This window comes from Candoia aspera, chromosome 5 (assembly GCF_035149785.1).
Source record: "Candoia aspera isolate rCanAsp1 chromosome 5, rCanAsp1.hap2, whole genome shotgun sequence".
Lineage (NCBI taxonomy): Eukaryota > Metazoa > Chordata > Lepidosauria > Squamata > Boidae > Candoia > Candoia aspera.
In genome coordinates, this window is record NC_086157.1 from 24,862,580 (window position 1) to 24,984,475 (window position 121,896).

General features: G+C 39.3%; 4 protein-coding genes across 10 annotated transcripts; 2 read left to right on the forward strand and 2 right to left on the reverse strand.

Moving 5' to 3' along the window:
* Positions 1 to 36,240: 36,240 nt before the first annotated feature.
* On the forward strand, positions 36,241 to 59,820 carry EDNRB (endothelin receptor type B). Of its 2 annotated transcripts, XM_063304674.1 has the most exons (8): positions 36,241 to 36,363; positions 37,457 to 37,963; positions 44,408 to 44,520; positions 46,169 to 46,373; positions 47,574 to 47,723; positions 49,234 to 49,367; positions 50,795 to 50,903; positions 56,655 to 59,820. In XM_063304674.1, the coding sequence occupies exons 2-8, from the start codon at positions 37,499 to 37,501 to the stop codon at positions 56,784 to 56,786; spliced, it is 1,308 nt and encodes a 435-aa protein (XP_063160744.1). In that variant the 5' UTR covers positions 36,241 to 36,363; positions 37,457 to 37,498; the 3' UTR covers positions 56,787 to 59,820. The 2 variants fall into 2 exon arrangements, with proteins under 2 accessions (XP_063160744.1, XP_063160741.1); XM_063304671.1 differs by lacking the exon at positions 36,241 to 36,363 and having other exon boundaries at positions 36,834 to 37,963.
* An 8,961-nt stretch (positions 59,821 to 68,781) lies between these two features.
* On the reverse strand, positions 68,782 to 80,139 carry BIVM (basic, immunoglobulin-like variable motif containing). Of its 3 annotated transcripts, none has more exons than XM_063304677.1 (10): positions 79,577 to 79,688; positions 79,190 to 79,335; positions 78,830 to 78,953; positions 78,509 to 78,604; positions 78,264 to 78,368; positions 77,396 to 77,490; positions 76,186 to 76,318; positions 74,791 to 74,874; positions 72,037 to 72,133; positions 68,782 to 70,092 (listed from the first exon to the last, which is right to left on the reverse strand). In XM_063304677.1, the coding sequence occupies exons 3-10, from the start codon at positions 78,946 to 78,948 to the stop codon at positions 69,799 to 69,801; spliced, it is 1,023 nt and encodes a 340-aa protein (XP_063160747.1). In that variant the 5' UTR covers positions 78,949 to 78,953; positions 79,190 to 79,335; positions 79,577 to 79,688; the 3' UTR covers positions 68,782 to 69,798. The 3 variants fall into 3 exon arrangements, with proteins under 3 accessions (XP_063160747.1, XP_063160746.1, XP_063160745.1); XM_063304676.1 differs by having other exon boundaries at positions 79,550 to 79,674; XM_063304675.1 differs by having other exon boundaries at positions 79,190 to 80,139.
* Positions 80,140 to 83,353: 3,214 nt separating this feature from the next.
* POGLUT2 (protein O-glucosyltransferase 2) lies at positions 83,354 to 104,723 on the forward strand. Of its 4 annotated transcripts, none has more exons than XM_063304679.1 (11): positions 83,360 to 83,650; positions 84,809 to 84,916; positions 86,910 to 87,115; positions 89,439 to 89,644; positions 90,535 to 90,612; positions 95,227 to 95,399; positions 97,426 to 97,663; positions 99,202 to 99,411; positions 100,620 to 100,709; positions 102,355 to 102,459; positions 104,528 to 104,723. In XM_063304679.1, exons 3-11 carry the CDS (start codon positions 87,034 to 87,036, stop codon positions 104,543 to 104,545), a joined length of 1,200 nt encoding a protein of 399 aa, XP_063160749.1. In that variant the 5' UTR covers positions 83,360 to 83,650; positions 84,809 to 84,916; positions 86,910 to 87,033; the 3' UTR covers positions 104,546 to 104,723. The 4 variants fall into 4 exon arrangements, with proteins under 4 accessions (XP_063160748.1, XP_063160749.1, XP_063160750.1 ...); XM_063304680.1 differs by lacking the exon at positions 83,360 to 83,650 and adding an exon at positions 84,512 to 84,626; XM_063304678.1 differs by lacking the exon at positions 84,809 to 84,916 and having other exon boundaries at positions 83,354 to 84,626.
* A 5,350-nt stretch (positions 104,724 to 110,073) lies between these two features.
* On the reverse strand, positions 110,074 to 114,330 carry TEX30 (testis expressed 30). Its single transcript, XM_063304682.1, has 6 exons — positions 114,298 to 114,330; positions 113,164 to 113,234; positions 112,289 to 112,519; positions 111,813 to 111,864; positions 111,197 to 111,399; positions 110,074 to 110,378 (listed from the first exon to the last, which is right to left on the reverse strand). Exons 2-6 carry the CDS (start codon positions 113,179 to 113,181, stop codon positions 110,217 to 110,219), a joined length of 666 nt encoding a protein of 221 aa, XP_063160752.1. The 5' UTR covers positions 113,182 to 113,234; positions 114,298 to 114,330; the 3' UTR covers positions 110,074 to 110,216.
* Positions 114,331 to 121,896: the final 7,566 nt, after the last annotated feature.

Genomic DNA, 121,896 nt, shown 5'->3' on the forward strand with positions numbered 1-121,896 from the left:
TTTGCTCTCCCCAGCAAACAAAATAGTTTGTGCTTTCTTTTATTAAGTGGAATATTCTTGGCATGCCATCCTGTAGCATCAAATGCTTGCATTAGTCCAGAAGGAAGGGAGGGAGAAAGAAAGGGAATACGTTTACATATAACTGCAATTACTGGCACTGGTATTTTAACAGGCACCATAGAATTAAAAAGTGAAACAGGCTATATTTTAGATCTTTCAATTGTAAGCCAAAGAAGATCCTGAAGGCAGGATGACACTATTGTAAAAACCATTTCAATCAGTATTTGGGAGGATTGCAAACTGTGGCACTCAAAATAAATCCCTGGAGAGATATGGGACTTACTCCCAAGAGGTGGAACAATAATAAGTTGGAGGGGGTAACAAAGTGCTCGACTGCCTGACATTTCCAAAGTTCTGCTGGCTGATTCTGGCCAGGCAAGGATTGGGGGCAGCCTGTCTTTTTTCATCATGTGTTCACACTGGTCTCAATAAGAGGACATACTTCTAATCTAAATCAGCCTACATGATCACCCTGGTAATTGATAAATCAGTGAGTGCAACTTTCAATCAGTTGGATTTCCTGTCAGTGACATTATCATAGCGCTGATTGGTCACTTTGCTTTTCTTCCTGGTTCTAGACAATGTCTAGTACATTGCAACACACCCAATTGTTTCCTGTAATTAACTGAAGCCTATGCATGCCTCCTATTAGGATTTTTAAAATGACAGCTCCCTCAGATAGTGGGAAGAATGAATAGTCGCACACTCAGCTGCTGGAAAAAGTGAGACCAATGAATAAGAATCATGCAGAGGCTTCAAATTCCAGCCAATTACTACTTGGGTTGGATCGATGTTTAGTGATTGTATCAACCACTGTGGGGATCTCATTCCACTCAACAGAACTGCATACCCAGGAGGAAATTAATTATAATTCTGATTTAGGGAAGGAATTATCAAATTCTATTGTTCTAGCACACACACACACAGATTTTGCTTTTTAGCTGGGCTTGCAAAAGCCTTTGAGATTAATTTGGAGAACTGTATACCTTCAGTGAACTGCTTATGAGATCTGTCCATCACATCCATTAGTGATGTCATGGTTGTAATATCCATTAAATTAGCACAATGCTGTTTTGTTGTATAAATACACATCTTGTTCCTAATTCAACTGCAGCTGCCCATAATTACTCGTATACAATAATTCCAGCCAAATTAATCACTCTTGGAAGACGCTCATACAGATGGGGTATGGATCCAGATTCTTTATCATGCCAATGCGTAAGCTCTCATTGGTGTCAACATTTATTTTACTAAGGGTGATATAAGCCAGAATTCGCAAGCATTAAATAACAAGATGACCAAAGTTTACATCCTGTAAAAAGGTAAAGGTTTCCCTTGACATGAAGTCCAGTCGTGTCCGACTCTAGGGGGCGGTGCTCATCTCCGTCTCAAAGCCGAAGAGCCGGCATTTGTCCGTAGACACTTCCATGGTCATGTGGCCGGCATGACTACACGGAACGCCGTTACCTGCCCGCCAAAGCGGTACCTATGAATCTACTCACATTTGCATGTTTTTGAACTGCTAGGTTGGCAGGAGACATCCTGTATATGACCATTTATACCGCCAACCTCATTTTCAACGGTCTGTATAACACAGAATCCCTCTAACCCAGAATTCCCCATGCTGGCTGGGGAATTCTGGGAGTTGAAGTTTACACATCTTAAAGTTGCCTAGTTTGAAAAACACTGCTCTAATACATACCTTAGAACCCATTTGGAAACATTAGTAGGGGCTAGACTTAAGCAAATTTAGGAGTCGACATTCTTCAAAACAGCTGGACAATTAGAAATAAATAGACAAAGACAAATCAGCTAATGTGATCTATTTCTCCTTTAAGCCTAATATGAGGCATAAGGAAACAAGCATCAGCAAAACTCAGCTGATGTAGAAAGTCAAGTTTTTCACTTATAGATCTGGGGGGAAAGAATCACAGTACACCTGGCCTCTTAGCTATCGCTCTTTTTGTCATTGTCATCAATCCAAAACTTTGTATTCATTTCTGATTCCTATCATTACTTCAGTTATTTAACCTCATGCTGTCAACACATCATGCTTATTAAACTTAGGACTTTTCCTCACTGCTGAGTTGTAATGCTTACTGTCTATCCTTGAATGAGCATAAAACTAAGCCAGTATGAAATTTCCTGAACCCATTGCCATTCCTATCCTGCCTCATTGCAGTCCCCTGAATACCCTCCAATGCAGCCTTTCTCAGCCTTTTGACCCTGGAGGAACCCTTGAAATATTTTTCAGGCCTCAGGAAACCCCTGCACATTCAGGCTCAAATATAGGCCAGAAGTTACAAAATTATTATATTGGTTTCATGGGTAGGCCTGTATACGTGCATTAACTGTGTTCTAAAACTAAAAATAAAGAATGGAACCTACCTCTTTAATGTGAAATTTCCCAAATTTGAAATAATTTTTAAAATAAATTGTGATCTCCCAGGGAACCCCTAGTGAACTCTCACGGAACCCAAGGGTTCCATGGAACCCTGGTTGAGAAACCCTGCTCCAGTGTAACAAGAAACACAACCTAGCAGATGTTACAATACATACCTTGCCCTTGGGCAGTGTCAGAATCAGGAGGAACAGGCTTCTTTGACACTGGTATGTAAGCCTATCTTACGGGCCAAGAACAAGATGAAGGTAACATCATAGGGACACAGCAGAAAAGAGATATTTCCAGGGCATATTTGTGCCATGACTAGGTGATAGGGAAGTGGAACAGGGAAGGAGAAAAGAGCCCTTCCTCTTTTTAGCTTTATCTGTGCCGTTGAACTTCTGCAGAAAATGAGTCATGTCCTTTATTTTTGTAGTGCATCTACCAAAACAAAATTCTAGCCCTTTAATTCCAAGACACAGTCAAGGAATTAACTAATGTTCCTATTCCCTGGCATAGCAGTGCTCAGTAATATTAATAAATGCTCATTTCACCTTGTAACAGACCAGAGCTAGGGAATATGTGCGGCTCTCTCCAAATTCAGGTGACATATATTTGGGTGAGAATGAAGTCAAGGAAGTAAGACAATTAGTACTTTCACCATCATAGAAGATTTGTCTTTGAATGTACTTCAACAGCTGCAGCCTGTCTGAGTTTTTGACAGCCTTCTGACCCCATAAATTATGCAGCTGGGGTCTGGGATCTATGGGTCATTTGCTGAATTTTGTCTCATGACCTCCAAACAGCCAGACGTCTTGTCCTCTTTCTGAGAAACAAGTAAAATTGGACTTTGTTCCAAGAAGAACACTCAATTAAATAGCCCAGTCATAGAACAGGGTGTCAGGGAAGGAAAGGATCAGTGATGTCAAGGAGATACAGGGCTTTTTATTGTTATTATTACTGAAGTTAGTTTTGTACCATAAATGGAAATAAGGAGAAAGGATTGATAAAATGGTATGCATTATCCAGATTACTGAGAACATTTCCACTCAAAATTAATAAAGAAATGTGTAATGTCTATCCTTGTTCATTCAAAAGCATTATTGGCCATATAGATTAAGCGACCTAAAAAGAACATCATTGTATAGTGTTCTCAGTTGGTATTTTTATCCCAAATGTGATTGTGGAGAATTGCTTCTCAAAGGGGTATCATCAATAAGTGCATATTTGATGTCATCCAAGGTTCATTCAACCCTCTTTGAAGCATTCTTTAAGAATCATCTCTTGTCTTAAACCAGTTTTCTCTTATCTATTTATGTGTTTGTTTTAAAAATGTGTGTGCTTCCCTTCAAATCTACCACCTTCCAGATATTCTAGGCTATAATTTCCTGTAATCTCCAGGCAGCCTGGCTGTAATTTTGTGTGACTTTTCTATCACTACTCAGCAGCCTGAAAGCCAATTCCATGTTCTTACACTATTGTGGAATGTGTGACCTTAAAGGTGCTATCAACCATGCAGACCTTTCCCACTCATCAGTTAATTCTGGTCACTAGCTTTTACCAGGCAATGTGTTGCATAGTGATTCAAAATGCCAGTTATTCAGAAGCTACATGTTTTGGAGGCCAGCAAGGATGTTCCCACTCTGAGTGTTGCTACTGCCCAGGGTTTGGTGGAAGCAATCCATCACCCATCGCATAAAAGTATCTATAGATTTGGCAAGCAATTGTGATGTAGCTCAGATTGAATCAAAGCTACTCCACTGGGGAAAAGGTGAAAGGTGAAAGGTCCCCTGTGCAAGCACGAGTCGTGTCTGATGCTTTGGAGGGACACCGCTTTCATGATGTTTTCTTGGCAGACTATAGAGCGGGGTGGTTTGCCATTGCCTTCCCAAATCGTCACCTTCCCCAGCAACCTGGGTAGTCATTTTACCAACCTTGGAAGGATGGAAGGCTGAGTCAACCTGAGCCAGCTACCCAAGACTTGTGCAATTTCTGAAAATCAAAATCCCCTTTTTTCCCATTCTATCCCCAATTCTCCATATTGCCAATATCAGAGCTAAATGCAAGACTACTGGTATTTGTTTTATATATTCCTGCTGCTTTGAAATAAAGTTGAAAACATTGAACAATTTTATCCTAATTGGAAACATATTATATATTGCTTCAAATTCTTATTGTAATAGAAGGCTAGAGTGTAGCACTTTAGTGGTTCAAGATAGAAAAGTATATTAGAAAGTAATAATTACATTAACAACCATTCAGCCTATTCTGTGAAAAATAATAGAATGCAACAACCTAAACGAATAGCTATGTCTCTAAGCCACAGTTGTCATAACTACTCCATTCATATTGATCTTTAAAGCAGTCTTATTAAAAATAAATAATACTTATAATGTATGGAAAACTTTCAGCTTAATGCCACATAAAATCTCCAAATTTGTAAGGAAGACAGTTTCTGTGAAGTAACCTTTTGTAATCAAAGGAAGGACACAATCCATGCAAAATTAAACATTTCTTTATTCAAGGCTCATTAAAGTTAAAGGTAGCTTTGTTGCATCACAAAGAATGATAGACTATTGGACACTGTCATTACTAAGAATGATCAACGTGTCACAAAACAGCAAACAAGCTTTTGAGTACTGTACAATTCTTCTCCAGACTAGATGACATGCAAAGCTTCCACTCCTTTCAGTGGGACCTAAGTTGTATGAATTCACTGAACCTGGATACAGTTCAAAAATCTTTGTCATTCACTGCTAGTTAACTTGCAGATTTCCTAAGTCTTTATAATTATAACTATTTTTTTAAAAAAAAGAACTAAAAATGTACACCCTGAAAGTAATACTAGCAAACGTTCAGAATTAATTCACAGTTCTATGATATTTTACAACTTAAATTGCATTAATTTTCAGATAATTAGCTTGCTTTTGGAAATAGAGAACTATAGAACTATAGATATACAGGTTTACAATACAATTAATTTTCAGTCTTCTGCACAATTATATGGGAATGAACCCCATTAAACTCCATGAAATTTACTTCTGAGGAAACATTTATAAGACTATGCTAAAAAAAAGGAAATATGTCTTTTGCCTGTTGATAAAACGTTGTAAAATATAGTAGCATTTAAGACCAAATAATAGGAACACTCAGAAATGATTTGTAAAAAATGCAATTGAATGACCGCACTGAAATGTTAGGATAGTTGTTTTGTCAGAAAAGAATGAAGTAAAATTTCTATAATAGTTGGTTCATCTTAAGATCTTCCATAGTTTTCAACATGTAAAAGAACAACAAAAAAAAACTACGTTTTTATCTTAAGCCCTGAGGCTGACAGGCACAGGAACAAATGATATCCAATTAAGCTCTTTGAGTCTGTCAAACTTTGATATCAGAATAGACAAGATGACACAAATCTCTGCCCTACATTCTTCCTATTCCTTTATTACAATAGCTAAACCTGCAAGTGGAGACATAGCCATGCTGACTTCTCCATTGCACATACCAATCACATAGGGTGAACTACACATCAGGTCTTTTTTTCTGAATTCCTACAAGTTGATCCTTCATGTATTATTGAATGTCAGCTTGAAATACTCCATCTTTAACAGAAGCTTGCCAAACAGAAGATTAGTAACAGGTTTGATCTATGCATGGCAGGAAACTGATTCCATAACCAAATAGGGGTTGTTCTGTTGCCGTTTCTCTGTCTGTAAGGCAAAGGCCATTGACTGGGTTTTTTGCTTTACATTACTCTGTTTACATTACTTCACTGGTATGGAAAAGTTTGAAGCAGATGTATGTTTTAGCTGTAGTCTTTCTGCTTTTCATAGCCATTTATGTGGAAACCAAGATAAATATGCTTAGCTGAGCAAAACTGTGATCTATATAACAGAGCTTTTTGGAAAAGATAAGACAGTGGTGAAAAAGGCTAAGTGCACTCTGTCTTAGAGATTAACTTGGGCTGGTTCCCAAGTCAATGTTCAGCAACATCCATTTTAATTTAAGCCTAACACTTGATTGTACACCTGTGCAGCGTTTTGTTCACCTCAAATATGATGCTCTTCCAACAGTCACCTCTTACAGTATTGGCTCATCCAATTCCAAAGCCTCAGCATACATCATAAAAGCACCATAGCATGCATAATGAATGCTGGAGTAGATTTGCAAATGCTTGGCCATCATACACAATATCCCATACTGCAGCTTGATATTCAGGTGGGATTCACACACCATGCTAAGTCATGCTGTATCATGCTAAGCCATGCTTAACCATAGTTTAATAAAAAGGCAGTCTGGCTGGGTTCACACAGCACATTGAGTCAAAACCAAGCAATCTCATTGGTTTATGACACACATTCAGTCATAAAATGTTTGTTTAGCATACCATGGAACCCAGTCATTGTGATTTTTAAAGACTGGTTCATAGTTTAGGTTGCTATGAACATCCAGACAATTGGATTCAACAACCATGGTTAAGCACATTAGTTTAGTCAATGTGTGAATCATTGTGATGTAGCATATTGTGTGAAACAGATATCTCAGCATTTACAGATCTGGGCAGGCATGAAAAGGAAGATTAGTAGACTTCCTAATAGACAGCAATGTACCCATAGCATTCTGCATTCAAGTTAGTAAATCAAAAATTGTCCAAATATAGATCATAATTACTGATACAACTTAAGTTATGATGGATGATCACTGGGTTGTTGTTTATTCGTACAGTCGCTTCCGACTCTTCGTGACTTCATGGACCAGCCCACGCCAGAGCTTCCTGTCGGTCGTCAACACCCCCAGCTCCCCCAGGGATGAGTCCATCACCTCTAGAATATCATCCATCCATCTTGCCCTTGGTCAGCCCCTCTTCCTTTTGCCTTCCACTCTCCCTAGCATCATCATCTTCTCCAGGGTGTTATGATAGATGATCACTGGGGCAATATTTTAAAATTGAATGGACAGAAGTCTCTGGCACAGAAAAGTAAGTTGTTGTTGTTGTTGTTGTTGTTATAGCAACCCACTTGGAGATTAAGGGAGGGATGTTCTTCCTCTCTGTCTGATATCAAGTCTCTGCATTGGGTCAAGCGCTATATCTGCTTAGTCTGGTATCATATTCCCCATCCCAGAACCTCAATATTAAAATGGAGGGAATGCTGTTTGTGCTGTTTGTACTACTACGTGTGATTTCTCCAAAGCCCTCATACTTTCTCTATTCTATTTCTAGCCTGAACCTGACTTCTCATTTTTATGCTCCCCAAACTCTCCAGAAGAGTAGGTTCCCCAAATCTGACAATTTTCCACAAGACATATTTAAGATCCAGGACAGCTCTTTTATTAGGCAGATCTGAGGGAAGCAGTTGCCACAAATACTAGGTACTAGGAAACAAAGAACAACAGAATGGCACTGAAGATCAGAGATTTACAGGCCACACACACATCTAAGCTAGTCTCCTGTCCTCAAAGGAAGTAGAAGACCCTGCTTTTGAAGTGTGTTGAATATACTTAAATTGCCAACCCAGCCAGCTTCTGTGCATGGAACTGTGGAATACATTTGTCCTTCACTTCAGGTAGCAAAACATCTTAGACTAATCCTAATTATGATTCTGAGGTTTCCATTCTGGTATTCCAGAAATATCAGACTGACACAAACATTGTAACATTCACAGTGACAAGCTTGGGCAGCATAATCTTGGATTAATCCCTCTCTTAACTCTATAGTGACATTTGCTCTAGTTTCTTATGGATTTTACCTATCTGTTCCTTATTTCCTTTTCTTTATCTAGGGCCAATAAGGAAATGTCTTCTTGTCCATTCACATTATTGTTTCTACTATTTAACTGTGTTTTAAAATGGCAATTGTATTGTTATATGCTATATTTATTGCTTACCCTGTAAGGTACTTTGAATATTACCAAATAAGAGAGTGGAATACAAATAATAAACTGTATTTTCCAAGTCCAGTCAAAAAGTGCAAACTGAGGGTTTTGACAGTTGCTGCTTCATAAATATGCCAATGTTCCCCAATGAACTGGATAGTGGTGGAGATATACCTATTGTTTTGAACTTCTCTGCATGTTTCTCACTTACTACCATCACTTCCTCCATATCCTCTAGCCTCAGTATTGTTTTCTCTGCAGCTAAATTCAACTTGGCTGGGGAAAAAAGCTAATTTGGGTCAGATCTATTTAATGCTTGGATGGAAGAACATCAGGAAAGGCTATAGGCTAGGCTGGAAGCTAAAAAAGAAGAAGGCAATGGCAAGCTGCTTCCATATTATTGCTACAAGCCTAGGCAGTCAACAAGAGTTGAGCTTAAGTTGAGTGGTCTTTACTGGTGACAAAGTACTGCATAGCTGGAGTCTAGTGGAAGTGATGAAGGTAGTGATAGCAAGCAAGGGAGCAACACTCGGTGAAGAAGGCTCCTGAGGTGCTCTGATTAATGGTAACAAGGACATGTCACCTGCTGGTTCCTCAAGGCTGGATAAAAGAGAGTCCATCCCTGTGACAGCTAGGAGCAGAAAAGAGAGCAATCGTTTCCTAGGCAGCTTCTTTTCCACCCCAAGAACTTCCAAGAGCCCCTCCTGCCTAGGCCTGAGTTCCAGCTGCAGGACTAGTGGGAACAATAGGGAACTGTTTGCCTTTTGACTCTCTTTAAGTCTCTTGACAACTCAGTACAAGTAACCTTTAGTTCCAGAAGGTCAGGAGGAGTAACAAAATTGATGGGACCGTACATAAGACGCCATTTGTCAAATGCTGACTGCCTTGAATAAGTCCTGTAGGGTAATAAAGCATCCCTATGTTATCCTTCACTATGGCCGGGATTGTACTCAATTTGGGCTGGGTAGCTTGGAGTTTGAGTACCATGTCACTTCAGCCTTAGGGCTGTTTCATGACACTTTCTTGTTTCTCTCCTCCAGATCTTTTATGGGAACTGTTTCTCCTCTCTGGCCACACAGAGGGCTGAGATTTACTGCTGTGGCAAACCACGCACATCCTTTTATCTTCCTTGCAGATCTCCTGGTAGGTCCAAGAGCAGACAAAAGGGATCATAAATCCACTGTTAATGTCATCATCCAAATGGCAGAATATCACTATATTAAGGCAGTTCAGCGCCCTTCCCCAGTACTGTGTTTACGTACTACCTACTCATCCTTGAATCAGGAGGAAACAATTTGGTGTAACATTTGCTGTCCCGTTGCCCTGATTTGTGAGTATGCCATTCCTGATCGTCACGGTGATGGGTTTTCAACTCAGGCTTTGCTGCTGCCCCACTTCAGCACCTCGCCTGCTAGTGGGGAAAGCAAACATTCATCCATCAGGGTGCTGCAGCATTAATGAGAGGCCTGGCTTGGGGACTCTGCCTGGGATTCCCCTGGCTGATTTTTCTGTCCTTTCTCTACTACCTCACTTGAAATCTCCAAAAGCGAAACAATGGGAGGAAAGAAAGATATGAGAAGGCACCCGAGGAGAAACAGCCTCAGAGAGGAAGGAGGGAGAGTCCAACATGATAAGGCATCTAGTTCAAGTCCAGTAGAGCAAGAGAACTGAAATGCGTTAGCTGCTGTGCAGTTGGCCACTTACTTCAGCCAAGGAGGAGGGCCGTGATTGACAAATACAGGGAAACTAGCAGCAAAGCAACAAAGGCCCAATTCAACGTCCCTCATTATTTTCCAGATTCTGCAGTGAGGAAAGGGCGGTGGGAGGTGAGGGGGGGGTAGGTTTGTAAGCAATTCAGGAAACAAAGGCTGAATGGAGAAGGCAAATGCTGAGAGAGAAGTGATGGTGGTGGATGCTGGCTAGTGACCAAAGGGAAGCAGGTTTGCCTGTGCCTCCAAACCCCCACAAAACCCTGGTGGCCGTGCCTGCCACAGGTCAACTGGCCTCACGTCCAAGATGGTGAGATCATGGGTAACAAAGCATTACAGCTTGCTTTCATACTTGACGTTTGGTGCAAGAGTCTTGTCATGTGGAAGAACATGCACTTTTGTACTCGACCACTTGGAAATGACTTTAGACTGGGTCACTCATGATCTGGGGATGCAGTAACTGGGGCCAAGGGGAACGGTTGGTGCTGTCAAGGCACGACTGTGCAGCCTTAAAGGATAAATGTGGAAAGGACAATATACAGCAGCTATTTCCTTTTCAATCTTTTCCCCCACTTAATCTGGTTGGACCTCTCAACTGTTCTACCTGAAGATACAGTGCAGCATCTTCCTCAAGGAAGCAGTGGTTCAACTAGGAAGCAAGGGTGCCTAAAACCTCAAATCTGAAACATGATTTCAAAGATATTTCTGATGTATAAAAAAAACCAAATGTTTATCGGCATGCGTCCAAATATCCCAAAGGCAGCTGTTCTAGGGGAGAGGCCCTTCTCAGTCTGGTTCTTACCATGTGTGCGTGTGCCACAGTTTCCATCCTTCTCAGCAACAGTGATTGTCATGGCTTGTAATGCAATGCCAAGGTTGCTGAGGACATTAGCTTGCTGGCTAAGGGAGATGGGAGTTGTAATTCAGAAACCCAATTTAGGGAAGGCTGTCTTAGGGCATTCCAATACCGGGCCAGAACATGGGGGGGCAAGCGGGGCATGTGCCCCGGGCACCGCACTGGGGGGGTGCCAAAATGAGCGTTGGGGGGATGCCAAAATGGGCGTGGAATCCATGTTTGCCCCGGGTGACACAGACCCTAGTTGCGGCCCTGTTCCAATAGCCAACGGTTCATTTCATTCATTCAATTCCAATAGTCCATAGAACTCATGCCAGAATGCCTCTGTGCTAAACCAGTTATAAGGCTGCTTTCACCTCTTCTAGCATTGTGGGAGTTGGGGTCTGAAGAATGCTGAGCTTTGAATTACTTTCCAACACTTTTAAGGAATAGTGATTGCTGAAGTTTCTTAGGAACATTCGATGTCAACTAGTATAAATATTATATGTATATACACATATGCATGCATTCAGATATGCTTTTATTTGCTCAAAATCATCACTGCAAGACGTGAATGCCTAGCCTAATATTTGATCAGTAAGAACAAAGTAGTAATCAGGATCCTTTATGCAGAAGTATAACGTATGCAGATTAGCGATACTTTCTGATAAGGAAAGCACCAAAGCGCAAGAGTTTGCTTCTTTCTAATGACCATTTATTCCAATGGCAGTATAATTTTTATACTGTTTATGCTTCACTTGAATCTCAACTTTAGTCCACCCATACACTCTGGAGAATAGAGATTAGCCACTTTTCACTACCCACTTGAGTATAGGGAGTTTATCTCCAGGAAGAAAATGCTTTCAGGCTGGTAACATCAGTTTACCTTTTACCTTCCTGTGTAATACAGGATGCCTATCCCCACAGGAAAGTAGTTAAAATGTCTATGCAGAAAAGCCAAGGAGGAAGAGCTGACTGAGTTCTGATTTTTGCCTGGTGTCTTTTAATGATCAGAAATGAAGGGAGGATTTTGTATTTGTGTTTTAAATAAAAACTACTGATCAAAACACCGAAGCTTCAAAATACCTCTATTTCTTAACTGATTTTTTAAAAAATGAGATTTCAGGCAGAGCAAGGATACAATCCTAAATTCTTGTACTAGAATATACAGATGACATATCTAATAAGCATGTGTTTTGTACAACCAGAAAAACAAAACAGAAAGAGATATTGGTGAAAGGAAGGCCCTAAAAATCTGACTGTTCCTTCAGGCTTTAGGGCCCGGATATACGTGGAGTCTGGTCTGTGTGTTTTGCTCTGCATTAAGGAGTTGATTATCTTTACCTGGTGTCTTTTATTGTGCTTTTTCTTGTTTTATATTGTTTTTGGTTTTATGCCTTGGTAGCTACCCATATTTTTTTGATTAAGATAGGGGGACATATACATCTGCTAAACAAATAAATAAATAAATGTTTAAAATTTCAATTTAATAAAAAGCAGATCTGAATTTCACAGAACCACCTTAGGGTACTTGTTCAAATTAAACCATTTTTCCATTTTAGAACTACAAATCTATGTTTCTGTGTATGTATGTGTGCATGTATGTATGTATAATTTTTATTAAAATATTTTTTTAAAGGAAGATAAAAACTAATACAAAGTAAGAAAAAGAAATGAAAAAGAAAGAAATCAAAGAGAAAGCCAAAAGTGCAAGAAAGGGGAAAACAGGAAAAGAAAAATAGAAGAGAAAGAAAGAAGATACAAAGAAGTAGCTTCTGATCTACAGTACTTTACAGCAGTTATAAGTACAATTATAAATTTACCTCTTACTTTATTGTTACAACATAACTCTCTTCTTTCTATAATCTATCCTGTCTAATCATCAAAACCATAAATCATAGCAACAGATCTATGTTTCAAAGGCCTCATTCTTAAACTTGTATTACATAGTCACATGTTATCACAATATGATGTACTCATAGGATTGAGCTACCTGTGTGTAAATTGGGTGTAGGGAGCTTGAGAACATCCAGATGTTGATGGACACCAGCTCCAATCCAGTCTACTCAATGATGAGACATTGAGGGATTGTGGTTCAGCAATATCTACAGAGCCACAATGCTTACTTGATAATGCTATCCTAAGCATGTTTACTCAGAAGCCCACTGAGTTTAGGATTGCAACCTGAATCTCAGAAATCATGGAGTCACTGAATAAGTTATCAAGGAGTTAGGATGGGTTGCTCTTAAAATTTAAAATGCACTAACAACTGGAGCAAGAATCTGTTTTTACTAGAAGGAAAAAGCCTTGAATTTGATCAGCTTAATACTCACTCGGTGATTATTAATGAAATCTGCCACCTGAATTTCAAAATACCAGAGAATTTTGTATAAACAAGCATTTGAACATCATATTAGTTGTTGGTCTTCCTTTTTTAAAATACTTTTGGAAAAAGAGTTACCTTCAGAATCATGCTCTGAAAATAAAAGGTACAATCTTGTTTTCTATGCAGCAACTTACAAAGCTTTTGCAGACTGTAAGTAGCAAGTATAGAATTAATTACGCAAAATTATTCCAATTTATGGAACCATGACATTAAACAAAAAAGGAATGCAATTCATCTTTTCAAATTATTTTGGTCCAACTTGTATGCACATGTGTGGGTGTATGGGTATATAAAGGTTTTGCACCTCTAATTATAGTACTACTGAAAATACTTGGTCACTGTACAGGAGCACTCACATATGACACCTAGGATTAAATTAATATATTGCACTTCACTGCTTAATCATGGATAAACAGATCCAGGCCTGTACATTAATCTGCCCTTTTCACTTTGAATGTTAGCTTACTTGCAGTGAGGTTACAGCAGGTAGAGTGTGTCATGTTCACTGTTTCCATGTGCACTGTACATTGTAACGTTTCACATGCCATGGCGCTGACGCGCGTTTCTGTTTGGGAGGGAGCTGCTCTGAGACCTTGTCCCAAGCTCTGTATCTATGTTCATTGCAATGGAATGTGTTTGGGTTATGTTCTCTGTTCAAGGACTTTTCCCACAGACCATCAGGAGCCGTTAGGAGCACCTGGGATTGTGAGCCTGGGAAGATTCTACGGGGGGAGGGATCTCATTTGTACCCAGGGTTTTTTAGTTTGCATTTGGCGTGCTTTTTCCATTCTCAGCTTTCTTTGTGAACCTGCATACTATTCTTTAATAAATCAGATATCTTTGAATTCCTGCTCATGAGTCTGATGGTGTTCTAGAATAGGCAATCCTTACAGAGGGACATTCTGACATTCTGATACCCCTCAATTGATTGATCTATGAGAAATTATAGGAATCAGGTAGGTTCATGAAGATTAACTAAGTTCATGGATTAGTCTGAGTTTGCAAGTTTCGGAACAAGTAATCCCTTCTAGTAATGTTTGTGACAAAATTTTGGTTTTAAGCTTTATTTTATTTATTACTGTTGTCTTGCTGACTACTGAAGTCTCTTGGTAACTTACAGTGGGAAAAAAGAACCTTTCATAAAAGCAGGAGGAGGCCCCTCAGGGATACACGGGGGTTATATGTGGTTGTTTATTTTATTGGACTTATGTGGCCCCAAATAAGAAGTCTGGACACCCCTGCATAACTTTTTGGCTCAGAAATATTCTCAGGTCTTTTTGCACGTACCACATGTTTAAGATTTTCCCCAGGTTTTCTTTTTATTATTATTGTTTTTGTTGTTTATTTTTTATTTATTAAAAAGATTTATATGGCACCCAACTCACTCACGGTGACTCCAGGCAGCTTACCAAGATAAAACCCCCAATACAAAACCCACTATACTCCTACCCCCCCAGCGAAAACAATACATTCAAACAAACAATTATTGTTATTGTTGTCATTACAACTCCTGCTGTAGAATGGAGAAAAACAGAAGTAAAGCACAAAATAGATAAACAGAGAAATTGTAATTCTTTAGACCTGTATGAAAAAATTCAAAAGCAAGAATAAAAAGACTCTTAGGGTGCTACAGGAAACATTTATTTTGTTCTTACTTTTTAAAATTGTAAGCTCCCCGGGGTATGTATGTACAGTATGTATAAGGAAGCTATTATTTCTGCCAAATGAGGCATTATAAAATACAGACTAGAAGGTTATCCAAACTTTTGCACATTGTTTTCTTATTTGGGATCTGTAAATCATTGCACATAAATAGTAAGTATGCATTCAAATCTGCAGAAAGATTTTGCACACATCTTGGTAGAGGTGACGTCAGTGTCTTTTACTTAGGGAGTAATTAAAACATACAACCGCCCAGAGTCCCCTTTTCAGGAGAGATGGGCGGTGATAGAAATTTGAAAAATAAACAAACAAACAAACAAATAAATAAATACAGTTTGACCAGGAGAGTATAAACTTTTTCATACAGCTCTATGTGGGCATTTTTGCATATTGCTAACTCTTCTGTATCTACAGCCTTAAAAGTGTTTCTTAACTGAGAACTCCAGACACAACAGTCCAACCAGTTGGAAGTTCCACTCCCAAGACTGAGGGTATCAGGATAAAGTGTCACGCAAAGCTACGTGGGGAAACACACGCGCACTAAACCTTCCCTCTGGGATGCAGTTGTCAAAGACCTGGGAGCCTGGCTCAGGTACATGACTGGCAACTCCTGTAGGGATCTTCCACACCCCAGGTGCTACACAGTGCCGTATCTGCCATTCTTCCATTTGCCAAGGGTTTGTGGACCACGTCACCTTCACCCCACTGACAAGCAAGCAGATCTACCCTAGTAGGAGAGCAGTAGCAAGGCCTGGGGTTAGGGAGTTGGTGGAGCCCCCATCAAATATTTTTTTTCTGAATGTTGAGAATACTATTTTAATCCAGGAAGTCATGTTGTTTTTGTTGTGTTTACTAAATTATATATTGGATTTCTTGTAAGCCACCCAGAGTCTGTCCAACAACACCAAATAGGGAGCCTTAATTAAATAGCAAGCAAGTCACTTCTGTGTTATTATAAATGTAAATAGTGATGAATAGAAGTATAGTAATAGCACCAGGAATAGTATTAGTTCCCTAAGTATGTAAAGAAATAATATGGACTGGATACACTGGCTCCCAGTTTCCTTTCAGGTGCAATCCAAGGTGCTGGTTATTACCTATAGAGCCCTACATGGCTCAGGACTAGGTTATTTGTGGGACTGCCTCTCCCTGAGAGTATCTGCCTATCCTACCACATCAGATGGGGTGGGCATGTGCCAGGTCCCTTCCCTTAACTTCCACTTCCCTGAACTGTTGCCATCTAATTGGACCTCGGAAATGTGCCTTTTCCATAGCCACCCCTACCTTGTGCAGGCCCCCACCCCTTTAGCCTTCCTGAAGACCATAAAAACTTGGTTCTTCATCCAGGCACTTGGGTAGAGTGATAGGAGCCCATGGATACCCAAATTGTGATCACTTGACCGCGGGGACGCTGCGATAGTCGTAAGTGCAAGGACCAGTCATAATTCAGTTTTTCCAGCACTGTTCTAAGTCTGAACCATCACTAAACGTATGGTCTAAGTGAGGACTACCTGAAACTCATATGCTTTCTCTACAGGTATGGAAATAATGCATCAGGACATGGGAGCACTAACTCACCCTGATGGATTTTGAAAAAAACTAAGGAGGGTTTAGAGAGCCAGTGTGGTGTAGTGGATAAGGCATCAGACCAGAAACCGGAAGACCATGAGTTCTAGTTCTGCCTTAGGCACAAAGCCAGCTGGGAGACTTGGGCCAGTCCCTCTCACTCAGCCCTAGGAAGAAGCAGCTAAGGGCAAACCACTTCTGAAATCTTGCCAAGAAAACTGCAGGGACTTGTCCGGGCAGTTGTCAAGAGTCAACACTGACTCAAAGGCACCCCCACCCCAAAAGGAGGATTTAGCTAGTTACTGTTTGGATGGGAGACCACTAGGAAATACAAGGGTTAAATTTTAGAGAAAAAGAAAGAAATTCACAAGGAAAGCAATTGCAAATAATTTCCACATTGTTGCAAGAAAATTACATAGATGTGTTCAGTTAGTCACCAGGAATCACACTCAGCCCAAGCATTCTTTTCCTTTTAGATAGATACAGCAGCCTTCCTTGAATGTTTTGATTACAATTCCCAGTCAGCTTGTTTGTTCATCTCATAAATAAATAATACTTGGAATTGTACTGAAATGTGTCTGGTAGGCATCACCTTTAAAAAGTTTGAAATTGGATAATATCTGGAAAACACATTTTATTACTGCTTCTTTAAAACAAATTCTGGCATTTTTGCAGAGGAGGTATCTAAATTTCTCTGCAGTCCACCACTGACTGAATCCAGATATGTGCAACTTAGAATAATGAACACATTAAAAATAAGAACTGTGTGGTTTGGCTCTTACTCAGAAAAAGCAATTTAAGAAGGGGAAAAAATCTCTGTTCAGCTCATTATTTCACTTCTGAAAGTCACAGTGATTACTCATTTACTACAATTGTATTCAAACACAAAAGAAGAATTATAACCCAACCCTCATATCTCAACATACAGCAACATAGGAGATCTTGTGTGGTCTGTGCTTGCTGGCACAGCAAATGGCTTAGGGCTTCATCATGAAGGTACTAATTGGCTTTGACTGTTATTAAAATTAACCTTAGGGGAACTGAGTTGCTGTGAGGCCCAGAAACTATTCATGCCATGGAGATAAGTGTAAAATGCTAGCAAGATCGCTTCACATAGTCCAGAGACAGGGTGGAAAAAGTCACTTCAGTGTGATTGTCATACAATGCCTGCAGCACAAACTGAGGATGTGCGCTCTGAAGGGCCCATCACAGCAGGGACAGACATATCACATATCTTCAAGCTTTTCAGTAAAACCATTTTGTAAAACAGTAGGAATAACACAATCAAGAAATGTATGTGTGTGTGTGTATACTGTGTGTGTGTGTGTGTGTGTGTATCTATCTATCTATCTATCTATCTATCTATCTATCTATCTATCTATCTATCTCCAGCCTACTAGATCTTAAGCCATGAGCAAAATGACTGGTAAACAATATTGGAGAGAGAGGGAAACTACAGTTGAGCATGATAACAAGCTATATTTTTTAAACCACATTTTGTTGATTAAGCCAGATTATATTTTGGATGATATGGGAACCCACTCACACATACCACAAAGTAAAATGAAAAACAGATGCAGAACAGAAGCATTAAGCTAATAACATTCTAGCTCTTAGAATGTCAGATCTCTCATACCTAGGTCTACTGTATGTCCCTGGTTCAGTGCCATGGCAAACTTCCAGTCACTTACTCTATATAGCATTGGGTTTACACAGCCATTTTAAAAGTATATATTTTTAACCTGGGGGATGTTACTTGTTAACTGCTATGTCCTAGGGATAGGGATGAGGGAAGCTTGGAAGTTCATGGTTGCCATGAGAATCATGGGCTTTATTTTATTTAAAGGGTTTATATGGCTACCCATCTCACAAAAGTGAGGCTCCAGGTGGCATACAGCAATGAAAACAGAATTACAAAATCCCCAATAACAAAACAACCAGAAATCAATAGCAACAAAACACACAATTGGGGCATGCCAACATATCCTACACACCCAGGACAAGTTCATCTAACATCTTGGTCCCAGTGTCTGATGGAACAGCCAGGTCTTCAAAGCTAACAAGGTTGAGGCCAGTCAAATCTCAGGAAGAAGATCATTCCACAGGGAGGGGTACCACAACAGAAAAGGCACACCTCCTAGGTCCATTAGGATGTTACTGTTTTATGGAGGGGATCTGGAGCACTCCTATTCTGTTGGAACGTTTGGGACAGGCAGAAACAAGTGGAGTCAGACAGCCCTGCAAATAACCCATTGCACCATCTCAAATGGAGAGCCATATCCTGAACCTAGTATTAATCTCAGGCTGCTGATCCATGGGGATGAGATGAAGCACAGAAGGAGATACCTGAAGTGTAAGTGGTGGAAGAAGAGGAGCAACAATGACTAGGTACAGTTTCAAGGCTATGTTTGGACCTTCATCATGGCAGTAAGGATCGTACAACATCTATATGTCTCATATATCACATCTGTGGAGTGCAGAGCACCAGCTTTACTCAGTGACCTGTTTCCTTTTGGGTTCTAAGACACCAGAAGATATTCCTCCTGGTCTTCTCATGCAGTTTGCTGGGCACTTAGAAGATAAAAATCACACATATTTTCTCTGAGCTGGATGCTGGATGGGCAGAGTTTCATGAGATCACCAAGGTACCATCCTGGAAGATCATCTGGGATTCTTTCAAGTCTGAGGGAATCAACACTGTTCTCCATGGGTTGAGGTAACCACCTGTAAACTGGGCTTCTGTCTCTCTTGGTTAATAAGACTGATAATCTAGGAGGTTGAAAAGGTGCCTTTAGGAGAGGGGGTAGCACTACCAGCCATCCATGCTAGGTTTTCACTATAGTTAGGCTTACACAACACATTAAGTAAACTTAACTGATATTAACATGGTAGTGCTTTGTGCTTTTTATAATTGTGGCTTGGAAGCAACTAGGCAACTCTAAATTGGCTGCAGGTTCAGCAACATCTGCACTAAACGGTAATGATGCCAAAATGATGAGCTTACCACAATGATATCATCATGCAAATGTGGCCTTTATGTGCAGGCATCCCGACATCTGAAATCAGCATGTAGGTCACAGCATTTGTCTAACAATGGCATCCTATATGTTTCATGCAAAGTACACCACCTTGAGTTTCTGAATAAAAGATGGGATAACAAAATATATACATGTAACAGTAAATAACAAAAGAAAAAAACTTAGTGAAGGATAGATCTAGAACCACCTCTTGATGATACCTAAAAGACCACTTCGGAAGGCTGTATTCTCATTCCATCATTGGCTCTAAAAATATCCGTGGTTTGGGATAGCTACCTCCCAAAGAGGTAAAGGATTCCTAAATGATGTCCAGACAGGAATGTACAGAAGTCTTCCCACTTGACTGACCATTATAGGGTAGACAAAAAAAAGACAGACTGTGGAGAACTGAGTGCCCAAAATTCATGTGGGAGGAGTTCCACAGGTTGCGATCTCATCCACACTACCTGGGAATAAATGCTACCAAAGCGAATGGCCCTTACTCAGAGCAAGCATGCATAGGATTGCACTATAAAGGGCTTGATGATTGTGCCACAAACCTTTTGACAACTTTTGGCTTGTCTGTGGATATGCATTACAAAAAAAAAAAAGATAGCTGAATTAATCAGAATTATCAGAAACATACCAAATGAAACATCGCATAACACATTGGGAAGGACCTTTCAAAACAAATGAAAAACATGCACTAATGAGCTGTTGCACTACACGTTAAAGAATGTATTGTACTGCATTTTGAATGTGTGTGGCTTTTCTTGGTGTAGTAAAAGAGTAACAACGTGAGGGTGGGGCTCACACCAGTTATAAATATAGTACGAAGGACGTCATTGTACTTCCCGTGATATTCCCCTGTGTATCTATGGGGAAATAGAGATTCTGCTCCTTACTAGCTTAATTCCTGCCATTGTACTTTAGAGTGTATTGCTGCAGCCTCCAATCTCTGAGAGAAGCTTGAGGTTATCATCTTTGGGGTCATTCACAAGCCCTGAAATTATGGGATTTATTTTTGCAGAGCAAAGTTGGCCATAAATCAGGGTGAACAAGCGTAACAGCTGGCAGAAGAGTGGTGAGAGCATGAACACTTTTTCCACTGGAAGATGGATTGAATATAAAGCCATTATTAGACTGTGATAAATGTCATTGTTTTCATACACTTCCCAACACACTCAAGGTGACGACAACTGATGATTTGCCAAGCTGCTAACTTCATTTCATTCAACTCCCTTCCTAGCCAGTCTTAAAAAGAAAAAAACCAAAGAAGAAAGAACTCAATGAGAGGAAAAATTGCAAGATTATGCATTATCTTTTCATGTTATAAATAATAACATACTGTACAGGGCCAGGGGACAAAGCAAGAACAAGGTGAACCAGAACATAAGGAGCTGTTTTAGACAAGAGTAGATCATCTGTCTGTCGGGTCCATATTAGCTACTCTGGTTAGCAGCCATGCTACAAACAATCAGAGGTCTTTCAAATCACCTTCCATTTGACCATTTGGAGATGTTTAACTTGGACCTTAACTTGCAGAGATCTATTCTACCACAGAGCTACTCTCCTTCCTTCCCCCCAAACAACCCCAACCCCATTTGAAAATCCAATATGAAATTATGGCTTTGTGGAAGAGCCAAGATTCAGTCTAGCAGTTTGACGGGATCCAAGTTTTAATATGAAAGATTGTGTATACAGTCTACCATAATATGGGGCTTTAAGTGGAGTTCTGACTAGAAGCTGACTTTCACAAATCAGTTCTTCCTAGACTTGGTTCAATTCAGGTAGCTTCTATTGCTCTGTTTTGGTTGGCAATTCAGGCACCCTCCCTCAGCCTGTCATCCCTTGTTAATATGGGGAACGGTGTCCACGGGTGAAGGGCATCAGATGCTGGAGGGCATCAGGTTGGCGGAAGCTGCTGAACGTAGTTATAAAAAGTGTCTTGAAGTCAAATATAAACAAGTAAGCAAACGTGTTCCGAGTCAAGCACACAAGTTCAAGCAAGGTTTGAACAAGGCTATTTATTTCCCATGGTTTTCCGGAAAAAAAAAAAAAAACTCTAGGTGCTCTACTTTATGGCAGAAATCCAAATTGCTGAAGAACATTTACTCATTACTGTATTGTTCGCTTATTGCTTTGCAGCATTACTGCATTACCAACTCCTTTTCATCTATTTTTCTTTATTTTAATGAAATACATTCCAAGCAAGCAAAGTTTACTCTATTTGAATTAGAGCCTCCTACAGACTTTAAATAATTTAATGATCAACCTCTGTCTGCAAGGAAATGTAGTTCTTGAAAAACAGCTGGATCCCTGAGGAATTCTCAGTATTTTTACAAAATTCAAAGGATTGCTTAGGGAAAAAAAAAAGTGGGGGTGGGACTAATAGAATTTATTTATTCATGTCAGAAGCATCACAATTAAAATAAGGCATATTGTAAAACATAGAATTTGAAATATAAAATATAAAAGTTAAAATATATAAAACTTTTATATAAATATATACATATATTTATAAATATATAAAAGTTAAACTACTAGAAAACCAACATAGACAGTGTAATACAGCATAGCAAACTGTCTGCTCAGGATGTTAATTTTCTGGACCATGTAGACTGGTCCAAAAATTATAGGCTGAGTTTACTCAATATGTTAGGTAAAAATGTGATTGGTTTACTGAACTGAACCAATTGCTTTTGACTTCACAAAACACTGAACCTAGTAGTGAACCTATGGTTCAGCTTGTTGTGTAGTCTTAGGAAATTTGCTTAATTAAGTAAACCATGGCTCAGCTAACCATGAGGTTAAGAAGCCTCCTTCAAACTAAGCACCTTCCAGATGTGTAGTCTTCGATTTCCAGGATTCCTCAGCCACTATGATCATTGCTGAGAATTCTAGGAGTTGAAGTCCACTTACCTGGAGGCTCCAATGATAGGGAAAGGCTAGGTTAAAGTGTTATCTGAATTCAGCTATAAATAGACTTTCTTCATGCCAGCTGGCTGAGATCCTGAGAGGAACCACTCCTTCCTGCAGAGCCTGAAGGATAGAAGGTTGTATTTTTCACTGTTGCTACAACTCTTTGTCCATCTTCCACCTTTGACCATGTGGAGAACAGCAACAGCCCAAAGAGGTAGGAGCGGATGAAAGGTCAAATAGACTTCAGGACCAGGGAGAAATGAGGTAGGATAGGATACTTCTTTTCATACCCTTATTTTAAAAGAGTCAGGATGCTCCTGTCAGCCTTGTGGGACAGAACTACCCAGTTCAAAAGTGCAGAAATGGACTTGTTGCATTTGTCGTCCTGAAGGGGGACAATTGCTGATATTAAAATATTATCTATCAAATTTATCCCTCAATACATTACAAAGAAGGAAACCGTCCCCACCCACATACATATGTCATGAATAAGGATCTACCAGCACAGATTCGGCATGCTAGAATAGTTGCCAAGATGTTATTAATAAAAGGAAACATTACAATCATCTAATAGAATATGATTTACTTCACACTTCACTCTAAACCAGGGATATGGAATCTCCAGCCTGTTTTACCTGCAAGGCATTCCCTTCCAGCCTCCTGCAGCTTGTCACAAGCCCCACCACCCTCCCAAGAAAACTGCAGAAAAGACAGGGTGATTTACTCCTGGAGCAAGACAATGTTCTATGATCAGGTCACCTATTCATGGAGAAAGGTGCTGTTTCTTTCTTCATGCACAAAGCAAGATATATATGAAAGGGCCATGCTCGAAAGGTGGCTTCACCCACTTTGACTCTGTGTCTGTGTCTGCCATGCTTTCCATAGGAAATCCCCAGGAAGCCATCTAGGATCTGGACCTGAAAATAAGACCATCCCCTTTACTTCTCTAAACTATACTTTTGTATGATAACACAATTCTGGCTTGCCCCTGAGTTCCTTTTTCTTTTCTCAGTTGCAAGAAAGATATTGGAAGTTTTCACTGTAATGAATTTCAGTTCATTTCAATACTTTCATGTCATCTCAATCCTGCAGAATGAGGACCCTCTGGTTCCTGAGACGCTGTTGTGCTCCAATTCCCATCAGCCTTAACCAGCCAATGGCCAGAGATTGGGTTAATCTTATACCCAGAGGTCCACATGTTGACCATATTCCTTGCCTCGGAGAAACCATAATTAAGGTTAGCCACACAGTTTATCAGAGTCATATGACTGAATGAAGTACAAGCAAGCAAAACTCCTAAAACTCTTCCTCATTGCTCTTTCAGAAGGACTGAGGGAAGCACTTAAGGTCAAGTTTGTTCTTAACGTGGTAATCTTGGTGGCCAAATTCAGCCACTGCACCTGCCTCTCAATTTTATACAGGTTTCATTTTCTATACCTTCCAGAACTGATTCTTCTTCCCTTTTAGCTATGGAGTTTGGCTTTTTAATTATAACCCATTCTTGACATGTCCTTTTCACCTACTGGTACATTTTTACACAAAATACAAAAATGTTTTCCTTCCAATTATATTAATCCCTTTTCCCCAATATGTACCTAATGGGTGGGTTGATGGTTTCAAACAGCTTTCTAGACTCAGACAAAACTTGTGATAAATACGTAGGGTAGAAAGACCATCCAGAGGCCAGTGGTTGTTGGGAAATGAAGTGGCTACTCTTCTTGTTGCTGTTCCTGAAGGAGGCTGGGCAAGCCCCTTGGCTTCCTCTCTGCTTATGAAGGACCATTTCTGCACTGAAATTTAGGAAATGGATTAACTCCTACACAGCTCACTACTGTCCTCTTCACTGACAAATATATGTTGGTATGGATCTTAATACCACTTTGCCAGTCCACATCAGGTAGCTTCCACCATAACCATATACCAAGTATTTTTTTAAATTTTCCAAAATTAAAATTTTAATTACGTGAGAGCAGAATGTTCTGACAATGATATTTTCCAGATGTCCCACAAATCTTGAGCATGTCCAGACACATGCATATTCCAAAGGGTAATATTTGGGCAATGTTATTTCATGATCCTGACATGATGCCTATATATCTTCCCACTTTAATGTGGTTCTATGGAGATGAAAAAGTTGGCTGAGGATGCTTCCTAATTAGGCCTTGATTATGCAATAATTCTTGTCCCATTCATGGAATTTTACACAAAATGAAAGGAATGTTCTTTTCTGTAGTGGAACCCTCTGAAGTTTTCCCACCATTGGTTCTGTCTTTTTTTACACTTCCCTTGAAACATTCATTAAGCCAGATAAGAAATGAGAGCTGCACAATGCTTTCTGGTTAGTTGTGCAAGAAGCCCTCTGAAAATATCCTAAAGGTTAGAGGTTTACACTTTAATTAATTACTAAAAACAAAGCACAGCTGAAACATTTATAAAAGCAGTGATGGCATCTTCAGAACAAAAAGCCACTGAAAAAGTCATGGGTGTGCTTTCCTACCCTTGAGCTACCCCTGAGCTGAATTTTGCCTTGTGGAAGGGAGAAAATGCCCAGAAAGCAAGCCAATTATTGATTCTGACATGAGCCCCCAAAAGTACCTGGGCATAAAGTTATAAGCTTTCTCAGCACAGCCGTGATGCAGTTCTTGATCTTGTCCATTTTCACATTGTACACGTCCCCTTTTGAGTGAAACCTTGAATTCTTTGATCCATAGCCCAGCAAAGATTCCAGACAACTTCAATACATTACCATGTTTCAGGCAAGAAGAACACTGCTTTTCCTAGGACTACATTCTTTTAGCAGCTTGAAATACAGCATTGTCCAAACCTGGAAAGATGTATACTGGATTTCATTTTTCCCAGCATTTAGATGCTCATCTGTCATTGAAAAGAGCAGTCTTGAAGCTTGAAGGATCTTTTTAGATTTCCAAGTTGAAAACCACCCCCTGGAACAAGGTGCAAAAAAACAAACTTAGAATCAAAAAGTGAATTTGGGCTTGTTAGCCCAAAGAAGAAAACCTCCCAAATCCATTCTGAGACACTACCTTTATTAGGCCACCTCAACGTTTAAAAATAGTTACAAATTTAAGCCATTTATTTCCCCACCTGCATGCACACTTTTCCCCCCACTGGATTTGTAACTGTTTTAACCAACGAAGACTTCTTGGAAATAGGGGTGTAAAAAAATAAAGATGTTGGGCACAACAATTCTTGTTAAATGTTAAAAAGGAGCCTCGACAGTGTGGAGTGTGATTGCAATCACAGTTTTGACTTGTTTTCACACACACACCATTGACATTCCTGCTTGGGAGCTCAAAGGTTGACAAGTAAATTATCAACATACTGAGAATTTTTAAAAATCAGTCCTGGAATGTCTTTGGATACTGTAATTGAACTGCTTCATTGTCCTTTGACACAATATCTATTCCTCTTTACACCCAAGTTTTCTTCACTTTAGGAGTCTCCTTTAAGGTGGGGAGTTATCTTATTGTGGTGTTGTTGGACAGTTGCAGGAGAGTTAAAAATAAAAATCTTTGCTAGTCTAGTGTAAATCATCCTGCTAATATGGGGTTTAGCAGATTCAAATTTAGCTTTTGCCCGCTCGACCTAGTAGATTATTGAAAATGGACTTCAAGTGAGCTATAAGGTTTTCTAAAATAAATCTGTTAATCATAAAAAAGGAAAACATGGTCTAATGAGCATGCATATTTCCTTCATTTCCTGACCATGTTCCTCTTATTTTGTTCCAAAATGCAGCAGGAAGAAAATATCAGTATCACACAAACTAACAATGCATAGCATATTGTTTTGTGCTATTTGAAAAACCACACACACACAAGCATCTTCTGCTCACCCAGTGTATGTACTATATTTTTACATAATCTGGAATTGTATTGTCTAGCACTAGAACCGCACAGCTTTTTCACCAAGCAGAATGCAGTGCAGAATAAAAAAGATGTAACAAAGCAGTGACTATCCACCTTTCTTGTTAAAATCAATCTCCTAATGTTCTTCAATAAAGATTAAATGTTGGATGCAGATGCAGTCATACTTGGACCTAGGGATATCAACAAAATTTGAATGAATTATCTCATTGATATCAGAGCTATAATTTTTTAAATTATTTTTTATTTTGTATATTAAGTTATATCAGTGCTATAACTTAAATACTGTAGGACTAAGACTAGAAGAAAGACTTAAAGAGTTTATGTCATAATGGTATTGCTGCTAGATTTTTCACTATGCCTATATGTGTGCATGAGTGAGAGAGAGAGAAAGGTTTTTTTAGGTGGTCCTAATATATTTTTTTCTCAGTAGTCTACCGGAAAATTCCAACTGTATGGAATGTGTGTTGTGCTCCAGAGACCTGGGGCTTACAGGTCATGTAATAAGTGGTTTCTCACTGGAATTCTCCCATTCCCATAGTAAATTAAATGTAGAGGGAAAGTATGCTAAGTAGAGAAGCCGGGAATTACCAAAGAGGGCTCCTCTACCCCCTCCTCTTCTCCCAGCCTTCTTGAAGGCATCTGTGACATTAGAGGTGACATCACAGGGGCTGTCTTTACAAAAGCCCATGGTTGCCTGTTTCACCTCTGGCTTCCAGGAGCAAGCCAAAGGGAAGATCTCTTTTGGTTTGCTATATCATATGCAACTATTTTCTTTTCCCTTTGCCAAGATGGTTGTTAAGGTCTTTATCACTGGAACCTCGGAAAGTATTCCAAACATTGCATTCTTCCATGTTATGGTATCCAAGCTTATCTTCTTCAGCTTAATTCTTTTGCCTTGCCTTTGGATCTGTTTCTTTTCTCTTTTTTCCCCCATAACGTCTGGGAAATGAGTATTCATGGGGTCATGAAACCCTGATCAGGGACACCAAAACATAATAGCAGGAAAGAGCAGGGTTAGTGTACTCTTTCATTGGATTATTTAATTACATGAAATGAATGATCTGGAATGTTAAGAGCAAACAAATCCACAAAATGCTTTCAAATCCCACTTTAAGACTTAATCTATATGTGCTGTCTTGTGTCCCCATTTGATAAAAGTTGTATACAGGTAGTGGATAATTATTTAAAGCAGGAGAATGGGGTTTTCTCCTCTTTCCTTTGTTCTGTGTCCATATTCCTGTGATCCTGAAACTACAAAAGGCTACAACCTATAGTTAATGACTCATCAAAATGAATTCAGCCTACCAGCAAGTACTGTGCCTACCAAGGTCTTGTTTTCTGATGGCCCAAGAAAATAGCAAAAGCAAGAGGCTTATTGAGCCATTGATGGCTACCATATTTGACTGGTGGCTATATGCAGCTTTGGGGGACACAAGTTACACCAGCCTAGCGAGTGAATGTATGCTGCTTTATACTGTATATGTTCTTCTTAATGGATAATATTGTTTAATATGCAGTAACTGGTTACATGTACTGTATATCTTATCTGCTGTCAGCCCTTCAAGGTAGACCAGACTAGGAAACCAAGGTCATGCATACTAACACTACTTTTATTATAAGGTTATAGTAATGGAATCTTGCAAGTCTGAATGTGCTCCCCCCCCCCCTTTATGTTCATGAGAACTAGGGAGGTCTTGTCTGAGATGTTTACTCAGGTTACAGTTCTGGCCCCAGACTGAGATTTCTTTTATCTGATCATTTTCTTGGTTGTGTCTCGTCCTCTTGTTCCTTAAGGTTATTCCTTCTGCCCATTACATCTGCATAAGAAAACAGCAGATTCTGCCTGCATATTACTGCGCCTGACTCTCCCTCCCTCCCTCCATCTCTCTCTCTCACTCTCTCATGGCAGATAGGTAATTGTGCATTTCCCCAACATTACTAGATGCACATGAAGAGACTGTCTTTCTCCACAATAGTCAAGGATGGTGGGCAGATGTTTCCAGCAGCAATATATTGTTGCAACCTATCTTTAGGAAATGAAGTTGTGTTTCCAAGTTTCCCTTTAGAATGCAATCCTCTTTCCTCAGTGCAAAAGGAGAGAGTAATTTATTTTTTTTATTTATTAAATATATACAAATTCTTAGGCCATATATTTCTGGTGCCCTGGCATCTTACCAGGAGCACCTCCCTTGCGGCCTGCCAGACTCCCTGCCCCAATTGGCTTTATTTTAAAGTCGTTTTATTAAAAATAATAAGTAGAAATCTGGCATGCAACAATGCAATGTCTTAACCTCAAGCATTATCCATTTGCAAAATACTTATGTGTCCCACATGAGCCCCATAAGGTGGCTCTAAAGTTTGATAGGATAAGTATCTCTATTTCAAAATTTGCTAATAGCTAAAGTTTGGATGTAGCTACTTCATTCTATGGTCACTTCCCCATTGGTAATAGATAGCATTTTCTAGCACCCCTTAGCCATCATGGAGAAAAGCTTGTCCTCATTAGGTAGGTAAAGGTTTCCCTTGACGTAAAGTCCAGTCGTGTCCGACTCTAGGGGGCGGTGCTCATCTCCGTTTCTAAGCCTTAGAGCCGGCGTTGTCCGTAGACACTTCCGGGTCATGTGGCCAGCATGACAACATGGAATGCCATTACCTTCCCGCCGAAGCAGTACCTATTGATCTACTCACATTTGCATGTTTTCGAACTGCTAGGTGAGCAGGAGCTGGGACGAGCAACGGGAGCTCACCCCACCGCGCGGTTTCGAACCGCCGACCTTTCGATCGGCAGCTCAGCGGTTTAACCCGCAGCGCCACCACGTCCCATGTCCTCATTACTGCTACAATAACTCCATGATGGTGTGGTCCCACCAATATCTATGTCACTTAGGACAGATTTCCCCAGCCTGGAGGAGCAATAAACTTCTGCAATATCTAGTACAGCTGCAACACTTTTTCACTTGTATTTGATTCCCAAAAATAAGACGAAGAAGCAACAGTGTTTCTATGATCATGGAATGTATAGTCTTACTCCCTTTTTAAAGTATGCATTGTATATCTGTAACGCAAATCACTTCCAGAAGAGTAACAAATGAAATCGGAGTTTTCATTTTAATGTCAATATTGGAGAGGATTTGGAGCTTGCCTTCAGGGGTCATTTTATATAAAAACATCATCAAGAGACAGAATTCCTGTTCCAAGTTGGCTAAGAGAACCTATTATCCCTCTGTACTAAATATAGAGATATGTGTACAGCGCAAATACTTGAGCCTTTACCATACAAGGAGAAAAGGAGGTGTAACACCATTATCAGTATTTTTTCTCTTTTATTTTATGTCAACAACCATACATAGCTATGCTTAAAACATTGTACTGTGGGAAATCATAAATATGTAGAGAATCCTGCTTTCAAAATATCCTTAAATATTATAGGATTTATTTTTTTAAAAATGGTACATGGTATACATACAGAGCCTTTTAAATGCAGTATGACTGAAACCAGGCATTCTCACATATTTAGCTGAATCTCAATAATCATGCTGCTTTAAAAGAGCATCTAGAAGTCAAAATTCTATTTTGCACAAGAAATTTAGCAACATTTCATAATTTAAATGGAATGTTTATTTATATAAAATACAATACCACTTTTTGCTTTCATAAAATCACCAAAGCAGTTTACCAACCAAACATGAAAAAAATAATGTGGAGACAAATCAAATCATGGCATAACTTAAAACTTCTTAGGCAAAGAACTAGAGATTCAAACATTCTTCAAGCAAGAATTTTAATAAGTCTGATTGCCTAGGGGAAAGAATTTTAAAGAAGCCTGGAGGGCTACAGAATGTCACCACAGAAAAGGCTTGTTTTATTGTGGCAATGGCGGTGGTGGTGTTATTTGGGGTTCTTTTTTCATACTTTTTGGGTTATAGTTGTTGCAGCTTTTGTCTTTTTTTATTTTCCTTTTTTTGTTATGGCCATAAAAATAAAATGCCAACAAGTCTATGTCATTGGTTCGACATCAAGCTAGAAGGAGGTGGGATGAGGAGGTGGAACAAGTACCTCAGGGCTCTCTCCTAAGTCCTGCACCATTCAACATAGTTATAAATGACTTGGATGAGAGGTTAGAAAATACAATTACCAAAGTTACAGACAACACAAGACAGACAAGATAGTGAACTCCTTAGAGAACACTATCAAGATCCAGGAGGACCTTGACAAGCTGGAACAACAGCAGAAACTGAATTCCAATAGAATGCAAAGTCTTACATTTGGATAAGAAAAAACAAAGTCATGAGGATAGAGGGGTGATGAGGTATGTAACATACTGAGCATGACCTACTGGGCAACAATGTGAAAAAGTTCTGGGAGCCTTGGTGGATCAAAGTGTGATGCATCTATGAAAAAAGCAAATGCAGCCCTATGCTGCATCACAAAATATTGTGTCAAGATCAAAAGAAGTCATCACTCCTCTCTATTCTGCAGTGGCCAGACCATGCATGGAATATTACATCCAATTCTGGGGAAGACTTTGACAAACTGGAGCATGCCCAGAGGAGAGCAAACCAAAATTGTAAGGTGCTTGGAAGTAAAAACCTATAAGGAACTATTAGAGGCACAAGGTAGGTCTATTCTGGAGAAGAGAAGACTGCAGGAAAACACGATAGCTTTCCTCAACTATCAGAATGGTAGAAAATAAGGCAGACTTGTTCAGAGCTATTTTAGCAGACAGGACAAGCAGACATCTACAAGGATGCAGATGTTAGTTAGACATCAGGGAAAAAGTGATAATAATAAGTTTAAGATGGAGCAGATTTCCTTGGGAGGGGTAGACTCTTCTTCCCTGGAGGTGTTTAAACAGAGGCCAGATGGCCAACTGTAAGGGATACTATAGTAGTGGATTTGTGCACTGGGCAGAGATTTGGACTAGATGATCTCCAAGATCCCTTTGAATCCTCACATTTTACGATTCTATGAATGAGAGTGGCACATTGCCCATTCATGCAAATGGTCAACACTGGAGGACAAAGCAAATAGCCAAAACATATAGATACCAATCTGTGCATATACTATTAAGACACTTATTGTCACTGGGTAGGGAGAAAGCTTCTAATTCCCCACTGTCCCCTGCCCCACACCCCTGGGCTTAGCTGAGGCAGAAGAGCTGCTTATTTCCCCCCATTTGGGGGGTAAGCAAATCAAGAAAACAGGAAGCATTTCAATAGACCTGCCCCCTTTCCTAAATGGTCCTTTTTTTTGGCATCAGGGCACTGATAACCAAGTGTCCAAAGCAGTGGAAGTTTCCAAGCTTATATGGAGTAAACTTATCAATGCAAATCTAGCTCTGACTACAGAACATTTTCTCCCAAAGCAGAGAGAGAAAGAGACAGGGAGAGAGGTACTACATCTTGTAATCCCGGAATGTCACTCCAAGGAAGAAAGAAGTTCAGCCATAAACTGGGCTTGCTAAACTGGGAGGGGGGATAATTTAAATCCTTCTTCCAAGGATTCCCCAGTAAAAGAGAATTATGAAAAGCTGATGTTAATCAGTCTGAACCTCCTGACACCATAGTCTGTCTAGTTGGGGAGGTTTTAAGCACAGTATCAGTTTATTCCAACATATCACATTAAATCTAAGTTTGTTTTAACCCCGGTTTTCTTAATTAGTCTAAATGACCTTATTCATCACAACCCTTAGCCATTGACCATGATTTGAAATCACGCTGAATTGATACATCACACTAAGTTCACACATCATACTAAGGCAAAATCCAATAAGCCACATTTTGGCTTGGCACCTGCATGAGCCAGGAACTTGCATGCAACCTCACCTACCAGGGAATAATCTTTGTTGTAAATAACGGAGCACGCTTTCACATAAATACATAAAGAGTCCCCTTTTGGGGGAGATGGGCGGTGATGGAAATTTGAAATAAAAATAAATAAATAAGGATGGTCTAAGATCAATCTGAAATTCATTTTTCTAGGAAACTGCCTTTCTCCCTCTTTGTACTCCCTTTTCTCACTGTCATAGACTGTTATAGATCACTTGTTTGCAAATGTTTTCAGCATTTTTACATTCTGATCCTCTCCTCTGCACATTTTCACTTGGGCATACTTCCAGTATGTATGCATAGGACTGGAACCTTAGAAGAGAAAATGAATTACTGTGATGACACTGAATTATTCAAGAATACTTGGGAGAGCTATTAATGAAAAGCTGGTATTAAGTTTCCTTACCTTTATACAGGGTGGGGTAACATATAAAACATAGGCCACATATAACATCCCAATTCTGGCTCCTGGAGGGGCTGAATTGTGAGATGGCCGTTTTACTTCTTTTCTTGAATTTGAGAGTCTGTGAACAGAGTGCAAGACTTGAACCCCTGCAACCCTTAATAAACATAAAACCTCAGAAATGGCCAACTTTGCACAAGTGTCACTCTTAAAATCCCCAACACAAATAATGCAAAAAGAAAAGGTCTAAACTTTTCAACTGCATCCACTCTGATGATGTCACAACATAACCAGCAGTAGCAAGCAGTAAAATAAGGTGCAGGCCCTGAGTTAAGAAAATGTTGCTCACTCCTGATTTGATATATGAATAGTTAAAGTACAGTTACTGATTTTCTTAAGTATCCTTGTTCATGTAGCTAGTGGCCAAGTGTGGAATAATGAAAGGCTGTTTCTTTTCATTTATATCTCAGGACTTATGCCTGTCCAACTATGAATCCAATTATGTATATTTCAGTGTAGCACAAGCCTTTTGTGAACATTTATAAATTCTTTCTACTCAGTTCTTGGCTGCAGCTTTGTCAGTCTGAGAGCGAGGGATCATAGCAATTCATTCAACAGGCAAGGAACTGTAATAACAAAAAATAAAACATCATTAATTTCACAAGAAACCTGACACTGAATAAACGCTAAGGCCAATAGGAGAACTCAGGGATACTACATAGAAATCACTTGCAAAATGTTGCTTTCTGATGTAGACATGTATCATCCTTTTCTAATCTGAAGCCCTCCAGCTGTGTTGCATCACAGTTCCCTCCTCCATTGCTAGTGTCAGCCCTATAAAGTAGACCAGACCAAGAAACCAATGCCATATAGGTCTAAAGCTACTTCTGTTGGAATAGCTATAGCAACAGAGTCTTGCAAGTCTGAAAGTGCTTCTCTTCCCCCTTTTATCTTCATGTGAATGGGACAAGGGGCTGTCTGAGACATTTATTCAAATTAGCTTCTTGGAATGAGCCCAAGCTGCGCTTGTCTGATCGTTACCTAGGTAACGGCTCTTCCTTCTGTCCTTCAAGGCCATTCCCTATGCCCTCTACAACTAGCTTCCTGGCTGTGAATAATGGAAGTTATAACCCAATGGGAGTGTATGGGTTGGGAAATCTGGCCTATTTATTCAGGGATTCCTTGCTAGTATCCATTGCCAATGTCCAGTATCAAGTTTTGCTCACAAAACAGAAACCTCAAGTTCATCTCTTTACTTTACAAAAGTAACTAGACTGATTTGTGTCATTCACATATGATAATGATGCTATCCATTCAATCATGTCCGATTCTTGGTGATTCTATTCACATATAAAAAGTAAAGGTTCCCGTTTAGTCGTGTCCAACACTAGGGGGCGGTGCTCATCTCCATTTCATGGCCGAAGAGCCAGCGTTGTCCGAAGACACTTCCATGGTCATGTGGCCAGCATGACAGTCACGGAACGCTGTTACCTTCCCACCAAAGTGGTACCTATTTATCTACTCACATTTGCATGCTTTCGAATTGCTAGGTTGGCAAGAGCTGGGGTGAGTGTGGGAGTTCACTCCATCATGAGGTGCTCAGGTCTTGAACCACCGAACTTGCAACCTTCCAGTCGACAAGCCTGGTGTCTTAACTGCTGAGCCACCGTGCCGATTCTTGGTGATTCTATTCACATATAGGGAAAAGTAAAATATTGGCATATATGTATGTATGTATGTATGTATGTGTGTGTGTATGTGTGTGTGTGTCTGTGCATATATATATATACACACACATACATACATACATACATACTCATGATATATGGATCTATGTTACTGATTTGCTAGGGATGTAATTTTGCTACTTTGGATTTGAGACCAAGTGCTCCCCGAGGAAGGTATAATAGAAAGAAATAAAAGGCAAAAAAAGTAAGTATGAAAGCTATAACAATAAATTGTTTAGTATCTGACTTTAAAAAGACAGAATTGAGCATTAGAGATACCAAGATAAATTGAATCACAACTGCGTAGTGGGAAAAAGAGAAGCTGGATACTTCTATTCTAAAACCTTGAAAACCTTTCAAAGAACAATAGCAAAGCATACATTCTATTAGTATGTCTTATATATGTAATCTATTTCCATAATTAAAAAAATAATCCACACAGGTTAACTAATTATTGATAAATATAATTAAGACCAGTGGCTTTGGTGAATCTCCCCACCAGGTTCCTGCCAAGCAAGAGATAAGAAATTGACCTTGACAAATTAGTCTTGCCTTTCATTGGTTTAGGATTTAACCTTACAGGTTTTTGCAGAAATTAAAAGATTTCCCAGCTGCTCATAATAAGCAGGTTGAAGAAAGTCAGGATACATTAATCCCTCATTGTAACTTCTTTGTTCACACATACATCCTGTGCTACTGAAGATCTCAAAACAAGATCTTCCTAATGATGTTTAAAAGGGAATTTTTAAACTACTGTAAGTTATTTTAGCTAAACAGGAAATGCCTTCCTGTTTTGACCTTTGAGAAGACACCAAGCTATTTTGTAATATATTCCTTTCAGTGTCGTTGTGATTTTTCCTATCTTTTTATATAATGATATAGGGATTTTTTTTTTCAAACTATTACATTTTATGATTTTAAGCTGTTATTAGGATCCTTCCAGAGATTCCCTGGGAGGCAAAAGAATAAAATAAAATAAAAAATACACAAAATAATTCAAAGGCTAGAATCTATTACAAACTGCAGCAGTTATGTACAACTTTGATTCAATTACCTTCTCCTCCTCCTTTGCAAAGGAGGTGCCTTCTGGAGAAAGAACTTTTCAGAAACAAAGCTACAAGTGCTAAACATGCTGATTTTCTCCTGAAAACTGCAGCCACTAACTGCTGTCTACTGTGAGACTTGGAGCAGCAGTTTTTCTATGCTGTTTATGGTACACTGCATTGAAACAACACAATGCCTTCCTAGAGACAAATTTCAGCTTTTGGATAATCTCAACATTTTCCTTCTTTTTACTGATGAAAAAGCAAGTTTCTGTTCCAGACCTGTAGCCATAACAATGTCTGGAACAAGTATCCAAAGCTAAAGACAAAGGGATTTGTATCTCAGCTTTTCTCCAACACACTCAAGGCAGCAGAGTGGCTTTTTCCCCCCACACCCACTTCATAACCACCATGCCCTAAACCAGTTTTGGAGGATTAGCTCCAAAATTGGTTTGGAGCCTGGTTTGGATGGAACGCTACAGGCTAAATTAGAATTTGAAGCTATTGGAAGAAAGCAATGGCAAAAACACTTCTGTTCTTAGTGGGGCTTAGCAGGGATCTGACCTGACATCTCAGATGAAAATTCTCACCCATCTTCCTGTAACCTGTAGCCCTCCACAAGACTACAACATTGGTCTTTCCCAGTCAGCATACCCAGCCAGCTACACCACAATCTTTGCATACTGTATGGTTTGTATGGTTGTCAAGCTCATAAACATTTGCTTCCCTGCACAGCTCCTTTTACATGCTCTGCTAACGATGATTTCCTGATGATTTCCAGGCCTTTAAAGATGGGAGGGAGAGGGAGTTTGGGAAATATACAAGTGTGTGTGTGTGGAGGGGGGGCAATCCAAGGAGAATAACCTGATTTGCTGAACATTAAGCACATCCAGGAACTGAGTCATGTAGCCCTGCTGCCATCAGTGTTTGTCCCTTCAGGACTTTATAGGGGACAATCACTCTTCAGGCACCTGCACACCACCCGTCTCAAGCCAGAAAGAACATTGTCAGCCACTGGGAGCAAAATCAATCCCTTTCCAGCATAGACAACTTTCAAGGTGAAAAGTAAGTCAGTTAAAGACAAATATGCAACTTAACAACAACAACAAAAAACCCTCTCTCACTACTTTGTTTTTAATTTTATTATGTCAATCTTTGTTTTATTTATTCACTTATTTATTCCATATTTTATTGATTCATTTTCATTTTCATTTAGTCGCCTGGGAGTAAGCTTAAAGGAAATGATTGGAATTATTTTAAAATACATTAATAGAGACCAATCCACAGTTAACCCCATGATTTTGAAGTTTATAGTTGAAGTGTGTTACAGCAAACGCTGGAGAAATTTAAGGCTAAGAACTGAATTCTGATTACTAATGTAAGCAGGTAATCCTAGGAAATATCTGAGCTGCAATGAAGTACTTTAACCCAGGTAAGCATGTAAAGGATTGTAACCTTCAATATTTGAGAGTTTTCAAAATTCTGGAGCATCTCCATACATCCTCCCTTCACCGTTTTTTTTTTTGCGGGGGGGGGGGGGGAAGGAAGGTATTTTTTAACCCAATGAGAGAATCTGCAGACCTCCTCAATTAAAGAGGAAGAAAAAAATACATGGATTATATGCATTCTTTCCCATGGACTTTCCGAAACTTTTATCGGGTTCCAGGTTCCCTAATCAAGATTATTACTGGCCGAGCTTCCCTACTACCGAAGCTTTCCCGACCATTCCTTGTTTAATAAAGCATTAGAGCTGTTTTTTTTCCCTTGCCGGAAGCCGTGGGAAAAGCGGAGCTCGCAATTTTATCAAGCCAGATTCTGCGCCCCCGCCCTTTCCCCTACACTGGCTTCTCGCCCGCGAAAGCCGCTTCAAAGCAGAGTCCCTCTGGGTTGTGCTTATCCGGGAAGCAACGCTTCCTGGCCCGAGCGGATCGTCCTCTTTCCTGGCGTCCACCTCTCCCGCGGCTTTTCGACAGCGCGTAACGCCGGGGTCCGGCGTACGGCTCGGCTCGCCGGCTCCGGGTGGGCGCACGTGCTTCGGCTGGCTGCGATTGGCTGCTGGGGGATCCGGCGGGGGCTACCCCCCGAAGCAAGGGGTTCCCTAGTGGCTGGATCTCGCTCCTTCTGGTGGCTTTTCTTTCCTTTTTTCCCTCCGCTGTAGTTTCCGAGCGGCGGTCGCTTCTGTCGGAGCCGCCTTGCCATCATGGATGGGCGCATCCTGTGGGACTTCTGGATCGTGGCAGCCGTAGCGTCCTGCGCCGGCGGCGCCAACGCACTGGAGCTGAGCAACTCTTTGCCGCGCCTGGCCGAGATCGCCTCGCAGAGCCTGGCTGCCTCCTGGACGAGCGCGGCTCCCACCGCAGCCGACGCGGAGGAGGTGGCAGGGAGTTCCAACGCCTCCCGCCCGGGATCGCCTGGCAAGGCTGGCCGAGCGCCTTACCCGATGTGCACTGGCCACAGCCAGACTGAGATCAAGAATACGTTCAAGTACATTAACACGGTGATCGCTTGCCTGGTCTTCGTGTTGGGGATCATCGGCAACTCCACCTTGCTCCGGATCATCTACAAGAACAAATGCATGAGAAACGGCCCAAACATCCTCATCGCCAGCTTGGCTCTGGGAGATCTGCTGCTGATCGTCATCGACATTCCCATCAACTTGTACAAGGTAAGCCGGCGGCAGGCAATCTCGGACCGAAGAGATTTCCTATTTTTGAAGCAAATAATAATAATAATAATAACAACAACAATAATAATAAATATTCCAAAGCTGGTGTATTGAAGAGCAGAGTATGAAATCCTTATAAGTCTAAAGAAATAAGGGCCAGTGGTGTAGCTTTTTTTAATGGGGAATTTCCAGAGGCAGATTTCAGTGTGTATTATCTCACCGTTTAAAATGCTAAAAGGTAATGCCTTAGCTAAACTTTGGGCACTGCACATGAGTGGCCAAGTCTAGTTGAAGCCCTCCCTCTTAGGGAAATTATTTTGGAGAACACAAAAGTCATGGGGCTTGCTTTATGCCAAGTTCACTTGGCCAACTGGAAAGTAATGCATGTATGATATAACTTGGGTATGGGTCTTCACAAGCTGCTTAACTACAATGTCCAGCATCTTTTCTCACCATTGGTTAAACTAGCTAAGGCTACTGGAGTTAGGATCCAACAATATCTGGAGACTCACAAGTTCTTCTAGTGCAGGGTTTCTCAACCTTAGCAACCTTAAGATAGGTGGACTTCAACTCCCAGAATTCCCCAGCCAGCCTTGCTGGCTGGGGAATTCTGGGAGTTGAAGTCCACCTATCTTAAAGTTGCTAAGGTTGAGAAATGATTTGTTTTTATGGGTCACGGCAAGATCTCAAAAAGGCCAATTCCAGGCTCAAACTCTGAAGGGCATATATCCCTAAAACAAGAGTGTCTGTGTTACACCTGAACACAAGTATTAGGCAGGACAGCTTACCCCTAAGAAATTCACATTAGTGGTCATTCTAAGCTAAGCTACATTCCCTAGAAAACTGGTATTTGTTACTATTCAGGATGAAGCCTTGCTTGGCTTCTTCAGTGGTTTCATAGCTCTTAAATCTTCTACTATCTCTTACTCACCTCCAAACAAGCTTATTTGCTATTAGTTCCTCCCATCTCCTCCTGTCTCTGTAACTTCTACCTTTTGCCTTTAGCAGCCTCGTATCTATTTATCAAAGCCCTTCCCTGTTCTCTAGATTCACGTCTTTAGCAAAGTTTATCTGGAATTACCTTAACCTTCTCCTTTCTGCATGCCAAATTATTCCCTATCCTGTCCCCACTAGTGATAACGGATTCCTTGTGCCTCTCTCCCATTTTCCTTCATGCCTATCTAATGCTGAATTTTAAAACCTTTTGACCTCTGGATTAGTTTGTGACAGTACATTTCAGGTTAGGGTGCAAGGTGATACTTTTCCCAAATATCTTGGAGACTGCAAATTGAGAGTGCAATATTTGATGGCTTCCGGTGGGAATGGGGGACTGAACGGCAGTGCCCGCAGGTTCAGTGGGTAGAGATACAATGCGGTAATTTTTTTCGGGCTCAGGTAGGTTTTCCTGAAGTCCAGAAACGTTCTTCAGATCAAGGAGAATACCTGGAATCATCCCATTTGTGCTCTGGAGGGCTGCTTGCAGCCAGAAAATCGCAAACAGCGTTTCGCATTCGACTGGTAAGAGCCAGCTGGAAGGCGGGGACTTCATCACTTTCCAAGCTGCGCTGTAGCCTTAAGGGACACTAAGACTGGCCACTCCATTTCTAGATCACCAAATTTGTATTTTTTTTTTTTTAAGTATGTGTGTCCCAAGAAAGGCTTTCTACAGTGAGGAGAAGCTGGTTCTCTTGGTGCTTAATGTTATTTTTGGAATTACTTTTTTTTAAAATTATTTTAAGTTTTGGATTTCGTGTTCCTTCCAAAGGAAATTCCAAGATTGAGAGTAAACAATTGTCTTCCTGTTATTATTTTTTTTATTAAATTTGAAGATATTAGCATTTTCCTACATGTTGAATCGGCTGATTGGAACCTTCAGCTTTCTGTTTTCACTTTCCCTTGAGAACTGTCTGCTATCTCATTCTACTTTATGTAAACACATTTTGGAACTCTTCCATATCTTTGACTTTTGCTGGTTAAGCTCCTAGGAGGCGCCATAATCTACTGTGTGAGACATGGAGGATTTCAAACAGATTCTTTCTGATTTTCACCAGGATTTTAAACAGATTTCTTCTGACCTCTATCAAGCTTTTATGCAAGATATCCAGGATATTGTGGAAAATATGAGATCTAAAGGTTGGGGATGTGATGGATGAAATTGAGGAATTTAAGAGCGATAGAAAGGTTTTTTTTAAGAGTGAGATTGGGATTTTTATCGAGATGCTGGATGAAGATTGGATAGTGGAGTTGGATAAATCTAAGGGAGAGAGTGATCTGCAAGCCATAAGCAAAACTGATCTTCTGGTGGAATGCCATGAAAAGAACCTGGAATCTTTGAGGGGGGCAGTTGGGCTCTTTGATTCTTTCAAGAGGAAAGCTCTGTGCACATAATGGGGATATGTAACTGCTTTAGTTTATTTTGAAGTGGGATAAGGGTTGAAGAATGTTCACCTGGTTTGCTTTAAGGATTTGATTGATGCTATTTCCCTTTAAAGGTTTGGATTTACTGTTTTGAATTGTTTTTGTTTTTTGGGTTTATTAAGATTAAAATTATTAAAACTGTTGTATTAGGGTTAAAGAATGTTCACCTGGTTTGCTTTAAGGATTTGATTGATGTTATTCACTTTTAAAGATATGGAATTACTGTTTTGAATTGTCTTTGTTTTTGGGGGTTTATTGGGATTATTGGGATTAGGATTATTAAAATTGCTGAACTATTAAGTATAATAGCATACAAGTTATGTGCTCTTTAATTTAATTCTTATTATAGTAGACAGAAATGTATAGAATAGTGGTAGGAAAGGAATAATTAAATAGGTGTTATCTTTTGGAAGGGAGAGAGATGTTTAGGAGGTTTATATGAACTTTTTTTTATTTTAATATAAGGGGGAGGAGTAACTGTACTTAGTGATTTTTATTATGTGTTAAAGTGGAATTATTTATAGAAATAATGTGATGTTTTGGTTTAATATAGAGTAAGAGATTGATTATGGAAAGTTTTGTATAACTTTGCTGTTAAAAGTCGGAAGCCACATCTTTTTGTAATTTTGAGAAACTTTTCTCTTGTGTTTCTGCACCTTTTTAGTTTTTTTCTTTCTTTGTAGTTTTTTGTTTTTCTGTAGTTTTTATTCTTCCTTTGAAACTTAATAAAATGCACTTTAAAAAAAAGATTGCAACATTTGGTGAAGCAGTTCTAGGCCAACTTGGGTCATTGGCTGCTCTTTCTGAAAAGTTTAGTAAATAGTGTAATGTAATTGTTTATTCCTTGTGGATTAGAATGGCATACAATTATAGAATACCACATTTTGCAATGCTAGCTTGCATCCCATATTTATGTTATATTAAGTTCCTGCTAAAGGAAGCCTTCATAACATGATAGATCGATAGCATCATTAAAAGGCTTGGATTTCCCTGTCATATATTTCCTGGATCAATTAAATCTACTGTTTCACAGATGTATAGATCAATGCTTATGGTTAGCAGTCAGGTGACATGTATAAATGTATACGGCCCCTTTTACATATATTCAGAGTAATTTCATTGCTCTCTTTTTTCAAATTATTCCTATATTCCGAAGCATGTATAAAACTTTGTGGCTATTTGCTTGAGCTTCTTGACATATTTATATAGCCTGTAACATGAATACAGTAGTATTCCCAACTACAGAGATAAAACTCAGCATGTGACCTAATTACTTTGTGCAGTTTTAGAAACCCAACTGAAGGGAAGCTTTGTAAGCTATACTACTATATTGCATAAGCCAATCTACTAGGAGCCAAAAACGTGTGGTGACTTCTGTGTCCTTTAGGGCTGTACAATGCTTCAGACTGAATTCCAAAAAGGTGCTTCAGAGCATCCAGGGGCAGTAAACATGGCCTCTGTCTGCAAGTCTTTAAAGTAGTTGGCATGCTTTCTGGGATCACATGGAAACTGGAGGGCAGCTACATGGTCTGTGGTAAGAAGCAGCTACTTTAAAAAGTTGCAGACAGTGCTCTGTTCATGTTCCTTCATGCTCTGAAGCACCACACAACCCAAATATATATTAGCAGTGTCAGGATCACTGTGGATACATCTTTGATGTTTGTCATCTCTGCTTGCTAAGTCCAAATATTCTCTCCCTGTTGATCTTATCAGGATGGTAAGGATGTTAAGACTGAAAAGTACTGTTGTTGTGTTTTCTCAAGTCAATAGGTTCTAGCTGATCTTGGCTGCATCTTGTTTGTTAATTTAATCTAATTCATATTTGGATCATGGTGATATTTACCCCATTTTATCCTCCTTTTATTGAGGCTTAAAACAGCTTTCCCCAACTTGATGCCCTCCAAAGGTACTGAATGTCAACTCCTATAATCTCCAATTAGCATAGGAGATGGGAAATGTCAATTTGCAGTACAAAACAACTGAAGGGGGCTGGATTGGAAGACAGCTGTATTAGGGGAACTTCCAGGAACTGGGATTTAGAGAACATGCACCAACTTGCTAATTAATAACTATTAATATTTGTATCATCCAGTTGCTCATCCAGTCTTTTTTGAAATTGTTATCTGTTCTTCACCATCAGCCACAGTTATAATCACAGTTAAGTTATATTAATTGACAGATGGGAAATTGTACGTGGAGGAGAAACTGATGTAATAAGAGACCCACTTCACAAGTACAGCATAATCGAAGACTGTATATCCTTCAAAAATTATTCAGAAGTTTTTTTAATCTAGCATGATTACAGCATCACTCTGCCATTCATCAGTGCAGCCCGTTCAGCATCCTGGAAAAAAAAATGGTGTCACCACTTTAAGAGTTGCATCAACTTTAACCTTTGTGCAAGCTCCAAAGCAAGTCTTCCAAATTGTCCTTGAAATGTGCACAGCTGTACACAGTATGCAGAGCCAAACACGTGTGTGTCCAGGTCACATAGTTCTTCTATGGCATGTCCCAAAGTATTTATGTTCAAGAGTGTTATTACAAATTTGACAATATTACAATGGAATCATTACAGTGGTTGAGGATTGATATTACTGTACAAAATTGACACTCTTACAGTGGAATCATCATTACAGTCCAATCAAAGATTCAACATACACACTGTGCTAGATCCATAATATATCATCAGGTCCAGGCAAAAAAGACAGTTTAGACAGGCAAGTCTTGAAAGTAAAACATAAGTAGTACTGTACTAGAACAAGCTATCACAGAATGTATCCCAGTATGTAATTGTTCTCTTACAGAATCTTAAATATGAAAGGTCCTCACCCATCTGCAAGTATAGTTAATACTAGGTACTGTGCAATGCTTTGCATATGAAGAAGAAAAAAGTACTTGGAGCACAGGGAACACCCATATTGCATCTGCTGGCAGCTCTGTAAAACAGTTGCATGGGGGGGCCAGTATCACATGCTGCAATATGTTCCTAGGAAAAGACACGTTTGGTTTAAGGAGTTGCTGCCAGAAAATACATGGGTGTCCACGCATGCTCCCTAGCACCCTTTCAGACTCAAAGCACTGCACTGCACAGCCTAAGTTAGCACTGCTTATAGCTAGTTGCAAAACATGCACTACTCAGGAGCAATAAATGATGGGATAGGCCATTAGTCCGATGCTGGTCTTTAAGCAACCTAGCACTCCTCCATCCCTCTGCCCTTGGAGTCACTATGGAATTTTGCTGGTGCTGGGGAGGCAGATCTTTCTATCAGCAGAAAAATCCATGGATGGAGAATGTAGAGCTGTGGCAGGGCCACAACTAGGGGGGGGCAACCGGGATGCGTGCCCCCAGCGCCGTGCTGGGGGGGCGCCAAAATGAGTGCTGGGGGGGCACCAAAATGGGCGCAGAATCCATGTTTGCCCTGGGTGACACAGACCCTAGTTGCGGCCCTGAGCTGTGGTGTCTGGTTCTGCCAAAACTCAGAAGTTAGGACCTGGCTTTCCAGGATCAATCCCACCTCCACCTTCCTCTTTCTTTGTGAACAGCCATCTGAGAATGCCATTACATTGCTTTTCAAAAGCCAAGGGAGGAAGTTAGGTACACCAGGCCAATGCGCTTCCTTCCCATAGCAACAGATGACCTTGTATAGGTGGATGCATAGGTTCACCTTTCCAACGCATATTATAAAATGTTTTCAGCCAACCAAATTTGTGATGCAGATCTTAACTGAGATTAATGTAAATCCCAGGGACAGTTGTATGAGTAGATCTTGCCAGATTAAGCACAATGCATGCATGATACTTTGCACTGCAAAAGAATAATTCTAAACAGCTGATGTTGTTTTAAGAAAAGCCTGGTATCTTCTAGACTTCTAAAATAATTTCCTTATTTTCAGATGCCAAGGTTAAGCTTACAAGAATTGCAATTTTTAGCATAAGACTTGCTTAGCATGTGTTTTCTTTCTATTCTAAAGTTTGGAATGCTTAGCAAGTTTACAGCACGTAAACCACATCGTTTTCTCTCCACAGCTTCATGCAGCAAAATGGCCTTTCGGAACTGAATTATGTAAACTGTTTCCCTTCTTTCAAAAGACGTCAGTCGGCATCATAGTGTTAAGCTTATGTGCTCTCAGTATTGATAGGTGAGAAACCAATTCTTTTTGTCTCTTTTAAATGATATGCATGTTATAAGTGAAATATTAGACCCAGAATATGTAGGTGCACACTAGAAAAGGGACTTATAATGGGTGTGGAATAAATGGGTGTGGGAAATTAAAGAGGGAAGGGATAATCATCAATGTTAAGTAGAAGAAGTAACAAACAGGAGAATGAAGTATTTGAAGACTTTGTGATCTTCCTATTTTCTCCCTGGAGATTCAGTACCTTCCTACAAAGGTTACGTTTGTTTGGGAAAAATAAACTTTGGCAAATTATTTAAACAGAAGTCGCACAAGAATAAATACAAAAAGTAAACAGAATATAAACAACTAATAAAACAATATGAAAAAACTTTTGGTAGTGCATTCTCCCCTTCCCTTCCATTTATTTCTCCATCTGCTAACCTCTTACTAAATATTTGTACTGTACTTTGAACATTAAATTTGGAGATTATTGCTACCATCTCTTGAAGTTATTTCAACCATTTGTTTTTGATTAAAGTATTTTTTGCCAACACGAAACTGCTGCCAAGGAAAGACCTGAAAAAGATTTGAAAAGCTTTTGCTAAGTAGAGCAGTCCTGATAAACTGGAAGTTGCCATGTCCCATCAAAAAATAGTAGGGAACATGGCACAGGGCCTTGGTCAACTCTGTCGAATGAAGACAATCTGCATGATAAAACCTTCTAAATGTTATTATGGAGTGAACAGTTAGCTACAGAGATGGCATTTTTATGGTATATCTTGTGTTGGGCATACAATATACCCTGATTTTAGTGTTCCATATTCTGGACCCAGTTTGACTCTCTTCCCAGCTCCTTCCCTTGTCTCTCAATTGTCCTTCCAAGCCATCAGTGGACTCCCAGGCTTTATGGCCTTCATGACTGTACCTGAGTACTCTGATCACCCCAGTAACAGAGTTGGATAAAGGGGAGCATCAGAATAGATAAAGGTAGAGTTCTGGACCTGCTAGGAGGATTTAACAGTGGACAGCCTGGATTAGCAGAATTATTTTTATGGCTCCCTCAAAGCACTGTGCCTCCTTCTGCTACTGCTGCAGTAATAAGGTATTCTTCTGCCACTCCAGTGGCCCTGGAAGTTCAAAGTTCCATGAATGGAGAATACAGTGCAATTCCCTCCCATGCAGAGTGTTACCTCTCCCCATACCTGAGCACAACGCTAGCATAGGAAAGAACCACATCCCAAGGGTTTGTACATGTGAGTTGCATTGTGACATGGAAGAGTTGAAATAAACCCAGATCAGAAAGAGGAAGAACCAAATATTGATGGTCCCTCACATCAGTCAAAAGGAAGAAAATGTAGCCCCAATGTACCACAGCATATACCAGCACGAGCAGTGGGAAATATGCCACCCTACAGATATTTCTAGATTCCAGCTCCTATCATCTTTCACCATTGTCCATGTTGACTAGAGTACATGGAGTTGGAATTCACCAACACATGAAGAGATACATCTAATGGTTGTTCCCAGATGCTCTGGTTTACTCTTTCCATCTGCCCTATACAGCTTAATCAGTGGCCAGAATTGTAGGATTTTTGGTGCAAATATCTGCAGAGCACCACACCAAGAAAGGCTCTGTCTAATCTGACCAGAATCCCTTTTTTATATTTAGGTATCGAGCTGTAGCCTCATGGAGCCGCATCAAAGGAATTGGAGTACCAAAGTGGACAGCAGTTGAAATTGTTTTGATCTGGGTTGTATCCCTTGTTTTAGCTATTCCTGAGGCTATAGGCTTTGATGTTATTACTATACCATACAAGGAGCAGACGTTGTCTACTTGTTTACTTAATCCCCACCAAGAATCATCTTTCATGAAGGTAATAAGCAATTGTCTATTTCTGTAATTAAATATTACAGCTGTGTAATGTTTTGGATTCAATTCCAGATAAGTATTTTGACTAGTCCTGGAAAAAGACATGGCTGTTTTAAACAGTGCAGACATGTGATACATTTGCACTCCCATGAGCTCTGAGTCACTTTTTGGAATCAAATCCAAAACACTGCACAGTCTCATTACCTATATTAAATTTATTTAAAATGTTTATACTCTTCCATTCAAATAATAAAAATGTCTGAGGGGGTTCAGATGATATTAGGCCTACAATAATACATTAATGAACTGTGTATGACTAAACAAGAGACACTGTAGTTTTTAAAAATACTAAGCATAGCTCCTTTTTGATCTTAAAATTTGATCTTAAAGATACAAAATCCAATTTGTTCATTTTGTTGAAAGTAGCCCAATTCTTTCCATTTAGAATTGTCAACATTCCTGTCTCCTAGATATCTATGCCTTCAGTTTCCTTTACTTAAAAGTTGACAAAATCTACATCTGAAGCAGCAACTCTGATGTGGAGAGGGAACAGCCAGATGCATTGAAAGAACAGCACTAGAAATGAAAATATAGGACATCAATTGAGGCTCTAGCTTCATAACCAAGCTGAGCCAGAATGAGAATCCAACTATGAAGCTCAAATCTTGGAATGAGATTAGGAGCCCATATCCTCAGCATCTGATACCTCAAGAAACTGATCCCTTCAAACAAAATACCCACCCCAGCTTTTATTTTGGCATGGCAGTGAGTCTGGGGAGAACCCATCAAAAAATGCTAGTGGTCCTGAGCAAAGGGCTGCCTTTTTACAAACGTTCACTTTGTCAAGAAAGGGAAGAACCCAAGAGGTGTGATTTGGATTTTTAGACATCAGGGGTTTCAACCAGCTCTAAGCCAGTTCTTAAAGAGTTTTGTGCACTAAGTTGAACTTACGGGCCTGGATCAGGAAATAGGAAAACTAGTGGAAAGAAGCTGACAAAATTCTAAATAGGAAACAATTGCAGGAATAAGAAAAATTCTACTGCTATCTCAGGATGAAAAACTTCCCCCATGATGACTGGACCCCATTGTTGCTTCAGTGTATTCAGTGTTTTATAAATTGCTAACTTGCATATTTCCTTGACTGCCAATTACAAAACAAAGTCTTAACTGTTCTGATTTTCTCCCCTCCCCCTTTTACTCTCAGTTTTACCAGGTAGCTAAAGACTGGTGGATTTTTAGCTTTTATTTCTGTTTGCCACTGGCAATCACTGGTCTTTTTTATACTCTGATGACCTGTGAAATGTTAAGAAAGAAGAGTGGGATGCAGATTGCATTAAATGACCATCTGAAACAGGTAAAAGCAAAAATGAGGCCTCTGTCCTATTTGAAGGGTGCATAATATTGGTATCATGAGTACAGTTTTAACAAAGTTAAAGTTAAAACTTTAACAAAGTACAATTTTAACAAAGTTTCCTTCTCAAATTTCCTATAGAACTATTGCCATGTCCCATAATAATACAGATAAACGATAATTTACAGAGGTATGGAAACTAAAATAAAAGAAGTGTGCCAAGGGTAGACAAACAATACAGTGAAAAAAGGTTGAGGGGCAGTTGTTTCTTTGTCTTCGCTGGAGAATTTAATGGCATAACAGCTTTGCTTTGCTAAATGTAATGACACTTTTGCTGTCTGGGCCAACTCCCTTGTCTTTAGAAATGGAAGATGCAAGATAGAAAAAAAGATGTAGCTCTGGAATGAACACAGATAGGATCCCATACCCTCCTGAGATCTGGGAGAGATGACAGATGTGTATTCCAACCTATACATGACAGCAAACTTATGTCTTTAATTGATGTTGCTCAGTTACTTGTTACTTGTGTCCTAGGACTATGCGAAGTACAAAATACTTGAATAAGACATTTGCAACACATGTTAGTGCAAGTAGAGCATGCCTCCTTGAAGTATTAAAGGAACCACCACCGCCCGTTAGGCTTGCATGTTTCTTTAAAGGCTGCCCTTAGTTGTCTGTGATTGGTGGGCATACATAAAGGAACCACTTTGGCTGGGAAAACCAGCCACAGCCAAGCCATTGTGAGTTAGCCACATGCCTGGGGAGCCAGGGACAGGCTTGATTACAATTGTGCAAGTCCTTCCAAGGATGCAGCTGCCTCTCCTGCTTCAAGGAGGCATAGTGTACCCATGCTAATACACTTTGTGAAAAGTCTCTTTCAAATGGTTTGCATAGTCCCACAGTTGCCCAATAGTGACCATACATCACTGAAGTATTCTAGTGAAGCCTGGAATTGCAGTTGGTAGCAGTTACAATCATCTCTTTTTGCTGATTTAGTTGGCATCACTTCAGGTATTTTTTTTAAAAAAAAAACATTGCACAAATAGGTTTTTGTATTGAGTTGGGAAGAAATGAAAAACCACTTTTCTCCCTCTTTCCACCCCCATTGCTCCTTTGTGTCTAATTTCTGTAACTTTTCCTAGCATTCATTTGGAAGTAGCATTCCTAACATTCCGTTGAAGGGGATTTTGATGTATGTAGAATAATTTATAAAGAGATTGCCCAGGGGTAACTTATGTGGAAAGCCTAGCTATTTGGAATGGGCATGTTTAAATGACAGGAATGGTTTATGATAAGTTCTAAGGGCATCTGATCATGCATGTGGGCTCCTGTTTTATGTACTGAAATATGGGTGGAAATTGCAGGCAGATAATATAAGTATGGTAAAACAAATCTTGTTGTAATTTCAGCATTTACCTGTAAGCACATTTGTAACAAACCAGAAACCATAGCTATTCATATAGCCAACCACGTATTTACCTTTATTCCCAACTGTGTGTTTCTTTGCTTTCAGAGACGTGAAGTTGCCAAAACAGTCTTCTGCTTAGTGGTTGTTTTTGCCTTGTGCTGGCTGCCCCTTTATCTCAGTAGGATATTGAAGTTTGCTTTCTATGATGCACAAAGCCCAAACAGGTGTGATCTTTTGAGGTAAGACCGTTACAGCTTGCAATGAATATGCAGAGCCAGCTTTCATGCTCTATGAGCTGTGTGCAATCATTTCAAAAACACACAGGATTCCCAATGGGATTGCAGTTCTGTCCAAAACACGTTGAATTAACTCTGTGTTAAAATCTGACTTCCAGTTTTCTAACAGAAAAATTCTCTTCTATCAAATCAAGGGAGAATTATTTTAAAAAGCAGAAGAAAAAAAATCAGTTCAGCATCACATTGAATGTCAATTATTTATTCTAATGACCACTTTATCACTAATCCAAGTAGTTCCATGTACAGTTCCCACATGTTTCATATAGGTGGTGTACCTTCATGGTTCTAGCTGGTCATAAACTTCCAAGCTGCTCTCCTAGAGAGGGCCTGATACATGCTTCCAGTGAACTATTACAGTATTGCTCACTACTCAATCCAGAACATCATAGGCTTGTTCATATTTCATTCCAATATTACTCGTCAGATCTTGCTAATACTGTGAAAAACTGTCTGGAAGGTATACACAGATGCAAGTGAGTCAGTAGTAGAAATTACAGTTATTTTGATTCCTGGAAGCTTCCTGAGTATGACTTTTCAGAATAATCATAATATAAGATACAAATCATTAAAGAGGGCTGAGACAGTAAGGGTAGGAAGGCATTGTGCTTCTGCATGAAAGACTGGAAAACCCTTCTCTTCCTTTGCTGTATGTTTATTCACCAATATCTTTCTTCCTTCCATCCTTCATGTATACTTTATTTTTGATATAATATCCTCTACCCCTCTTCCCTTGATTAACTAGTCAAAAACTCCCATAATTCAGCAAAACTAACCTGGACTTCGTAAAGCCCATTGAATGCTTCAAGAGCTCTTAGGTGAATCCCCCCACCTATTCTGTGCAGGAAACAGAGTGCACCTTGGAGCGCTCAAGGTAGCATCTTCTGAAAGGTAGTCTCCCTAAGTGCTTGATAAAGTAGTTATTGATCCCTAAATTTACTTTCACTAACAGTGGAATCAGTTTTCTTCCAAACAGGTGGAGTTCAACTTTTTGAACCAGATGATTGCTTAAAAGATACTCCATTTCATTTACTTTCTCTGATGATGCTTTCCCACAAAAGCACATTCCTAACAACTGAAGGTAGCATACATGATCCTCATCTTCTGTTCTGCATGCATGTGCAAAAGAGGCAGGGCTCTGATCACAACAATTCACCCATCATCTTGCAGATTTTGATCCTCTCCTGCTTCCATTTATCTTTAGAATCAAGTCCCAAGTTTATTCACTGTGTTTCATGGTCAGGGGAGTATTTGGGTCTCCAGAGTCCTGTTCCCCCCAAAAACCACTACACCTGTCTGACCACATTGTGTTGCCTTAGTCATTTCGTTATCCTTACTGTAATAAACCTTCAGTCTTTTTTTTTTTGGTGCAGCTTTTTGCTGGTGATGAACTACATTGGAATCAACATGGCATCTTTGAATTCCTGCATCAACCCCATTGCTCTCTACTTGGTGAGCAAAAGATTCAAGAACTGCTTTAAGGTAAGATTATTTGTTTATTGAGTCTTATTAAAAATGAAGTTGAACGGCATCAGGTGAAACCTCTTGCTGTATTTATTTGTAAAGAAATACAACTCTTTAAAAAATACCTATTTATTTTTCAGTGATGAGCAGTCACAGTAACTAAGAGTGATAGGCTTATTTCAGAATAAATGTTCTTTGCAATTAGGCAGTCTAGAGAATTGGATCACACACCAGAGTGCAACGATGGGGCATAGATGGCAACAATAGGGAGAAATTGCCATTCCATAGACAATGAAAGAGAAGCTCCGTAAAGTCTGCAGAATTCACATGCTAGAAAGCAACTGCTGTTTGTGGATAGCATTAAGTTCTGCCTAGTAAATATGTCTAAGAGGCATTGAAACTTTTAAGTTATTCTCTTACAAGTTGAAATAATTGTTCATTCATAGTCCAAAGGAAAGTCCCAGATGTTTCAGTACATCTTTCGTAGTTCACAGGATGTTGCCCACAATACTGAAATAAGCATGGAATGGATAGTGTTTTGTGCATAACACCATAAGGGTTTTATGATTTCCTTGCCTAATTGACAGATTTGGCACAAGGACTGAGTTAGTTATGGTTAAACCAAGGGAAATTGAAGTATTCAGTTCTGGAAGTAGCTTTCTGTAAAGGAGGTAAAGATTGCTAAGAATGAACTTATTTAAATCCTTAGAAAACTAAAATTTCCTGAGTTTCTTTGAATGAAGCCAGAAAAGAATGAAAGATAAATAGGTAGAATCATTTGCTCTCATTCCTCTTGTATTATCCAGAGTGGAAAATAGAATAAAGCAAAAGGAATTTATCGAATCTACTATTTTGTTTGTTTGTTTGTTTGTTTATTTATCTAATTTATCCCCGCCCATCTCCTCCCATCAGAGGCCTCTGGGCAGTTTACAACAAGTGATTAAAACCATCAGAATAATACAAAAAATAAAATACAGTAAAAATACTATAAATAGAAATAAAGAATAAAGAATCAAAATCCAAGCGATGAAACATCTAAAACAGTCCAAGTGTGGGAGGAGTGGTCTATAACAACCATCCCCATGTAACTCTATTCCCCTCTCCACCCCAAGCGAGGTGGCAGAACCAGGTCTTCAGACTCTGCCAAAGGGCCAGGAGCGATGGGGCCAATCTCACCTCCGGGGGCAGCATGTTCCACAGGGTGGGAGCTACTGTGGAGAAGGCCCGCTTCCTGGACCCCGCCAGATGAAATTCTTTTACAGACGGGGTCCGTAGCATGCCCTCTCTGCACAATCGGGTGGGATGGGTTGATGTAATGGGGAAGAGGCGGTCCCTCAGGTAACCTGGTCCCATGCCATGTAGGGCTTTAAAGGTGATAACTAACACCTTGAATTGGACCCAGAAGCAAACTGGTACCCAATGCAGCTTGCGCAGCAGCGGTGTTACATGTGCCCTTCTGGGGGCACCAAAAACAGCTCATGCAGCTGCATTCTGGACCAGCTGAAGCTTCCGGATACATTTCAAGGGTAGCCCCATGTAGAGCGCATTGCAATAGTCTATCTGAGAGATAACAAGGGCATGAGTGACTGTTCGAAGGGGCTCCTGGTCCAGGAAGGGGCGTAACTGGTGCACAGCACATAGCTGCACAAAGGCTCTCCTGGTCATGACTGCCACCTGCTCTTTGAGCAGGAGCCGTGAGTCCAGGAGGACCCCCAAGTTACGCACCGGGCCTGTCTGGGGCAGTGCAACCCCATCCAGAACCAGAGATGTTAATGTCCCGGATACAGAAGAACCATTAACCACAGCCACTTGGTCTTACCAGGGTTCAGTTGAAGCCTGTTGTTCCCCATCCAGGCCCCCACAGCCCCCAGACACTTGGAGAGGGTGGTCACGGCATCACTTACTTCACCCAGGATGGAGATACACAGTTGAGTATCATCAGCATACTGTTGCTATTAATCTGAAACTTTATTACTGACTGGGTTCACATGTTTGACTGAGCCGTAATGTGGTTTGCATGCTTTTAGCACATCATGATGGGTAAACCTTGCAACTGTGTTTTGCACACCATGATCCTGGGAGTCTTGGGAGCAACTGACAAAGCATGTGTCATTATGCAAGTTGGATGTCAGCATGTACAAAACAACTGGATTTGTGTTATGGTATCATTGCATTCATGTCATTCTGCATCATCGTGGCTTGCTTTGGGTTTCATTGTATTACTATTATGGGTGAGCCCAGGCATTATGGCCTTTTGACAATCATGGTTAGAACAAGCCATGGCTTAATTTGACAAAATGATGCCATGCAGTCCTTTTCTAACTGAACAGTTTCAAAATTTAGAAGAGCGGAGTCACATCTGTAATGCCTCTCTGTGTGGAAACAATGCCTCAGATTATAATCAGTCACTGCAGGGAGAGGTCTAAATGTGAGCCTTTTATTTATTTATTTTTATTTATTTTTATTTTGTTTATCTTCTGTTCGTATGGAATATACGAATATGGAATATATGAAATTTTGCTGACTTTTCAGAGCAACTCTTATGTGAATATGTGTATTATTCCATTAGGGACTTGTACAAGTGGCCAGAGTTTGGCTGATCTTTTCCAACCAATGTCCACTCAACTGAAACCATGACCATTTGGGGGGGTCTTCAAGCCTCGTGTCTGTACTTTCTGTGCTTCACTGATGCTAGTGGCGTGAACTCCTGTCATTGTTGCTTGAATGCTCATGTGGTGCACCATCAGCTGGAGTTTCACACTAGCTGTCAACCTACTTGGCCATATCTTATTTAAGAAGACATATTTCCTGAATCACAGCAAGGTCCATCTAGTCCAGCATTCTGTCACACTTATTGATTATCCAGATGCCTCAAAGAAGCCCATAAGCAAAGCTTGAAAGCAATAAGATCTGCAAACCAAATTCACTCTATGACACCCCTTTTTTTTTCCCCATTCTGCTGGGAACTGAATCTAGGAAGCTCCAGGTGCAGCCAATGAACTTGCTTCGAGCCATGTTTTTTTCATACTGTCCAAAGTTTTTTATGCCCCTATCATATTTCCCTACCTTACCTGTCATTATTTTAAACTTTAAAAAAATCTTAAATACTGTAGTCTCTATTTGTAAGGAAGCTGCTCCAATCCATTCAATTGATTCCCTATTTTTTGCAGCTCTTACAACTCTGCAGTATTTTAATCCATACGTAATGACTGCAACTCCAGGTGCAGCCCTGTTCTAAGTTGTACTATATCAACTTACTGTATATTTGCAATTCCCTTCCATGTTCCTAACCATGGAATTTGCCTTGTTTATATTGTGTGATGACATTTTCACGGAGCTATCCACCAGGACACTGATTTCTTTCCTGATCAGGCACTGTCCATTCAGATGTACTTTATTTACCATTTTGGCACTCATTCATCCAACTGAAAAGATCTTTCAGGAGGTTCTTGCCATTTCTTTTTGATTATACACTCTTGAACAGTTTGGCTTTATCAGCAAACTCACTGTTCACTGTGAAATTTGTTTGTGTATCAGACTCAGCAATGATCACCGTGGAATTCATTCCTATTCTGATCATGAGGAGAATGATGAAGGCGGTGGTGGAGGAAAAGCAACATTCATGCCACTCATTTCTGCTTTCCCTCCATTCAAGTAGAGCAATAATTAAGTCTTGATTTTCTCTAATTGTGTCTACCTGTCCAGTGCATTCAAACAGCAGGGTGGATGTACTCTGGATTCCATCCATCAAATGGTACCTTATGGGGCCCAGGAGGTATGCCTACTGGGTTACAGCACCTGACCTTGGAATTGGTAACTTCCTCCGCCTCGCACCAAAAGTCATGCGGCTCCCATTCTTGTAACACTCTGGAAGTTATGAAGAACTTGGTTGTTCTCCTAGGTCTTGGGATAGAGTGGTAGTGGAGCCCCTTTTAGTTTAACTTGCTTTTATTCTTCTGGTTGGCCATGTTCTCTTTTATGTGTACTGTTTTTTCTCTCTTACTTGTAAGCGTTGAGGAGTTGGACAAATTGGATTAGAGTAAAATAAACAAAATATTCAATCCCCAAAGGGCACAGGGAGTTTATCACTGATACCATAACATCTTCTATTTAACATCTACATGAGGCCACTGAGGAAGGTGATCCAACGGTTTCGGGTGAGATATCATCAATATGCTGACGACACCCAGCTTTTTATCTCCACTCACGGCCACCTGAGAGATGCTGTGGATGTCCTCTCCCAGTGCCTGGAGGCTGTAAGGGCCTGGATGGGGTGCAATGGGCTTCGACTCAATCCAAGCAAGACTGAGTGGCTTTGGGTTGGTGGGCCTCCTGGTGACAAGGTTTTTCCATCATTGGTCCTGGATGGGAAGGCACTGCCCCAGACGGACCCAGTGAGCAGTCTGGGGGCCCTCGTAGACTCACGGCTCCTGCTGGAAGGTGGCAGCCGTGGCTAGGAGGGCCTTTGCACACCTTCAGGTTGTGCGCCAATTGCGCCCATTCCTGAACCAAGAGGCTTTGCTCACAGTCACTCATGCCCTTGTGACCTCCTGTTTGGATTATTGCAATGCGCTCTACATGGGGCTGCCCTTGAAGAGCATTCAGAGGCTTCAACTGGTGCAGAATGCGGCTGCACGGGTAGTAAATGGAGTTGGATATTCAACGCACGTAACACCACTGCTACGTGAACTGCATTGGTTGCCAGTGTTCATCCGGGTGCAATTGAAGGTGCTGGTTGTCACCTTTAAAGCCCTTCATGGCTTGGGACCGGGTTACCTAAGGGACCGCCTTCTCCAAGTTGTTTCTGCCCGTCCAATTTGATCTGGTAGGTTGGGTATGCTGTGGGTCCCGTCAGCCAAGGAATGTCGGTTGGCGGGAACAAGAAGGCGCGCCTTCTCAGCTGTAGCGCCTGCCTTCTGGAATATTCTCCCTACAGAGATCAGGATATCCCCGACCCTGCTGGCCTTTCATAAGGCCGTGAAGACCTGGTTTTGTGCCCAGGCCTGGGGCCCCGAGCATGTGAATGGTCCCGTTTCTTGGTTATATTAACATCCGTGCATTGCTTACGTGGTGGCCATGTATATTTATTTTGTATTTTAATCGTTTTAATTGAAATTGTTTTAATTGTTTTATAGGTTTTATTGTTTTTATTGTAAGCCGCTCAGAGTCACTTGCTGAGATGGGTGGCTATAGAAATCGAATAAATCAATAAATATCACTGGAATAGATAGGAAAATTTCCACCTACTTTCTTTTTTAGTATTTAATTCAGAAAAAAGAAAAAAAATGCCTCCAAAATTGTTTTCCAGCAAAATTCAGCAGTGCCATAACGGCCTGTTGAGAGGCCCACAAAAATGATACTCATAGCCATACAGAGTCATGGTCCACAGGTTACCCCCTGTTGTAGGACAGGTTATCCACGTTAAGGGCTCAGGAAGAGATTTCTCATTCTTTCAGGGCTGTTGCTGTTCAAAGTTTAAACTTTAAAGTTAAACTTTAAAAGTTGATGTAAGAAGATTCTGGAAAGAATACATACCATCTCCTCTCTTTCATAACCAACTGGCCATGAAGTTTCTTGTAGCTGGAGGGTCGGGGAGGTGTTTGTTTGTTTCTTTATTGCTTGCTAGATTTCTCGGACATCTTCTGGTTTGGATTTCTCTGCAAGAGTTGGCAATAATGGTTCTGCAGTTTAGAGAGTTGTGTATATGTCTATACACACAAACAAACACACATATAAACAGTCTAATGGAGAGTCTCTTCTGCTTTACAGTCGTGCCTTTGTTGCTGGTGTCATCCCAAAGACATGCTCTCCCTGGAGGAGAAACAATCCTGCTTAAAGTTCAGAGCAAATGACCACGGATATGACAATTTCCGCTCCAGTAACAAGTACAGCTCATCTTAAACAAGAAAGCTTGACTCAGCTATCATGCTATGTTGCCAGGCTGTGAAGACAAGGACAGTTAAGCTGAAGACAACAGATTCTGTATAGTAGGGGAAATTGATGCATCTGGGAGGAAAGTTTGGGATTTTCACAAAAATCAAAATATTTATTGAGTACACTAACCATAACTATGCCCAGTGCTCCTAATTATTTGAACCCAATATTGCTAGGGGGTGGGAGGAATCACCATTGTTTAAGCACTTAAATAGTTCGAAACAATCACTTCCAAATCATTCTCAAATCTTGTACGTGAAATAATTTTAAACACTAAGGAGCCCAACTAATCATTCTTAATATAGAATTGTACCATGATTATGGTTGGGGTAATGCCAGCCATCTCTATATATTATTTAAAAAACAACAACGTTTTACTTGCCTGTAAAATTCACAGGTAAGTATGCAAGTGTAAAATACTATTCCATACAAAATGTGCAGTTTGTAGCAAGGTGCATCCAGGACATGGACCGTGCTGGTGTAAAATTTTTCCCACAGTAGTGAAGGAACTTAAAAGGACACAGTCAGTCTCAAAGCAATTAGCTCTTAACTTTTGTTAAAGAATTTTAAAAATGTAAACTTTCCATCTAGAGCTTTTTAAAGGCTGGAAAAGTGGCCTTCAGCCATTAACACCTGAGCCATCTCCATCTTTAATGTTAGTCTTGCACTGCTTGTGACCCACAAGGCATCAGACACCAAGGCTTCTAGGTCCCACTTTACACAAGCAGAACTCTCCTTAGCATGGTGTGTCACAAACTGGGGAGACCTAAATTTCATTGAGGGAAGGACCATACAATAAAAGAACAGGCAGCATTAGTATGACATGGGTGCAGTACATGATACCAGCTTTAGAATTCAGCATCTTGAAAATACCAGGCTTTTGTTGTTGTTCTTTCTGAGAAAAAAAAAAGTGTCTAGATCTTATGGTAAATTTGTACATAAAGTTCAAGAAGCAGGAAAAGCAACAGGACAAATTTTCAGCATTTTGCCATTTCCCAGTGATGGTCAAACCAATCTAACTATGCACAATAATAACCAGTGACATAAAATTAAAACAATTGTGCAAATTTGCTGAATTTATGCAAGATACCCATCAAATTTAAATAGCATGCACATAGAATTCCTTTTCTTTCTCTCTTCCTTTTTTACCAGGTAGCATAGCCTAAATTTCAAATCATTGTTCTCCCTGACATAGAGAAGTCCATAGCTCTCTTTTTGAAGATTCTCAAGAATGCCTTGCTTTTGCTGTGGCAGGCCAAGTGCCATATATCACAGGAATTAAGCTACCATAGGTATCAGTTTGAGGTATAAGTAGAAAAAGGGACAAGTCTGTATTCAGAAGGAACGCAGGGAACCCCTCTTGGTTGTTTTTTTTCTAAATTTTAAGTTACCTAAAAAAGGCAATAAAAGCTCCCCCCCTCTTTTTTTTTTTGGTTCTCCTGAACTTTTAAACTGGCTACAGATCAGTGGTATCCCTCACCTTTCATTATGGAATATTTAATTCCATTTGTGTGAATATTCCATTAAGCCATAATGAAAGCTGTAATAATATACAATAACATCTGGGCTGGTCCCAATATTCATGCCATTCATTAGTCAGAGGGAAGAACTTGATATAAATAGGGTGGTGTTCTGCACCACAGATAGAGGAGTTTTAGTTTGTGTTAATACTGCTAGTTAACATAGTCATAAACTTATTGTCAATATTAAACAAACATTAACATTGTTTTAAGTTATCAAGGAGGCTCTATAACAACCACTCCAGCCTGTTGGCCTGCAGTCCAGAAAATCTAAAGGGAACAGATTATGGAAGGCTTCCCTAGAAGGTCTTCAGATTACCATTGTGGCAGGATCCACTATCATTAATGAATCTGGTAGAGTGAGGTGTCACCCTGTGGATTATATTTGGACTACTCGTAAAAGATAGCCTTTTTTTTTCTTTCATGAAGAAACAAAGAGATTGTGATTTGCTGTTCAGACACAAAATGTCTTGGACTAATCTCATGTTTTGCAGGGAAAAGTGAAAGTAGGACAATTTATTTTTATCTTTTTTAAATGCATTTACTCATATCTCAATTTCTTGAGATTACATTTCTGCAGTACTTCTAAATAAACATACATTGACTTGCATTGTGAGGAAAAGTTCTCCTGGAACTTCTCCACTGTGTCAGGAGATACTTCTAAGGATTATCTTCTCCTGCAAGGGGTTTACATTATTATATCATCATCCGCTTTACTTTGACCTCATTACAAAGTAACAAAATGTGACATGTTTATTGTTGTCTTCTGTTTGCAGAGGAATGGTCATTTTCAAAGGTTTTGTACCTTAGCTCATGGGTAGACAGCCTTCAGTCCTCCAGATGTTTTGGTCTATTAAGTCCTGGATCTAAACCTTAACCAGTCAAATGATCTATTAATAGGTGATTATGCAGTACTGAGTTTTAGTTCTGATCAAAAACGTTACATGAAATGGCAAAGCTAAAAATAAATGGGTAAAGTTCCTAAATGTCATTTGGGCAACATGAAGTCACATTCTGGAAGATTTGCACATCTTGAGATGAAAGTATTCATACAGGTGGTAAAGTTAGGTGTTGATCCTGTGCTTACCACTGACAATGTTCAGTACTATTAATTTCCATTAATCTGTTCAGTATTACTGCTATGGTATATAGCATTACAGTACTGTACATATATCATTGTAATTCTATTTAAAATATAGTTTGTATTACTAAGCTGTATGTTTACATTGTTATGCTGTATTGCTACAATGTGTCACTATATTATGGTTTAAATCTGTTAAAAAGTTCCTTTGTAGAAAACAGTTTTTGCAGATTCTAACTTGTGATTATTCAGTGCAGAGGTTTTAAACATTTCCTTTTATGTAGGAATTTGGCTATATGTGAAATAGAATCTAGTCAGGTTTATATAGCAGAACCGGAGTCTTTGTGCTCCTTAATTTTTAGCCATTTGTTCATACTAAATATATAATTATTATATTTCATATTTTCCAATATTTTTAATAGCAGTAATGTCTCTTTACTTTTTCCATCACCAACACTTTATAGTAATACGAACTGTGAGATTCATACAATAATAGAATATGTGTGTATGGAAGTTGGAATTTCTAGATTTCACACCATCATAAGGGCTCAGTTTTCATAAAAGTATGAAAGATCAACAGGTTACTGGGAAAAAAACAACATTTTGATAACATTAAATTAAAAATATTTAAGTTACCAAATTGGGGGTGGGAGGGTAATCGAGTTCAATATTTGGATGATCTACAAAATAGTCTCTTTTATACAGAAGACCCTTTCCCCACATCTCCACCTCTACTTGTGTAATGTGGGACTGTTGTAGATAGGGAAGGGATCCAACCGGTGTGGGAAGAGATTAAATTTTCCACTCCCCCCTCTATATTTTAGCTTCTATAATCATTGAGTTCATTATTCAATGTAAGTGTCAATAATGTCTTCAATTAAATCTGGTGAGAGGAATCATATAAGGATGAATAACTCCAATCTACCCAGAATTTGTGTTACAAACATTGAAGGGTTGACTCTCCCAGCTGTTCTTTTTATAGTATTCCCTGTATCATTGTTTTGGCCTCTTGAAGTCTCAGAGGCAAACTTCATCTTGATGAATTTCTTTAGAAAAATCACCAGTGTTCATCAATGGAGTGAAAATATCCATATGGCATTTGACAGGGAAACAGCTGCATGATCAGGTTTCTGATACAAACATTGGTTCAGCCATGTCAAACAGATGTTCAGTCCTTTTGCAAGCCACTACATAACTCCTTCTCAAGTATTTTGTGCAATATATGACAGACAGGGAGAAGGGCCCCTGCTGACTTCAAGTGTGACAATTGAGCAAGCAATAGGAATATCACATCTGGATTTCAACTATCCAGATAACCACTTTATAACAGCAAAGCTTTTTTATCTCTTTGCTCAGCTCTAGTAGTTACCCAAATAATTGCAGCTCAAATACACAATGACTAGCTTGCAAATACTATTGTTACACAGTTAATGCAGTGGTTCTACCTTATATAACTTGAAACATAACTGAATTGGAGTAAGGAAGAGTGGTATCAGCCTTCAAGCATCTTTGTTTTTTTTTCATCTCCAGCAAGTTCACCTGAATTTTTAAATTATATTTTGTTTCTGAGACAGTATCCATTTTTCACCAACCAATAGCAATGAAGGTAATTAAAAGAATACAATTAAAACTATTTAAATATAATTTTAAATCCACTAGAAACAGAAATACTCAGAATATCCCCTGTATGATTTCAGCACCTTGCCTAAATAAAATAGAATGTGGGATTTGCTGGCAGAAAGGTAATGGAGCTAGCTTGATTCTGAAGTCCAAAGCTTGAGGACAGCCATATTCCTCCCGAGATGAGCCTCTGCCACATTTTCTCTCACTGATACCTTTAGATGACTAAGAGAAGAGTTTCTCTTGAAGTTCTCAGTAGTTGGTGAGGTCCAGAGAGCTTGGCTTAATAGACAGTGCTATTGGATTGTATTGGTAGTCAGAACAAATATGACAGCTGGCCATATTTTAACACTTGAATAGTTCAAGGTTGTTTGAGCCTCAGCACTTGACAAGGTCAGATATGGTTTTGTTAGCCCTATAAGGTATACCAGACCAAAAAATCAATGCCATATACTGTAGATCTAAAACTACTTTTATTGGAACAGAATCTTACAAGTCTGAATGTACTTTCCCGGTCTTTCCCTTTCTCTTCGTGTGAACTAGGGAGGGGCTTGTCTGAGACGTTTTCTCAAATTAGTTCATTGGAAAGGACCAAGCCCCATTGTCTGATTGTTGCCTTGGTAGTGTCTCTTCCTTCTGCCCTTGAAGGCCATTCCCTATTCCCTCTACAGGTTAATACTTCAGTGGGAGACTGCCAGGAAATACCAGGACTGTAGGCTAGACCGAGAAATGGAAAAAAACCACATCCCATTATAAGGCAGTAGCAGGCCACTGAAGCATTGTTGCTAGGAAAACTACAGAATGATGTAGCTTTAGATGTTTAGGACTGCAAAGCCTTTGAAATAAATGCTTCACACCACACAGGAGGAGCATATACATAGCAGTACCCCCTCCCCAATTTTTAAAGCAGCTGCTGCTTTTTCCAGGCTCACACAGTTATTTTAGAAGCTGCTCCTGGCTGTCTCCAGAAGTATGTTCATGCACAGCCACTTTGCTTCACCAAAGTGAAGTTTGGTCTTTCTTACAAATAATGCAGATGTTCTAACAATTAGCAAAGAGATATTTTATATGTACTCCTGTAAGCACATCTGTTAAAAGCCCTAGTTAAAAGACTGGCCTCAGAGCTCTGGATCAGCTAAAGTTTCTGAACATTTTTAAAGGCAGTCCCATACAGAACGCACTGTATTAATCCAAGCAGGATGAATATACAACCTTTGCCTCCCTCCAAAAGTGCTTGCATTTGTTGGGATTAAGCGTTGCCCTGGTGTAGTCGCTCCTCTTCTGATTGCTACCAAACTTCAGGCCAAGCTCTAAGCCAAACTCCAGGCAGGAATCATACCACAGTGGGCTGTTTACCATAGATGTCCTGGCACTTGACTGATAGCTCTCTTGCTTGCCTGTACTAGGCTGTAAATCCCCAGACATCACTTCCTGCTTCCTCGTCTGCTTGGTGTCTTCTTATCATTCTCAATCTTTCCTTTTACACAGCCATACTTCTGTAGGCAGAGGGCCTGGGTGAGGTGATGCCTATAGACATTGGCCCAGTCCTAAAGTGTGGCTCAATTGGCCAGGCACCTGAAATGTTGGTGTGGATACTTGTGAGTACACTGTGAGTGGCAGAGGGGATGAATGGATGAGCCCATCTCCTCTCAAGTGTCTGGGGCTGTAAACTTTTACAGCCCTTTGACCTAAAGCATTTGCTTAGCCTTGGGGAAGTGGGGATGGGAAGCATTTCTGCTCAGCTGCAGCTGCTTTTCCCAAATGCAGACAGCAACCCCAGCTTCATTTCCTCACAAGGAGCACATAGAAACTGAACTTGAGTCTTTCAAGGGAGTATAACACCATCCAACACATGTTGAATGCCAGCACTTTGACTGATCATAAACACTTCCATTTTGTCTGGAGTGTTTTTTGTCCTCATCTAATCCATTATTAATATCAAATACTGATTGTCCACAGCTTCATTGCATTTGTATGACAAGGAAAAAAAAGGTTGTCATCAATGTATGACTCTCCAGGCAACCTCTTTCAGCAACTTATATAAGAGGTCAGATGGAAATGTATGGAACCCCATAGTCCAACAACCATGGTATTGATAATTACTCTGCTCACACCAGTACCTAATAAGTCTTCAGATATTAACTATCATACATACATACATACATACATATATACACCCACACACAAATTGTACAAGAAGACACCAAAGTTATGTCCATCCTTACTATAACAACCATAGTTTCCATGTTAATGTGAATATGAGCAATTATTTATCTGCAATTAGCTAGAATGTGGCAGGTCCTTGACCAACCCCCCCCCCCCACACACACACATATACACCATAAAACACTCAATTGATTCTGCAACAGATATAAGGGTGGCATAATATAATAATTATTTTGCCTCCATGGCTACAGAAGCATAGGCTTTCTATTCAGTGCAAAAGATGGAAGAGCAGGTATGCCAATGCACACTTATAAGTAAATAAATAATAAGTGTCGATCTCAATGCTTTTCACACCTAAGCTGACTTCCCTTAGAACAATAGCCCTTCAATGCATCAGCTACATTAGAAAGCTGATGCAGGGCTTCTGCTGGGCATAGTAACCAAGGATTCAGGATTTTCAAGGAACTAGGACTGTATCGTTTTCATCCAGTTTGTCTCTGGAGTTTAACCTTAAGTTAACAGGCAGAGAGCAACATGAGACAGCGCAATCACTCACAAATGTCCCAGGTAAGACAATCTGCTGGCTTTCCTCTTCTCACTGGGTTGGGGGAGGTATGTTTGCTGATATTGTCTGCCCCAAGATAATGATGGGGATAGCGTCAGGCATTCTGCACACAGGGATGCAATCAAGGAGAAGGGAATGGCTTCTACCAGGAATGTTGATTCAGGAGTCTGTTCCTGCTATCTGGTTTTTGTTTGGAGAGCGTTGGTCACTATCTCCCTGGGCAAGGCAGCCCAGTCATCTTCCTTTCCCTGCAAAGAGTGCTTTAAAAGCAAACAGGAAACTCAGCACACAGGCATCAACCTCAGGTTTCCAGGCCCTATAACCAACTTCCTTTCTCTGGATGAGCAGAGTTTCTCAGATGTCCCCTCCCTCACTTTACTGGAAAAGCAGGATCAAAACAAGAGAATGGGGGAAAGCGATTAGCCACCTGCTGTTATAAGCAAACTCCAAATGTATCATCTTTCAAGAAAATAAGTGACTGACAATGCTGGGAAGTGAAAGTGATACCATACGTGCCTTGGATCTCCTGCTGCAGTAGGAAATGTAAAGGTATTAATTCAAATAAGTGGTGTACTTGCAGCATGCTGGTTCCTAGTTGCATAGGATGAAACCTGAAACCTAACCATGTCAGGAGCAGCATCTAATTGCTAAGCTATTGGGGGCACTACTGAAGATATACTTTAATGAGAAGCTGTAGCTGGCTCCACCATGTGGCTAATGTGATACAAATGCTACCCATTGATTATGGAGCAAGACTCCCTGGCTTCCAAAATATAATCAGGGTCCGGAAATGAATTAGGATTAGGTCTAATGTACTGTCTAGTACAGTCTATACTAGACAGAATGAGGAAAATGAACTCCCAGCATCTCTATTACTGACAACTTGCACCAATCCACAGAATAAAAAAAATATTGCTGAGTATGAAAACTACTTAGATCTTTTCAGTATTTTGTTAGAAGCTATGAAAAGGTAAGTATGGAAAAACTTTTCTATGCTCTCTTTGCCACAAGCATTGAAAACAAATTGTTCTCAAGTCTGGCATATTATATTAATGACTAAATTTACGATAAGCAGCTTTGGGAAAGGAAAGCAGGGACAATAGGCAGTTTGGGTTAATATTGGATATCTTTCAAATTTTTAAGGGAAAAAGAACAAAGTTGCAGGAGTAATACGTTATCTTTGGGCTGTGTTCTCTAGAGGATTTTGATTTATTTCTGTGATTATGCTGATCAATGAAATAAGTGATAAACTGTTATTGAATGCCCCCCCTTTTTTTTGTTTTTGCATGCTTTTGTTTTTAAAAAGAAATGTCACAGAACCATAGAAGCATAGAATTAGAAGGTACCTGGGAGGTCATCAAGTCCAACCCCCTGCATACTGGTGCATTCATTACACCATCCCCGATAGATGACTATCCAGTCTCCCTTTGAAAACTTCTAGTGAAAGTTAATTTTCATTGGATTTTATATCTTTCCACAATACTTTCTGTTCCAAAGATATGACTGACTATGTCAATTTATATGGCCACCTATCTCAAGTTCATGACTCTGGGCAGCTAACAGAGTTACAAAAGTTTGCCTTACTTCTGTGATGTGTTTCGTAGGCAACCTGCTCTGCCAGCATTTACGCTGCTCCAACAACTGTTGCATTTGGCCAAGATAAAAATCCTACATTCAGAGATTGTATTACAGTATCTATTATTATCTAGCATACGGACTGCAAGCCTTCTGTACAACTATTTTACAGGTAGGATGTAGAAAGTAAAAACAAACATCAGAGGAGAGACAGACCCATTTCAGTGAAAATATGCTTGATAGCCATCTAAAAACTTCAAAATGTTAACAGGATAAGCACATACATTCTTGATGGAGATTACAGCTGTATCTTTAAAAAAATCTTGAAGCCATAGAATAGTCAGTGAGTACAAGCATACTGAGATTGCCAGGAATTTATCAGCACAAAATTGTGAGCATATGTCAGCATTCTTCAGATATTTTAAAATACAACATCCGAGGACAACTGAATGCAGAGTACACGGTGTTTGGGACTAATGCGTATTATAACAGGTACCATTTGGACTGGCATATTATTCTCAAATTTACAGTGGATTGTGCAGAACACAAGTCATCTGACATGGTTCACTTTGGCCCATAACTTGTTTGAAAAGAGGCAACATAAAATATTGGTACAGCTTGTTTTCATTGACTTTAGCTATACAAAAAAAAAAGTTTACACACTTGAATGGGAAGAGGTGCTTTGGGCTTCATGTGAACATAGCACCTCTCTGCTCCTTATTAAAGCAGTCAGAGGCTGCTTTAATGAGCAGTGAGGTCTGTGGTTACACAAGGGCCAAGGCAATTCTTCCCAATCATTTTCAGTGTGTGCAAATGTGTGCTGAGTACACATTTACAAGTTACTGCCTTCTCATAAAATCCTGACTTCAGGGGTTACACCCAAATACGTGCATGCATAGTTTCCTTTACATAGAACAAATCAATCTAGAGTTCTCACTTGAGACCCAACACATTTTGACACATTATGCAAAGACCCAGCTCCATTGAGAAGTCTGTAAAGCTGGGAAAGATGAAGGGAGAAGAAAAGGACAGCCAGCATCAAGGTGAATGGACTCGGTCACAGCAGCAATCAGTACCCAACTGGGAAAACTGAAGAAGTAGGTTGAGGACAGATCATCCTGGAGAAGGTCTGTCTATGTGGTTGTTAAGAACTGACTGTGATTTGATGGTACACATCGATTGTTTCTCTTAATGTGAAAGGTGAAAGGTCCCCTGTGCAAGCACCGAGTCATGTCTGACCCTTTGGAGGGACGCCACTTTTGCAACGTTTTCTTGGCAGACTATAGCAGGGTGGTTTGCTATTGCTCTTAATACCCAGCAAAAATCTAACAAAATAACTACAGGTCCTGCTTTTATGCAGAGTTACTGTCCCTCTAACTTACAGAACAACAATAAAGAATTTGATTTAGCCTGAAGTCAAATCCAGTGCGCCCCTTCCCCTATTCAACAGAACAGAAGTTCATGGAATGACATCCTTAGTATTTTAAGTTATATCCCACCTTTCATCCAAAAGTTCAAAGCAGCACACGTAGCACTCCCTTTTCCACACAAAAAAAAAACAAGCAATGGAGTTTGAGCTAAAAGAAAGTGACTGGCGCAAAGATATGCAGGAAGTTTTCGTGGCTGAAAACTTACAGCCAGTCCAAAACGTAAAAGCAATGCCATTCACAGTGACATGTATGCTCCTGAGACCTCAAGAGATCTATCTCCTTTCCCCTAATATGCAAACAGTTGCCAGAATAACTGGCAGAAGCAACTTCATGCTTCCTTGAGCAGGTATCCACAAGGCAATTTCCCATGGTGCTACAGGTTTAACTAGTGCTTCACCGTCCTGTCACAAGAGAAAGGGTCAAGTAAGCCAATCCTGGTGACATTTATGCAGGGCCAAGTCTTCTGACACTATGGATCACTTTAGTGATTCAGGTAAGCCTATCCTGGTGACATTTATGCAGGACCAGTGTCTTGGTGACACTATGGATCACTTTGTGATTCCCTATCTCTACTGAAAAAGACCTATCAGGCTGTGCTTGAGGAGGGATGCAACTCTGAAGCATTTTTATCATGAAAATAGGTGGGTTCAATGAGGAATCACTGAACTCTCAGATGAATGTTGTTGTTTATTCGTTCAGTCGCTTCCGACTCTTCGTGACTTCATGGACCAGCCCACGCCAGAGCTTCCTGTCGGTCAACACCCCCAGCTCCCCCAGGGACGAATCCGTCACCTCTAGAATATCATTCATCCACCTTGCCCTTGGTCGGCCCCTCTTCCTTTTGCCTTCCACTCTCCCTAGCATCAACATCTTCTCCAGGGTGTCCGGTCTTCTCATTAAGTGGCCAAAGTATTTCAGTTTTGCCTTTAGTATCATTCCCTCAAGTGAGCAGTCTGGCTTTATTTCCTGGAGGATGGACTGGTTTGATCTTCTTGCAGTCCAAGGCACTCTCAGAATTTTCCTCCAACACCACAGTTCAAAAGCATCGATCCTCCTTCTCTCAGCCTTCCTTACGGTCCAGCTCTCGCAGCCATATGTTACTACGGGGAAAACAATTGCTTTAACTATGCGGACCTTTCTTGTCAGTGTGATGTCTCTGCTCTTAACTATTTTATCAAGATTGGTCATTGCTCTTCTCCCAAGGATTAAGCGTCTTCTGATTTCCTGACTGCAGTCAGCATCTGCAGTAATCTTCTCAGATGAATACTGTCAGTAATTGAAGGTTATCTTCCTCCTTCACGGAGACTATGAAAAAGATTTGCTTGGGTATAAATCTTAGTTACTAAAGAGACTGCAAAGACTCTGATCTTACTTATATCCTGCATTAAAGAGTCTTATCTTTGGCTCAATTCACTGGTCAATTCAGTGCATTTGGAAGGAAAATATGGTATCATCCCCAAATCTGAATGGGTCTCTCTTTGTGGAACTGGTGGAATTAAGTCAACAATGCACATGTGTTTTGTTGCTTCTTTTGTCCCAATCTTCACCGTTTGCATTACCCTTCTAAATAGATGTAGAATAAAGGAAGATCCTATCTGCTTCCTGCTTTTGGACTTACGCTGCAGATTACAAGAATGTTGCATGTTTTCCTGTTGCTATAGGGAGATCTCACAGATTACTAGAAATGCCTAGGATGAACAGTTTGTTGATGAACACATCCCAAAACCAGGGGTTAGTTGCTTCGTGATTTTGGGAAGTACGTAGAAAATTCTGACCTGTGATTGAAATAAATTAGAAATCAGTTTTGTCTCATTTGGGCCAACTAGGTTCACAGGGGAAAATCTCATCTTACAGAGGGATGTGAGCAACTGATTTTTAGTACAAAGTTTCTAAAAGCATAGATAAAAGATTACCCAAACCTTGGATAAAATAATCCCTTTTTTATATAGTTTCCAGTTTTGCATATCCGAAAGGCAAACTTACAAATTTAAAGAATGAGAAGATCAATGGATCAAGACTTTTTTTATTAAAATGTTTTTTCTCCATGAGAACCAATATTATACTTCCAAATAAAACTACTTGATATGATCATTTGAAAAAAATACAAACAGTGCTCTGGCTGAAGAGGTATATCGCTGTGGCTGCCAGTTTATTTGGGCACTTAAACATCTTCCTCAACAATTAAAGTTGTAAAGTGAAAGAGAATTAAAATATTACAAGAAGTCACTGCAGCCCAAGACAGAAGGTTTCGGTATTCACCGGATAGTCATATGAAATGAGTTATATGTTTCCTTAAAAGCAGCCCATCAAATCAGAAGTGAATTCAGGTCACACAAAAAGTTGCTACAGAAGTATTTGACTGGCAGTGGTGGATTTTGTTTTTACTGCACCACTTTTACAAGAAACAGGCAGTTACCTTATCTTTTCATAAGACTTCATAGGTTTCTTGCCTATAACTACAAACCACCAACTCAAACAGTTTAAGTTGTACAGAATAATATTTCCATTGATAAACAGACCATCAGTTAATCATATATTGACATTTAGTGTTTTGTCAGCATTGAACTGAACCAAGATGTCCTTATTGCATTTTTGAAAATATTTAAAAGCAAATATACTTTATACATTTGTCATCATTATACAGTTTGTGATTAATGAATCATTTTGGAAGATAATAATCTCATGCTTTGACTACAATCTGTATCACCTAACAACAGACTCTCCTGTCCACAAATGGTTTTGATCTATCTCTGTTCTGATTTCATGGTCTGAAACATAAATCAATTAGTAATTATACTAGATTGCCAGTGCTCGGTGTTCTGTGCTTATCTTTTAACTAACTTTTCTTGTTATTCCCAATATCTAACTAATACAACATATTAGTATTATATACCAATTACATTCTTAATGCAACAAACATTCCTAAGATTGAATTTCTCTCCATTCCTTTCTCTGTGCAGGATAACTTATTACCATGCCGTAGGAATGTATTACAGTAGCACAGTTGGAAAAGTGTTCCCTTTTAGTCTTTCCCATCACAGTCGGTGTAACGTTGAAGGCCACTATTCCGCCTTTCATGGAGATGAGACAGCTTCCTCCAAACAGAAACTTGATGGAAGTTAGCACTGAATGATCTCCCGAGGCGCCCACGTTGCTTCTTGGAGATGTTGTCTTCACTCTCAGATTTGGCTAAGCCCTGAGTTGGAGACAGAGGCTGTAGTTCTTGCTGTACATTTCCAAATGGAAAGTTCCAAGGACGAAACTGATGCCAATTAAACCTCTGAAGAGCAATGATACAGTGTAGATTCCCCCCTACCTAAAATGTAAGACAATGTTTTGTTAAAACAGCAACACTCCTCTGTCGATATATTAAGAACTAAGGTCGCTATTGATTTGAATTATACTTTTCTTTGTATTTTACACTGGATTAGATTGCTTTACTGATTACAATCTGTGGTTACAATAAATATTTACTCCCTGTTAAGAGTTAAACATTTTTTTAATTTGCAGGTCTACATGTAATTTCCCGTTCCTATTTCAGATGTTCGTGCCAAACTTTTTCAGTCCGCATAAGGACAACTGCTACATCATTCTCATCCATTGTGGGTTCTAGTTATTTGAAAATCTAGTGAAAATATTCCCAAAATGCAGTCCTGATTCATAGCATGCAGTCTTGTGACATTGCGGCTTCATTTTCCTAGAAATTATTAATTTTATTTTGGAAAGCTCATTAGTTTTGGTAGACATTCAGATTCTCTTGAACCACTGAGGCTAATAAGAGGGCCAAGACAATGGAAACTGAATATTCTTAATTGCAAAAAGGTTGATGCAGGTCACACTGTCAGTTATATGATGGTTTAAAGACCTTACCTCTCTTTCCATATTTGAATTAACATTCTATTGTTGGAAATCTCATCTGGGGAATCATTTCAAAATTTAAGCTACTTTACACTTTCTTATATGTTTAATCTTCCATTTGTTTTTTTTCCTTCTTTAATGTTAGGTAAACATATTTAAATAAAAACAAACTCATTCCAGATATTATGTGTTTTAGGAATGATATTCATGCAAATTTTTATTTTGATTTTTTCAAACAATAACATTACAAAATTTTAAAATCTATGAAAATATGCAAAGCAACATCATGTTTTGGCTATACATGGAAGTTTTATTTTCATATTTATGACTTTCTGAATCTTATTTCATAGGAATATTGACAAAATATTCAAATTGCAATATAGAAGGAGCTGTTCCACTAGCCTGCCTAAAGTTGTTTTGTGCCTAATTACTATCTTGAATATATTCTTTTTACAGAAACAGATAAACATTTGGGAAGGAATTGCTAAAGAGAGATTTCAAGGATAATATGAACAGGCTCAAATTATCCTACTTCGGACATATTATGCGAAGACCTAGCTCTCTGGAAAAGGCTCTAATTCTGGGAAAAGTGGAAAGAGAAAAAGAGGATGACCAAGCAGTAAGGTGGATGGACTAAGTTACAGTGGTGATGAGTCCACCATTGGAAGACCTGAAAGCCCAAGTTAGGGGTAGACTGTCATGAAGAAAATTCCATCTATGAGGTCACTAGGAGTTGAAAATGACTTGATGGTGCATAATCGATTAATCAATCAAAGTGAATTTGATGAGTTAAGAACCTATTTTGGATTAAAAGCAACACACCTGTCAGAGCATGCAAGGACAATGCCTAAACATGCCCTGATATGGTGCTGTATCCAATGGTGGCTGTCCTAACAGTCAGGAATCACGCTGAGACGAGGAGGAGGTCTCTAGTGTTTATTACTGCTACATTAGACAGAAAATCCTAACAAACTGAAGAAGATGGGAAAAACCCAGACAGATAAACCCCAAAAGTCAAGGCGGGTCCGTTCTGTGTCTCTTTGAATGGCTGCTTAATTCCTCAGTACTACGCATGCGTTTTCCACCCTGGATGGGGGCCCCCTCCTGCTCACCATCAGTACTCATGACAGTGGCCGTGCCTTAGCAAAAGAAACTACATTTTCATATAACCAGGTCACAGCGATTTATTCTTGTTCTGCTCAAAAGAATAAGGCATGCTAGTCTGAAACAGAGGGAGGAACAGACTAATAAAGCCATTTCTGTTTTTAACAAGTGGAAACATATTTTGCCAATGCAAAGTAATCTTCCCATAGTTACAATCATGACAGAACATCTGAATACATTTCATAAATGCTACCTCAGGTCAAACATGCAGCTCTGCTTTGATATGAAGCATTCTTACCTTCTTTGTCTTCCGATACTGAAGACCTCTTTCCAAGTGCCTAATATCTAGGTATTCAGGATTCTGAGTGTTTAAATCTGTTACAATGTCTGCCCACCTACAAAATAAGATGGAAAGGAGTTCACAAATGCAACAAAAATCTAGAGTATCATGCGTTCTAGTTATTCCCTGAATCACAGATAGATAAGAACTCAGACTGAAGTATACAATCCTGTACAACGCGTAGCAAATACTGACCCTGTTCCTTAAACCAAGGGCAAGGGTATTAGTCCTTTGTTTCATTTAGCAGGTACACATAATGCCACTTCACTACCCTTCTCCTCCTCTCATCTCTTTTTCAACGATTTCTTACTCCATATTTTAGCTTTGTGTATGAAAAGCATGAGAAAGGTTAATACAGATACCTAATCTGAAGGAGTTCCAAAGCCTCCAAGGTGATGCAATGCTTCCGTTCATAACATTCCCATCAAACATGCTTCTGATTTTGGTAGGAACCCAAAAAGATACTTCTCAAAGATCTTAAAGGCCAGGCAGATTCATAAGCAAGAGTATGATTTTTAGAAATCTGGTTTAAGATCATGTACAGTTTACAATTCAAACCTGTTTCTGAACTGTGGCCAAAAGTGGAGTGGTAATCTGTGAAGTCATGTTAACCGTGGGTCTCATGCTTCACATAATCAGTACTGCTGGACCAGTAAATTCTTGTTCTGGACCAGATGATGTTTTTAATTATTTCTTATAAGCAGCCCCATGGACACCTGACATCTAAGTAATTTTTAAGGTCAATCTAAATAAGGTTGCAAAGCAAGTTTCCTAAATAGATCCTTGTTAATATTGCTGTTTTATTCAATGGCAGCTAGCCAATATGTTTTCTTAACAAAAAAAGGCAAATAATAGTTAGCCTCTTCCCTTAGCTTCCTCATTATTTATTCATTCACAATCCATTGGGGGAAAATTGCCTAGGCAGTGTCAGTATCTTCACAAAGAACATGCTGCAGTAGCACAGTTGGGATGTAATTACTGAGGCATAGGTTACTGTTAGCAGATTTCACAGAATCATAGGTTTGGAAGGGATGTTAGAGGTCATCTAGTCCAACCTCCCTGCCCAGTTCAGGAATCTTCATACCATTCCAAACAAATGGCTGTCCAGACTTTTCTTGAAAACCTCATGACTTCAGGAGGCAGGCTGATCCACTGCTTAATAGCTCTCACAGTCAGGACATTATTATTAAAGTTAAACTTCCACCCACTGGTATGTATGTATGTATGTATGTATGTATGTATGTATGCATGCATGCATGCATGCATGCATGCATGCACGCATTTTATTTTATTTTACATGGCTGCCCATCTCATATGCATGACTCTGGGTGGCTTACTCTTGGGTGCTGTGAATCAACACCCTCTGCCCTGTGACATTCCGTCATGTACTGGAAGACTGACACCATGTCTCCTTTTCATCTCTGCCTCTTTAGGTTAAACATACTAATTTCCTTTAACTGCTCTTCATAGGACTGGCTCCAAGCCCCTTACCATCCTGGTCACCCTTGTCTGAATTCTTTCCAGTTCCTCAGCATTGTTTTTTGTATTATGGTGACTGGAACTTGACATAATAGTCTAGGTGTAGTCTGACCAGTGCAGCATAGAGTGGTACTATTACTTCCTATGATCTTGACGTAAGTTGATGCAGGCCACTGGCTCTTTTGGCAGCTGTGGCACACTGCTGGCTCATATTTATTCTGTGGTCTACCAAGACTCTCATATCCTTCTTGCAATTACTACTGCTAAGCCAGATACCATCTATTTTGTACCTGTGCATCTGTTTTTTCATGTTTAAGTGCAGAACCCTACATTTCTCACCACTTAACATTTTGTTCAATAGGGCCAAATATTCAGGTCTATCAAGATCTTTTTGAACCTCAAACCTGTCTTCTGGGGTGTTAGCAATCCCCAAATTTTAAAAGCATCCCTTCTATTCCCTCATCTAAGTCTTTTATGAAGATGTTGAAGAGTACTAGGCCCAGGACAGAACCCTAAGGTACTCCACTGTGTACCTTTCTCCATGTCAACACAGACCCATTAAGGACCACACACTGGCTCTGGCTGTTCAGTCAACTGTGAATCCATCCAATAGTGGGACCATCCATCCCACATTGATCCAGTTTATTAAGAATGGGCTATGGTGTTCTTTTTGAAGATTTGCTATCTCTAGGAATGGTCTTAGTTAATGTCATTAATATTAATAATGCAAATGTGGGAACTGAGGTTCAACACTGAATCTAGGTATATATCCAAAAGCAAATATGAAGAACTGTGTTCAAACTTCAACAAACTAAACTATTTCCTTAGCACCTAAGATGAATACCATTTTCTTCCATCCTCAAGGTAAGTGTATTTAGTTAGTTTTTGAAACACTGATTTTTTTCCTCGAAATCTGATTCTCAATACTTCCAGTACTAAGAAGAAGCATGCTAGAACAGCATTCATTTTGGGAGATGGATAAAGTATTAGCTGTCTAGAAAAGAAATCTCAGAACATGCAAATTTCAAAATTTCAGCATAGATTTTTTTATGTTGTGCTGGAAGACACCAACACCTTTTCTATTCTGTTTCAGAATTTGTTTCTTACACTTCGATTTATTCATCTAGGGATCGGTGTTCATGTAAGTATTTGTACACGCTTACAGATGCTCTGTATCTGAATTTCTTGAATATTATATGACCTTTGTAAGTTCACTAGAGTGTGCTAACTTACTTTTTGCAGTGAATAGTAGGGTGTTTTCTGCTTGGCTCTCCAATGAGTATCCAGTGCTCTACATCTTGCTGTAAGAGACGTCCTCTGGTGCACAAAAATGATAGACAAAATGTTTATCATAGTAAGAAGCTTTATAAACAAGCAATCTAAGTTGTCATTGGCCAAAATGAATGGCCAACAGGTTACAACATAACCTGTTGTATGGTTATGTAAAAACTTAATATTAAGCATGACTAAAATATATATTTTAATGACTATGACCTTCATCTTAAGAAGATGCAAAAATATTCACTGATCCTAGGGTTTTGTAATATATGAAGTATTTGCAAACTTAATCCAAACTACTCTGTATCCATAAAGAATATGTTAATTAAAATAACAAATGCATTCTCCTAGAGGTTGGCTATGTTTCAGCAAGTGCATCCCTTCTCTAAATATTTCTGTACACATGGAAACATATCTGCTTTAGAACTTTTTTTCCTACTCAGAAAGATGGCAGTAGCTGTTTCTGCCATAAGGCAGCAGGCTGGATTCCATGGTTTCTAAGTTCAAGTCCCTAATTTCCTGCAATGAATTATGGCTAATCTTCTATTTCAGTACCACTGCAAAAAACATACAGATAATGCAATGCTTTATAATCTCTGTAGAAACAGTTTTCTGCCCCTTTAAATGTACTTAAGGTCAAAGGGAATGTAAAATCCCATTCATATGAATTTTTAAGGAAAGAATTGCAATTCTTACATATGGGTTCCTCAAAACCAACACATCTGTTTTTTAGTTGAAGTCAAACTAGTGAAATTGGACTGGTTCACCTAACAAAAATAAAATAAAATAAAACTTGCATATTTTAGTTAAAAAAAAATAAAATTCAAGGATTCTTAATGAAGACATTTAAACGCCGTCCTTCCAAATGAAAGAAACAAGACTGATACCAAATGCAAGATGAGTAGACACTTAGAATATAGCTCAGATTAAAGGAAGAAATCAATGCATTTATTATACAAACCCATTTTTCATCTAATGACATTCTATGCATTTGTTTAAAGACCTTTCAACTGCATTCAAAATGTTCTTTCAGACCTGTCTGCTGACAAAACAATTTACTTAGGTTTATCCAGAGTACTGAATCAGAGAAAGTTCTTCTTGTAGTACAAGATTTGCAATTTAAGTTAATATTGCTCCTATTTTAGATAACTGTATCTGGAAAAATATTGCCATCTAGTGATTGTTAATGCAGATAAACCAACCCACATAGTAATACTACATGATCCTACATCCCATGTTTGCTAATAAAGCTATAATGTTAGTATGAGCAATTAAAGGTTAGCTTTTTATAAGATCATTGCAGCTGTGTTGGTACCATTTGTGATATCAAGTAGATTATGAGGGTCTTACTTATATGCTTTGCTCGGCTTTATTGGAGTTGCTTCAAATCCAATTGGACAAAAATAATGATTTTGGCAATGGTAAATATATGCCATTGATTCATCTTGCAGCCCTTGTGTTAGTTTTGTTAAAGCTCCCGAAGCTACAAATTAAAAAGAAATAAAAACATTATGAAAGTAGTTTATTTAAGAAGAAACATACTTCTAGATTTAACATCAATTCCAAAAAAAAAAAAGTATGAACTATTAACTCTTAATATTTCAGGGACTCTGAAATCATATTACTGTAATGTAACATAATGCAAAATAACATAACAACAAACAGGTAGTCCTCGCTTAGCGACTGTCATGTTCAGCAACTGTTCAAAGTTACAATGGCGCTGAAAAAATAACTACAACCAATGCCCGCCATTACAATCAGTATGCATTGGCCTGTGCCTGACCTGTTGTTGTTTTTTTCGCCACTTGCAGAGCAGAGATTGGAGAGGAAGAGATTACAAGAGAATAAGCAGGCACACAATGGGAAATACATAGACAGGAATGCAGTGGCGCCTTGCAGAGTGAAGAGATCGCTTAAACAAGCAAGGAGGGGAAAAAAGGAAAAAAAAAGCAATTTCTGTAGGCAATCTCTCCCGTGCCTAACCCATTCCCCCTGCCCCTGCAGAGCAGAGAGATTGGAGAGGAAGGGATTATAAAATAGTAAGCTGGCACACAATGGGGAATACACTGGGCTGTTTGTGTAGCACACTCGTGGCTGTCGGCACCAGTGCACTGCTTTCAATGTGTATTCTCCACTGCGTGCCTGCTTACTCTCTTGTAATCCCTTCCTTTCCAATGAATGTAAATACAAACATTGTCTTCTTGCTAATTATCCCAGTGCCCGGATGAGCATTCCAAAAGGCAGGGGAGTAGGGAAAAGGAAAGCACAGCCATGTGATTTCCCACTCAGTGACTGCTTTGCTTAATGACAGAGCTGTTGGTCCCAACTGTGGTCACTAAATGAGGACTACCTGTAATTTAAACACCTCTCAAACAAAAGCCTTGGCTATTTTAGAAGCAAGTACTTGTCCAGCCAGAAAATTTCAAATGAATTGCAATATCTCTAACTAAAATGGGTGGAAAGCTGTGAAAAACAAACTTTCTACTGCCCCCCCCCCATTTCATTCTGCTCTTTTAACAGCTACAAAGAATTACTCACATCATTAAAACTGCCTTCTTACCAGTTTCTCCAGCAGTCTTATACTTCCCATGAGGTTTATAGAGAAAATAGGAACATCCTTTTACATGGAAATAATCATTAATTTGTCTGAACCACCTGAAAAGTACAAAGTGCAGAATTGTGTATTTTAAATGCAAATTAGCAATCAAGCCTTTAAAAAAAAAGGATTTCTCCTTCCACACAGATCATATGACATGGCTAACATTCCCACTATTCTTTAGTCAGACATGTAGCACAATTATAATCCCAGTTCATGAATGCTTATTTGGGACTGTAGCCTCTGTTCGTTTTAAAGTATTTTTTCTTAGAGGACTAATAAACACATTGACTTCAAACACCCTCGATTCTGATTAGTCACATTTGTTTCTTTCTCAATCTGAGAATAAACATTCCCAAATTCAGACATTCCATCCTTCTGATTTCATTGGAAAATGCCCTTTCAAACAACTTTTCCTAAGCTCCATGATTCTTTTGTTCAGCCAACTTACTTTACAATCCTATACCCTTCCCTCTCCTGCTTGTCCTGTCCCTCTTACATAAGTAATTCTAACAATGACAATCAAGACTTCTTTTGCCTTTCTTCTAGATGGCCCAAATGCAGCTCAGCCACATGTCACATACATTACTACAAATAAATCTGCTTATAGATTAGAATTTGTTGTGTGTAAAACATTCTACTAAGATGGTTTCTGTTTATATCACAATTCTGTACATGGTTTCCTAGAAATAAGCCAGTGAAGATCCTATAGAATTACAGGCCTAATTTTCTTTTCCAGAATAAAAATTATGCATTATACACAGAGACAGACAGACACCCCCTAAGTGCATTCCACATTATGAGCATGAGACAGTTCAAGAACACTTTTCACCTCATTAACGTAGTATTTCCAGTAAATGGACCAAATCTTATCTCTTCAAAAGGTGGTTGAAAGCCCAGTATGTGCAAAGCCTCTTCTTGAGTAATAGGTGATAAGCTGCATGTAGAAGTTAAAAGTTCAGAATATAAGCAACTACAAAAAACAAGAACTACATTGCATCTTGAGCACACTAATTACAACGAAAGCCTATCTGGATCCCCAGAAGAACACATTAAACATACTGAAGAATAACTTACTTTCCAGCTCCCATTGTGCTATATAGGAAATTCCAGCAAGAGACTAGAGAGGAAATCCCACAGGAAGTCTTATATTGGGGGCGACTTATGCAGTACCTTCAAAACAAATTTTACATTGACAAACTTTCATTTGCTGTAATGAAAACCACAAGGCTTAAAGGATGTACTTTAATGGATCTCAACTTCCTCCCACAAAAAGGTCTTCAGCCCTTGCCACCATGGCACTTAGATTGACTCCCCAATTATAAAAAGCTTATTTGTCCCCTATTAAAGTATTCAGTCATACAGAATTATAGTAATACTAATGTTTTCAAATACTACCATCTTCGGAGGTCTAACACTTTCCGTGGCTTTATTTCTTCAAGGGTATAATGCTGTGGACGTTCCCTGAATTGTTTACTTTTTTTATCTATTGTTTTCTTGCTTCCCTGTTTCTTCATGTTCCCTGTAAATAAAGAAATTATTTCTAAATATTCAGGATATTAAAGAAGCCTATGCTTTTTAAAGATCTTCCTTTTTTATGTTATATAACTATAATTGTTCTTAAATATTAAAATTGTAATATCCAGTGTATAAATTCCAGCAAGAAGATATTAAGGCAGAATAAAATATTTTAATCTTTTTTTCATTTATCAGAATAAGAAAGATCATTTAGATACATAAATAGAACTACTAATATACCTGCTCGATTCTTCAAATCTGGGGATGTATCACTGAATTCAGACTTATCAATTTCCCATGCCAATGGCAGCTTTCCAAGACTAATAGATAAACTTTCCAGGTTAGAAACTTCATTGTAAACTACATCCGATGGTCCAGTTCGAACACTAATAAAACCAGAATTATTTCCATCATTTAAGGCAGCATTGTCTTGCAAGCAGGCACTAACTGTAGCACTTGGGCTTTTGCAAATAGATGTTACCTGATTTAAAAAAGCGTAGTCTGAACAAATGGTATAAAACTTTTCTCGGGTGTGAGTCACAGGACATCCCCATGGATAATACCTGTCCCCACTAGAACCCAGAGATGCAACTGAGGTACCTGGAGCACAAAATGATTTTACAGTACCATGAAGATTAACTTCTGAAGCCTTTCTTCCAGTTTTGTGCCCATTTTCTTCAGAATCACTCTCTAATTGAGAGTCTACGATGTTAGGCATTGAATGATCTACAACTTTTTTTTCCCCAGATGAGGAAAGTACGTCAAATGTTTCTTATGCACTCAAACATAATTTACACTCCTTTTTCCAGATGTTCAAGATATATTTGAATTTCCTGTAATGAAAAAGAGAACATCTCTTTAGCTAATAATCCAAAGCACAAAAAATTCCAGCAAAAACTTAGGGCTTGTTCACATCATCAGCTTTCTCCTATCTTCCGTGATACATGTTATCAGAAGAATATCCTATATGAAACATTTCCAGGGCAACTGAGAAGATGCAGAGTTCATGGGAAGATTTTTGTTTAACTGTTAATTTGCTTTAAGCTAGCTGAAAGTAAATCTCCTCTCCAAGTTATCAATGAGGGCCCAAAGATCTTCAGATAAAACTCTTTCTTAGCTGACCCACCCAATAAGGCAAGGAGGGTAGGTAGCAGGAAAGTCTTTTCAGTGGTGATACCCATCTTCCCCAGAGTGATTTTCCAGGCACATTCTGGTGAAGACCGTTTTTTGTGACAAGTTTAGCACTGTTCTTATAAATGATTTCATGCTACATCTGTTCTGCTGTTTTCAATTTAGTTTTTTCAACAATTTCTATACTTTGTATACTTTTATATACATTGTACATCACTCAGAGATCTCATTATTAGGAGGTAAGTAAAGAAATAATAACAGCAATTCCTGAACAACTTGATTTAATTTTCGTTTTTTGATATTACATGGACCAAGACTACCATATCATTCCAGACATCTTCTATGATGATGCATCTTGGGAACATCACAAGACTGGTCATACAAGCAGAGATCCAAATTTCAAAAGCCTTGAGAAGTGCATTTACATCATACTGCATGTTATTTCTGAATGTACAATTTGTTATCACAAATGAAATAAATAAAATGTCTGTATGATAACATTGCTTAATGGTCCTGGAAGGTCTGCCCAAAGATGCAACACTGTCCATGTTGCAGAGTTATAAATGGTTAGTGCCAGAACTTGTATGTGGAAAAATTGTAACATCAATTTTTACTGTTGCAAGGTGGATGGACCCAATTATAAAGGCAATGGGTATACTGATGGAAGACCTGGAGGACTGGGTTAGGGATATACCATCTTGGAGAAAGTATATGCATGTTCTTACCAAGAGTCAAGAGCAACTTGATGGCACATAATCAATCAATCAAAAGTAAATGTGGTTTCAAACAAGTGCTCCTGCACTTAATTAAGAACTATTTTAAGAGTAAAGCTCATCTAGCCTACTGACCATGCAAATAGGTTCATAAAAGTAATCAGCCAACATTCCTCCTGCCTTACCTACTAGTTTTTACTACATATATCACTTTTTTCTCACAAATGTGCCATGAAGTAGAGAACACTATCTGTACCCTCTAATTGACAAAGTACATGAACAAAAACCTCCATGCAGACTACTATCTGTTATCCTTTTGTACTCCAATACATTATTTTTTTAACAGCAGCCTGCATAGGCATTCTGTGCAGCCACAATAACACCATGCACATCATGTCATGATGCAAATGATGTTCATTTGCTTCAATTATATAATTATCATTACATAATTTGCACCATGATGTGCATGGCATCACTCATCCACCTTGTGGACACACACGGCAGCCTGTCAAATGCTTTTGTGAAGCTCAGAAGTAGAGTTTGAAGGCAGTGTTCTTTCCTACCTCAAGCAAATGATACAAGATTAGTCAGCTGTGAATTCAGAAATCCTATTTATCTATCACATCAGGTACAAATAGAATTAACTCTTCCAACTCCAGAAACATTACACAAAAAGCCATTTTAAAATTGCTTCTTAAAAGCCATATAAATCAGTCATCACCTTATCATCTTAAAATAAATCCCAACATTTAAACCATCCACTGAAAAATATTTCATTTTGTTCATTAGCCTTCCCATAGTTCAATTAATATAAAAGGAATTTTTTTCCCTAAATCCTGGCTGACATTTTATCAACCTTTAACACATACCCCTCCCATCCATTATTTAAGTTTAAAATGCCCTAAATTCTTTAGGTAAGACTTCCTCAAACCTGTGGTCAAGAGGGCTGGGATTTTTAAACATTTTGATTCAAACACATTTAAAAAGTATCAGAATCAGAAGGCTGCTTTTGATCTATCACTGAGTAACCCCTTTCAATAACTCTGCAAGTTTTATTAAATCCTAAGATTAAGCTACAGCTTGAAAAGCAAATCTAACTTTTTAGAAACCACTCAGTTTAACACTGCATGTCTAGACAAGCAAAGGGGGAACATATATACATGTTATATAACAAAATTAGCAAAGGACTATGATTTCTAATTAGAATTAGAATGTAAGAGCTGACAGTCCAACAGACCCAGCATTTTATTTTCAACACACACACACAGATGCCAGTAACCAATCCTATGAGACCACAAAAATTATTAGCCTAAAAAAAAGTAGCTCACTTATTCCATATCTAACATAGCAATATGCCCTGTTTATTTATCACCCACCACCTGAATCCTTCTGCTAAGTGTATTGGCAAAGAAAGAGTAAAATAATCCATTCATCCTTTACCACGCTGCTGTTTTGGCAGTAATAATTCCAGAAGCAACCAAATGCAGCTGAAACTCAAGGCTACCAATGAACTGGGATGAAAGCAATGACTTTCTCAATTGCATACTTCCAAACGTGGTACCTACCACAGGTTTTCTACTCCAACAGGAGATGGTGCACAAGCCCTCTGTGAGTACCAGGTTAGGAAAAGATATTCAGCTGCATGGCTGTCCAAGATGTGGCTGACTCTCACCTCCCAGCATTTCCCCATTGTTGGTAATGCTGGTTGGGTTGTTGGGAGTTGTGGCTCAGCCACATCTGGAGGGCCATGTGTTGTGCAACCACATTCTATTCTATTGTTCCAGTATTTGCTCTGTAAGGTGCACTCCCATTACTCAAGGAGGCTCCATCCATCTACTGTAACATTCTCCCTGAAATGTAATATCCACACCCTTCCTTATAGGAGAACATCTCTATCCACCTTTGGTTTCATCCCAGGTTTCTGCTCCCCCTGAAGAACGAAGAAGCACAAGAAAGCCGTCTGCCTTTACTTGCTCCAGGTGGGTGCCTTTGATTTCGCCTGCTTCTCTTCCTCTGTATATGAATTAACACCAACAACTCCGTAATTTATACACAAATAAAGAGTCTCCGAAGGTCTTCTATATAGTTACGAGGCCTAGCTATACCACCGCCCACCTCTCCATCTTTACCTACTTGCTGGCGGCGTCAGCCCTCCCAATTTCTGCAACTGCGCGCGCGCGCCACCCCGCTCACACCGGCGCGCGCCCCTACGTAAGCCACGCCCCTTTTCCGGGGTGGCTGAAGCGCGCCTATCACGCTGTCCCGTCCCCGAGTCTTTCTAAGACGCGAGACGGCGGAGGAGTGACGTACGTCGGGCGGCTTGCGAATTACCTTGCTTATACTTCAGGCGCGTGCTGGGAAGCCGGATCGTGATTGGTTTCGGCTTGTGGGGAAAGGGAGTCAATACGTAAACGATCACCGCCTCTTTTATCCTCGAGGGAGGATTGGTGTTGCTCGAGTGGGTGGTAATCGATCACGGCAAAAAGCTGGAGGGTGAGAGTCGTCTGTTTGGGGTGGTGCAGAAATTTGATTAATAAATATATGAATAAAATTATAGGACGGGAGGACCGGTTGAGTTTCCCGATGCTGCAAAGCTGTCTAGGAAAAATTCTCATTCAGTTTAGAGGTCTTCAGATGCAGTGCCATTTACGCTGCTTTTTAGCGCGGTCCTGTTTGTGACTGCTTGGAAAATAGTTAACTCAGTGCTCCCAAATCAGGATAGGATTGCAGCTGAACAGCGCGAGAAGCTGAAGAGACAGAGGAGGGATCCGGGTCATAATGTTTGTTTAAGCCCGATATTCTTCCACCTGGTTAATAGCATGTTTCATAGCCTGCAAGCAATGCAAAACTTTTGGTGGTAAGAGACAAACACAGTATTCTTTCTATATCTCTTGCAAATATGCTTTAATTTAAAACACAAATTACATCAGGGGAGTGGTCTCTGTCCTTGTGATTTTAAATCCTTTAAATTCATCTAACACTGGATGCTGTAACATCTTTTACAGTGCTGACAATTGGGGGCGTTTAAGCAGAAATATGCTTTTTTGGATCTTTAAAGTGTTTATTTTAAAAATGCTGATTTTCCTACATTCCATCAATTTAGCTAGGTTTTCCACCTATAAACTGTTCCAAATTTGCTGATACTATTGAACTACATTTCCCAGCATTACTGGTGAACATGGGAAGTAGCTCCCATGTGATTTTTCATTCGGAAGAAGTTTTGTTGGACCAATGATGCCATTCCTTTCCCTTCTCCACCCCTTTGGGCTTGGCAGTAATTGTAAGATGTTACTGGAGGAGAAAGGGTAAAGCCTGCACAAGCAAGACAAAGGAACTAGGATACAGTTTCTGTTCATTTTCCCCACTTTCCTTTCTCATAAAGTATCCAGAGCAAAACCAGACATTCGCTTCTCGATTTTTAAAGAAGTTGGATTGATTGGATAGGAATTTTTAAAAGAACGGTTGGAATGATTGGAATGTGCATTTAGGAAAGCATCAGGAAATGATGTGTGACTGAGTGAATCCTTCGATTGCACTTGAAGGAACCGTATTGTACATGCTCATTTTTCCCTAACAGAGCAATACTTTTGGCTCCCCCCCGCCCCCGCCTGGCATTTGGCTTGGTTTGTTTCTTAAAAGCAAAGCCTGTAAATGTTTAGCATTTGGTTGACCTGCTTGTTGCCTCTGGGGACAATTGTTCTAGTAGGTGAATCAGTTGATGGAGCTCAGCTGAGTCCTGAAAGAAGTTTACTATGGGGACCTGGACTGAGAGCAGAAGTCGTTCTTCCTGCTCGGTTTTTTTATATCCAGGCTGTGGACACTGAAGGGAAGAGGTAAGCACAGCTGCTTCTCTAGGTAACAGCTGTTTAAATCATGGGGAGATATGGGAAAGAGCCTGTAGAACACTTCATGGCTTGCTAGTGTGATTCCACATAGACCTGCAAGTGATACTGTGGTAGGGGTTTTTTTTTTTTTTGGTAGCTTAACAATTTTATATCTGTTTACTTCACTCCAGCTTCTGTGTTCATATACTTACCTAAACTCATATAATACCTAAAATGCAAGGAATGAGATGGTCCTGATATGTGTCCTAATTTAGGATGTGGAAATCATGGAATCAATAGTAAGTTGCTTTTCCTTTATTGCACTTGCAATAAGCTTGCAAAGTAGTGAGCTGAAAGGATCAATACTGCAAATACTTTAAATATATAATCCTTTTAACTGAATGGCTATAATTTTCTCTTTACCATATATCCCTGCATGGAAGCCCAGTTCCATAAGTGAATTGCTATAGCTTCATCAGACTATGCATAATTTTGTATATATGTGTGTGTGCATGCATGCTTCCATTAAAACTACAGAATCTCATTTGTTGTTTTATTTTCTTTATTCGGTTATTTTGCAGCTTCATAGATATATGTTAGATTTCATGATGTCTTCAACAGCCCCAAAACTTTGAGAAAATATTTGCAATTGTTATCCTTTCTGGTCTCAGTCCTAAGCATAGATGATTGAAGTAAACCTTAATTGTTTGAAACGTTATCATTTAAAAGATGTAAATGATGGGAATATAATCTTATATAATCTGCTGTTTCCAGAGCATCCCAACTTTATATGTGGTTTGAATACTGGTGCTTTCTTATCAGATACAGAAATAATTTTTGTATAATTTACAAAATTTATGGGTGAGAAAACCTTTTCAGGAAAGAGAACAACACATTACTGAAATAATGCAGTTTAGTACCATAGTTCATAATGGAACTTTTCTATATTCTCCCGAATCTTGAAAAGGAGGTGCAACTTCTGAAATATGCTCCTGAAGTTATGAGCTTCTGGTTCTGGGGTTTTAAAGAGTGATTAGACAAACTGATGAAAATAAAGGCCTACACATTATCATGATGGTGGTATGCATTTGTTAGGTTTCATAGTCAGTGTGTTTCTGAATAGTAGTCCTTGGAAACAACTGGCAGCTTTTGAGATAGCAAAAAAGAGAGGATTCTGGGTTTTCCTTTGAAACAACAAAATGTTCAACCCATCAAATCAGGCAAATTCACCAAGTCTAGTATGAAACCATGCAGCTGCACATAATCATTAGGGATCCTATCCCACACATGACTTAAATAGCTGTTTGGATTTATATGTAACATTTTGTGTCATAGTGACATTATTCACTAGGCCAATGAGCAAGTATGAAATGAAATTCCATTTTATATAGAAGGAAGGCATCTTATGTTATCCTCAAAAAGTTATTCAGTGTTGATCTATTTTCAGTTGTATTATTCAGGCCTGGATTCAATAGTGAAAATAATTTTAGACTGTGGATTTAATCTCCTTATAGAGGCTTTAGGCTTATAGAGGCTTTAGATTTGTCTTTCTCCCCCTGAGCACTTACTGATGTGTGAATTTCAAAAGTTTAGAATTGCCCAGGTGGCATGGCCATTACTGAAAATTCTAGCAGTTGAGGTCCAAATATCTGGAAGTTGCAAAGTTTGGGAAACAAATGGTGTCTCTCTGCTCATTCTGCAATGTAAGGCTCTTGATTTCTGTGTCAAAAATGAAGTCCCAGGGTATCACCTCCTGAATTGGATTCTGGAGAAATGGAAGTTCTGAGGAATAATTTAAAAAGGATTATCAGGAAGTTCAGTAGGAAAGATAGCTGAAAGTCAGGTTGCTGATTTACTAGTTCTTGCAATGTGCAACTTAAGTGGAACTTAGTTTTGCTTCAGAGAACCTGTAGTCTCCATTAACGTGGGATATCAGTGACACTCAGATGGTCTTGGTATGCGGGAATAGCTTGATAATAAGTTAATATGGAAGGGAGTTCTTTGAAAGTTTAAAAAAAGCAAGACATTTTATAGATAGTATGATGCATTTTAGTATGGTAGATTAGCCTTCTCCAGCCTGATACCTTCTAGAGGGTTCAGACAACAACTCCCACCATTTCTAGCTAGCATGGAAGCTGCCATTCCAGTGCATCAAAAAGTTGCCTGGGTGGAAAAGGATATATCAGGCTCATTCTTTTGGTAAGAATCCTTAAATCTTTCCATGTGTGGAATTGTAACCCGCAAAAAACTAGTTTGATTTCATAATTGTCCTTGTTTTTATCCCTTGAATAGATTTACCACCTCCCCTGGAGAAAAAGAATTTCAGGTGAAGATCACAGCACCTGAGGAGCAATTTACCCGAGTGGGAGTGCAGATATTGGACAGGAAAGATGGTTCCTTCATTGTGCGATACAGAATGTATGCAAGCTACAAAAACCTGAGGATTGAGGTTTGGGCAAAAAACAAGCATGTTGCCAAATCTCCATATATTTTAAAAGGTACAGAAATGGGGTCAAGGCTCATACTAGCTAGAAGCCCAGTTATTTTTTAAAATGTAACCTTCAGTGCGAGGACACACATCTCCTGCAATTTGGCTACAGTTCGTCTTGTTTGGAATCATTTATTTTTTCTCATCAGAATGAGAAAATCCCATTGCCTACCAATGTCTATCCCAAGAGAGGATGAGAATGAATCTAGCTTACATCTAGGTTACATCTTGACAGGTACTGAAAATGCAGAAGTATTAATTCCAGAAGGGAATATTATGCCATTATTGCAAGGAGACCTTCCCTTTGACCTAGGAGCTAATAAGGGGAATGTGACAAAAATTTAGACCTTTCTCAGAGTGCTTCCATGCAGCCACCAGCTTCACCTTTCTCACTGTCTGCTGTATCTTTGCACCACTGGATGAGTGTGTCATGGTTGATTAGATGGTCTTTAGTGAATGAGCAAAGGGGAGGAAGGAAAGACCATCTGGCCAGTGGGAGCAAAGGAAAGCTGTTTTCTCAGCTAACCTCCCGTTCCCGCCCTAATTTTCTCACTATGCTTTTTCAGCAAGGGGAAAAATGTGATTGGGCAAGGAAAGGAGCACAGTAGTCCCTCTGACCACATTTGAAAAATGGGGATGGGGGAAGAAGCCAACATGTCATAGTGCTTTGATTTAGGGTGGGAGGCGGGAATCCAAGGATCAGGGATGTGGAAAATGGGGTGAGAATATATTTACCCTGTAGGCCCAGGAAAAAAAGAGCTGTAAAATTGCCTGAGCAGTGTTTCTTGGGAGGTAAGAGCTGAGCCCACAGTTAACCATTTTATTTTCCCAAGCTGCTCAGAAGTCCTGAATGGGAATCCAGGAGGGTGACACTGATCTTAAACGTAAGGGGAAAAGAACTGTGCTGGTATCTGTGCTACCAAAGTTTAGAAGCACAGTGTTTCATCTGTTCTCTTGGATAGTGCTGAGAACTGTAGCCATTTGCTTAAAGTTAAGCCAAAGGATTTTTTCACATTCTCAGGCAGACTATTAGAGTTCTGCCTCCTTAAATAATACAGTAAACCAACAGTTTCCAAAGGGACGTGGCGGCGCTGCGGGTTAAACCGCTGAGCTGCTGAGCTTGCCGATCGGAAGGTCGGTTCAAATCTGTGCGACGGGGTGAGCTCCCGTTGCTAGTCCCAGCTCCTGCCAACCTAGCAGTTCGAAAACATGCCAATGTGAGTAGATTAATAGGTACCGCTTCGGCGGGCAGGTAATGGCATTCCATTTAGTCATGCTGGCCACATGACCATGGAAATGTCTACGGACAAACGCTGGCTCTTCGGCTTTGAAACGGAGATGAGCACCGCCCCCTAGAGTCGGACACGACTGGACTTAATGTCAAGGGAAACCTTTACCTTTACCTTTAACAGTTTCCAACCTCTTCCCGTAGGAGGACCTCTTTTTATCATCACAAGTGGTCAGCAATTGGGCAGCTGTGGACATCTTGCCCCCAAAGTATTTCAATCTAGAAATATAACAATATGGCCCAGAATCTTGCAAGACAGCCAGAGATTTCAGAGTCTCCACCTGAAATTTTGTGAGCTTGGGGCAAGAATGCCAAAATCTTGTTAGATTTGGTGATCTCCTGAGATTTTGGCCACTTATTATTTTTTCAATGCTGGTTCCAAGGATCACCTTCATTGCCCCCATGGACCACAAGTTTGGAACTTTTTGCATACTCTGTGAATATGAAAAATCTAGGCAAATAATTGAAATAAAGTGAATAAAATAATAATAATGACAATATAAGCTGTAGTAATGTCTGAGATCACTGGCTGGCCTCCAGAAGTGTTGGCAAATTCCTAGCTGTATTTATATTTTTTACATTTATGTTTTTCATTATTTTGAAGAGCTATATTTTAAGGCACTTGGCAAGATTTTTAACAATCACTACTTGCAATGAAAGAAGAATAATTTTATAAATAGGTAGATGTGTCACCATTAGATAGACTTTATTTTTTGTTTCATTTCAGGGCAAAAGGTCTAAAAACAAAATTAATTTGGATGGATATTACTTTATAACTGTTAATGTATTTCATACTAGAAATTTCTCAGCCAAGGGGAAAATGTTGAAACTCAGACACTGGCAATGCTTAAGACAAAGTAGATTAATCCCAGATGTGGGAGGCCAAATGAAAACACTATCTGTGCCTTTGCTTGAACAACAATATAATAAAAAGTTACTTTGCTTTATCACAGAAGTCCCAGATCAGTTCAGAAAGGAGAATCATTCTGAAGTTACCCCAGACAAAATGCGTGATGTAACTTTAAAATAACTCTATTGTGTACAGGACCTGTTTATCATGAAAACTGTGACTGTCCTCAGGAAGATGGGAATGCTTGGCTGGAATTGATGAGCTGTCCTCAAGCTATTCTGCAGATTCAGAGGGATCTGGCACATTTTCCCACCATCGATCCAGATAATATTGCCACAGAAATTCCACAACGGTTTGGGCAGAGGCAAAGTTTGTGCCATTACACCATAAAAGACAACAAGGTACACCCTGTGCTGTGGTACCATAAGTGACAATGGCTGTCTTACTTACGTCTTCAGATAAGTTTTATCTGAAAGCAAAGAAAACATAAGAACCCAGAAACTTCTAAGGCAGGGCTGCTTTGCTGGATCAGGTAGGTGTGCCGTACCTGCATCCATCAGAAGTTTGCAGGATGCTGTGAGGTGCTACTGCTTTCAGCAGTGATCCTTCTCTTCCATCTTGTCCAAAGCAATAATTACCTCTGTACATAGAGGTTTTGTAATTAGTTATTCCTATACCTCTCTACCATCTATTTCTACAACACTTAGTCATTTGATATAGTGGCCATCACTACAGCTTGTGACAATAAATACCAAGCAATTATGGAGTGCATGAAATACACATACATTTGCCATGAACTGAAAAACCTTTCCAAGTGAAAGATATTATAATAGGAACAGTAGAAGTTATTGAAACCTCCAGGGAATATGGAACTAGTTTCATTCCTTGATGACTGGATCCCTTTACAGTTTGTGAAGCTCCTGACAATATTGTTATGAAGGACAATTTTGTTTTGTTTTTTAATTAAAGTTGTTGTTTCTTGTGAATTTCATCTAATCCCATGGAATAGCATGATAGCCTCCATCACCCCAGCTAGCATAGTCCTTCTTGCTGGGGATGATGGGAACCATACTCCAAAACTACTGTAAAAGATACCGATTTGGAAAGGATAAACAATAATACTAATAATGAGTTGCACAGTCCTGAAGGTACAGAAAGTGAAGTCAACATGTTTCTTTGTTGTTGTTGTTTTGTGTGTGTGTGTAAGAGAATGGAAGTGAGGGTAACATTGTTTCCTATTCCTTTAGAAAAAAAAAGAGACCCTAATTTGCTGATTCTTGAATTACTTTAGATTTATATAAAGACCCACGGTGAACATGTTGGCTTCAGAATTTTCATGGATGCTCTTCTACTTTCTCTGACTAGAAAAGTGAGTATATGCTTTAACCATTCATAAATTATAAATCATTTTATTTTTAGTATACTTCAGTTTATATTAACTTGATATATCACTTGCCATGAACATAGTATCCAGACTTCAGTAAACGTAAATACAAACAATGACATTTTAAAAACCAAATGAATGAATAGAAAGGGAAAGCTGTAATGCTTTGCATGTTTAACTGTAAGGCATTTCCATGCAAGGAAAAGATACTGACTTTATTTTTCTAGGCAGACACATAGATGCTGCTCTGGTGTGTTGTCTACTCGGATGCTTTTTTCAGCATACTGGCTAATGCATCACTGGGAATGGCGCTCCTAAATCCCCATGGTGTGCACAGAATATTGAATCGCACATGTGTAAGCAATCTAGCCCAGTCTGTATAAGTAAGAGAAGCCTGCAGGGTGTGTCATAAGTATTTCAGGAACAAAAGTCCAGATGGCTCACCAAGCTAAGCTTGTTCATGCTTTTTACATAAAACAAAAATCCCCAAAGGACACCACAGCATGAGTAATTGCAGGGTGAGGAATCTATGGCTTTCCAGATGTTACTATATCAAAACTCCCAACATTTCTCTTCCTTTGCCATGTTGACTGCTGGTCGTTGTAGTTCAATCTCATTTAAAGTTTCATGGCTCCCATCCAGGTCAAGAAAAGAGTATTTTTATTACCCACATAGAAATGGGAAATGCAGAGGTACAGGCTTACATCTGCAGGGATAATGGAATTTCCAATCAGTTCAATTGTTATATGCCTGCAAAATCACCCTTTCTATTTCCAAAGTCTAACAAGTCCATTTTAAAGTTCCCCGGAGATGGATTTGGGCTGTTTTAATCATTTTCAGGTGTATTCTAGCAGCAGGACACTATGAAAATGGGCATATTTAGATAGTAGAAAATCTACAGTTTACAAATAACCACCAGCCAGTCAGTTCCTGCTCTCTCATTCTTGGCCCACCCCTCACATCACATCCCCTCTTACCAAAGGAATAATTTTGCTAGCTGTTCATGGGCCTGCCATGATGAGAAATCCATTGCCATCCAACTTATCAATGTTGGCATGATGGCGATAGGTTCTCTGCTTCTTTATCTAATTAAGGCAGCACGCTAGGAACACAAGAGCTGGAGATGGGGTGAACTAGTTCCCTTTCAGTGGACACATATAAAAGTTTTTTTTTATTTTATGGCATAGCAGTTCGGTGTTCATGCTGCTTTTCTTGCTGGGAAATCCTTGTGAGGTCCAGCAGCCAGATGTGTAGACTATTTAGCCGTGACAACTCACGTTGCCTGAGGTGCACCACAAGGCGGCTAGTCTACATTGCACCAAGTTGGGCTGAGAGAAAATGACTGGCCCAAGGTCACCCAGCTGGCTTTCATGCCTAAGGCGGGACTAGAACTCACAGACTCCTGGTTTCTAGCCCAGCACCTTAACCACTAGACCAAACTGGCTCTCACATATAAAAGTGAAACTTGGTAATATTTTAGTGTTTTGGAGGCTTTCCTCTGTCCTCTACAAAGAAATGGGGGTTTTTGGAACTTTGCACAAAGGCAATCCCCACAGTGATCTCAAAGTCATCTGGAAGACCCCTCAGGTGTAACTAGAGCTGTTCTGATATAGTTATAGTTGCCAGACTGCCATCAAGGACACCCAGGTTCAAATCTCTTTCTTTTTTATATAAGAATTTTATTATATCTCCAAGTATAGTTAAAAATATAAAAACAGAGAGTACAGTAAAGATAGAACTAAAAGAAAAAGAACAAAAACTATAAAAGTGAAAATAGACAGAACATAGAAACAAAAGGTGGCTTCTGACTACTTCCAATACAGATATAAGTACAATTAAAAAAGATAACCTCTTACCATTAATTAATCCATATTAACATTATTTCTATCAAAACAAACCATCTGATCATCAAAATCCATAATCAAAACTTCATTTTTTTCCAACACAAACAAGTAATCTAAAAGAGGTTGCCATAAAGAGACAAATCTAGAAACAGTATTATCTCTTATTAAAGCTGTTAACTTTGAGCCAAGTCCATTAATTTAATAATCCATTCTTCCACTGTAGGTATTTGTGGATCTTTCCAACCCAGGTTCAAATCTCTCTCACTCAACAAGCTCACTAGTTGACTTTGGGGTTGCTATCTCTCTACAAATGTACCTCTCAGGATTATTAAAAAGATATCCTTGGGTCAGGATAGAAGTTCTGGCTGCTAAAAACTTGATAAAAAGATGGGATGTAATTTTAATTACTAAGTAAATCCCTTGATTTTCAACAAAGTAATAATGGTGGAAATTAACTCCTCCTCCCCCCCCCCCCCCGTGTCTGCTACAAATGTCCCTTGTGGTGAACCTAAACTGGGCCAGGATTGAATGACAGAATAAACATATTCTTCTTTTCCCATAATCCCTTCCATAAATGAATGTTTGTCCCTCTTCATAACACTTAGACATGGATTAGGATACATGGCTGTGCCTTTGAGTTTTTTCACAGAGATTGAATAGAAGCTTTGGGGTTAAGGTCCTAAACCTGTCAACCTCTCCCTTGTCCATTCCTGATGCATTGGTTCCAATCTGGATCAGACCTCCTTCTACACCCACAACATATAGAGAGATTGTAACAGATTGGATTTCTATCATTGAATCTCCTGATACTCAGACAGTAATAAAATTCAAATGAGTTGTCTGTTTAGCTGTTCCTTCAGGGGAAAAATCACTTTTATTCTATGGCACATATCTTAGAGGTAGTCCATATGAGCTTTCCTCATCACATCTTTGAAATTTTAACTGTCAACTAACAGCTGTAAATTACTATTAAGCCAATGATAGGCTTAATGCACCTCTTTTATTTTTTTAAAGCAAATCTAAAACCCAAAAGATGAAAAAAGGACCAAAAATTCTATCTTCTCTTACTTCACAAACAGATCACCCATCTCTGCTGTAAGTAAATACTGGCTGTCATGTTAGATCACTGATTTGCATATTTTCTATCTTGTGACAGCAGCCCAAATTTATTTCTACCTGCTGCAAAATTTCTGTATATTCTGGATTATGCTAGGTCAGTCTTTCTCAACCTTCCAACCCTCGAGGAACCCTTGAAATATTTTTCAGGCCTTGGGGAACCCCTGCACATTCAGGCTCAAAGATAGGCCAGATGTTACAAAATTTTTATATTGGTTTCATGTGTAGGCCTGTATATATGCGTTAACAGTGTTCTTAAACTAAAAATGAAGAATGAAACTTACCTCTTTAATGTGAAGTTGCCCAAATTTGAAGTATTTTTTTAAATAAATTGTGATCTTCCAGGGAACCCCTAGTGACCTCTCGCAGAACCCAGGGTACCACGGAACCCTGGCTGAGAAACCCTGTGCTAGGATGAATACTCAGTTCATGCTGGGCTGCGACCAGGGGTTTTGGATCTCACTGTTGCTTTGAAAGTATGACATAGGACTGTAGAAACACTCAAGATACCACTGTGAATATTTGCAGGAGACAGACTAGTAGTAGAGGCCAAGCTACTAGTTTTTGAAGAACAACTAATCAGCCACAATTGATCTAGTAATTGAGGAATTCCTGATAAGCTTCCGAGGATCCCTGTTTGAACTGCAGTCACCTTTGAAGAACTTCTCAAATTTGAAGTGAAGCATTCTACTTGATTTCAGGAAACCTATTTAAAAGCCTTTGAAATGTGGATGTATAGTTGCTGAAAAAATATAATACATACTGAAACTATAGACCTGTAGATGGCATTGTACTCATAAGGAGTTAGGCTTTGAATTAAGTATTTTCTTGTTTGTTAAGGAGATAGTAAGTAATGCCTTAATATTTTATATTTTTTTCTACATTTATCAGTCTTTTAAAAAAGCAGTTTAGGAAATACATGCTTGGCAAGTGCATTGATTTAAGAAAATCACAATTTCCTTTCAGCTATAAAGTTGAGGATAATAATATTGGCCTACATTGCAGTGTTATTCTAAGTGTACCAACAGAAGAGAATATATGTCTCAGAGTTGAACATGGAGTCCTTAGTACTCTCTGAACCCCACACTTACTTGCACAAATGATGTTACTTAGTTGGGTAATGAAATGTCTGCAAGCAAACAACCAAGCTCAGAGAGCACCAACGACTCCACTATTCTAAGTGTAATATATACACAGCATTTAAATAAATACCGTGTACCAATTATTGATATATAAATGCAATATTTTGATGTGGGGTTTGGAAAATGAATAAAAATGTATGCCAGAAAATTATAGAAGGTCAGTGAAGGCCCAGGAATTCTAAAATAATATATATTTACTAATCACCTCCTGCAGGAAAGGTATCTTTCATTAATGTTTCAGTTATGCCCTCTAAAATGTTCTGTGGCTAAAATCCACTTCAGGAATCAAGCATATAGGAAAAGCCGTGTTAATCTTATTTAATGAGATTATAACCCACTGAGAGTTTCTTGATTGGCATAGGGGGAAACTGAACAAGCAAACAGTAAGTAAATAACAAAAATATTAATACACAAAAAAACAGCTGTCTCTTCTAGAATCATGAAAGGGGGATCCGTACAGTTGTATATTATAAACGCCTTGTTTTACTGTGTCTTAGGTGAAAATGCCAGATGTAGAGTTTTTTGTGAATTTGGGAGACTGGCCATTGGAAAAAAGGAAATCTTCCCAGGATGTCCATCCCATATTTTCCTGGTGTGGATCCAACGATTCCAGGGATATTGTAATGCCGACTTACGACCTGACAGATTCTGTGTTGGAAACAATGGGGCGGTAAGAATTTCTCTAAAGTGTATAGGAAGTTATTAATATGTGACACATGTTCAAAGCATCGTTCAGATAGTTGCTATTGTTGCCTGTTGGCCTAGGCAGCTTAAACATAGGATACTCTCATCATCGCTGAAGCAAGGTAAGGCCTTTGTTTTAGCAAATGTAAAGGTAAAGCAAATGAAAGAGATGGGTAAGAGGTGGTTTTCTCTGCAGTGGTCAGTGATAGAGGCACCAATGATAGGGTCCCAGTTTCACCAGTTTGTTTTTGTTTTGAAGCAAACACTCTACCTCATTCAGGGAAGCAGCATCAGGACCACAATTTCCCCTTATAACTAATATTGCGCAATCAACTTGGGGTAGTGCAAAATGTTTTTAATTTGAAAGAACTCAAAAGCCGCCTAGAATTGTTGGAACAACCCATCTCACACTTGAAACAATTGTTTTAATTCAGAACTCTTGACACTGTTCTATAATCTGCCTTGCGGTTTCTCAGCAGCTCTATTCCGCTATGAAAGAGACTTCAGTTTTTCTACCTTACTTTTTACAGTTGGGATTGGTAGAGGTGCTGCTGTAGGTGTTGTTTTCGGTTACTAATTTTTCCGTTACATTGAAGTCTCCCTGACTGCCCACCCTTCCCAATCTGGAAGAAGCCCAGTGGGAGGAGTTATTTTGTAAATTCTTCCCTTAGAATGTAAGTGATGCGTGCACGGCCAAAAAAGGTTGCAGGTCACTGGAGAGAGGGTGTATAACAAAAGAAAGGACATCGACAGGCACCTCTTGGCTGTCCCGTAGCTAAATAAGGGCAAGAATGCTAAACTCTGTTCATGGCAAGTTCATAAAAAAAAATTATTTTTAAAAAAATGAAGGCAAAAGTCATCAAACTGAATCAGAGTTTGTAGAAAAGATAATTCAAGAGAATTCTTCTGCATTGTATTACTTATAGACATCCTGGGTTTCTCCCCATTCCTTATGTAAGGTGGAAGAGGTGAGATTGGTCCATAATTTGACCTCCAGGATCCTCCATCTGGAAACTCTTTTACCTTCCTTTTACCAAATGTTGGACAGCCTAGGTCAGAGTTTAAAACAGATGTTCTTAGCCTGGGGTCCACAGACCCCTGAGAGTCTGTGGATGGATTTGGGGGGGGGCATTAATTTGGAAGGGAAATGTCATGAGTAAGGATGGCGAGCAGCATTTCTTGGTTTTCTGAAGACATTTCCAAATGTCTCTCCTTAATTTCTTGTTCCTCCCTCTTTCGATGGGAGTAGGAGTTTGTTAGGATTGATGTCCTAACAGCCAGGAACCACGCTGAGCCAAAGAATAGGTCTCTAATGTTTTATTGCTTGTACATAACAGGAATCCTAACAAACTGAAGAAGCGTGGGAAAAACCCAGCCATATAAACCCCAAAGGTTAAGGCGGTCCCGATCTGTGTCTCTTGGAATGGCTGCCCAATTCCTCAGTGCTACGCATGCGCTTAACAGTCTGGATGGGAGCCCCCTGCTCGCCATCCTTACTCATGACAGGAAAAAGTTATAACGTTATTTTCACTAACCTATGACTGAAAGTTTTCATTGAATAATGGATATAGGCAACCAAGTAATTTATGGCCCCTAGGCTCCAAAAATGTTTGTTAACTTCAGTAAATCTCACTATCTAAAATGGTTATACCCTAAAAAGGGTATCGTTTTGTTACTGATTTAACAGATTAATAAAGAAGCACATAGATTACAATAGTACGTATTTGTTGTTTTTTAACGTTTGGATAGCTGAGCATGATTGGTTTCTGTTGTAATAAATCTATATAGAGTTTATTTTATGCATTTAAATATGTTATACTATTAAGCTCCCATTGAGTTGGGTAACCCAATCCATGGCAGTTCTCCTTTAGTCCTGTCAGTCAGAAGCATCAAAGGATGTGAAGGAGAAAAACTGTTAATGGGGAAAGCCTACCTCTTGTATGTAAGACCTTCCTGAAACTCAGGTCCAGATCTCTCTTTCTTAAGAACATTCTCCCCATTTGTCCCCCAAGAGTCAGCCTGGACATGATGTCTGTTCAAGCAAATACTGGGCCACCATGGGAAGAGAAGAACACTACAGCAATCTGGAGGGGTCGTGACAGTCGAAAAGAGAGGCTTGAACTTGTGAAAATGAGCCGAAGGTTCCCAGAAATCATCGATGCGGCCTTTACAAACTTCTTCTTTTTCAAGCATGATGAAAGTCTCTATGGCCCAATTGTGAAGCATATTTCCTTTTTTGATTTCTTCAAGGTACGTTTAGCAATATATGTTTTTTTATTTGGGCAGAATTTATTGCAAAAACATATTGGAATAGAATCAAACATTGCAAGCTTCCTAGATCTAATGGTACTCTCAGGGCTGAGAGGGCTTCTGGAGTGGGTAGGGGGATGTGATTTTTGTCTTCCCTCTTTCTTTTTCTCCAGTCCCTTCTTTTCCTCTTTCTTTTCCCCCCCACCCCATCTTGTCAAATAGGTGAGAATCAGCAGCAGCTGTGATCGCTGAAATATCTTTTAGCAATTTCTTTATGGTGTGGCTGCCTGGAGTTTTATTCCTCCATAATCCACCTGTTCTGTGAGAAGATTAAAAAGAGGAAATAAAATATTTCAGCAGCTGCCATAGTCCTTTGGGTGTCCTGGTTTGTGGACCTCTGAACCTACACCTGCTGTTACACCCTTAAGAGCACCATTCTCTTAATGAAGATAACCATCAAGGTTATTATCCATTTCTGTACCTTGAGACTGCATCTAAACAAACAGCATTGCTTAATAGCCAATTCAAATCAATAAATGCAATATGGGCAATAACAACTGAGGTATCATGCCCACGTCAGAGAGACAGTGTTATTACCAGCTCTGAATCTATGACAGAGGGCAATACTTAGATTGGGATTATAATTTCAATTACAAGGAAATTAACAATTACAATTTTCAGTATCGGGATCAATTCAGTATCAATACAATATCGATTACAATTTTCGGATTAGAAGAAAGATGTTTCTGCACAGTTCCTGGTGTTCCATGCTGCTGAGTTATGTCATGCTATCATCTCAGTACAAATAGTAGAATGTAAAGTACATCCATGTACCTAAAAGTGTATTGAGAGGTCTGTGAATGAGAGAGAGATCAGTGCTGTACTATATTACTGATGCTCTAAATATAGATTTCTTTAGTTTTACAGATGATTGCTCTTAGTAAAGGCAAGGATTTTTAAAACCAAGAGCTAAGTTTTCTTCACTCTTTGCTCAATAAGTCGCAGCCCTTTCAGATGTCATATTACTCCTGTCACCCCTCATTATTACCCTGCTGGCAAGAGCTGATAAATAACGGGGCTGAACATTTAGAGGTCCGCACATTCCCTGTCCCTGACTTAAAATGTAATCGAACCACTACCGTGAAACTCAAGCCTTACTTGGAACAGGAATGATAAAAAATTATTCTCTAACAAAATCAACTCAGAATTCATAGATGTACGCATATCCTGTGGACTTTAGTCACATTTTAAAATACGATATAAAAGTATAGAATGTGGACACCACAGGTGTGTTTTCCTTATTCCTGTGCTAAAGAGAACTACGACTGGTTAAAATTCCTTATTCACTGCAAATCCAGTAGGAATTTGAAGGTTGATACCAAATAATGTGTGAAATGGTTCTGTCTGTGGAACATCCTCCCTCCACGTTTTCCACAGATATTTGTTAAGAGTTCAATTGTTGGGTGGGCATGGGGACAACCCCACAATAGGGCAGTGAGAGACATGTGCTTATTAATGATGCGATGTGTATTTTGCAGTATAAATACCAAATTAATATTGATGGCACAGTGGCTGCATACAGGCTGCCATACTTGCTAGCAGGAAACAGCTTGGTGCTGAAGCAGGATTCCATCTACTATGAACATTTTTACAATGAGCTACAGCCTTGGAAGCACTACGTCCCATTTAAGAATGACCTGAGTGATCTTATGGAAAAACTCCAGTGGGCGAAAGATCATGATGAAGAGGTGAATGTGCATTTAATTAATAAATTAACTTCGGTTGGTTGATGATGATACAAACCTACTTAGTTTGGTTTTATGAAAGATGATTATGATGCAACTCACACAGTGGATAGTTGGTTATATTTATCCTGTAGTAGTGGCCAGAGATAGCTATCATTAGTGCATTTCAGAAACGGGCAGTGGCTGTCCATGGTTCGAGGCAGGAATTGTTCCCTCCTGGCCCTGGGATCTTTTCTGAGTGCAAAGCACATACTGTTACTCAGAGCAATTTGACTATTCTGAATTACTTCATCTATATCACGATTATGTAATTAAGATGTCTCTATTAACTGAGGTCGCCCACCAGATGAAGGAAATAAAAATATTTTGATTTTCTATGACAGTTGTAACATCTATGGTGTGGATATTTTCTTGGAAACTTTTCTAAGCTAGGATGTGCTTAAAAATATTTCTACTACATATATTTTCTAAAAAGTAAACTCGGCAAATCTGCCTTTGCAAGTAATAATTTCAAGGATGGGTTCAGGTAGCATAGCAGTGTATTTTAGGGGTGGTGGCAGCTTTTTTTGAAAAGCTGCCCATGGTTCTAGAAACAGAACCATAAGAAGAACTGCAGAATGATTTATATGTATATTTTATATTTATATAAATCAAGATTCCTGGAAAGTCTTAACGTATATTGCAGAAAATCCATCTGGTCCTGGAAATTTGTTCAGTTTCAATTTTTGTATTGCTTCATTTCCTTTTCAGTAATTGGTATGTTGAGAGCTTCCTTTTGTTTTGTGAACTGTATGGCATCTAGTTACCCTTCAGTCTTTTCCAAATTTAATAAGTTTGCTATAAATACTGTATGTTTGCTATACAATTTGGAGTAATACTTAAGAAATTGATTCGTTGTCTCCATGGTTGAAACGTATCTGTTGCCATGTAAAATAAAGGTAATAATTATTTTCTCTTGTTCCTTTTGTAGTTCTTTTCCTATTCTATCATTATTGCCAGCTAAGAAACACTAGTAATTTAATATTTCTCCTTAATTAACTCTTCCAGTTTTATTTATTTAGAGTTAGGATAATTGAAAATCTGTTAATACGTGGACAGGAATGGATGGGAGAAAAGGAAATGCAAGGAGACTCAAGTTCAAATATGAAAATACAGTAATTCAGTATTTATTCCCTCTGTCTTTCCCTACCCCGATTTTTTCCCCTTGGTAGGCAAAGAACATTGCAAAAGCAGGACAAGAATTTGCAAGGAATAACCTTATGGGAGACCGTATATTCTGTTATTATTTCCAGCTATTTCAGGTCAGTTTCACCTTGCTTTGTTGAATTTACACTGAAATCTTCTCAGCTAGGGGATTAACATTACAGTTTTAATGCTAATTTCTCTCACTCATATCATTTGAGGGGAAGAACCTTTGCTAGAATATATTGGATCCCTTCCATTATTTACTATTTACTATTTAAAGTAAGCCTATTAGATTCCTGTTTTGTTTTGTTTTTCTCCAGGGCTTCCTAATATGTGGTCAGCATCTCCCAGGCTTACAAACAAATGGATTCTTGGCTCTGTAGCACTAGAAAGAGTAACAGTTGCTCAGAGGAAGATGTTACTTGTCTGAGCTTTTGGGAGCCGATTGTTTTTTAGAAAGCTTCTGACGGAAAATAATAGCACCTTAAGATTAGCACTGTTTTATTTACTACATCTCTTTTTTTTGTATTTGACCCCACTAATTAATTAGATTTATCTCCATTGACAGGTAGGACCTCAATAGCAGATAGACATTTTTTTAAAAATGTGACTAGAGTGTTGAGTTCTCTTATCTGTGAATGATAGATTATCAGCCCATGCTAGGAATCAGCTTAAGTATTTTAAGTTGTAGAGTCATCTGAGGGTGAAATAAGTTCTCCATCCATGACATTGGTTGTCATGGTTTTTATTGAAAGATTTTGCATGAAGGCAAGATGTCTTTATGAGTGGAGCACTCCAAGATATCTCCATTCCTTCTATGACCTTCATTTAATTATATCAGTTCCTACCTTCTTTCCAAAGAGCAAAAGTCAATGTATCTACTTTTCTCCTCCCTCATTTTTATCTTTGCAACAGCCTTATGGAGTCGATCAAGTCTCCCTCTCTGTCCATTACATTAATAGTTAATTTGCAACTCTGAAGAGTTAGGGTTTAGATGATAATTGAATTTGTTTATATATTCCCGTGACATATCGGTACCTTCACATCCTCTAACCCATATTTATTGAGTCCCTATACATTTCATGGATTCAAAACGTTCTGCATTCATCTACATTAGAATTGAACACAGACTGTCTAGATTATTGAGCAGCTTTTAAAAACACATCACTAACAGAGTTTATTTTGTAGAAACTGCAAGTGAGCACCTTGGAAAAGTTATGTCCTAAATTCAAGGAGGCATTTTGCTAAGGATGCATTTGAGCTTCCACAGTTCCAATTCTAAAGAGAGTATGGGCTCCTCAAAACAGCCATCAGCAAAGATTAAAGAGCTGAGCTTTAGAAAGCCTCTCCTAAAACACAGTCTTCAGCAAGACTGATATTTCAGAAAGTCACCTTGCAGTTTGTATGATACTGTTTCTCGTAGAATCCAAGTTTCCTAAAGCAGTGTGGGCCATCTGTTGTGCTAAAACAGCAGTACACAATTTTGGTCAGCTCAAGGACCATCCCAGGCTTTGCCTGGAATGTCCAAGGCCCATGTTGGCAGGGCTTTTCTGGAATTCTGATGAGTGAAATAGATGCTGGAAGCATCTGTGAGATTTAAGACCCCCTTAAAGCTCCTTAAGCCTCCCCAAATGCATGGAAAGTTTCAAATGTAGGGCCAAGGGTTTTTGTTTTTTTTTTGCCCCTTTAATCAACATCAAGTGGTCAATGTTTGAAGGAGCAAGGCAAAAATTTTTCTTTTTTAATTTTTTTTTTCATTAGGAATATGCCAAGCTACAAGTGAGTGATCCCAAAGTTAGGGATGGCATGGAAAAAGTGGTGCAGCCTGATGATGACCTCTTTCCCTGTAATTGCCACCAAAAAAAGGTACAGTATGTACAAGTCAGTATTTTAGCAGTTGGCTGTTGAACATCCTGACCTGTTGTTAATGAGAACACTGTATGCCACTCAGACCCTTAGTTTTGGAACACAAGTGTTGCAGTGCCAAAATAGAACTTTTCACTGCTTTTCCATGTATTGAGGAGAGAAGGAAGAAACGGTTCTGATAAATATAAACTAAATCTTAAGATGTGAGCTAAAACCTGCCAGATCAAAAAGAGGAACTATTTATATATTCAGAAAAAAACTAAAAGTAAATGTATTCTACATGAAGGAATTAGGTTGCTTGACAAATTCTGCCAAGAAATTTTGGATTTGGTTATCCTACAGACATAATGCTGTTTCAGGAACTCTGTATGATTTATCTTGCATATGACTGACCTTTGTTTCTCCCAAATTTAGTCTAGTTCTGGGAGTCATGTAGCAGTGAATCCTTGCTACAAAATCATAATAACCATAGTTAACTATCATTTTGGCTTCTAAGATTATAGCAGGCATTTCCTTATGCTTCCAGCAACTTGCTTTTAAGAAATATTAAACATGAGATTCTCCTGAGACTGAATTCCATATTCGTTACTAGATCCCGTTTTTTTCTATACTACCACAGAATCCTGATATACACACAACTGATTGGTCAAATGTTTTACATACAAATATTATTTTTCTTTATTTATAAAATGTGTGATCTAATTCTTTACTTATTTGAAGCTTGTTTTCAAAATACAAGGCTGCAACTACAATCAAAACGCATTCCTTTAAAAGATCTATTACTCCCCTAATTAAATTGTATTACCAAGATGATCTGGAGGGTACTGCAAATTAAAAACAGAGACAAAAGGAATTTAGAAGGGGAACTGCAGTATCTTCCTCTAAATATGTTATGCAGAAGAGAGATCTTATGGGACCTATGCAGCTTTAAAAAATTCTGTATATATATGAAGTGTTTTCCTAATGTTGTAAGGATTGCTTCTATGTACCAGAGCACAAGACCTATACCATCTGTAGGTTCACCACTTGGGGACATTGCTATGGTCCCATAAAGCTACTCCAATTCATATGAACAAGCACTGCACTTTAACAAGTTCTTTCCTCATCTTCATATCTACATCTCCCAGATACTAACTACAAGGAAGCCATGTCCTTTCATTTGAAGAGTTTCAGACTGAGTAGAAGCAAATGTTTCTCAATACTTTCTTGTTATAGTTGAGGGAAAAGGTGGAAGTGAAAGAGAGCACATTCTAACACTTGTGAATACCAGAAATCAAAAAGCAGAACCTGTCTCCATATCTTATGTTACCATGAAGGTGATCTGGAGGAGGAGAAGTTGGCATCAATAAGACTTTGAAGCCCAGAGTGATTTGGAAGTTGTTGGTACTAGGTAAAGGTAAAGGTTTCCCTTGACATTAAGTCCAGTCGTGTCCGACTCTAGGGGGCGGTGCTCATCTCCGTTTCAAAGCCGAAGAGCCGGCGTTTGTCCGTAGACACTTCCGTGGTCATGTGGCCGGCATGACTAAACGGAATGCCGTTACCTGCCTGCTGAAGCAGTACTACCTGTTTATAAATTCACAGCTGAGCAGACAGCAGGGAGAGCTATAGAATCACAGAATGTAACAGACCATAGACAGCCTCTAGTCTAATTCAGTGCCCAGTGCAGAAATCCCCAACAATGGCCAACCATCCCCTCCTTAAAGACCTTCAGGGAACAAGGAACCAACACTTCCCAAGGTAGTCTGTGCCATTGTTGAACAACTTATGCACATTATGCTGATTCCATCAATCTTACACCAATAGAATTATTCCTGAAACATCAAATCCTCTTGTACACAGCCTTGAACTCTCAATAGGCACACACTCTTTTTAGAGAAATGCACAAGTGAGCAAAGTATATTCCAGATGCTTGGAATAATCACAGGCCATCAAAATCCATTACTGAAAAACTTGTTAAGTAAAGAAGGAAATGGCATAACAGAATCGGGGATTTAGAACACTTACAAATATAAAGTTAAATTATTTAATTGCTATAAGCCTCAATAGCCAAGTTTCATCTTATTTACAGGTAAAAGAGGAACTCTGATGAAATAGAAGAAAACCCATGGCTGGAAATATTTGCCTATCATCTTCTGAGGGTAACAAAAGTTACTAAGAATGCAGTGGTCTAGATGCCCTCTCTTGTGCAGTATTAATACAACATTGCTTTTATAAGCCTTTTTTGTAAAATAAATAAATAAATAAATAAATGTTCTTTCCATGAATTTATGGTCACATTTACTTGAAGACAGAGTTTGATTATCATCTCTCCGTTATTTACAAATTAATTAATTAATTAAAAATAGCTAACATATAACAACTTACTTTTTTGTATCTGTATTGGTAAAACATTTCTGAGCATGATGAAACTGAAACCAGCAGTAGGAGTGGGAGACTAAAAATGACACCATGTCCACACTCACAATTTAAGGTTCTTCCTTAGCATATGATGCAAACATGTTGTACAGTCAGGACCAGAAATATTGGAACAAGGATAACTGTTTTGGCATTTGGCCTCTATACATCACCACATTGAAGTTAAAAGGAAACACACCCAGATGGGAACAAAGTCAGGACTTTCAGCTGTAATTCAAGGGGTTTGACAAAAGTGGGTCACTAATCATTCAGGAAGTACAGCCAGTGGTGTACACACACACCCATCGTTGGTGGCTCATAAGCAATAGAACAAACCAACAGCATTACAAACACAAGGATTGCCTTCAATACCTGGATGAAAATCCTTTGCAGTCAATGACTGCCTGAAGTCTGGAACCAAGGACATGACCCAATGCTGAGTTTCCTCCCTTGAGATGCTTTGCCAGGCCTTTACTGTAGCTGCCTGCAGCTGCTACCTGTTTGTGGGTCTTTCTGCCTTCAGTCTTGTCTTCAGTAAGTGAACAGCATGCCCTATTGGGTTGAGATCCGGTGACTGACTTGGCCATTGAAGAACATCCCACTCGTTTGCCTTGAGAAATTTTTGGGTAGCTTTTGCTGTATGTTTTGGGTCATTATCCATCTGCAATATGAAGTGGTGTCCTATCAGTTTGGCAGCATTTGGCTGAATCTGAGCAGAAAGTATAGCCCTATACACTTCAGAATTCATCCTGCTTTTATCAGCAGTCAGGTCACCAATAAACATCAGTGACCCAGTTCCATTGAGAGCCATACATGCCCATGCCATAACACTGCCTCCTCCATGTTTGACAGATGATGTGGTATGCTTTGGATCATGAGCTGTTCCTTTCCTTCTCCATACTTTTCTCATCATTCTGGTGCAAGTTAATCTTGGTTTCATCAGTCCAAAGAATCTTATTCCAGAACCAGGGCAGGCTTTTTTAGGTGTTTGCTGGCAAAGGCTAATCTGGCCTTTCTGTTCTTGAGCATTACCAGTGGTTTGCACCTTATGAAGCCTCTGTATTTACATTCATAAAGCCGTCTCTTGACTGTAGATGTTGACAATGATATGCCTACCTCCTCAAGTGTGTTCTTGACCTGGCTAGATGTTGTGAAAGGGTTCCTCTTCCCCACGAGCAGAATTCTGCAGTCATCTACCAAACTGTTGTCTTGGCCACTCCCAGTGTTTTTGCTATTTCTCTGATGAGTTTGTTTTCTCGTCCTAATGATGGCTTCCTTCACTCGCATGGACACCTCTTTGGACCTCATGTTGAGAGTTCCAGTGAACAGCTACCAAATGCAAATGTAACACCCAGAACCACCTCCAGGCCTTTTATCTGCTTGATTGGTCATGGGGTACCCAGGAAACAGGCCACACCTGGCCATGCAGCTGCTTGTCAGCCATTCGTTCCATTACTTATGAGTCACCAATGATGGGGTGTGTGTATGCCATTGGCTGTACTTCCTGAATGGTTAGTGCCCCACTTTTGTCAAACCCCTTGAATGACAGCTGAAAGTCCTGACTTTGCTCCCATATGGGTGTGTTTCCTTTCAACTTCAATGTGGTGGTGTGCAGAGGCCAAATGCCAAAACAGTTATCCTTGCTCCAATATTTCTGGTCCTGACTGTATATAAGGTATATGATCAATTTAACAGTGAATACCTTTACTTCTGATTACCATCTTGTCAAGCTAAAACAGTGGGACGAGAGACCATCAGTGAACCCAGTACATACCAGGTGCTTTGAAGCTTTTTGAAGCCAAGGCACTGGCACAGTTCCTCCAGGTGTCAACTATGAGAATTAAACTGGCATACTAAGAAAGTTATCTCAGATAACAAAAATGTGTGCCTAACACTTCTCTGCATTGGGAAGCAGGGCTGATAATCAGAACAAGGGTATGGCTATGTGAAGTCAAATATTGGCTAAAAGCTCACTTTTAGCTCCAAAGTTCGGTATGTCTTATCCTGATGTGATGACTGCCTACTCAGCTTACCATTAAATCTGATTCATATGTGATTAAGTAGAAATCTCTTTAATGGAGTATAGTGTGCAGTACAGTGAAAAACTTGCGAACAGAAGTTCCTACGCTTTCTCCAAGTTAAACAGCCCAGTGAACTCAACCCCCTCCCCCTTCTTTGGTATGCAGCCCCCCTTTCCATTCCTGTCCGTTCAGTTCTGTACAGATGTCTGCAACCACTCTGCTGGTTGACCTTGGATGCCAGAGATAGCCCAAACAAGATGCTTTCACACTCCTGGTTTGTCCCCCCTCCCTCTTCTACTGACTCACAAGTCTCAACCCATGTTGATTCCAGTCAGGCATATGAGTCGGATCAGATGTTCTGGGAGTGTTTGATCTGGGAGCATGACACCTGACAGATAATTTTTATTCTTGGAAATCCCAGATAAATGACAAATTGCATTATCGGGGGTTCTCAGGTAAGATGCTGAGGCACCTGGGATAAGTTGAACAAAATGGTAGCTCTTAAAGAATTCTTGACTTAGAATTACAAATAGAGTACACCAAGATGTCACTTAAGAGTTCAATTCAGACACAGCAAATTTCATTTTAAAGCAGCCTTGTATCTGGCTCAAATAACGAACTTTGGAGTGCCTTTAGACAATTGTGGTTAGATCTTTTGGTAGGTAAAGATCCTGAGATAATTCTTGCTGTTGCAGAGCTTACATTTATAGCTGTCATGAGTACTGATGGTGAGCAGGACTATCCAGGGGGAAAAATGCATGCGTAGTTTAGAGGCTTTGAACTTTCCTTCAAAGAAACCCAGAGCAGACCCGCCTTGATTCTTGGGTTTATCTGTGAAGGTTTCCCACGGCCTTTCAGTTTGGCAGGATTTTCTGTCTAGTAGAGTAGGACAATAAATCACTAGAGACTCAAGCTACTGTCTCGGCGTGGTTCTTCACTCTAAGATAGGACAGTAGCCTGTTGGATTTGTGCATTGTTGGCAGCAAAGTAGGCTATGCACAATTACAGGACTTTTTATTGTGCATGCTACATTGTACTTTGTATTACAAACTGTTTTTTATGAAGTCTGGGCCATGAGTCAGCTTGCAGGGAGGCTGACCTTTCATTCATGCTATAGCACATCTGAGTGGTTTACTGGATGGATTTTCATCCGTTTTGTGATTGGTTGATTACATGCCATCAAATCATTTTCGACTCCTAGCAACAGATAGATTTTCTCCATGACAATCTATCCCTAACTTGGTCTTCCAGTTCTTCCAATGGTGCACTCATCGCTACGTTAACTGAGTCTATCCACCTTGCTGCTGATTGTCTTCTTCTTCTTTCCTTCCACCTTTTCCAGCATCAGAGTTTATTTGATGATCTATTTGTTTGTTTTCTTGGTTGCCCATGGTATTCTCAGGACTTTTCTCAAACACCAATTTCAAAAGCATCAATCCTCTTTTCTATCCTGCTTCTTCAAAGTCCATTATCCTATACATATATTGTACAATATGCTAAATCTATGAGAAAGGGAAATGGTATGGAACAGAATTTTTCAATGTTTAATCATCTATAGCACTATTGCAATCCAGCTAAAAGTCTTTAAAAGAGTGTATTGCTGAAGTAACTGACCCAGTGTAATGAAACCATACTTTTCTTAAACTAGTTAGTAGGGCTTGTTTAATTCAAGGGTGTTCTTCAAACCTGTTTTGATTATAATAAAGGTAAAGGTAAAGGTTTCCCTTGACGTAAAGTCCAGTCGTGTCCGACTCTAGGGGGCGGTGCTCATCTCCGTTTCTAAGCCTTGGAGCCTGCGTTGTCATAGACACTTCCGGGTCATGTGGCCAGCATGACGACTCGGAACGCCGTTACCTTCCCGCCGAAGCGGTACCTATTGATCTACTCACATTTGCATGTTTTCGAACTGCTAGGTGAGCAGGAGCTGGGACTAGCAACGGGAGCTCACCCCGCCGCGCGGTTTCGAACCGCCGACCTTCCGATCGACAGCTCAGCGGTTTAACCCGCAGCGCCACCGCGTCCCCAATTTTGATTATAATAGCTGGGCAAAAAGAACCTTCTCATAGGCTTGGGCAGATATTGGCCTTCTTGTAACCAAGCAGCATTAAGGACTACAAAATAAGATAGCTTGTAATTTTGTTCTTTAAAAAATCCAGAAAAAATACTCAAAAACATTTAGAAAACCGTAAGAAATGTTTAAAGTTTGAGTGCACCAAGAGGTCTCAAGAGTTTTCAATGGATTCCCTACCTCAAAGTCAACAGAGGAATGTGATGCATATTCTTTGAGAATGGGGGTCACACTGGAATTGCAGGCTGATTCTCTGCATGCAGAAAGATAGCTCAGTGAGTACTAAATCTGTCAGGCAAGGCCATGAGGTATTGTGCCAAAATTTTTTTGTTGTTCCAAACTTGACTTTAACCCAGTTGTTCATCACTTTAATTTCTGCTGGCTGTATTTTTTTCTGATCTTCCTCTGCATGCTGCAGCTGCTGGAGCAGCTTTTGATTAGCTAAGCCAGCAAAGATTGCCACATATAGTACATGACAATTAGCTATACCACATCTGCCACAAACTCTCTTAAGAGTAATTTGTTCCTTACTATTCACAAAATCTTGAGTTGCCTGAAGTAAATTGTATTAGTTAATGTTTCAAAAAAAAAAAAAAGATAGAAGAGTTAGGGAATTAAAAAGTAGAGTGCATTAATAGAGAGAGAATACTGATTGGAGATAATAGGAAATTTAGTTTAACATGACTGAAGGGACCAGATTTGGGGAGTCTGCTAATATATACGTAAGTAACTTGTTCACTGTAGTAATTAAAAATTTGCTGCATATAGCATGCCTTTGTTAAATCATTAGCTCTTTTCTTAGATGATTTGTGACTGCCAAACTTCAAGTTTAGATAACTGAGAAAAAGGAAAAATAAATTGCTGTAAAGTTTAGTTTTAAAACTTCAAGAATATATCAGCACACTTTTAAACATTGTACCCCAATTAATGTGATTGTTGATTAATGTGATTAGATGGCATTATTCTGCTATTTCAGGCACAAGAGAAGTGTTACAAGAAGTGTAACACAATAAAATTATGAAGCTTTTTTTTTCCTTAAGTGATGTACTTAAGAGAAGTACCAAAGGGAAACAATGTTATATAAATGATATGTATGCTATACGTTAGCAAACTTAATAAACACAGAAAAGTTTATTTCAGAAACTGCTATCCAATATAAAAGATAATTATATCTATTTCATGTTTTTGTCAAAACACTCTTGAGCTGATGAAAATACTTATTAAAATGTATTTCTAGACTGCAAATCCTATTCAGTTGATAACTGCCTGTAATATTATGCAATAATTTCTTTGATCCAAGTCAAAACCTGAGCATTTATTTCCAATAATATTTCATCTCCAGATCGTCCTCTGACTGCCATGCTATGATTTGCCTTTTCAATCCAGTGGATTTTCTTAGGTGCTTTCATCTTGACTGCAACATCTTCCAACAGTTGCTATTTTAAAAAAGGAAGGAACAGAAACCATATTTTTCTAAGCCATCATGATCCAATTTCAATATGAATTTTTAAACTAACTAATAATCTATAGCTCTGAGCATTGAGTAGGAAGCTTATTTCTCTAAATGGGCTCCATTAATCAGTCTAAAGCAGTGTTTCTCAACCTTGGCAACTTTCAGAAGGGTAGACTTCAACTCCCAGAATTGCCCAGCCAACATGGCTGGCTGGGGAATTCTGGGAGTTGAAATCCACATATTTTAAAGTTGCCAAGGTTGAGAAACACTGATCTAAAGCACAACCAAGGAGCCTCAGGATAAAAAACAAACACCTACATGACAGTAAGGTTAGGGACAGGCTATGACATTGTCAGCCATACACCTCAGTGAGTACAACACAAAACCTTGGTTAAACCTGTGGTTAAAAAGTTGGCTTTGGATTAGAAACACCAAGGCTCAAATGCATGAAATTCACTTGGTGATTATAGACACTATTTTACAACCTACCAGATGGTATAACAGCAGGGTTTCTCAGCAGGATCCCCTGATTTGGAGCTCTGTTTTAGGCTCCATCATCCCTGACTTTCAAATTCAAATCTGTAACTGATTTAGGAGTCTACTATGGCTGTTGTGCATATGATGCTAGGTTCTTCAGTTTTAAGAATTTAAAATTTCTACCACCTGAGAACATCTAAAAGGCCATGAATAAAAACTTTACATTAAAAAATAGAATGTAAACAACTAGCCTTTCACACTTCTCTAACAATTGTACAGTGAAATCAGGTTTTATGTCCTCTTTTAATGCATCTGATAACTCACTTTATCACATAACTCATCTGCAGTGCCAGACACAAACAGGACGGGGGAATTAATGAGCAATAAATCTTCACTTCGAAGTTTAGTTTGAACCTTTGGTCGATGCAGTGGGTAGGACAAACATATCAGGCCTCGAATGTAGCTATCGTTATTTTGGTCAGCCTGCTGTGTCACAATGGCAGCAGCACGGGAACCCATTGAACGACCTGCATTCATTAGGAATCAAGGATGAAAAAGTCAGCTCTTAATATATTCTAGTGTAAATTTTAATTTACAGACACAATAATTCATTGCACCGCTTACAGTAATAAAGTTTACTGCAGTCTGTAATTCCAAATATTCCTAGGGTGGTTTCATATCTTTCCATCACACAACCACCTGGAAACTCACCATGAAATTAAGCTTAACTGATTACAATACAACTGTTCCTTACATCCTCGCAGCTAAATAGATGAGTTGGTGAAAAGAATTCTGTAATTAAGAGTTGAAGATAAAATACGCTTTTTCTTCTATTTCAAAATGTGTCTCAACAGAAACATACTCATTCTCTGATTTTTAGGAATGCACTATGCAATCATGCAATATTTCTTTATTCAAAAGTCATCACCAGTTTTCTTACCTCCAAGGAAAATGCCAGAAAGTTTGTAGTCATCTGACAATCTTAAAAATTCCTTTAAAAAAAGTTACATTTGGTTTAACAATTTGAGTGAAAGGTAAAGATTAAAATAATACTGTGTGGTAAAGAACAATATAAATAATATCTACCATAAATAGTAAAATAAAATTTGCAGATCAAAATATACCAATATATTTTAGTTGTATAATAATATAATTGATAGGTATTTAATGTAATGGAGAAGTAGAGGCAAAGGCATAATTATATAGAGTAACAAATGCTTCTCATACGATCGTTTTAAGGAACGGTTATGATCTGTTAAATTTGGGTAGAGATCTAACTATATATTCAACAAATACACATACAGCCTATATATCAATTGCTAAAGCCACATATGGGCTACACAAAAAGCTTAGCTACTTTAGGATTCTTTAAAGCAACCATTTTTTTTCTCTAAAAAGGAAACTTGGTTTTCGTACCACAACTGCCTTATATGCTTTAACCCGATGGATGATGTTAAGGCTTTTGCAGGTGAATCGCAGACAGAGAAATCCATTAGATGCAAGGTAGTTTGCCAAAGAAACAAGGTGAAAGAAATTCATATCACCTGATGCTCCATGAGTAATAATCACACCATAGGGTAGTATCTTGCTAGGGATGCAAAAACTAGCATCAAGGCATTTGGTTCCAAAAGGTATTTTCACATTAATCTAGAAATAGAAACACTGAAATCAACAAGCTGTCAACGAAAAATACAGTACGGAACTGTGTTGTGTCTCCAATGCAAAAGAAAAAAATCCATTTCAAAAAGCAAGAGAATTTTTTTTCTGTAATGAAAAGGCCTGCCTACTGAGCAGCTTTCTGTTCCCTTCAGTCCCAATACAGAAACTCCAAGAGCTGGCCACACTAACGGCGTATGGATATAAAAAATAGAACACATACAAAGAAAGCCACCAGCTTGACACCTATCTGTATCATTAGTAGCAAGCAAATGAGGTTGGCGAAATTCCTTTCAAGCTATTGGCGTTTAATAGGGATAAGCATGCCAGCAGTTTCTTTGTGAGTACTCCTAAATTTTGTGAATTACCACATTTCATGAATTTAACAATGAGCTTTGCAGTTCTGTTCTATGTACTGCTGGAAGGTAAAAAAATAAGACTCTGGGCACCCATCAGACACATACTCATTAGGGCACAGGACTGTTTTAGAATCCATTTCATCAAAGTTACTTCAGTGGAAAACATTCACAGCTAAATCCTACAGTATTTGGTAAGACTTATTCTCAGATAAAAGGGTATAGGATTGCAGCTTTGCATGGTATACATGGCAATATACTCCTACAGTTCTAACATACCTCTGTGTAGTCACTCATTTTCTTTTTGTAATCTTGCAAACTAGTGATCCAAAAAGTCTGACCATAAATCACTGCAATAAAAAGAATCAAATGTTAACAATCCAAGGTTGGACTGTTCCTTGCATGAAGAAATGTGGCCCTCTGTTCTACTGCTGGACACCGAAAGACTACTGGTCATACCGATAAATGCCATCCCATTCATTTTCTCTTTGTGCAATAAATTTTCCTACTGGGCTTTTATTAAACATAGTGGAGCAAATTTTATGTACTAAAAGTATGCAAACATCTAACCAGTAGAACATATCTCAATTTAGGTAAACTGGTAGGGCTTACTTTTATGCACAGAAGTTAGCTACTTATTTGAGGTTGCAGATGTTAAGAGGAAGCAGTAAAGGACAGCAAACCAGCAGACACTGGAAGTCAGCTGGATGACTTTGGGCCAGTCACACCCTCTCCGCCCTAGGAAGAAGACAATGGCAAACCACTTCCAAGACTCCTGCCTAAAAAACTGCATAGACTTGTCCATGTAGTTGCCAGGAGTTAAGACTGACTTAAAGGCAGAAAAAAAAAACATACATGCAGGGGACACAGTGATCTGACACTGGAGCTCCCTTGTGTGTCCCTGTGATGCTGTGGGACTTCTGGACAACTTGGGAAGCTGAGTCATTTAAGCCTGCAAGTTAACTGGCTTCTATTCCAGAAAAAAAAATGCTGTTGTGAGCTTGTCCCCCTGCTGAGTTGAAGGCCTTCTTACCCATTTTTACATTGGTAGAAAACTAAATAGGCATAAATGTGGATCTCTATCCTGCATTTGTTGACGGATGACAAAGCCTAACACATTTTATACACCTTGAAGCTAAACTTGGATGGTGTCAAGAGTAAGGAAGAAAATACTTCTCATACAGTTACAGATAATCTAACTGTAAATTGTCTCACATGCTTGCTGGGACCAAGAAGAAAATGCCATGAGGATACAGTAAAAAAAGGATACAATTTGACTCTTGTTCCTTTTTTGCCCACCAAAAGGTTTTTGCCCACCAATTGATTATATCCACATATTTCTGCTATCTCACACTTTTTTTCCTGCCAAATGACTTTAGGGTTGGGAGTTATCGATCAATTGTTGACATTTACCCCAGTGAATTTATGTATCCATGCCATAATCAAAACAAGGATATCACACCAAGCCATGATATCCATGGTGGACAAAAACTTTTTGGATGTGAGATTTTAATCCACTCTTCCCTTCTGAAGCCAAGCCACCACTCTCTTTCTCCTCCAACAGAGTGATTTTTTTCCCTTCTCATCTAAAACTGAGGAAGATGAGAAAAGTGAGGATGGGACTACTGGCTACTTCTGTTTTTGCCCCTCCACCCCAAAGCTAGCTGGGGGGAATCCTAGCTGAGACAAGGAGAAGGTGGTAAAGATTGTTGCTAGTTTAAAGTGATCATTAAAGCAAAGAGGGGCCTTAGTTTGCACTGGTTCAAGCATATTAGAATACTGTAGTCTAAAATCTACACTTTGCAGCCTTTCCAAGTCATCACTTGCGTTTTATACCCATCTATATCCGCGTGCATATCAACTGAGAATCAAATATATCTGGCAAAACGAAGACATTGCTAGTCTGGCCAATGTACGATTTGACAGAGGAAAGTCCTGAGCTTGGAGAAATCTTCTATTATCAAGGATATATGCACTATTACTACTACTGTTAGTTACTAAATTACTACTAAATGTTCACTTACATAAATTAACTGAGCAAATACCACGCATACACCAGCTCATTCATTGCATAGCTAGTTCGTTGGTTTCTTGCAATGATTTGCCTTTAGGCTACTTCCGCCCGTCCCAGCTTGATCTCGCCTGCTCTCCGCTTAGAGTTTCTGAATCAATCTTCCCTCTCCCGCTTCTTCTACTGAAACTTGGGGTTGCTAAGCCTGCAGCCCTACACTCGCCTACTTGAATAAAGCGCTTCAAATTCCCCCAGGCGTGACTTCCGTGCAAATACAGACCAGCTTGTGGGTTCCACGCCTTTCAGTCCCTGGGCGCCCCGACGATACAGCAACCCGTTAAGAGCATGCCGGGAGTTGTAGTCCGTGCTTCGAGCGAAAGCAAGCGAAGGAAAGCCCCTCACCCTCGCCGGTTTTTGTATATCGCTTCAAGAATTCTCGTCAAGGCGTCCCTTTTGCGTAAAGAATATATATGCGCTTAAGATTTTGGGAAGGGTGGAGCGACGAAGGACAGCACGTTAAAAGTTGAATTCGCTTCTATCATATATGATTTAAGCTACATCAAGGTCATTCTCAGAGAGCCACTTTGGTCTAGTGGTGAAGGTGCTGGGCTAGAAACCAGGAGGCTGGGAGTTGCAGTCCCGCCTTAGGCATGACAGCCGGCTGGGTGACCTTGGGCCAGTTGCCCTCTCTCAGGCCAACTCGGTGCAATGTAGATTAGCCTCCTCGCACGGCTAAATAGTCTACACTTCTGGCTGCTGGACCTCACAAGGATTTTCCAGCAAGGGAAAGCAGCATGAACACCGAACTGCTATGCCATACGATAAAAAAAAAAATCATTCTCAAACCTCTTGTGGACTGAAAGGTTTCAAGGTTAATACTTATTATCCATTGTTATTTTACTCCAATATCTTCTGGTCAGGCAAAGACTGTGCAGCTGCGTCATCTCACTCTTCAGGAACCTGGTTATATTTATTTACCATAGCGGCCTTTTTAATCACACTGTTCTACATTTGCCCAAGACGTGACCACCCATCAGCCTAATGCAGCGTTTCTCAACCTTGGCCACTTGAAGATGTGTGGACTTCAACTCCCAGAATTCCCCAGCCAGCATGGCTGGCTGGGGAATTCTGGGAGTTGAAGTCCACACATCTTCAAGTGGCCAAGGTTGAGAAACGCTGCGCTGGTGTGCTTTGTGTTATGCAAACCCAAGCAAGGTAGGTAGTTTTGTAAAAAATACATTAAATATCCTTCCCCAACCTGGCTCTCTTGATGTATTGGACTACATCTTCCACCATCATCATCCCCAGACAGCCTAGTTGCTAGGCTCACTGACAGGGTGATGTGCATTGTGGTCCAAAAAAGCCTGCTCAAGTGTGTGCTTCTGTATTGCCTGCAACTCTGTGGCAGCTTTCCCTAGCCTGGTGCTTATGTTGGATTTCAGTTCCAATAATCCTCTGCCTGCCCAACCTAATAAGAATTAATGGCATTGGCAGCGCGCCTAGAAGCACCAAGATGGGGAAAGAGGTATTAAGAGGTAAACAAGAATGTATCAAAATAGCAAAGACTGCTGTGGTTGCTATTTATGTATCAAGCAGAAAGTACAATGAAATATGTAATCTTTAGCTTGAAACCTTACAAGTTTTCTTGGCCAGTGTATCACTTGGTCAGTAAGCAGGAGGTCAGGTGATAAGACAGTTATTTTGGGCTGTGATCATCAGGTGGAAACCGGCTTATCTCATAGTTTAAAGTGTGCTGGGAAAGAAAAGTGTCCAAAGATCTTAATGTCAAACTGACTTCATATCAGTGGAATCCATTAAGACAAAGTGTCAAACTTACAGGCCCCATGAAAGGCACACTGGAAGGGTACCATGTGGGCTGCAGAGCAAGAATTTCTTGCAGTTAATCATCCTTGCTAAATGAGCAGAGGCTGAAAAGCAAAGACACACTGAGAAAAAAGAAGTAGTAGAGAAAATGTAATCATTCAGATAGGAAATACAAGCTGCCCTGAAATCATGTTCCTTTTGAAATATTTACAGTACAATCATAGGCTTCTATACTCACAAGTAAATGTCACTGAGGTTAACTATGTTTACTTCTGGGTAAATATGTAGTGGATTAGAAAGGGCAAAACAAAAAAGGTCACAGACAAGGATATAAATGATCTTTAAAACAATTGTAAGTATTTATGAGGCATAATAAAGCTTGAGTTTGGTCATATTGTTGGCATGGGGGCAAAGAGCAGAGGTCTTGAATCTTTAAATAACTGTTAAGCTGGCAGAAATTCAGTAGGTTTTAGTTACTAAATACAATTATGGGGAAACCATCGTTTGTTTATTTATTTATTAAATTTATACACTGCTCATCTCACTATAAAAGTGACTCTGGGGGGCTTACAAATAAAAGTTATAGAAATCATTATAAAACTACAAAAACTACAAAAAATAGAAGATTAGAAAGGGAACCAAAAGGCGGCCCCTCAGGGCTGCCTACCACTCTTGGACCCCCAAGCTAGTTGGCAGAGCCAGGTCCTGACACTTCTTGAAGGCCAGAAGAGTGGGAGCCAACCTCACCTCAGGGGGCAAGATGTGCCACAGGACAGGGGCAACAGCAGAAAAGGCTCTCCTCCTTGATCCCACCAGACAGAATTCTTTAGCCGATGGGGTCCATAACATGCCCTTCCTGCCGGACTGGGTGAGATGGGTCGATGTGATTGGGACGGGACGTAACCTGGGCCCATGTCATGAAGGGCTTTAAAGGTCATAACCAGCACCTTGAATTGGCCCCGGAAGCACACCGGCACCCAATGCAGCTCACACAACACAGGTGTTACATGCACAGCCCTAGAGGTGCCCATAACTTCCGTCACTGCTGCATTCTACACCAGCTGCAGCTTCCAGATACTTTTCAAGGGTAGCTCCTTATATCTACTGGACATCATTAATTTTTTGTGCATTGTCCTGCTTGGATTTTCTTTTTCCCTAGTGGGGCATCTGTCCCTTTGCCAGAGAAATTTTTCCATTCCTGCATTATATTATATAAAAATGTCCCTGTGGAGCAAAGAGTCACCTGAGACAAACCATATTTCCCTTATGATAAGACACACTGTTAGCGTAGCACTTGTTAAGATGTCAGTATTGGCAGCCAAGCAAAGCTCCTCTTTTTATTTGTGTTGCTTCTTTGAAAAGTATCCTCTCGCAGATGAATTATGCATTTAAGCCTTTCAGCTATGCACACCTAATGGATTGAAGATCTCACCCAAGCATCTCCTGATCAACGTCTTTAGGCCTCAATGATATAACAAAAGGTAACTCTCTGTTTATAACCACATTTCCTATTCTGGGCTAATGTGAAAAAGCTAGGCTTCAGACCCTTTACCCAGAAATACCAAGTAAGTAAGTAAGTAAGTAAGTAAGTAAGTAAATAAATAAATAAATAAATAAATTAGACCTCCAGTTTATCTACTTCATACTTCTCTAGTAGTGAGTATACTTTATCTGACTTTTCCTCCTCCTCCTCCTCCTCCTCACTTAGTTTCTTAATTTATGCTGGATGAAGTTTGTTTATTGTTCCAAAAATTAAACAAGTTGTTTTGAGGTACTTGGCATTCAGATTTCTCGGCTAGACATTCCTTTTCACAGACCCTCTTACTATAAAGTTATAATAAGCTAACAAGTTTGGCAGTCTTATAGTATTCAAATTTGTCAGCACTGAACTGAGTTTAATTTGGCAGCAGCTACAGTTTTTTGAAACACATATGTTATAACATAATGACTGTATATTATTATTATTATTATTATTATTATTATTATGTAACTGTATTAACACAATGCAAAGTCAGAAATCGCATCAGGCTCTACTGCTCTGCAACACAGTCCTATACACATTCATTTAATTAACTGACTTGCTAGCAAGCAAGATTATCTCATTAACCTTACAGAAATATTATATCCATGCCTAGCAAATAACTTACAGATACATCCATCCCATTCTTAGGAAAACAAGCTGGAATAATAACTGTTTTTACTACTGTATTACGTTTATGAAGACTTGACAACTAGGCTGTGTCCAGACAGACTTTTGAATGTGCAGCATACAGTATACAGTTCATTATGATGGTTTTACTGAACCATCAGTTATTACTGCCTTCTTATCATCCCATGGTTCATTTCTCTTTTGTCCCTTTTTTTTCCTCCAAGCAGAGAAAAACTGTTTAGCAAAAAGGCCTGAATCAGAAAGGCTTTGACTTCAGCAGTGACACTCATAATGTCTTCCTTCAAACATCAAAATTATTTCATACACTTGCAACATTCTCAATTCAAAGTGATTTTTCTGGTTTAAACCACAGCAACAAGACATGTAAACTCTACACTGCTTTGCAGTCTATTGTTGAGACTAATGGGTCAGGATGCTGCTAAAATTATGGGTTTATCCAGAAGTCCAGCTCCAACCCCTTCTCACTGCTCCCTCTCTGGCCTCTGCTGTTGCTGTCTTTCTTCCTGTGTTTCCCTTCTCAGAACCAGAATCCAATTTTTTTTCTCTGTACCCCAATTTTACAATCTGCGCTTTTTACAATCAAACTGTTTGGACATTTAGCTGTGTATAATAGACTGTATCATGCTTTTGATCTGATGACATAGAGGTGTTTTGGAGAATATAGGGCACTCACTTAACCCTTATTTGCAACTCTTTAAGTCAATTCTGTCTTTTCCTGGAATTGTACACTCTCAACTTTCTGTACCCTACAACTGCATCCTTGTCTGCTCCAAGGTACCTTTTCCCTTCAAATCCAGAGTGCTGCATAGTCTTACTAAATGACTCTTGCTGATTCTTTCACTCATTTTCTCTTTCTCTTGCTCCCCCTAACCAGCCTCTCGCTGCAACATACTCCCCCAACCCATACTGATTTCCAAAGCAGTGAGATGTAAAATGAGAAATCCAGAGAGGGAAAAATGTTTCTTTTTATTTAAAATAATTTAATTAAGTATTACAGTAAAGGGAGGAATATTTCTAAATGTCCAAAGACTTCCTATCCATTTTGATGGCTTTCCTTATCATGATCTAGACCTTTTCACCATCCAGATGAATGCTTACATATTTACGCTCCATATAAAAATCACATGCCCCTAAAAATAAATTGAAAATTATTGTGGACAGAGAACACATGCAGGTCTATCCTTTCAGAGAGACCCAGGGGTCTACAGTAAGGAAGAGTGGGAGTGTTGGGTCCCTCTGAAAGCACAGATCTGCACGTGATTTCTGTCTGCAATAATTTTCCATTTATTTGAATATTTTTCCACTAGCGGGTGACTTTAATAAAGCAGAAAGGTTACAACACCAGAGGAAAACAGAGATGTGAGCTTTACCAGATTATCCACCAATAAAACACACACACACACTAACACAATTTGGCACCAAGCTTCTGGAGGTTGTTGATGAGGCTGATGTTGAAATTTGGGTTTTTTGATGGCATAAATTTGGTTTTTATGATGGCAACGTTTTTTGCCAGCCTAAAGAGAATTGGAGAAACATCCTTAATCTAACCACACTATACACCATACTCTGCCATTCAGTATGGAAGAGTGAGATTGCCTATTTCTCTTTTTACTGTAGCTATATTAATATAATAAGCCATGTTTGACTGCATGTTTCTTCTAATTTTTTTATTTATGTTATACTTTAAGAACACTTTGGTAAATTTTGTCTTATCCAACTCATACTGGAATGTCAAGAAATTCAAAGAAAGATAAAAATTCTACTATATTACAATCATGAGAACAGAAGCCAGAGAAATGGAGGAGGAACTGGACTATACTGTGTATTAAAAGTACCCACATTTCTGAAGACATCCAAGTGAATGAACTTAAGGATAGTGCTGTGAGCACTTATGTTATAATAAATGAAAAACAAATAAAAGCAAAACGTGGTTAGTGTTAACCACCGATTCTCCAAAATGCAAAATGCATAAGATATAAAAGCGTAGTAATGAGGGAATTTAACATGCACATTCCTTTTGGGGGACAAATGCCAAATATAGTCCTGATTTCTCTTTCAAAGGGTAGAAGAAGACACAACAGAAGCAGCTGTTCTTCACTTGAGGTTAGTCACTTGGGAAGATTTAATTAAGTCTTCCTTATCATTGACAGAAAGTGACCATAAAATACTGGAATTCTTGTTCTTAAAAGAAATCAGAGCTATCTGGTTGAACTTATACTTTGGACCTCAAGAAAGGGAATGTTAAAGGAATGACCATTATAGTTTCATGACAAGAAAAGCAAGTGTATAAAGAAACTCAAAATGGATGGGAGTTCCTTAAAGAGGAGATTTTAAAAGGCAATCACAAACAATTCTAAGTGTGGAATAAATGGAATGTCAGTTTACAGATGATTGGAAAATCATACTCAAAGCATCTTGAATGGTGTGCTAGCAGTTTTGTTCTGAACCCAGTAGTCTTCAATATTTTTATTATTTACTGGATGACACATTGGAAGGGATTTTTATCAAATTTGCACAGAACACAGAACAAAAGATGGATGGGATATTTCGTATTCTAGAAGACAGCAACAGATTTCAAACCTATCTTGATAGGTTAGTGCAGTGGACTGAAAATAACAGAAGTAAATTTAACAGAAGTAAATGCAAAGCTTTTTCCATAGGAAAAATATATCGAATGCACCTGTGCAGAATGGGGGATATTGCTGAGTATTTAATATTTGTGGAAAGATTCATGGAATTTAATTATAGTGGTATGATGGGACTGCCCCAAAGGAAAACACAACATCAACAAAAGTTTCCAAATCACAGGAATGTATAATTCTACTTTATTCTTTATTGGTCAGACACTGATTTAAGTACTTGTCATGTTCTGGGCATCACATTTTAAGAAGTATTAAGAAAAACTGGAACAGATTCAGAAGAGGGCAGTAAGGATGGTCAGGGTCTAGTAACTATGTATTGCAGAGGTTGAGGGCACAGGCAGGCAGATTTTAGTTGAATGTTAGTA

Coding starts and splice junctions, on each gene's coding strand:
- EDNRB (XM_063304674.1), top strand. CDS start 37,499: ATGGATGGGCGCATCCTGTGGGACTTCTGGATCGTGGCAGCCGTAGCG. Junction 46,374..47,573: donor AAGAATCATCTTTCATGAAG/GTAATAAGCAAT, acceptor TTTTACTCTCAG/TTTTACCAGGTAGCTAAAGA. Junction 47,724..49,233: donor TAAATGACCATCTGAAACAG/GTAAAAGCAAAA, acceptor CTTTGCTTTCAG/AGACGTGAAGTTGCCAAAAC.
- POGLUT2 (XM_063304678.1), top strand. CDS start 84,445: ATGTTTAGCATTTGGTTGACCTGCTTGTTGCCTCTGGGGACAATTGTT. Junction 84,627..86,909: donor GTGGACACTGAAGGGAAGAG/GTAAGCACAGCT, acceptor TCCCTTGAATAG/ATTTACCACCTCCCCTGGAG. Junction 100,710..102,354: donor ATTATTTCCAGCTATTTCAG/GTCAGTTTCACC, acceptor TTTTTTCATTAG/GAATATGCCAAGCTACAAGT.
- TEX30 (XM_063304682.1), bottom strand. Junction 111,400..111,812: donor TTCTGGCATTTTCCTTGGAG/GTAAGAAAACTG, acceptor TAATGAATGCAG/GTCGTTCAATGGGTTCCCGT. Junction 110,379..111,196: donor CAGATGAGTTATGTGATAAA/GTGAGTTATCAG, acceptor TTTTTAAAATAG/CAACTGTTGGAAGATGTTGC.
- BIVM (XM_063304675.1), bottom strand. CDS start 79,667: ATGCCTAACATCGTAGACTCTCAATTAGAGAGTGATTCTGAAGAAAAT. Junction 77,491..78,263: donor GGAAATACTACGTTAATGAG/GTGAAAAGTGTT, acceptor TGTACTTTTCAG/GTGGTTCAGACAAATTAATG. Junction 70,093..72,036: donor AGTATCGGAAGACAAAGAAG/GTAAGAATGCTT, acceptor CTTACATTTTAG/GTAGGGGGGAATCTACACTG.